The sequence below is a fragment of the Anolis sagrei genome, chromosome 2, assembly GCF_037176765.1.
Source record: "Anolis sagrei isolate rAnoSag1 chromosome 2, rAnoSag1.mat, whole genome shotgun sequence".
NCBI classification, from domain to species: Eukaryota; Metazoa; Chordata; class Lepidosauria; order Squamata; family Dactyloidae; genus Anolis; species Anolis sagrei.
In genome coordinates this window covers 265,628,094-265,749,569 of record NC_090022.1, presented here as the reverse complement: position 1 = coordinate 265,749,569, position 121,476 = coordinate 265,628,094, and the positions used below count along the sequence as shown (strand labels likewise).

Genomic DNA, 121,476 nt, shown 5'->3' with positions numbered 1-121,476 from the left:
TGTAAATGCTTCGTATTTCGATATTGTATTCGTTTCGTTATTGGTTTGAGGTCATTTCGTTATTATTTCCGCATGTCTGGGCCAGTTTTATGGTTTAATTAGTGAAAAAAAATTATAATATCACACCAACAGTCAACAACAGAGGGAGAGGGAAGCTTCAGAAGGTTTTGGAGGTTTTTTAGCGTATTTCGCGGTCGCGTCCACCATTAACGAATCGATTCGTTATTGTTTCGGAAATCAATTCGTTAATTTTTTACCATTTACGAAATTTCGTAAATATCGAACTTTTTAAAAGGAAAATTTTGTAATTATTTTAAATATCGAAACAAAAAAACCTCCCAAATACAAATCGATTTTAGAAACAAATTTTTCCGTTGTTACCCAGGCCTAGTGAAAACATGTAAAGGAAAGGATAGTTCCATTTGTAAATGAAGATACCCCTGAAGGATTTGCAGCCTACACACTTTTAATAATAATAATAATTTTATTTTTATACTGCACCTCCATCTCCCCAAAAGGACTCGGGGCGGCTTACATGGGGCCAAGCCCAAATAACATAGTTAAAACATAGCACATTAGAGTGCATAGCAACAATTTAAAACAATAGAAAACAACATTATATAAAATATAAAACAAGCATCAAAGCCAACAGCAATAACATAATTCAAGCCTCGATATGGGTAGGCAGCCTGGTGCACAACAGTTCGAAGGATAGGGCCAATGAGGAAGTGCAGCAAAGGAATTGAACAAGAAGACATAGTTTTTATAATTTTATTGTTTATTGCTTTTATGGTTTTTAAATGTATCATGATGTGATTTCTTTGTTTTTAACCAATGTATGTATTTATAGATGGTATTTAATTGTGCCGATTTGTACGCCATCCTGAGTCACCTTCGGGCTGATAGGGGTGGGATAAAAGTGATGTAAATAAATAAATAATAAATGCATTGTAGATTCCATGTTGTCCTGCAAAGTGAAGACACTTATGTGAGAAATTTCCCATTCAACCTAATCTGATAGAAAATCTTTGGAAACAGAAAGCATCCTGAGTAGACATAGGTTGATCTCTGCTGAAGGAATCCATGAGAATATTGTCTGTCCCAGCAGGTGAATGGCAGTGAATGGAAAGCAAAACATAATATTAAAGAATGCACTCTTGCTTCACATTGCTTGTTGATACAGTCCATTACAGTTGTATTATCTGAGCTATTTCTGTGAAAGCAAACTGCTGAATGCTTTTAGAGTACTGTGGATAGCGAGCAGTTCAAGACAGTAATGTGAATACAATATTCCTGGGACAACCAAGGGCCACACATTTTGAAAGTATCTCAGCCATCTCCCCAGTTTGAGATGTTATAGTAATACTGGGACATGGCATCCAAAATAAGAATCTGCTGCCCTCCATACAGTATCCCACAACATTGCAGCTAGTTGGTTGGACCTCTTGAGTCATGAATTAATTTTTGGATAAAATAATACTATGGACTAGTGTAGTAGGGTTCAGAAATGAAACCTGGCATAATTAATCACTACGGTGGTAGACAGTATGAAGCCACATTTTGATAGCCACATTTTCACTTACATACAGGGAAAAGTTCAAAAAAATGTTTCCCTATCCCTACAAGTATTTCTGGGCCTTTCTAAGTGTTCCAGTGCAATTCCAAACTATGCTCAAGCATAGTCAAAATAAAGGGTTTCTTATTGTCCATGGTTCCAGGCATCTACAGCAGATACAGGGGTCATACTGTATTTCTTCTGTTCCTTCACCCAAAAAGTTATAACCACTGAAACAGCAAGTCTTGTTTCCTACTGTTCCTTTAGTAACCTTGAGCATCTCATCTGTGCTCTACCAGCTGGCGAATGACACTCCTTGTTTCTAGCAAGTTCTCTGTTTGGCCTTGATTGTAGCCTCCTTCATAATACTGGATAGCAGCACAACAAAGGATAGAGCTGCTGGCTTCTGTTCTAGAGTTTCCACTCCTAGCAGATAATCATCTTCATCGCTATTTTATATGACTTTCTGTGCTGATGGTGATGGCATTGGTGACACTATGAGAATAATGTGTTGTGCTTATGAAATCAGAAAGACTTTGAAATAAGTATAGTGACACCTAGCTTTATATACATCAATCAATGGCTTATTGGCATTCTATTTGGCAGAGTTTTGTACAGGCTCAGCATTCAAAATTAGTAGCATTTGTTGTCAGTTGCGGTATTTTTCAAAATTTCTTAAGTATTATTTAAAATCATGTCAGCATCTTAGTCACACATTCAAATGTTATTGAAGCTTACAATGATGCAAGTAGACATAGTCTGTAAATAAGTTTGTCTTTAAACAAACTTATTTAAAGAAACTATTTTTGCTTATGTGTTTCTGTAATATGACCTTCCTTTCCACACTTCACCTTCTTTATTGCCCAAATTAGGATATGGAATTATGCATTTTGTGTAAATATATGTATTTTGTGTAAATACACTGTATTTACTACAATCTAACGCTCACCTTTTTTTGGCTAAATGACCTTGCCAAAATTGTGGTGCATCATAGAGCAATCTTAGTGCTGAGCCAAAGCAAAAGGGAAGCTGCTTCAGGAGCTGCACCTGGAGCTCCTTTTTGAGGGACATCATCTCTAATTAAATAGCCTAGGCTCAGTGCTATGCAATCCGGGGATTTGTAGTTTGGTTAGGCATCAGCATTCTTTGGCAAAGAAGGCTCAAGACCTTGTCAAACTGCAGCTCCGATGATTCCATAGCATTGAACCAAGGCAATTAAAGTGGATTCATTCTAAAATAGAGATGCAGCCCAAGGTTTTAATTTCCACTTATGGAAATTGTTTATAACAGTCAATGCTTTGATCTAGATCAGTGGTTCTCAACCTGTGGGTCCCCAGATGTTTTGGTCTTCAACTCCAAGAAATCCTAACAACTGGTAAATTGGCTGAGATTTCTGGGACTTGTAGGCCAAAACATCTGAGGACCCATAGGTTAAGAACCACTGCCTTAAAAGTCTCCCTCTCCCTGCCCATTTGAGAATCTCTCCAAGGGCAGAGCCTGACAACAAGCTCTGCTAACTTCTCCAAAATCAGCTTTTTTGTGACTGGAAGGTGAAAAGAGAAGAAGGCCAGAAAATCTATAAAATAACACATCCTGTCAGAGCTGTATTCATGTCCAGTCAGAGCTGTATTAAAGTCCAGTCAGAGTTAAATATTGATACCATCTTCAAGACAGTTGAACACCATACAAGAAAGAGACAATAAAAAGAAATAAAGATTCAAGGCCCTCAGTTCGGCCAGAATTGTGTCTATCTCTCGGAGACTTTACCTCTCCTCATGAAGACTTTGTAGTGAGACTCAGGAGGAGAGAAAGTCTAAAATTCTTGTCAGTTAATAAACTCTTGATTGATTCAACTATATAGTCTCTGATCTCTGTTCCCTGCATAACCTGTTCAAATTCCAAGTAGTTAAGATAGCTTGGGAGCAGAACATCTACGTTGTAAATCTTATTTTTTGATCATCATTCATCTCCTGTAATTTTTTTCCTCAAACTTGTCCTTTAAAATAATATTCTCATTGAGAATTTTAAAAATACATGAAAAAATACAAAAATTAAAGAAAAGAAAAAAGAAGCCAAAAAAATCTTCCTTTTGATTGTTATATATGCACATATATTTATTTATCTCTCCCTTTAAACATCACCATAAATTATTTTCTTTCAAATGTCTAATCATTTTAATCAGGACCCAAAATCACCAATTTGTTTTCTTTTTCTTTTTGCAAATCTTTCAAAGTAATAAGCTCTGGCTTCTTGATATGTGTTGGGCTGCACTTACATAAACATTACTGAATACAGAACTTGTGAGAAAGTCTGCATAGTACTGATTGTTAATTGCCTTATTCAAATTCAATTCATCTACTCCCATTAATCTTTCTCCTGTCTCAGCACTTTTTGTTTTAGTTACTTCTCTTTTATCTCTCATGAAAAAAGTCTGTTTGATTTTCAAAAGTGCTGTCAAACACCTTCTGAAGATCTAATTGTTTGTTTGATGGTTTACATGAGAGGTAGCTCTTTTGTAAGACAAATTTGCCTTTTGCTAAATACTAGCCCTTAAAAAACCTTTGAGGAATCAAATTATAATTGTTCTGATGTGAAGTTGATGCTTAAATGGTTAAATAATGAGACAGATTTAACTGAAAATGGCTCCATGATTGACAGGACTCTTAGGGGTGCTCTCTAATGCTCCCCTCCTGTGTTTTTTTTTGGGGGGGGGGGGGTTATGTAGTGGCAACAAGTGACTAACTTGGAGCCACCATGAAAATGTCCTATAATTCCTTAAATCATAAAGTAGAAAAGAGAAGTCTTCTCAGAAGAGAAGACTGAGAAGAGACATGATGACCATGTGAGAGGAGAAGGGAGCAAGCTTGTTTTCTGCTGCCCTGGAGACTAGGATGTGGAAAAATGGCTTCAAACTACAGGAAAGGAGATTCTACCTGAACATGAGGAAGAACTTCCTAACTGTGAGAGATGTTCAGCAGTGGAACTCTGCTCCAGAGTATGGTGGAGACTCCTTCTTTGGAAGCTTTTAAACAGAGGCTGGATGGCCATCTGTCAGGGGTGATTTGAATGTGATTTTCCTGCTTCTTGGCAGGGGGTTGGACTGGATGGCCATGAGGTCTCTTCAATCTCCATGATTCTAGTATAGAGTGATACTACATCTGGGCTACCCTGCAGTGTTACATACAGTGTTACAGCAGTGCTGTAGAATTGGAAGAGGCACGAATGGAGGGCAAAAGAGAGAAACGTGCCAAGAGGAAGGTTTTCCACCTGGAAACCAATGCCCTCACTGTGGGAGAAGATGTAAATCACGAATAGGGCTCCACAGTTACCTACGGACCCACCGCCAGAACACCGACCTTGGAGGACCATCATCCTCGGTCTACGAAGGATTGCCTAAGTAAGTAAGCATCATTGCTTTCTCTAAGCTTTCCTGTCTTCTCATGATGTGGCCAAAGTATTTCATCTTTGCCTCTAATATCCTTCCATCCAGTGAGCAGCAGGGCTTTATTTCCTGGAGTATGGACTGGTTGGATCTTCTTGCAGTTCAGGCACTCTCAGAACTTTCCTCCAACACCACAGTTCAAATCTTCCTTCACTCAGCCTTCCCTATGGTCCAGCTCTCACATCCATAGGTTACTACAGGGAATACCATTGCTTTAACTATGCGGACTTCCGTTGCCAGTGTGATGTCTCTACTCTTCACTATTTTATCGATAATGGTCATTGCTCTCCTCCCAAGAAGGAAACCTTTTCTGATTTCCTGGCTGCAGTTTGCCTCTGCAGTAATCTTTGCACCTAGAAATACAAAGTCTGTCACTACCTCCACGTTTTCTCCCTCTATTTGCCTGTTATCAATCAGTCTGGTTGCCATCATCTTGGGTTTTTTTATGTTTAATGACAACCCTGCTTTTGCACTTTCTTCTTTCACCTTGGTTAGAAGGCTTTCAGGTCAGCTGAAAGCGAGGAGGAGCTCTTTTTTTCTGGTAGTAGAAACAACTTGAAAAACTGCAAGTTGCTTCTGGTGTGAGAGAACAGGCCATCTGCAAGGATGTTGCCCAGGGGATGCCCAGATGTTTTGATGTTTTTCCATTCTTGTGGGAGGCTTCTCTTATGTCCCCGCACGGGGAGCCGGAACTGACATGGGGAGCTCATCCGTGCTTTCCCTGGATTCGAACCTGTGACCAGCAGGACTGAAGACCCACAGGTCGCAGGTTTGAATCCGGGGAGAGTGCGGGATGAGTTCCCTCTGTCAGCTCCAACTCCCCATGAGGGGACAAGAAAGAGGTGTCCCACAAGGCTGATAAAACATCAAAAACATCCGGGCATCCCCTGGGTAACGTCCTTGAAGATGGCCTGCTCTCTCACACCAGAAGTGAGTTGCAGTTTCTCAAGCTCCTCTTCATTTTCAGGCATAACATAACATGTCACAGAATTACAGTTATGAAGTAGAAACGAAAATAATTGGGTGATAGTATGATAGCTGGGTCCGGAAGCTCCGAGCGAGATGCCGCAAAGGCGGCTGTGAATAAGGGAAGAGAGGGAGTGGAGTGAGAGTGGGGAGAGTGAAGGAAGGATGAGAAGGAGGGGACACTTAGGGTAAGGGTAAGGGCAAGGTTTAGGATTTGGGTTAGGGGTTACAGTTAGGGTACGGGTTCAGGGTTAGGGTTAAGGTTTCACTAGTAAAGAACTCAGTGATAGTATGATAGCTGGGTTTGGAAGCTCTGAGCACTATGCACATTCCACAATGGTGGTTGTGAATAAGGGAGAGTGGCACACTGAGGGTGGGAATATACTTCGTAGTTGCATTTGGTAGAAGGAAAGAAAGAAGGGGAGGTTTAGGATAAGGTTTAGGCTAAGGTTTAGGGAAAGGTTTATGGTTAGGGTTAGGAGTTAGGCTCAGGGTAAGTTTTAGGGTTACGGTTTGCGTTAGGGTTAGGATTAGGGTTAGGTTTAGGGTTCGGGTTAGGTTTTTACCATTAAAGAACTCTTAATGTTTGGGTATCAGCCAGCACACCAATGACTCAAATCAAGAAATAGTTGTCTAAGATCTACAGAGACACTCTCTGGATCACCTCAGCAAGCAAGAGTCCAAAAGTGGCAGGCCAAAACCCAGAACCTCAAGCCATGGCTGATACCAGATGAGAGACTCCCTCCTGGGCACACAGAAGACTGGGTGACTTGCAAGGTGCTGAACAGACTGCGCTCTGGCACCACGAGATGCAGAGCCAACCTTGAGAAATGGGGCTACAAAGTGGAATCCACAACATGCGAGTGTGGAGAAGAGGAAGAGCAAACCACTATTGCAATGCAACCTGAGCCCTGCCACATGTCCTTTACCAGTAGTTGGCCACTTGGAGTGCCTCCGGGAGGCGGGGTCACCACAACATGAGAAACACGGGCCTGCTCGCCGCTGAACTCGGCTTGGCAAGAGGCGGGTCGGCTTTCCTTCCTCTTCCCCTTCCGAGGCGGGCGGGATCTCTGCTTTTTGGGGGCGGAGGCTGAAGTTCTCGGGGGCCGGCTTCTTCTTCTTCGTCCTTCCTTCCTTCCTCTCTTCTTCCCTCCCTCGCTTTCCTATCGCCAGTTCCTGGCAGCGATGCCCACCTGGAGCAAACCCTGGCTACTCCGGGTCCTGATGCGGCTTCTGCTGCTGCTGCTGGGGATGTGCGCCTCCTCCTCCTCCTCCCTGGGCGTCCCACAACAGCCCCCTCCGCACCTGGTTGTGGTGCTGGCCGACGACTTGGGCTGGCAGGACGTGGGTTGGCACGGCTCCCAAATCCGCACCCCGGTCCTGGACGCGCTGAGCGGCGAGGGGATCCGCCTGGAGCGCTACTACACCCAGCCCCTCTGCACCCCCTCCCGCAGCCAGCTGCTCACCGGCAGGTACCAGGTAAGGCTGGCCCATCTTCCCTGCAGAATGCACGCAGCTTGACTCTGCCTTCACTGCCGTGGCTCAAAAGTATATCACAGGCATGGGGAAGCTTGGGCCCTCCCGCCAAGTGTTTTGGACTTCAACTTCCAGTATTCCTAACAGCCTCAGCCCCCTTCCTTTTCCCTCTCAGCCGCTTAAGTACCGAATCCATCTATTATTTGCATTACATCCAAAGGGTTTGGGGTTTATTGTCCAAGGCTTTCATGGCTGGAATCACTGGGTTGTAGTAGGTTTTTCGGACTATATGGCCATGTTCTAGAACAGCGATTCTCAATCTGTTTGTCCCCAGGTGTTTTGGCCTACAACTCCCAGAAATCCCAGCCAGTTTACCAGCTCTTAGGATTTCTGGGAGTTGAAGGCCAAAACATCTGGGGACCCACAGGTTGAGAACCACTGTTCTAGAAGCATTCTCTCCTGACGTTTCACCTGCATCTGTGGCAAGCATCCTTAGAGGTAGTGAGGTCACAATCTCTGAGGATGCTTGCCATGGATGCAGGCGAAACGCCAGGAGGGAATGCTTCTAGAACATGGCCATATGGTCCAAAAAACCTACAGGAGACAAACGTCAGGAGAGAATGCCTCTAGAACATGGCCATATAGCCCGAAAAAACTTACAACAACCTCAGGAGGGAATGCTTCTAGAACATGGCCATATAAGCCCGAAAAACCTACAACAACCCAGGTCTAGGGTTTGTTTTGGTTTCTTAGCAAAATGAGTAATAATAATAATAATAATAATAATAATGTTTGTGTTTTGGAACACAATACACCAGACATCACGATTGTGGAAAAGAAAACGTCTGGATTATTGATGTCACCATACCAGATGACAGTCGCATTGAGGAAAAACAACAGGAAAAACTCAGCCGCTATCAAGACCTCAAAATCGAACTGCAAAGGCTCTGGCATAAACCAGTACAGGTGGTCCCAGTGGTCATTGGCGCACTGGGTGCCATGCCAAAAGATCTCAGCTGGCATTTGGAAACAATAAACATCGACAAAAACACAATCTGTCCACTGCAAAGGGCCACCTTACTTAGATCTGTACACATCATTTGAAAATACATCACGCAGTCCTAGACACTTGGGAAGTGTTCAACTTGTGATTTTGTTATACGAAATCCAGCATATAGATCTTATTTGCTGTGACATACTGTGCTTTTGTGTCTGCAAAATAAATTATTTAATTATTAAAATAATTTATATATATATATATATATATAATTAAAATAATAATTAATAATGCTACTGCAAAGACTCTGTCATAAGCCAGTAAAGGTGGACCCAGTGGTGCTTGGCACACTGGGTGCAGTGCCTAAAGACCTTGGCCTGCACTTAAACACAATCGGCGCTGACAAAACTACCATCTGTCAGCTGCAAAAGGCCATCCTACTCAGATCTGCACACATTATTTGCTGGTACATCACATAGTCCTAAACACTTGAGAAGTGTCCGCCGTGTGATCCAATACAACAGCCAGCAAAGTGACCTTATTTGCTGTGTACTAATCTTTTTGTGTTTCAAATAATAATAATAATAATAATAATAATAATAATAATGTTACTGTATGCAAATCAATGTGAGTGTAATACTTGCACCACATACATAATGCACTATATATAACAGACATGGGCCAACTTGGGTCCTCTAAGTGTTTTGGACTTCAACTCCCACCATTCCTAACAGCCTCAGGCCCTTTCCTTTTCCCCCTCAGCTGCTTAAGCGGCTGAGAGGGAAAAGGAAGGGGCCTGAGGCTGTTAGGAATGGTGGGAGTTGAAGTCCAAAACACCTGGAGGGCTGAAGTTTCCCCATACATGTAGATGCATCCTCAGTAGTTTGAAGGAAGACTGAAGTTTGGGGATGGTATTTCTGGAGCTGTATGAACTCTTCTGCTTCTTCTTGTCCTCAAGTTCAAAGTTATTGGTCCACAGCATTTAGGAAGATGGCATCTACTTCCTGGTTTCAGATGAACCTGAAGGTTTTAAATTTTTATAACAAACCATAGCAAAGGTCGTTGGTTGGAAAGTGCAATCAGGTTAAACAGGATTGGGTTTAGGGAGACCTCTAGTGGTGCTTTAAACTATCTCAGAATGATTGCAGGATAAAACTAGCAAGGAGGTTTGTGGCACTTTGAAAAAAACAGCAAAAGACTTTATCAGATGCAGGAAGTTTTATGCAATATTCATCCCATGCGTAAAGTGTATGTTAGCACATATACGTATATTAGCACTATATGGAAACAATAGACATGGCTGATTATAGAATTTGGAATGTAGTGGGATTATACCACCAGCAGTTCAAAAACATGTAAATATGAGTAGATCAGTAGATACCTCACCGGCGGGAAGGTAACGGCACTTGATTCAGTCATGCTGGCAACATGACCTTGGAGGTATCTATGGACAACGCTGGCTCTTCGGCTTAGAAATGGAGATGAGCACCACTCCCCAGAGTCGGACACGAATAGACTTAATGTCTGGGGAAAATCTTTACCTTTACTATACAGAAGGCAGAGCCGACTGGTTTAAAGCGCTGAGCTTCTGAACTTGCTGATCAAAAGGTCGGCAGTTGGAAGCTGGGAAGTGCTGTAAGCTCTTACTGTTAGGTCAGCTTCTGCCAACCTAGCAGTTCAAAAATATGCAAATGTGAGATAGATCAATAGGAACCATTTTGGCGGGAAGGTAATGGCACTCCATGCAGTCATGCCGGCCACATGGCCTTGGAGCTGTCTACGGACAATGCCGGCTCTTCAGCTTAGAAATGGAAATGAGCACCACCCCTCAGAGTCAGACACAATTTGACTTAATGTCAAGGCGAAACCTTTAGCTTTGCCTTATACAGATGGTGTTACTAACAGGCTACCTTATATCTCCAGTTCTAATACACACTTTCCTCCCATATAAACATCTCTAAAAATGGGATGCATTTTAGAAGTGTGTGCATGTACTGTTGGTATGTGTTTACAATTGATGGTGTCTTTCAATCAAAGAAATGCAGGTAATTATTTTATTAATAATAGAAGCACTTTGTCATGAGATTAGATAATACATGCGGATTAGAAAATATTATTACCATTGAAACTTATGGCACTTCCTAATTCAGCAGCCACTCATTGTAATGCCTCTTTACTATGGATCATTTTCTCCTATGCTTCTGGAGCCTTCTACAGAAAATAACTTATAATTGGAAACACTGTATTTGGCTTGTTTTTCCTGTTAGAAAAACCCTTAGTAATACGTTTCTTCGGTCATGTTCAGGACAAATGAAGGCAAAGAGGAGCCAGTACAAAATTACCAAGACCCAACCATTTTTAACTATTTATTTCTTGTCAATAGAATAATTGGTCTTCTTGGGTCCTGTATCACAAGAAAGCCAGGATATTTGTTAATTAATAAAATAAATAATTGCCAGGAAAACACAAGACCTCCACTAATGGTGGAGGGAGTTGGAAACAGAGGTCTAGAGGTGATCAGTCTACTGTGACCCCCGCAACCTAGAAGAGGGGAAGTAGCAGTGGCAGCTATTATTATATTTATCTATACCCCAATTTATCTCTTCAAAGGGGACTGAATCTAAGCAGCTGTGGCCCCTTCTACACTGCTATATAAAAACCGGATTATCTGTTTTGAACTGGATTATCTGGCAATGTAGAAGGGGCCATGAAGGCGGAGGCCTTCATGGGCCAGGTAAGAAGACCTGTTCCTCAATCTTTGAAATTCCAACCTCTGAAACTAGCTCAAGAGCAGTCATGAGTAAACTTGGACCCTCCAGGTGTTTTGGACTTCTAATTCCCACCATTCCTTTCCTTTCCCCCCTCAGCTTAAGCAGCTGAGGGGGAAAAGGAAGGGGCCTAAGGCCATTAGAAATGGTGGGAGTTGGTCCAAAACACCTGGAGGGTCCAAGTTCACCCATGATTGCTCTTGAGCATCTCCTAGCTAACCAGATTTCCTGCCAAGGAGGTGGTTGGTAGGAAAGTCTCTTATTGCGGATGTCTGTGACTGCGTGTTCCTTCTTTCCTCAAAAAGATTCACAGGTTTTGGAGGGAACATTGTGAACATCTGGGTCCTGGACAAGAAAAATCACCAATACTCAGAACCCATGATCAATAGATTTGGTGATGCTCTTCTATCTCACTTCAGGAAATAAAAATATCACCAATGGGTGGGTGTGGTATTGGAATACCAGTAAAGGTGAAGGGAAAATAACCACTAATTAAAATAAACAAGTGCTTTTAGGCAGTTCCTCTGATGTAACTTTTCTTTTATTTGTGCCTATTGCTATATTAGATTCTGAGATTATTTTTTAAGGTTGACGTGTACCTCTTCACTAGGAAGCTTGAGGTTTGGAATAGTTGGAAGAAGAAAAAGCAAAAGGAAGTTTGCAACTAGTGGTATAGCTTACAAAAGCAGATATTGCATCGACTGATTAGTTTCTTTTAACACTCTGACATGTTTCTTCATCACAGACAATGTGTCCCCCTTTGCAGTGGGAATGGAAGTAGATAGCCACACCTACTCTTCATTCACACCATGATCTAACTATTGACATGTTAACAACTAACAGAGTACACCAAAGAAGCCCCTACATTCCCCATACAAGTGTATAGGGCCCAAAGCTAGCAAAGTTGTTTCGGCACATCATGAAGAAATTATTTTTATTTTTATTATATTTATTTATACTCTGCTTTATCTCTCATGAAGGAGACTCAAAGTGGCTTAACACAATAGCATTAGCATACAATCGGAGCCACTGTGGCATAATGGGTTAAACCCTTGTGCCGGCTGAACTGCTGATGTGAAGATCAGCGGTTCGAATTCACGAGATGGGGTGAACTCCCATCTGTCAGCTCCAGCTTCCCATGCAGGGGCATGAGAGAAGTCTCCCACAGGATGGTAAAACATCTGGGTGTCCCCTGGACAATATCCCTGCAGATAGCCAATTCTCTCACCAGAAGCAACTTGTACTTTCTTAAGCTATCTGACACAATAACAAAAAAGTATACAATTTGAAATATACAAATATACAAACATTAAAATAGAATTAAATATAAACAGTATTTTTTAAATCACAGTTAAAATCCATTAAAACATATTCAAAGTTTAAAATGTCTAATAAACTCTCCCCCCCCCCCCCCCCATTATTATTTGCTACCCTTTTTCTGATACTCCAAATTTGCTTTTTTGGGTCCTTCTACCATTATGTCTAGTGCCCATCCCTGTCAGGATCTGGCAATTGTAGTTCAAAAACGTATTTTTCCAAGCTTTAGTTAAAAAATGTTCCCCTCTTTTCTGCTTACACATATCCTCTTCCAATAGTCATCTTCAGAGTGTTGTTGGCCCATATATGTCCATTACAAGCATTCCTCAGTTAACAAAAGCTCTTTTTTTACATCTTTTAAGCTCACTAGTTCCATTTTTCTTCCACACACTGTATTTACTTGAATCTAATGCTCAGCAGGGGCCCTTTGCTGGCTCAGAGGATTAAACCGCTGAGCTGCTGAACTTGTTGATGGAAAGTTTGGTGGTTCAAATCCAGGGAGTGGGGTGAGCTCCCACTGTTAGGTCCAACATGCAAGTGTGAGTAGATCAATAAGTACCATGCAGTCATGGCAGCCACATGACCTAGGAGGCATCTATAGACAACCTTGTCTCTTCAGCTTAGAAATGGAGATGAGCACCACCCCTCAGGGTCGGACACAACTAGACTTAATGTGAGAGGAAACCTTTACCTTTACTAATGCTCACCCTTTTTTGTCTAAATCACCTTTCCAAAATTAAGGTGCACATTAGATTCACATCAGACATGTAGCCGGGGGGGGGGGTGTTGAGGGGCTTCAGCCCCCCCCCCCCAAGTTCTCATGGTGGTCCACGAGAAGGCCTTATTGGTGCATTATTTAAACTGTTATGTTTATTCATATCATGATCTGATCACCATACTCAATATATCCCATATGCATGGGGGTATTGGGGTAATTATACAAAAGGTTTGCTAAGGTAGACCCTCTTTCACTCAGACTCAGCCCCTCCCGAATCAAACTCAGCCCCCCCCCCCCCCCCAAATCAAAATCCTGGCTACGGTCCTGATTCATATAATATGGTAATCTTAGTGCTGAGCCAAAGCAAATGGGGGAATTGCTTCAGTAGCACCTGGAGCTCCTATTTGAGGGATGTCATTTTTAATTAAATGGCAAGGACTCAATACTATGCAGTCCTGGGGTTTGTAGTTTGGTGAAGCACCAGCATTCTCTGGCGGAGGAGGCCCAAGACCTTGTCAAACTACAGCCCCCATGACTCCATAGCATTGAACCGAGGCAGTTAAAGTGAATTCATTCTACAGCATAGATGCACCCCAAGGTTTTCCTTTCCACTGATGGAAGCATTGGTGTTCCAACACAATTTTTTATAACAAAGGAATTCTAAGGAGGCAGTAAGTGTAATGGCCATATTACAAAGAGTTTAGGGGTTTGAAAATTGAATTGCTCACTAGATTCAATGGCACATTTTACTTGAGTAAATATGGAGCTGGGGGGTTAGCAGGAAGTTTTATTTAGCAGCATCAGCATTAGAAAGTTGGTGAAAGTTGTTGTTTTTGGCAAGTTGTGTATGGAAACCTATCACAAGGTTTTCTTGGCAAGATTTGTTCAGAAGACGTTGCCTTTTCCCTGCTCTAAGGCTGAGACAGTGTGACTTGAGAGTTACTCAATGGGTTTCCATGGTTGATTGGAGGATTTGAACCCTAGTCTCCAGAGTTCTAGTTCAGTGCTCAAATTACATTACACTGAATTCTTGTGGTGAAGGAGGGCTAGAGAAACATAGACTTTCTGTGAGAGGTTGCAGTGCCCTGCATACAGAAAAACAATGCAATAAAACATGATCTATGAAAGAGCAGATTTCTGCTGTACTAGATCCTACTGCAGTAATGTTTGCCTGCCTACAACAGGTATGGTAAATGGCATCTCCCTCCATATCCATTTACTGAGTATGTGTGAACAGAAAAATATAGAAAGAATAGAGAGGGTCTTCTGGAAGTTTCCCCCCAGTTTTCTGTTTGTTTTGGGGTATATCTAAGGATTAAAGCCATGCTGCCTAGGAGTTATAGCATTGGAAAGCATTGGAAAAATCATTTTCTTTTTTTTTAGAAGCCGAGATTTAAGTGTTTCAATACTGCTGCTTTAAGTGTGTGTGTTTTTATTCTAGTACTTAAATGTTGGCTCTATATCCTTTTATGGGACTCCTTTTGTGTACTGATATAAGCTATAAGCCAAAACACATTCACATGTCTCATTGGAACAAGGCTGTTAACTGCTTCTGTATCCTGCAGAATTCTTACCATATATGTCAAGACGTGTTTGCAGGCCTCATCTGGTTGTTTTGCAACTGCTCAGCAGATGGAGGTAGAGTATCCAGTAATAGAAAAGAAACAGTTAGTAGGGAGACAACTAAACTGTTAGGCAGAATGACTTGCTTGTGTCTGCTGTCCTGTGATATCCATTCTAACATGGAGATCACAAGAATTACTGTATATGCATTCAAAACGTATGCAATTGCACGTGAGTGGGGAGAATAAATGTAAACATTTTCAGTCATTCGGTGAATATCATTGAAGGAGACAGAAGCCGAAAGTGTTAATGCTTTTTAAAAACACTTCCTTTCAATCATTTTGTTAGATGAACTTGAAATGTTGTAGTATTCTTTCAGATTCAATCTGAAAAGTTTTGTTATTATGTTTTCCAATTATTATAATAATTACCAATATTTACATAGGCATGTCATTATTGGTCCTCAGATTTTTTTTTAAACATTAGTGGTGGTTTCATATATTTATTAAGCGAATGTGGTAACACTTTGTTGCTCAACAAATGCATCGCTTTTCCTGCAAAGAGTTTTGCAGGTATGTTGAAAATGCCTAACCACAAAGCCATTCCTCTTTCCCCGATCTTTAGTGTGTAGGTTGCCTGATTCAGTGTTCTTAGTTCAGTAACAGTTCTTAGTGCAACCGTAGCCTTGTCTTACTCAACTGCTGAGTATGTGTGCCCTGTTTGGCACAAGTCTGTCCACACGAAGCAGGTGAATATAGCATTGAACAAAACATGCAGAATAATCAAAGGATGTCTCAAATCTACACCTGTTGATAAACTCCACAAGCTAGCTGGCGTCCCCCCCCCCCCCCAAATGTGCAATGGGAAGTTGCTGCTGTGAGAGAAATAAGGTTGAACACTATGAAAGCCATCCACTGCATGGCTATCAGTCTCCTCCCAGTAGACTCAAATAAAGGAAATGCTTCATGAAAACCATCACTCCTCTTAACGTTCTCCTAGCAACAAGAAGAGTATCCCTCTGGGCAGTTAAACCAGGAAACTAAAATTTACTTGTTGTAAATAATAAAATAATAAAAAATAAAATAAATAATAAAATAAATAATAATAACAGTTTACAGGGTTTCACGAAAAACATTAGTACATAGTATATTTACCAGGTTGTCAGGAAAAGCTTTGGATTTTGTTTTTTAAAAAACCAAGCAGCATCAGCAATATTTAGTGAAGAGCACATTCAAGGACCAAAAATACAAATTGCCAGACACTCTGATGTCTGGTAACAGGACCTATGGGACATCATCCCCACAGCAGCTGTGTCCATTGTAGGTACAGTTTCATGATGATCAAATTTGTATACTACATTGATCTACAGGTACATATTTAACACCACATTTCCCACATAAAATAGCAGTTTTTTAAATCTATGTTTAACATCTTTAAAGAATGATAAAATAGGTCTCTTCTTAATTATTCACTATTTGGAACAAAAACGTTCTATTGCAGACCTTATGTTTAGGCTATAGAGAAGGTAAATAGTACTACCTGTTATTACTGTTATTGTATTGATGTGATGTTTTAACTAGTGACAATTGTTGATGTTAAATTGTAAATTGTATATTGTACTTTGTGAATTGTTGGGCATCAAATTGTGCCTTTTTTGTAAGCCGCCCTGAGTCCCCCCCCCCCCCCAGGGGGTTGAGAAGGGCAGGATAGAAGCACTCCAAATAAAATAAATAAATAAATAAAATACCTGTTTTTAAAAAAGAGTTGGATTTTAAAGTTTAAAGTCTTTGTTCCCTTGGCCGCCTCCCACTCCTGCAAATTTATTTATTATTTATTTATTATTTGCATTTGTTAACCGCCACTCTCAGCCCGAAGGCTTTGAAGGTTTTCTGACAATCCCTTTCCCTTCACCCCAGTTGTATCCATGTGTCCTTGAACATTATCTGTGTATTTTTGACCATCTGGTTGCACATCATAAAAAACCCGCAGCTTTAGTTCACATGTTTTCAACTGTCCCATAAAATGGTTTGAGAGTTCTTGTCCAGAGTATTTTTTGAAGTTAGACCTGAATGGGTCTTAAAGGCATATATAGTAGAGTCTCACTTATCCAACATAAAAGGCCAACAGACTGTCAGATAAGCAAAAATGTTGGGTAATGAGGGATTAAGGAAAAACCTATTAAACGTCAAATTACATTATGATTTTACAAATTGAGCACCAAAACATCATGTTTTAGAACAATTCAACAGGAGAACCAATTCAGTATACAGTAACATTATGTAGTAATTACTGTATTTACGAATTTAGCACCAAAACATTGCAATATATTGACACATCTGTGCATCTGGGTGGGAGGCAGACTGCATTGGATAATACAGAACGTTGGATGAGTGAAGGTTGGATAAGCGAGACTCTACTGTACATGGATATGGAAGAAAGTTAACAGATGCTATTTTGGAAAGAGTTATACTTTGCTGTCTGCCTTTCATAAGCTCAGTGATACCATCCACTGAAAATGAAGTCTTTTCTATGGCTTGTACTTTTAACTACTTAATGCAGTCTCTTTACAAGCAAAAGCTATGAATAGTGGGTGGCTCTTAACCTTTTGTTCTCACTCATTATTCCTCTTGTTTATGCTTGTATATGTTACACTGACATTTCGTTGTTCATCCCAGCTGGAGCCAAGTAATTGAACCAGTGGAATGACTCAATTTCCCATTTATCTATTGGATCTAGCGAGGCAGAGCAGTTGACTATAAGCCATAAAAAAAGAAAACTCAGTTTTAGAACTTGATCTGTAGTACTGGATTGTTGGCCATCTCCACTTCCCCCTTCTGTCTTAGTCAAATTTATGCAGCAACACACATGGACTTGTAGGCCATTTAATTTCCTGACACAAGAGCCCCCATGTCAGTTCAGCCTGGCCATCTGGTTTCCAATCAAAACTGAAAATTGATATTTTACTGCATTGGTTGTTAATACTGACTTTTCCCATTGTTTGTTCATGAAAACCTTACACCAGATGCTTGCTCCCTCCCTCACAAATGACACACCATCTATTTCTGCTAAAATGCTCTGTCTGGAGAGCCTGAAGAAAACAAGTTGATGGTTTTGTAGCATTTTAACATGTACTGTATAGCCCAAATGCAAATGGTGCTTGTTTTTCCATCCTGATTTGATTAAAACATAATAACTTAGAAAATGATTAATCTAGTGATAATTACTGGTCTTCCAGCCTCATAACTGACCATAAATCAGTTATGAAGTATCAGATCAGTAGTACTGTGTCATTTTTAACGGTTTCCTTTTTACACTTCCCACAAGAAAAACATAACCAAATGACAGCAGCACCTCCATTCCACCCTTTAAATAAATTCAATATGCATAATACGTATTTGACAGTGCTTTTTATTTGAATGAGAGGCACTAAGCAATGAAAGTTGATGCTCTGTTTTCTTAAAATTTTTGAATAACTTGGCTGTTCATGAAATGCTCCGCTTGGCTGTCGCTGAATGGTTGATGGGTCATTTGTAAATGAAGGCAAATAATATGCTCTGGTAGTCTGGCAATAACAATACTTTTTTTTAAAAAAACTTTACATTTCCATTTTATGTTTATGTTCAGTTTCAGTAGCTCCTTGTTTCTGTGCTTTCTAGAGCCAGCAAGAATCTTTCATTTGGATAATCTTCAAGCTCTTCAGCTCTTCCAATTATTATGTTTGGCTGGCATAAAATCTGTTTTACTACATGATCTATTTTTGGTTAATTGTGCGACATTTGATATTCCTCTTTAAGTGCTGTCTTCCAAAATAGGTTAATGGAGCCATGACTGGAAAAACGAAACACAAGTATTTGTCATTCCTCTGGTTTGCTGTCCTGAAGTTGGAAACAGAATTACATGTAATTAAAACTTGCAGTTTTAGGAAATGACTTTGTGAAAAGTTTGCAATATCATTCACAAGGTTGTGTGAACATGGATTTGGGTGGGAAGAGACGATTTCGTTTAGAGATGTAAAATGTTTGGATGAATGTATAGCCTTCACTCCTTCTCCAAATGATTTATGAATGTATAGCCTTCACTCCTTCTCCAAATTATTAGAGGATGTATTGTTTCTGGCTGCTTCTGGTTACTTCTGGTGTGAGAGAATCAGCCGTCTACAAAGATGTTGCCCAAGGGATGCCCAGATCGGTCGCAATCCTGTGGGGGAGGCACCGCGAGATGCAGAGCCAACCTTAAGAAATGAGGCCACAAAGTGGAGTCCATGACATGCGAGTGTGGAGAAGAGCAAACCACAGACTACTTATTACAGTGCAGTCTGAGCCCTGCCACATGCACAACGGAGGACCTTCTTATAGCAACACCAGTAGCACTCCAAGTGGTCAGCTACTGGTCAAAGAACATTGAGTATAATGCCAAGTTTTTTAAAACACAATTTTTGAATACATTACAACTGTACCCTCGGTTCGCTTCTGATAAATAAATAAATAAATAGGGGATTTATTCTTGAGGTTTCTAACTTTTAGAAGCTCAGAAGACTTCAAAGACTTCATGTGTTTTATTGATCTATGAATGCTGGCCCACATTATATGACTGAATGAATAGAAGTATTTGCACGGGTTCCAATGCAAATTACTTTGGTGGTTACTTTGGCATCAGTAAAAAAAGAGGAAATGCTTCACTAAAAACAGGGAGGAAAGGGACACAGTTTTGTTACGGTTCCCATATGGTATTGTTTTTATATATGATTACACAATCAGGTTTTTATTACTGGAATGATGGCTCCATTTTCAGTTCATGTCAAGTACCCAGTAATTCCAGTGGGTCAGATCCAGATATTTCATCATGAAAGGGAGCAAACAGATGCTGCTTATAGAATCCCTTAAAATATTGGTGAATCTGTTGAATAGAAGTAAAACAGGAAGAAGCATATTCTCTGATTAGAGGGGAAAGTGCCTGCATCTCTCATTTCCCATCTTCCTCATCTGCCTCCAGCCTTCCAACTTTTTGCCCCAGGGTTCCTTAGTATTTAGGGGAGCATTGTATGAAATCTAAGGGGAAGAAGGGGGATGGAAGAGGTTGGCTTCCATTTGCTTCTTTTGGCAAATCGATATATGTGATAGATCTCTTCTTTAGCCTGATGTCAAAGTTTAAATCCTTGGGTTCCTGTCGTTCACCTTTCCCCTACAGATTCCTCCTTGGATGATATTGTTGTTGTTGTTGTTGTTGTTGTTGTTGTTATTATTATTATTCCGCCCTATCTCCCCGAAAGGGACTCAGGACAGATTCCAAACATAAAAGGCAAACATTCAATGTTCAAACACAACAACAATACACACACAGTAATGAAATTTGGCAACCCAACATATAAAAACAAATTATGACTTTACACTAAATTTAAATAAAACACAAACCTGTTATATTAGTCATGAAACAAAACATCCTTATGTGGACTTGTTGTTCCTAGGGGTTCCCTGTGGCAAGCATGATGAAACCCTCTATCAAACTTAATACAAATAGCTAAACAAAGCTGTAAAAGGAAGACAACAAAAAAGTTATTAATATACAATTTCATGATATTCATTTTTTGTTGTAACCCACCTCGAGTCCCTCTGAGAAGAGGGGGCAGGATATGAATAAAGATTATTATTATTATTATTATTATTATTATTATCATTATATTTGAAACATAAAAAGATTAGTACATAGCAAACAAGGTCACTATGCTGGCTGTTGTATTGGATCACACATCGGACACTTCCCAAGTGTCTAGGACTGTGTGATGTATCAGCGAATAATGCATGCAGATCCTAGTAGGGTGGCCTTTTGCACCTGGCAGATGGTCATTTTGTCAGCACTGATTGCTGCTGCTGCTGTTGTTGTTATTATTATTATTATTATTATTATTATTATTATTATTATTACATTAAACCCTGAAATATTTAAATATTAACAGCAACTCAAAACACCATTTACTTCTTCCCCTGGCTGACTCCTCCTATCTCTATTACAGCTTTCCACAATCTTTCCCTATCTCTCTAGCTAGGCCATTGTTCCCTATACATATGCCATCTTTCCACTCTCTGCCTTCTGTCAGAGACAAACCTCAGTTTTGTATCCTTTCTTTCCACTTCACAGCATTTCCTGAGTGATGATGGCCCCAACTCCTCCCTTAACAATATCTAGCCTCAGCCCAAAATGAAAAAAGTGGGACATCTGTATTTTGCTTCCTTTTAATTGGGTGCGCAGCATGGGTGCCTTCCAAATGTACACTAATTATCTTCAAATGATCTGCGCCCCACCTCTGCCACCCTCCTTGGCATGTGTTGCTGTTTGTCTTCATAACATCTCTCAGGTGCAATACATGTGAACTTGCGTTGATTGATTTAGGAGTGTTCAAATTGGTTCTCCTCTAGAAATAAATATGTCACTGCAGATAGTGCAGTGTTTATGCATTGCCATATTTTCTTGTAACCAATATGTAAAGTACACTTGTTTTCATTAGATCCATACAGGTTTACAGCATGAAATAATTTGGCCATGTCAGCCCAGCTGTGTCCCACTGGATGAAAAACTCCTGCCCGAGCTTCTTAAAGAGGCAGGATATGTTACTCATATGGTGGGGAAGTGGCATCTAGGAATGTACAGAAAGGAATGCCTTCCAACTCGAAGAGGGTTTGATACCTATTTTGGTAAGTAACACACATACTCTTCCCTTTAGGATACCACCACCTTCTAGAAATTGATGTGCCTTTATAGTTTACTTAGTGCAAAGTTGGGGGATCTGTGAACTTCCAGATATGCCCAAATCCCACTAGCTATCAGCTTCTCCCAGCATAGCCACTGGTCAAGGATGATGGAGACTAGGCATCCAGTAACTTCCGGAGAGCTACAAGTTTCACTCCTCTGTCTTAAAGGAAATGAGAAATTGTGCGTAATCACGTAGGAAAGGCAATGATGATTTGTATGAGTGTAACAATCTGATTATCTGTGGACATTTAACTTTGCCTTCCCTCCCCTTTAAGACATAGCTTCTGGGATGCTGCCATAGTGACTACATGTGCATTTGATGCAATGATGGAAGTACTAGTTTGCTTTACTGGTTTGAGTCTGTGAGCAGTTAAAGACTAATATGAGGGTCACAATCCTTTCATTCTGTATTCAAAAATCCTTATCTAGTGCTCTAAATCTAGTCTTAAGCTACTACTGTGTTATGGTCTTCCAATGCTCTTTCCTTCACTGTGATGAAATGAAGACCATAGAAACTAGTCTTAAACCAAGTATGTTGAATACCATCAACATAAATCAGTGACCAGAGAAATGTTCTCTGATGTTGGGTTGTTTGGGTTATACTGGAGATCTACTGGAATCGTTGCATTTTATGCCCTTTTTTTGGCTGAAAAAAGAGAGGTGCAACTATTACGCGATGAAAAAGTTCATGCCAGTATTATGTATTTTCCCTTATTCATGACCACAAATAACTTTTTTGCATGATAATTTACTACTGGCAGATAATTTATATATAGTACAGTATAGCCAGTGGGGGAAGACAGCTTTCCTGCTGTAAACTATTTATTTATTTATTTGAGACATTTCTATCTCACCTTTCTCCAACAACTCAAGGCGGTTTACAACCATAGTTATAACAATATAAAATAACCCATTAACCCATTAGCTAGATTCCAGGCTTCCCTATTCATGCGAATTGATGCACTGTACAAACAACACCTTTCCTGCATGCCCGCTTCCCTTTCAGCTATGTTGCTTCACTCGGTTAAGTCTAAAATCACTGAGTATTGTCGCTCTCTTCAACTCAAGAGTTTTCAGACCCAGTCGAGTGAAGAGCCATAGCTGTAAGTGGAGTGGGTACAAAGGTGAAGCTGTTGTTTGTATAGTGTAGCAAGACACATGAAAACAAGAGAGAAGCCAGTAGTCTTCCTTGCACTATCTAGACTGCTTACAGCAGGGAAGCTGTCTTCCTCCGCTGCAGACACTGTATAGAGATCATCTGCCAGCAGTACATTGAGGCAAAGAAACAAGGCTGCAAAGATTTTGTTACTCTTATGGTAAACTTCCACCAGATGTTGGAGGCGTCATGCTGGAGGACCCAGATATTTCTATAGAGATGTTCTTGCACTAAAATTAGTGTTTCCCCAATTTTGTGGAAAACCATTATCCCATTTTTGTGGGAGTACTACCATCTAACCCCAGTGACTGTGGAGGGCTGACTGTATTATGAAACCAATACATGCAATCTATAGTGACTGACTCAATTTTATTTCTACCTTCCATTCAGAAATCTTGTTTACTCAATGTTAGTAAGCATAAATAAATGTTTCACCTGTATAGAACACACTTCCAAAATTAGAATAGCTTTAACAACGTTATAACATCCTTGACAGCTTATCTTTAGGCTAGAATGAAAACTGGAGAGGGCGTCTAGATCTATAAGACTAATCATTGTGTAGAAGAGATCATTTCAGCAGGTGTTGTTTGTTACCTGGTTATAGGACAAACAACACCTGCTGGAATTCCCTCTTCTACAAGCCGTTAAGGATACAGGAGATGTCTTCAGTTTTCAATTTGGCAACTTGTCAAGGCGTTAGTAAAAGCATGTGATTCTACATAGAAGGGTTGACAGATGAGAAGTTTGCTTTGCTAGGAAAACACTCAGAGAAGCAGAGCTGCACAGTAGTAAGGAAGTAGAGCTCAGGTGTTTTATGGGAGTCAGAAGTTAGAAAGAACTTTCTAGCCCAGGTTAGTTGTTCGGCAAAATTGCTGCCTGTGTGTACCCAGGTTGGTAATTAACTCTCCACCCTTGACATTTTTGCTAGCACATGGGCCTATCCTTCTAGAGCAAAGTTAATGCTTTAGATCAGGCCTTCAGAACCTGTGGCAGGTGTTTGGGCCATCAAGTCCCAGACACTCTAGCCAGTTTGTCCAATGATCTGGAATTCGTGGAGCTGAAGTCCAAAACACCCAGAGGGTCACAGGTTGTGTTTTAGATTAATCTTTTTAATGTTGTGATCTGGAGAGTGCTGGCTCTCCAGATATTTTTTATTCACTTCCCAAGAATCCTAGGCAACATGGCCAGGTTATGATTTGGGGGAATGAAATCCAAAATATCTGGTGGGTAAATAATTGATATTCAGCTACTAAGTAACTTTTTTCCTGTGCTCTCATTTTTGTAAAAAGAAATAATAGTCATTTAAGTATTATAGATGTTCATGCCAGTCATTAATTCATTGCAGATTTGTATTAAGAATTGAAATAGCTATTAGGAGTGCATTCAGTGATTCAGTGGTTAGAGATCTTGATTTAAGGAGCAAGCATGCTAGTGCCTTGGGGAACGAAACTAAGCTTTAGTGCAAGAACTCAATTCCAAGATCGGAAAGTTACTCATGGAGCTAATCTAAACTAGCTCCATCTTGGAAGGTTGAGAGAAGCATTATGGGAAGAAGAAGAGGCAGGAAAACATCCCTAAGAGTATTAGTTTATATCATAGGAGTCAGGATAGGAAGATATAGAGGGAGGGTGATACAGGTCACTCAAACTGCTGCTCACCCCATTACTGCTGCTCACTGGAATGCACTCTTCAATTCTAAGCGGCATTGTATTTCCAACAATAACAGGAATGAAATCTATGCCTACAAAAGTAATAGGAAAGTGAGGGGAAAGCTGACCAGTATAATTGTCATAATGATCAAGTTGGAGACATGTATATTATCCATATATTTTTTACTATCTAGGTTGAATCAGGGGAAATGCCTCATGTTTCTACTATATGCAATTCCAGGCTTATATGGTATAATCTTTCATCTGTGTTGGCTCATGCATATCTTTCATAAATGTTACAAAAGGGCCTAATTAAAAGCTAACAGATGCACATAGGTCAGTGGAAAATATTTCAGGAGTGTATTTACTATCCCTTAAAGGAACAGCAAGTCATCCCTGTGTTAATTCATCATTACTAAGTCATGCTCAAATAGTAGTTGAAGGATTACATTTGGAAATTCAATTTCCAAATTTGGAAAAGGAATTTGCTTATCTGTCTCTAGATCTGGCAACATGTGATCCTTCTGGGAAGATCACTGAGCTTTACCAAAGTAGATCTTTTCTGGGTCATAACGTACCTCAAGGGAAGATACTTTATGGACACAATAAAGAAATGAGATTCTAAGGTATATTTTCACAGCCTTTTTCCTCTCCATTTATTTTGAGCAGGGGGGAAGAGAACTTTCTGCTTGCATGAGTACACACTCACTGTCACACCCAAAAACCACAAGATGCCGACCTGCAGGCTCTTGTGACTAAAACAATGTCAGTTCTGTTTCCTCTGCATGATTTCTCCCTACCATCTTTGCTTGATGAAGAAGCCAGCGAGCTTTGACAGCTAGTGTAATTTCTTTCAAACTTTCTAGTTGGCCTAATAAAGTATCTATTGCCAATATGTATTGTAGATTTTGAATTTAGAAATAGTGATAGTTGCTTCTGAACAGTGACTGTTTTATTCACCAGTTGGTGTCAGCACCAGATCAGAAATGTTCACATAGTTAGCCTGAGAAAAAAATATTCTGATCACGCTATTCTGTGAATAAAAAGAGCACAACAATGTTATCTTAAGTTATTCTTACATTGTCAAGCCTGTATATGTTGATATTATTTCTGGGCCTTAACTTTTTGGGTAACAGTACAAAATATCTTCACAAATGAATTTTGATTAGTTTGATTTTTTAAAATATGTTGTTGAGGCACTCCTCACCCTTTTTATAGAAAATACAACAATCTATATTTTCCAACTGACTTTAAAAGGAAGTTGTGATTCTTGCTGTCATTTTTGTTTTTATGCCTGTTCATCTGATGTTGTGATATGATTGATCTGTTTTCCTTTTGCTTTAGGGTATCTTCTTGGAAGTGAAAATTACTATACACATGAGCGTTGTGTGCCTATTGTATCAAAGAACGTAACTCGATGTGCTCTTGATCTTCGAGATGGAGAAGAAATTGCAGCTGGATTTAAAAATATGTATTCTACTAATGTATTTACTCAAAGAGCTCAAGACCTAATAGCAAATCATCAGCCTGAGAAGGTACCCTGTCTCTCTGTTCCTTAAAGCATGATGCTAGATTATACATTTTGATGCATTTCTGATCAAACACAAAATTAAACACTGAGTACCTGTGAAAGTGGGAAAACTACCTATATCTTGAGGCCCCCAAACATGCTTGCTACATACTCATTGTCTTCATTCTTCTCAAGGAGATGGAAGATAAAGAGGAATACACAGAAGGATATTTTTGCAGAAGCTGTGTCTCTTGCTGTCTTCCCACTGTCTGGCAAGTGGGTGACGTGGTGAGGGTGGGAGGAGGGCAAAGGGGGTGGGAAAGGGCTGTGGAAGCTCCTTTTATGGGGGCTGAATTGGCAGGTCTGATCTTAATAGGAAGTCCCAAAAGTGATAAGCATCTGCCCGACCTGAGTGAGTAAAAGAGTAAGGGAACACATATAAGTCCGAGTCCAATCGCCCTTGAGTTTGAGTGAATCCCAGTAATACCAGTGTTATAAAAGTCCCCCGTGAAATGGCACAGAACAGTGGCAATACCGACATTATATATTCCAGACATGGGCAAACTAAGGCCTGGGGGGCGGATGCAGCTTCCTGGGTGCTTACCTCAGACCCTCCTCATTTTCCCTGTCCTCTTGGCAGAAGGACACAGCGGCCCACCATATCTTTATGCCAAAAAAAAATGGGGGAGGAAGGCATGTAGTAGCTGAGAGCACTCTCAGCCACATTGTGTCATATCCTCCTCCTGGCATAAGGATGGTGCGAGCTGCCCCATCTTTATGCTAGGAGGACAGCTCAAGGAAGGCATGTGGCAGCTGAGAGCCTTCCAGAGCATTCTCAGTCACCACCTGTCTCATCCTCCTCCCGGCATAATGACAAGAGGACAGCCTGAGGATCAGGAGAGGAGGATTGGAAGAAAAATTGGGAGAAGGATTGGAGCAGTCGCTGCATGTCCTGCATTCCTCTCGGCATAAGGATGGAGGTGAGCAGCCCCACCCTCTCCCAGGCCCTCCCCACGCAGTGTGTGCCCGCCCCCCCCTCCTGTTCCGGCCCTCTCGGCTGGATCCGCAATGCAGCCCAAGGCAAAAAAGTCTGCCCATACCTGACAAATTCTAACCCACAAATGTTGAGAAACTATGGTTCTGTAATTAGCCACTTAATTGGTTAGGATAATGGGCTTATAACTGTAGAACATATGAAAACAACTTCTTTGAGCTACAATTCCCAGAACCTCCTGCTAACATAGAGAGGGAAAACAATAAGAAATGTTCTAACTTTTTAAAAATGCGTATGAGTATATAAAATTTCATGCATTTACTTCATAGACAAATTATTATAAAAACATCGCCTGATTTTGTATTACAACTTTTCCCAAAAGTTTAAATGTTGAGGTCAAGTATAGGATGCAAGAATAATATCTAGTTAGAAACAAGGATTTAAAATGAGAGAGGTACTTACTAATGTCTTATGAAACACTCTGCACATGGAGATCAGCTAACAAGGGCTTTGCTGTGGATTCCATCTTTTCATGAAGTCATGATTTGCTTGTAGAAGCATATTGGTTTTTTAAAAATATTTATCAACCAATAACTCATATCTTCTGGCAAAGTAATAAAGAATAAAAAACAGAGGAGCCTTCTTTGATCCAGTACACAAATCCCAATGTGATCTACAACAGCTCCTATAGATTCACCTGCCAGCTACTCTATCCATTGGTGTGATGAATTTGCAATCAATACATCTGATGGGTATTCGATTGAGGAAGGCTGGGTTAGATCATGAAATACAAAAAAATAGAAACTCTCCGAAAAGAACCTCTTCAATCTTCAAAAAGGAAGTATTTGCTGGTAGAAGTTTGTCTACCATTGTTTTGGTTCTTGTATTTAATGTTGTGATTTCCTGTGTTCATTGCGTTTGTGTTTCAGCCTCTCTTTCTCTACCTTGCTCTGCAATCAGTCCATGAGCCTCTTCAAGTACCTGAGAAGTACATAAGGCCATACACTTCCATTAAAGATGAAAAGAGACGCAAATATGCAGGAATGGTATCCATTCTGGATGAAGCTGTAGGAAATATCACTGAAGCCCTGAAGACACGTGGACTTTGGAACAACACAGTTCTCATCTTTTCTACAGGTAAGATTGAATAATAACATATACACTTATATTTCAGTTTTTAATTATCTTGATTTAATAATTAACTAACTGATATGATGGTATTACAGCTGGGGAAGGGGAAATTGTGAGGGTGGTAAAATGACAGATATCTTGCATTACCATTCTGTCTTTGATGATGATACTCCAGCATTGTTGTTATAACTGATGGCACACACGCCAATCCCTCCGCGCCAGACAGTGCCCCAACCAAATCGTTCCCGAGGCACTCAATCTCAGGACACCTGGAAATGAGATTTTCAGTGTTCTCTCAGTTGCAGGTGCCATGAAAACAAACAGCTGGTTTGAGTTTACTGTGTTTGATGGTATGTCAATTGGCGAGCATTTTTTTTCACATACTTTTAGTGAGGGAAAGAAACTCCAAGTGCTTTTTAGAATAACATCAGAACGTCCAAGCAAGGCATTGCTGAGTTTGACCATGAATATCCTTTCATTATTTCAGCAAAATTACATATCCATTACTACATTTATTACCTTCTAATGTTGCAAGTCCAAGTGGCCAGCTTCTGCTCAAAGGACATTTAGCATAATGCCAAGAGTTTTTTTTACTTTATGTATTTTAACTGTACCTTCAACTTGCTTCTGACACAATAAATAAATAAACAACCTTCCAATGTGCAATATTTTAATTTTTTTAAAAGCATTTCTCAGATAATTTAAGTATGCCCATTTTGTTGTGTGACCTAATGACCATTCAGACTAGATATATTTAAGTATGCCCATTTTATTGTGTGACCTAATGATCATTCAGACTAGATCTTAGCTCAATTCGTAGGACCTGCAGAGCTATCTTAGCTCTAAACAGGGGAATATAGAATAAAATCTTGCACAACTTTTATTTTGTAGGATTGTTTTTTCTATGTCTGTCTTTGTGCTTAATGCAAACTAATCAGTCCCCAGCAGCCACTTAATAGATAGTAACTTGTTCCAGAACAAATCTAAGTGGTCTTTCACATGACTTAATTTAGAGCACTTTGACTTCAGTTTAACTGTCATGGTTACATCATATGGATTCCTAGGAATTACCATTTAGGCAGAGATATTCCAATTTTTAGCCCATAATTCCATAGGATTTCACCATGGCAGTTGAAGCTATGATATGGAAGTTTTTATAGTGTGGTGGGAACACTCTGACAATTGAAAGGTTGCCCTTGTTGTATCAGACGCTTGCCAGAAGAGGGTGCCACAAGGATTGAATAAGACTTCTATTTTGAGAATTGTGATTCTATGGTTTGAAAGAACCCACAAATTAATTTATTTCCACTCTGGATAAGGTTGCTTTGATAATTTTTTCTTGATTTAAAATGTAACCCTTTTCTTTTCTGCTACTTCTATTACTAATTCTCAAGAATTTGTCACACTATTTTCACCAAGGACAACAAAACAAATGCATGTATGTTTTCTTCCACTGACAGCTGCCCCAAGTTAATCAACATCCTGTTCCTAGCTGCCTTCCTGGAGACAGTGCATCAGCTTTTCCTCTAGTTACTGTAGTGATGAAGAACCGTTGATCCTTTTGACATCTTGAGTTAGGGCTGTATAGTGGTCAGTGTATCTAATCATGACTGGGACAAACAAAGGGGGGAGTAAAGTTATTGTGAGCTTCTTGGAGGAAAGGAAGCAGGGTACACCTGGAACAGGCATAGATGTGTGTGTGTGTGTGTATCTGCATTTATTTCCCCCATATGTGATTTACTCCTTTGATTCTCACAGCCACATTTATATAGGATATTTCAAGGGTTCACAGAGAATCTCAGAAAGAACAGTCACTGAAGACAGAATAATGCTATAACTCCTGTACTGTGGATGGTGTTGTGGTTGTGGTCGACAGACTTGTGGGTACCTTATTAAAATCATATGATTTGGGCTTGCTGGGGCCTTACAAAGAGCTTCACTAATGTGCTCTGTTATGCACATTAGGGAAGCTGTCCCAAATGGAATCTTCTTATCCTACTTTTTTAGCTGCTTTTAAAATGTCCAAGTTTCTCTCTCCTTCTCCCGCTTTCTCTCTTTGTTCAAAGCATCTATGTTCTAGAATGAATGCAGTTTAACACCACTTGAACTGCCCTGGTTCAGTGCTATGGAATCCCAGGGGCTGTAGTTTTACAGTGTCTTTAGCCTTCTCTGCCAAGGAATGCGGCTGCTTATCAAACTACAAATCCCTGGATTGCATAGTCTTGAGCCAGGACAATTAAAGTGGTGTCAGACATGAAGGAAAAAAAGAGAAGTGTGGTGAGAAAATACTGGGATGATTTGACTCATCACATGGGGCCCTTCCACACAGCCCTATATCCCAGAATATGAAGGCAGAAAATCCCACTGAACTGGGTTATCTGAGTCCACACTGCCATATATTCCAGTTCAAAGCTGACAATGTGGGATTTTCTGCCTTGATATTTTCGCATATAAGGTTGTGTGGAAGGGCCCTAAGATTTCATGGCAGGGAGGGAGTGGAAAGTTGTCCGTAAGTTGGATGTTCGTAACTTGGGGATTTTCTACTTTTTCTACTGAATTAGGCCAGTAGAAGTGCCTTATGCAATGAAAACATTAAGGCCGTGTTTCAAAATAACTACTATGTAGCATAAAGTTTCATTTGCAAATTTCACTGAAGAGTGTAAGTACATTTACTTGGCTGTTTACATGTAATTGCACTAAAATGTTGCCCTGAATAATCACATATGGAGGATACAGTTGTTTGGAGAATGGAGAAACGCAGGTGGATTTTCTTCATTGTTCCTTGCTAGTGGCTCGGGGCCAGGGTATCTGGAACACTACGTCCCACATATATATCTGTCAGATATCTAAGATCATCAACAGATGCCTTACATATTGTGTATCTCACTATTTCATGAGGTTACCTGAGATAGTGGGATACACAATAAGTAATTATTCAGAGAAATTTCTCTTGAGGAAGGTCAGTCTCTGTCCACACCTTTGGACTTTCTGGCAGGCAGAAAAACGGTGTTGTTTTGCATATCCTTTTGCTTTTAAAAGTAGGGGTGTCTGCTCTTTTTTTCAACTGGTATTAAAGCAAGTTTTAAAGAGGCATTTGCACTTTTTCATGGTTATTTTAGTTATTCATTTTACTTTTTGAAAGTGTTTTTGTGCATTGACCTAGGGAAACTGACAATCTGAGAGATAATAAATAAATGCCTTCAATATATTATACAGAGGTTATTTGTTATTTCTATGTCTCTTTACAAATGTTTTCTTGCTTTTAGAGGGGATTGTGCTTTTTATGCAGATACTATACAGTCCCTTTTAAAACTTTCAATTAAATTTAAATAGCTAACAAAAAATTTTGGAGCCCTATAGGATAATAAAAATAAATAAACATACTTATATGCGATCTGTATGGAGCTATATGACCCCCTGGTGGCACAGCGAGTTAAACTGCTGAGCTGCTGAACTTGCTGATAGAAAGGTTGGCGGTTCAAATCCGGGGAGTGGGGTTTGCTCCCGCTGTTAGCCCCAGCTTTTGCCAACCTAGCAGTTTGAAAACATGCAAATGTGAGTACATCAATAGGTACCACTAGCAGGAAGGTAACAGCACTTCATGTAGTCATGCTGGCCACATGACCTTGGAGGTGTCTACAGACAATGCTGGCTCGTTGGCTTAGAAATGGAGATGAGCACCACCTCCAGACTCAGACACTAGACTTAATGTCAGGGGGAACCTTTACCTATGGGGCTATATGTATTTGATTCGTTTTTAAATGTCTTACTGCAGTCTATTTTGTGTTGCTCAATGCAACTTTGAGATAACTGCATGTCTTTCTAAGTTTGATTCTGTATAGACATAAATGGAAGCACTTGTGTATCATACAGAGACAGAGAGCCTTAAATCCTTCTGTGCAGAAGTTCAAAAGTTCGGTTCAGCAGGAATGCTGGAGGTCAGAAATGAACTCACTTGATGGAGCTATGAATTGAAGCTTTCATGGAGGCGGCATAGCTGTAGTAAATACTATTAATCCTTCCCTTTCATAAGCTCTGAAAGGATTCACCCACACAATTTTAGAAATAATAATGAAAAATAAATGACATGCTTTTATTGCTATCTTTGGCACTTGGATCTGAATGCTTTGACCGAATTGAAACGTACAGAAGAGAAGCCCGGAGTCCTTGTAATCTTGCCCTTTACTTAAATTCAGTCCGCAACCTCATGCCTTTTTAATAAGTAAAAGTTTCAGACATTCCTTGTTGGCACCACCCTGTATAATTCTTGGCATATATCGTCTCTTTTTATTGTGCCTAATATAGATAGCTAGACTTCAGGCTTGTCAGATGGATTTAGTTCTTCTTACCAAAAGGGATTCCAGATACCAGATGCCTCATGTTGCCAGTTTACTAACTTATTGCTATAGCTTTAACATTTAATCTTAAATATGAAACTGTTTTAAATTTTCCAAAGAAAAAGATGACTAAAGAAAAACATGTTAAAGGTTTTATAAAAATTCTGTATGGTGTGGATAATATGGATGGGGAGAGAATTTCCTCCCTCTTTTCCTAGTAGAACATGGGTCATCCAATGAAATTGATTACAAGTCCCATGAGATTAAAAAAAGTTGCTCTTCAAACAGTATATGCTCAACTTTAAGTCATCACTCAGGAAAAAAGAACTTGGAAAACTGCATTTCGGGGTTATATCTCTCAGAAAAATGTAGCCAGCATGGCAAATATAATTTTTAAAAGTAATTTTTACAAACTGTGGGCGATGTTTGGTTTTTATAATGGTTTGGGCTCATATAGACTGAGAGGACTAGACCTCTCTGTGGCTGCTAATTGTGATAGTCAATGAACAGTCCATCCCTAGAAGCAGCTTATCTCTATTTACCACTTGGTTGAGAACAAAAACAGTGAACTGTTACTTTTGTTCTGTGTTTGTGGACTTTTGGGGTTATCTGACCGTCAGGTTACCTTTGGAAACATGATGCTTGAGCTCTTATCTCTGTAAAAGAACAATAAACATTATTTGATTACTGTAGCAAAGCTGTGCTGTTATCAGCCTTCCTAGCAGCTTCAGCTCAATTTAATTGGGAAGAAAAGTATGTAATATAACACACTACATTTGCAAGTACAGTAAATTGTTTAGTTGTAAATATTTTAAATTGTAAATGCAGTAAACAGGTTCTGCGCTGTGAAGTTCAGACAGTGAGATCTTTGCATTTACTGTTATTCTCATTTCTTGCTTGGCTTAAGTACCCTAAAACAGTGGTTCTTAACCTGTGGGTCCCCAAATGTTTTGGCCTTCAACTCCCAGAAATCCTAACAGCTGGCAAACTGGGTGGGATTTCTGGAACTTGTAAACCAAAACACCACAGGTTGAGAACCACTGCTAAAGGCATCAGATCTGTCAGGATCTTGGAGACTAAGTAGGAGCAGCCTTGGCTAGTTCTTGGATGAGAGATTCCTAATGGTTATATTTCAGAGGAAGGAACTGACCTCCTAGTAGTCCCTTCCTAAGAAAAGCCTGTGAAATTAATGGAGTTGTCATAAGTCAACACGTGCATCACAGATTTGAATTTATGTCCTTTTAAAAAGAGCAGACACATAGAACTCCAAACATTGTTTTCCTATTTTATCTTCTGGAAAAAGCCACAGAGTCAAACTGCTTAATCACATAGATCCAGCATTATGTGCAGGATCTGTTTCCTAACTGCTAGCCATTAAAAGAGGCTGGATCCATATTGGACACCACGGTTTACATCACAAAAGTTGAAATAAGTGTTCAGAACTCCAGGTGTGGATTGGGCAAAAAAGCAGAGGTGAAAATAGCTCAACTCCTGCCCTAATACTGTATGCTTGGATCTTGGACTGGTTTACATTCAGTTTTGTGTGTAGAGACAGTTTTCCTAAATTTAGTTCTCTAAATTGATTTGGATTAAAGAAGTCAAAATTAAGGGAATACTTAAGCACTCTAAGGGCCCTTCCATACAAACCTATATCCCAGAATATCAAGGCAGAAAATCCCACAATGTGTTCTTTGAGCTGGACTATATGGCAGTGTAGACTCAGATAACCCAGTTCAAAGCAGATATTGTGGGATTTTCTGCCTTGATATTCTGGGATATAGGGCTGTGTGGAAGGGCCTTTAAGTCTTCTCAAGTCAAAGTTGTCTCATTCCCAAAAATTAAGGGTAAGGTTACATTTGTGTATTGTTGTATGCATTTCTTTATAACGAGGCTCTGAGAAAGATTCATTTAAAAGCAAATTCCACCCAGATTAAATTTTGGGTGCTTTTGAGTCCAGAATTTCCCTTTCAAGAGCAGAAGAGCTCCTTCCATTTACAGCTGGGTTTTTCCCTAGTAGACAACATATCTCACTCTCAGAATGACGAAAGAGGTGATTTTTCCTCCTACTCTCTCCATCCCAAAGAACCATACCTGCTTCCAGCCTTAATGTTTCCCAAAAATGAGTCACAGAGGGTTGGGATCCTTTCCAGAACATTGGAGGATGTAGCATTAGAGAGGAAAGGATATATATGAAAATGAACTTTCTCTACTGGTGAACCCACTGGGAACTTTCTGAATGAAATGCTGCTTTACTGGGAGAAAAGACACTCTTGTATAAATCCAGCTCAGTTCTTGAGTTTAGCATATACGCATTCAGTAAATGTGCAGTACTTTGTATTAATAGAGTGCTAACCATAATCTCTGTAGTAAGACAGGTTTATTAATAAATATTACATTTGCCATGTCCGGCTACATGGGCAATGGATTTTTGCCATGTTTTTTTTAAAATGTGATTATGTAATTCCCTGGGAAGACATTTTGTTTTTCTTGTACATTAAGTGGTTTTGTCTTTAGGTGTTCTGTGTAATTTCTCAGATTCCGTAAATGGTGTGGAATGAGACAGCGAATGTTCCCACTTGCTTGTAAGCCTGCTGAGATCTTAAAACCATCAAATGATTTTCTAGTTAATTAATAGCCTGTCTTTTCCTTGACAAGGAACAAGCTGATTTGTCACCAGAGCTCAATAGCTGATTGTGCTCTTGTTTGATGAATCAGATCTCCTGGCTTAAGCCAAACTCCATCCTTGCATACTTCAGTGTCACAAACCACTTGTGATAAGCAAGCAAAAAGTTTGCCCCCTTTATTCCTTCCTTCCCTTTTGGGGAAATTTAATCAAAAGAATGCCACTTATCCTGGAGTTTATTCTTTTCCTAAACCGAATTAGTGGAAAACACTAGGATGCGATAAAGTTTGCCATAAATATATGTATGTGGAAGCAGAGGTATGGATGAAAGCTGTGTGGGTATGAGTTAACCACTACAGCAGTGGTTCTCAACCTGTGGATCCCCAGGTGTTTTGGCCTACAACTCCCAGAAGTCCCACTCAGTTTACCAGCTGTTAGGATTTCTGGGAGTTGAAGCTAAAACATCTGGGGACCCACAGGTTGAGAACCATTGCACTACAGTGTAATGCAGTGTTTCTCAACCTGGGAGTCGGGGGGGGGGGGGGCGGTCACCAAAGACCATCAGAAAACACAGTATTTTCTGTCAGTCATGGGGATTCTGTGTGGGAAGTTTGGCCCAATTCTATCATCAGTGGGGTTCAAGGGGCTCTTTGATTGTAGGTGAGCTATAAATCCCAGCAACTACAACTCCCAAATGTCAAGGTCTATTTTCCTCAAACTCCACCAGTGTTCACATTTGGGCATATTGAGTATTAGTGCCAAGTTTGGTCCAGATCCATCATTGCTTGAGTCCACAATGTTCTCTGGATGTAGGTGAACTACAACTCCAAAACTCAAGGTCAATGCAGTGCGTATAAGTACCACCAAGGTCATGAACTGATCCCAGAACTTCAAATGTGATCATCTGCACAGTGAAATCACTTCTTTGCCTGTTTCACACTGATTAAAGTGGTCAGTGTAGATGTGTCCCTAAAAAAACTACATTAATCAAATTTTAAATAATGAGACCTAAAAATGTTAAACGTGCAAATATGGAGGCCCTACTGTATAGTACAACTCCATGGGATACATTCTTGGACTTCAAAATAATATGTGAAACTGTGGATAATAGTGAACACTAGTATTTTCAATGGAATGAATGATGGAGATCCAAAGTTAAACTGTATATCAGTTCTGTAGTTAAAGAGAGCATACTACACATGTCTTTGAAGCCTGTCAGAGGTGAATGTTAGACATGATCCAAGATGATATGCTTTTGGAATTAAACTTTTAATTCAATTGAAGGTGTGATAACTTATACATTATCACTGGATCCATTGTTATGTAGTATTTATATTTCTTCTTGAGGATGTGGAAGCGATTATCCATTTGTTAACAACAGCTCAGGTGGTCATAAACTACAAAAGGGAGAAATTAACTTAATATTCATTACCCCTTGGTGGCACAGTGGGTTAAACTGCTGAGTGGCTGAACTTGCTGATAGAAAGATTGGCGGTTCAAATCCAGGGAGCGGGGGAGCTCTCATGGTTAGGCCCAGCTTCTGCCAACCTAGCAGTTCGAAAACATTCAAATGTGAGTAGATCAGTAGATACTGCCTTGGGGGGAAGGTAACAGCTCCCCATTCAGTCATGCTGGCCACATGACCTTGGAGGTGTCTATGGTCAATGCTGGCTCTTTAGCTTAGAAATAAAAATGAGAACCATCCCACAGAGTCAGACACAACTAGACTTAATGTCAGGAGAAACTTTTACCTTTAACGTAGTCATTACAGACAGACTGTTAAGAGATGGGAGTATGGTGTATATGACCAGATTACCCTAGTAAAAAGAAGGCAAGCAGATAATTGATAGAGAAATATGTGGTATTTTTGTAACATTTTGGAATAAGTGTATAAGATGCTGTCCATACCCATGCTTTACTTTATGTAACAGAAATGAATAATTGATTTAAGTGAAGCAATTGTGCTGTTTTCCTTTTTCAATCTGCAGAAAAATTCAGCGTGTGGATTTAATTTCTCATTTTGCATCATATTATTCTTTTAAAATACATAGAAAATGTGTCCCACTAAAGCAGAGTTTTCCAAACTGTGTGTTAGCTGCAAACGTAAAAAGAAATCACAAAAAATCTTTGAAATGTATGTTATTATCTGAGAAATCATATATTTACAAAAATGTAAATGAAATTTTTTCATGACATATGTTGTATTCCCATACATTTCATTATTACAGCTTATGTATGTGTCCATATTATTATTATTATTATTATTATTTACTATATTTATATACCGCCTTTCAAACCCAGGGGGAACTCAAAGAGGTTTACAGCATACTAATGGCAAAAACTTAATGACAACATACAGTACAACAAAGAATTCATAATAATTAATTACTACATATAATAATGAACTTAAAATAATTAAAACCATTAAACATAAGACATACATAAAATTGAAACATTCAGACAAAGTATAAAAATCATCCTTGTTGTTGTTGTTGTTGTTGCTGCTGTTGCTGTTGTTGTTGTCATCTTCTTCTTCTTTCATTTTCCAAGCACAGCTCCCAGAATGCTATGACTGGCTGTTGTAAACTATATATATAATCACACACGCGCGATTGGGATTTAAGGTTGGGTGTAGAGTTTTATCTCTTATAAGGAGTTTGTTTAACCTCCAGTTTGCTAGCAAAACAGAATTGAGTGAAAAGGTATCTGTCTAAAAAGTGTGTTACCAACATGAAATGTTTGGAAAGCACTGCTATTTACAAAGAGAAAATTGTTTGGGAAATAGATGCCAAGAGTCACAATTTCCAGACTTGCTTCGTAGTTCATACTAAGATTATTTATTGTGGGAATAAGTCTATATTTTGCAGATATGTTCCTTTAATTACAACTGCTCCTTCTTTGTGAATCATAGTTGAAGAAAGGGAAATGCAGAGCAAACCACGTGGAGCTAAAATATCCCGGACACTGAGTTACGGCTATGCCATTCATGCCACTAATGCTGAAACGTTTAATCCTTTGTTTTTATTGTTGGTGTGCCTGGGTTGGCTTGGGCGCTCAGATGCTGGCCAGTGTTCATTGGCTGCAGGGATTGTTATTGGAATGGCTGACAGCTGTCTGCCAGGCTGTCTGCAGAGCCTTCCTGCGCTTGCTGCTGTTCAGCTTCACAGAGCCATTGTTCGCACTGAGCCTCCCTCCCCATCCTCCCCCCACGTCTTAAAGTCTTTCCCAGCCATATCCTGATACGGTAAACCGTTTAAATTAGCTCCAGATTGCTCTGTTTATTTTGTGTGAGATAAGCGACAAAGTGCAGCCGCAGCCTTCCACCTCAAGTAAACCGAGGAGAAAAAGAGAGGAGAAAGAAGGTAATCTCTGGAACCAAAGGCAAGCATTCCCCAAACAAATATATATATATGAGGAAGCATTCATATACATAGATTAGCATTCTCTCTCTCTCCTCTTCCCAACATAGCAAAGCTTTGCCAGGCCATATTCCTGGAAGTTAGTACAAACTAAAGCTATGTTAAGCTATTTATTATAAAGGAAGCTGTTCTTGTACAATTGGCAGGGATAGTAAGGAATCCCTGCTTGTTTCTGTAAGAGCTTGTGTTTTGTTTTGTTTTTAATTAAGGGAAAACCCGCAAGGTTAATGCTTAATGGTACTGTGCAGGTACAACTGTACCAGGAGCTCCAATTTTGTTTGCTTTGCATTGAATGTTTGTTGTAGTCCTGAGTTTCAGGGGTTCTGCAGATAGGGGGCTTCTTTTGGCTGCAATCATAGGGCAAGCCACCTGTCAATTATAGTTAGGTTCCCTGGTTCAGCCCCCGTTTTGGGTTTTGGAGGGAATAGGAGACATTTTGAGTTCAGTCCACACAGAGAAGCCTTTCATGCAGGACATAATACCAAGATCTCCTATAGAAAGCTTCGTCTTCTACAGCTTGGCCGGTGAGAAAGGTCCCATAGCTTGGCCGAGGATTATACAGCCCTACAGTTCCTTTGCTGAAGGATTTCAGTTAGCCATCATGGAAACCTGAGTTCTTTTTCCCCTGGAAGTCTACAAAGCTCTGCTTGGTAAGGGTCACTAGTGGAAGCCAGAAGCAGTTGGTACCGGGTGCAGGGGCTCCACGCCAACAGAGGCAAAGGCAGACTGCCCAGATTAGAAGTTAAGGATTTCCCCATTAGTTACAGTTATGAAGATAGTGCCTGTTCCCTGTGGACAAGATTGAGAGAGAGCCAATAGACTGTTAAGAAAGCCTTAAAGTACCTGTTTGTTTTCATTAATAAAGAACTTTGTTGAACCTTTAAGCAATCTAAAGACTCTGTTTTAAGGAAATCCAAAGGCCTTTAATCTGAGGCAGCCCCGGCATCCCATTGGGCACACAGAATTTATGTCCTCTCTACAGTCTTATGCACAGGCCCAGCGTGCGACAGCACAGGTACAGTCAGCCCTTCACATTAACTAGACCCTCATGGAAGTGAAAATAATAAAGAAATTGCCAGTTTTCCCTAAGGAATTTCTAAATCCTCCAGCATAGCTCTCTGGTCAATGTCAGCTGGAGACTGACCATAAGATTGCACTTCAGGGCCTAGAAACTCCTAATTTCTTCCGTTATGTCCCAGGAGCCAAAGTATCTTTACCAAGTCATCTTTTCTTACTGTATATCTGTGAGTGTTGGTAATAACACTATGTAGAACCATTTTTGTTCCTGGATTATAAATGTCATTTCCTAATTGGTTCTGTCATTTAACAGATGGAGAAAGTTTATTAAACTGCAAAAACTTTATTTTTGCTCAGCATCCTGCTTTACATATTGCTGTAGTTTTTCAATGAATCTCTTCTGTAGGGCCTCATCACACTAGAGAAAAAATCTCTTGAAATCTGGTTTCTGCTTCCTGCAGAATGCTGGGGTTTGTAGTTTAGGGAGGAGCTTTTAACAACCTCACTGTTGTGATTATGAGTAGTGGTCTCAACCAATTCAACACAATTTGTGGCAGTCACAAAAGCAGTGTTTCTGGAGTATAACAACTACGTTAAAAGTAAGTGCCTCACAAACAGGAAAGTAACACTTTCAATCGAGCAGCAGAAAAATTTTCAAATTTTGTTACATAGTGTAATCATTCTTTACTGTCCAGTAGAATTTGTTTTTGTGACTGTAAAAGTTTATTTTCCATGCAGCTAGAAGTGTAAGATGTGAAATTTGGCTCTTTAGAGTTCCTGTGTAACATCTGTGAAAGTGCCTTAGCCGTGTTCTCATTTCCTCTATGGTCCTTTTGAAGGCATTATAAATATACATCTCAATTAGGCCCTTTAAGTTCGAAAAGAAGGGAAGGAAGATCAGATGAGTACATTCTTTTTGAAAAGAACAAATTGCTTTGGAAAGCAGAGGGGAATGCCCAAACAGGGCATTCAAAATAAACTTCCTTCAGTGATTAAACACACACACACACACACACACACAAATGTTCCAACCACATTTTAACATGTTTTGACCCTTGGAATTCAGTATTCTGTTCAGTAGACACAAGGCTTTGGCTGTGATCCTAAATAAACGTACATGGAAGTAAGTAGGCCTTCCTTCCAAGAAACTAGTTGGCATCTGCAGATCTTCCAAATTCAAAAACAGGCATGTATGCAGAACAACTATTTGTCTCTCTTTGGCACCTTACAGAAGAATGTGGCATGGAGAAAATCAGATTGCATATGAGAGCTGTTCAGCAATGGAACTCTCTGCCCTAGAGTGTGGTGGAGGCTCTTTCTTTGAGCATCGAATTGTCCCATTCTGTAAACTGCCATGAGTCACCCCTGAGCTGAGAATGGTGGTATAGAAATATAGTAAATAAATAATAAATAAATAATAAGGCTTTTAAGCAGAGGCTGAATGGCCATCTGTCAGGGGTGATTTTCTTGCTTCTTAGCAGGGGGTTGGACTGGATGACCCACGAGATCCCTTCCAACTCTATGATTCTATGAAACGTCTTTCCCATGAACACTGAAACATGTTTTCAGTGAAGATGTTTTGTGCATTTGATGTTTTGTGTATTCTCATGTGACATTGCCTCACTGACTTCAGACTGCTGGTTCAGGATGTGCTTCAGATTTGGACAAAATTTTGAATCCAAAACCAAATGGGACTGATTTGGACAGATTGTCGAAGGCTTTCATGGCCGGAATCACTGGGTTGTCATGAGTTTTCCGGGCTGTATGGCCATGCATCCCAGAAAACTCAAAACAACCCATCTAGGTAAGATCTTCAAGTGGAAAGAGATATCATTACATACCAAAGTCAGAATCACCTGGGTCATATTTTTTCTGATACATATGTTTTGTTCTGAATGTTGGGCATTGAAAAAGCTGACAGCAAGAAAATCAACTTATTTAAAATGTGTTGCTAAAGAATAATTCTGCAAATATTGTGAACTACTAAATAGACTAAATGGATGTTGTTATGTTTGGATATATCATGTGATGATATGACTAATTGGAAAAGATGCTAATGCTTGGTAAGGTGGAACACAGTAGAGAAAAAGAGAGAGAGCAGGTAGATAAAAGGTAAAGGTAAAGGTAGTCCCCTGACATTAAGTCCAGTCATGTCTTACTCTGGGGTGTGGTGCTCATCTCCATTTCTAAGCCGAAGAGCCAGCATTGTCCATAGACACCTCCAAGGTCATGTGGCCAGCATGACTGCATGGAGCGCTGTGCCCCCGGTGGCGCAGTGGGTTAAAGCGCTGAGCTTGTTGATCGAAAGGTCGCAGGTTCGATTCCGGGGAGTGGTGTGAGCTTCTGCTGTCAGCCCTAGCTTCTGCCAACCTAGCAGTTCGAAAACATGCAAATGTGAGTAGATCAATAGGTACCGCTCCGGCGGGAAGGTAACAGGTAGATAGTTTCCATGAAAGAAGCCTTGGCTCTGAGTTTTCTAGGCCAGAGCAAGGATGTTGGTGGGTGAGGCTCATTCATAGAGTTGCCAAAGGTCAAAGTCAAACAACAGCAATCACCTACCCCTGTTTGGTTGTACTTTCTGTGACTTTGATGCCAATTGAGAAGACAGCAAAAATGTATTGAAGTGCTTATAAATCTGTATGATGTTTTGATACAAATTAACCCCAAACCCATGAGGAAGATAAAGTAAAGCAGATCACTGTCTGAAATCTCTAACATCTCTTACTCCCCCCTCCAAACGTTGTAATCATCCTTTGGAAATATTTTAAAAATTCATAACTAGGGCTGCAACTGTTCTGTATGTCATGTATGTAAAAATGTCGCTTTTATAGTTTTTGATTTTTTCACAGCCTCCTAACAGTAAATGCTGCATTTCCACCTATGCTAAAACTTCATCATATTCTGCCATTAAATTGAATAGTAACCCCTCCCCTTTAAAAGTTAGGCTTATTTTTTTAATTTCATATCAAAAGCATTGCATAAATTAGTATAAAACTGATAAAAATAGAAGGAGCACAAGCAGCTAAATATCTTTTGACCAAAAACGGGCAACAGCAACCTTAAACAATTCTTCGTCAGTACATGAGGCAGGACATTGCGGATAAGCACACAGATATGGAGTTGTCTGCTCCACAGTTGCACAAGGTGGAGGATTCTTTTAGGTAGTGCCATTTTTCCAGGTTGTCTCTTGATCTGCCCACTCCACTTCTGAGCCAGTTCAGGGACATCCATGTTGCCCATTCTTGGTTTGCCCCTGGAGAAAGACCCTTGTGTGTGTGTGGGGGGGGGGGGATCCAATTGGGATTTCCTGGGTTAGCGACCCAGAGGGAAACTTTTGCTGTTGCTGGGGGGACGTTAAGAGGAGTGGTGATTCTCATGAAGCTTTTCCTTGATTTGAGTACTGGGAGGAGGCTAATAGCCATGCAGTGGATGGCTTTCATAGTGTTCAACCTTATTTCTCTCACAGTTAGCAGTAACTTCCCGTCACACATGCGGGGGGGGGGGGGGGGATGTGGCAATGCCAGCTAGCTTGTAGAGAAGGTAGGTAACTCTTAATATCCCTCAAATATTTGTTTGAAATTTGGGATCTGTGGGCCTTTGTTCCTCTATCAGTGGTTCTCAACCTGTGAGTCCCCAGGTGTTTTGGCCCTAAAACTCTCAGAAATCCCAGGCACTTTACCAGTTGTTAGGATTTCTGGGAGTTGAAGGAAAACATCTGGGGACCCACAGGTTGAGAACCACTGCTCTAATTACTTGTTGCTCTGCCTGCAAAGGGGTGAGAAACGCGGTATAGAAATACTGTAAATAAATAAAAAATAAACAGGATTTAGGTTGATTTTAATTGATGATCAATGAAAAAGAAAGATTTTGATTCAATTGGCTTTGGATCAGAACTGAACTTTCTGGATGGTTCACTACACACATCCATACTATCTGTTGTTTATGCTTGAGAGAGATGTATTTGTCAAGCAATGGGTCAAGCCAAACTTCTTCCCACCACACAAAAACAATAAGTTAATTTGTTTTAAGATGAGCTCCTGCTCAAAAAGTGTAGAAATGGAGAGGTGGGGTGTTTTGCTGCAGTTTTGCAAGCTAATAAAACTACTGTAGCTTTTACAGTTGAGTGAGTCAGCCATCCACATTAGTGTGCTTATTAATTTCTATATTTTCTTCGGAACATTATATGCACGTAGTTTATACCAAATTACTCTCAAAGCATAAAGAAAGCATGTCAGCAACTCTTATTCTTGGAAGAGTCGAGGCAGACAAAATAATTTTTATTACTTCTGCTATTGAATTTATTAAATAAAAGAGACTGCAAAGTTCCTTATTAATATGGACTCACTGTAGAATTGTAGGTCACTTGACTACAGAGAGTAGTCCAATTCAACATAATTCAACAACAACATTAACTTTAATCTTATATCCCACCATCATCTCACTGAAGGGATTTGAGGCGGCTTACATATGACACAAAATGCCTAAAAACAAACATAAAAATGAAGCTCACTCTTCGTGACCTCATGGATCAGCCCATGCCAGAGCTTCCTGTTGGCCATGGCCACCCTCAGCTCCTTCAAAGTCAAGCCATTTACTTCAAAGATACCATCCATCCATCTTGCCCTTGATCAGCCCCTCTTCCTTTTTCCTTCCTTTTTCCCCAGCATCATTATCTTCTCCAAGCTTTCCTGTCTTCTCATTATGTGCCCAAAGAACTACCTCTTTGCCTCTAATATCCTTCCCTCCAGTGAGCAGTTGGGCATTATTTCCTGGAGTATGGACAGGTTTGATCTTCTCGTGGTCCAAGGCACTCTCAGAATTTTCTCCTAACACCACAATTCAAAAGCATCCATCTTCCTTCGCTCAGACTTCCTTATGGTCCAGCTCTCACATCATTGGTTACTATGGGGAAATACCATTGCTTTAACTATGCGGATCTTGGTTGCCAGTGTGATGTCTCTACTCTTCACTATTTTATCAAGATTGGTCATTGCTCTCCTCCCAAGAAATAAACGCCTTCTGATTTCCTGACTGCAGTCTGTGTCTTCAGTAATCTTTGCACCTAGAAATACAAAGTATGTCACTGCCTCAATGTTTTCTCCCTCTATTTGCCAGTTATCAATCAGTCTGGTTGCCATTATCTTAGTTTTTTGATGTTTAACTTCAACCCAGCACAATATAAAATACAATAAAATAAAACACATACATATACAAAAACATCAACTCAGACTCAGCAAAACTCAGTAAAACTTATGTAGTGGTAAGCTGCTGTAAATATGGCCAAGCTGTAAACAATAGGAATGGAAAAAGTGCAAGCTGCAGCAATGGAGAGACGGCATGGGATAAAGTGCAATGGTGTGCAACTACTGCACAGAACACCTAGGAACTTAGTCTTTAGTACCATAGAATGTTGTGATGAGCAATTAGTTAGACAAATTTAAATACCGAAAGATGATAAAGATCACAGAGAGAGTAAGATTTACATTACAGTAGATATCAAGCAGGCATCCAAACCAATTGCTCCAATCTCACCCTCTCCATTCATGTGTGATGTGCGGAATCAGGGCTGCAGGGGAATCAAAACTGGGGGAAGCTACCCATTCTAATGAAGCCTAACAACTTTTTTTTTTACAATCAATTCACTCATTAAAACATGGGATTAATTTAAACTCTGAAACAGGATCAGGAAACAGTGAATTAGGTCACATCACGAGGAACATCTTGTGAACCAATCACACAAAAAGTTTATTAACTCATTATTCTTAAGCTTGCATTTGGGATATCCAGACTAAGTTCTATTCAGAGATGAAAACCATGACATGATCTTTGGCCACATGTGATTGATCTCACAGGATTGTTGCAAGGATAAATTGAAAAGGGGATATCTCTCACGCTGAGCTCATTGGTGCAAAGGTGAGACATAAGTGTAATATATAAAGATTTTCCAAGTGAATTAAAAAATAGGATGGATAGCTATTTTATTTATAGGCACCCAAACAGACCACAGAATTCGTATTTCCTTGATAGGTTAATATGTCTTTCCTTAGGCAAAGACATTTTATGAGTTTTTCCTTTCCTTTATCTTTTAAAGCACAGTCTATGTTCCATATCCACCCTTAAAGGAAGTTTAGGCTCATAAGCTGTTTGTATTTCATATAACGAGGCATAGGATCAAATTACTTTAGAGGCCCACAATGAAGAATTCATGGGGATTATGTCAATACACACAACACTGACATAGTTAGCCATGCTTCACTTCCCTGATGAAAGCAGACATACTTCAGGTGCTTTAGGGGGCTTTTGAAGCTTGCTTACCTACTATCATTGACATTTTGTTATGGCCTGTCATCTTGAATCTGCTGAAGTATATCAAGGTGATTGAGCAGCAAATAGTGTCTTGACCACCAACTCTTAAATTATGAGAGAGCTATTTTCTCTCTCATAATTTAAGTTTCCTTAGGCAAAGACATTTTATGAGTCAGCAATAAATTACACTTAATTCTAAACAATAAAAGTCAACAAATAAGACTTGTAAACTCTTGGTCTAATCAAGCAACCCCAAAGCAGTTTGTGAACATGAACTGTCTGCCAAAAATAAATAATTAATACAGTAAATTTCAGCTAAAGTTCCAAACAAATTTCCTATTCCTCCCCATTGGAAACAGAAAGGGAAAGATTGTTGCCCTTAGATCAGTTTCTAAACCTTCCTCATACCGCGACCTCTTAATACAGTTCCTCATATTGTGGTGACCTCCAACCATAAAATTATTTTCGTTGCTACTTCGTAACTGTAATTTCCCTACTGTTATGAATAATAATGTAAATATCTGATGTGATGGATATATCTTCATTCACTGGACCAAATTTGGCACAAATATGCGAAATGCCCAAATTTGAATACTGGTGGGGTGGGGGGATTGGTTTTGTCATTTGGGAGTTGTAGCTGCTGGGATTTAAGGTTCACCTAGTATCAAAGAGCATTCTGAAATCCACCAATGATGGAATTCAACCAAATTTGGCACACAGAACTCTCGTGACCAGCAGAAAACACTGGAAGGGTTTGGTGGGCATTGACCTTTAGTTTGGAGTTGTAGTTCACCTACAACCAATAGAACATTGTGGACTCAAGCAATAATAGATCTGGATCAAATTTGGCACAAATCCTTTATATGCAAAAATGTGAACACTGATTGAGTTTGGATAAAATAGACCTTGACATTTGGAATTTGTAGTTGCTGGGATTTGTAATTCACTTACAATCAAAGAGCTTTCTGAACCCCACCAATGATAGAATTGGGCCAAACTTCCCACACAGGACCCCCATGAACAGCAGAAAATACTGGTGGTCTTTGGCGACCTCTCTGACACCCCCTTGTGACTCCCCAGGGGCCCCGACCCCCAGGTTGAGAAATGCTGCCTTAGATGAAGATTGTTGGAGAGTTAAAATTTGCTCTAAAGCAATTTAACTAATATAGAATTTTCTGTATGGGGTGTTTCTCCAAATCAAAGAAGCAAAAATAAATTACAAGGAAGAAACAAATAGAGAAGATTAATTGTATTGCTGTGTTTTCATAAGTGAATCTCTAATTGCATTCTTAACTTGCATCCTTTTATAGATCATGACTTTTTAAGTTTTCTAAACTTCAAGAAAGATTGCAGACCAGATGCAAATTGCAGTTTAGAACAGTAGAACTTCATTTCAGATTCATTCACTCTGTCGCCATTTTACACATACATAGATTTCTTCAGTCATTTGATCCTCTGAAGTCTTTCCACAAAATCATGTGATGAAGTAATATGATGTTATCTACATGTATTTTAAAATCTTTAGGAAAAACTATACTCCTTACAAGTTTCAGGCTTATGAGTTGTAAAAATATTCAGCAGGAGGGGATTCAAGCAAGTGGATGAAACTTATATTGGTTAATCTCCCATAGATTTAAGGAACAAGATCAAAAGGAATAATATCAATCTGGCTGACAAAGCAAAATTAAATTGTTAATTGTTATCTGTCTTATTAATGTACTTACAGTTTGACATATACTTGCACTTCCAGCAAGGCTTTGAATGGAATTAAACACGATAAATGCTAGGACTGTCTACAATACTCAAAAAGTGTTGTCGAAGGCTTTCATGTCCAGAATAACTGGGTTGCAGTGATTTTTCTGGGCTGTATGGTCATGTTCCTGAAGCATTCTCTCCTGATGTTTCACCTACAAAACTGCAAGGCCATTCAATGCTAATCAAGGTGGCCAATTAAAACATTCACACCTAACTCAAACAGACAAAAGTTCTTTCTCCCACCCTGGACATTCCACAGATATATAAACCCCATTTCCTAGTTTCCAACAAACCTCACAACCTCGGAGGATGCCTGCCATAGATGCAGGCGAACGTCAGGAGAGAATGCTTCTGGAACATGGCCATACAGCCCAGAAAACTCACAACAATCCTGTGACACTTGATTTTTTGTACTTCACTACCTGTCAGAGGGCTGCTGACAAGATCACAGAGAACTGCTCATTACTCCTTGGCTTGACATATTAAGTGATGGGTTGCAGATGTGTTTCTGGCCTTTGAAGTTTAATCACCTTGCCAGAATTTCCATATCATGAGATACAAAGCAGGGTGCATCTTAATGGAGGCAGCTCATTTGAGAAAAGAAGTGTATCTCTGAATCAACCAAATCAAAGCAACATTGTTGACTCAAATCACCACTATATCAGATGGAATGTCTCCTTGATTGACACTTCTGTAGGAAGATTTAGGACTGTGACAAATCTTCATATGGGACAGATGGCAATTTGTTGAAAAATTTAAAGGGAAAAAGGATGGTGTTACTATAGGCATCTGTGGAGGAAAGGTCAACAAGAGGGAGGGGAGCTTTTTTCATGTCAGAAGCTATTTGAGAAACTGGTGTGAGAGAATTGGCTGTCTGCAAGGACGTTCCCCAGGGGAAGCCCAGATGTTTTGATGTTTTACCATTCTTGTGGAAGGCTTCTCTCATGTCCCCGCATGGGGAGCCGGAGCTGACAGAGGGAGCTCATCCACACTCTCCCTGGATTTGAAACTCCAACCTTTCAGTCTTCAATCCTGCTGGCACAAGGGTTTAACCCATTGTGCCAACAAGGGCTCTTTGGGGAAAGGACTGAAGAGATTTTGATAACAAGAACAGTAAAGATTGAGGAATTCTGTATTGTTTGCTTAAACTACAAGAGGATTCTATGAAGAATTGTGCAAGTGGGAATGTGCAAAGAGTATTGTTTTTCTGCAAATAATCATACTAATGCAGATGAGTCGAAGTGGATTCTGTAAGTCAGGAAATGACTTCCATAAGCATGATCAGGCTATTGTACAGAGCATTACACAAATATGAATGGGCTTCTCTGCAAAGTTTTGAAAGTCTCCTTTTAAATAGACCGCGGGATCTATTACAGTGTTTTAACATATAAATGCATTTCTGGCAGTCTATGATCCCAGCTATAGGCCTGGGATCCCAGTGACTGAAAATTGATCCTTGGAACTGCTCAAGTTGCTCACCCCTTTGTTAAACAATGCAGATGTGATGGCATGCCCAAGCTTTTGGGAAAACTATAAAACTGTAGTGTCTGGCTTTACTTGAGGGCTTTCTGTATACCTTCTGTTAAGATTAAGACCCTTAGCAGACAGAGGAACTTTAGATAACCAAAATGAGTTTACTGCAAACAAGATGAATAAAGGTTTAATTCCACCCAGGACTATCATAAGGTAACTCAAAACAATACATTACAAAAGAAGCCTTTATTGGCTGCAGTCATCTGGAGTATTCTGCTTCTGGCGCAAAGTGATGGTTATAAATTGTCTCAATCTTCTTTCTTGTGAAGCATAAGCTGGTCATAAGCTTCAGTTGTCCTTTGGACTGGTCGTATAAAAATACTGCTGAATGCAGGTGGTAAGGATGCCTGTTTTTGGATTGCTTGGGCCTAGGATACCAGATAATACCCCAAGCCTCTAGTGCAGTGGTTCTCAACCTGGGGTCCCCAGATGTTTTTGGCCTACAACTCCCAGAAATCCCAGCCAGTTTACCAGCTGTAAGGGTTTCTGGGAGTTGAAGGTCAAAAACATCTGGGGACCCCAGGTTGAGAACCACTGCTCTAGTGACTGTAGAAAAGGGAAGGAGTCCAGCAAGAGAGCTCTATACAGACAAATGGAGTAGACCAACTAACGCTGACCTCAGGGGGGATTTTAAGTTCCATTCAAAACTAATACAAAGGAAGGTATCTACACTATTGGGGAAATCTATGAACAGCAGGAACTGAAGCAGGGGAGAGGAAAAGGCAGAGCCAAGACATCACAGCAGATTTGTATAAGATAATTTTAGATAGTTGTATATTTTCCACAAACCTGAAAGCACTGCTACTATGCATACCATTGAGTTTTAATACATTTATACTAAACCAGCACTCAAAGATTTCAGAACAGCACTAGGAGGAGATATCTTACATTTGCTGTCAGTTAAAGCTATTACATTGATGTTGCTGTGTGCCTTCAAGTCGTTTTCTACTTATGGTGACCCTAAGGTCATGGATTTTTCTTAAAATAATTTGTTCAGAAAGGGCCTATGTCTTTCCCTGAGGCTAAGACAGTCATTAGCCCAAGTTCACTAGTAGGTTCCCATGGTTGAGTGAGAATTCAAACCCTGGTTTTCTAGCATCCTAGTCCAATCACACTGGCTCTCAATCTATTATTACTGCTGTCAAAATCAAAGAAAGGTATTATGGTTCAGGTACACATTGGCACCCATTACTCTGAGTAAATATAGCTGCAAGGTGTTAGAAACCAACTTTAGGCTCCTGGACCAAGATATGCTGTAAAATATATTAGTTGATGTCTTAGCTAGTCAAAACATAGGTATTAATGGAGACCCAAAGTCCATCTCCTTTCACTTAATATTTACAGCTCAGAGAGAATGCTGGGTTTTATAATGCAAGCACTGAAAATATGTCAAAATTATGTCAGAATTACTGCTGTTAAGGAGTTTGATTAATATGTCTGCCTGAGTTCCTTGTGCTCTTGAGAACAATACATCCATAGTATCGTAAACATGATTGCATTAGATCATTGATGGTTTTGCTGAGGGATTTTAAAGCTGTGTTGGTGGTGACCTCATTGGGCATGTTAATCTGACAGGGACTGCTGAGCTTGCAACTGATGTACAATTTGGCACACAGTTTAGAAGTCAGAGATGAGTGCTGGAGAGCCACATACTCTATTCTGCTGACACAAGTTCTGTAGTGATTCTGTGCAATAGATATCAATAGTAATTTTCAAATGTTTGGACAGAAAAATGCATCAGAAACTGTATGAATGATAATTTTTCTTAGCTGTTGATCAAAAAAACTATGACGTCTGCTCAAAAAACATTGGATCCGATACTGTAGATCAGTGGTTCTCAATCTGTGGCTCCCCAGATGTTTTGACCTTCAACTCCCAGAAATCCTAACAGCTGGTAAACTGGCTGGGATTTCTGGGAGTTGTAAGCCATAACACTTGAGGATCCACAGATTGAGAACCATTCCTATAGATACTTATAGATGTTTTCCAACTCTATGATTCTGATTCCATGCCATAAATATTTGCCAAAAAAATACTTGTTCTTACCAAATATGTTTCAGATAATGGAGGCCAAACTTTAGCAGGTGGAAACAACTGGCCATTAAGAGGGAGAAAATGGACACTCTGGGAAGGAGGAGTCAGAGGCGCTGGTTTCGTTGCAAGTCCTTTACTGAAACGAAGAGGAGTGGAAAGTCATGACCTTATCCATATATCTGACTGGCTGCCAACGCTGGTGAAACTTGCTGGAGGATCCACAAATGACACCAAACCTTTAGATGGTTTTGATGTGTGGAAAACACTAAGGTAAGGCCTCAATACCCTAAAGTCACCAGATCTGTCTAAGGTGGGTCAGCCCTGGTTAGTACCTGGATGGGAGACAACCAATAAATACGAGATCTTGTGAGCTATATTTCAGAGGAAAGAACTGTCAGAACCCAATGTAATTTGTAGGAGCAACATATATCAGTATGCAATTTGAAGGCACACATGTAGAAACAGACACAATACTCTCAATCAATCATCCGAAGCAGATCCTTTAAAGCAGTGGTTCTCAACCTGTGGGCCGCGGACCACCAGTGGCCCGTGAGGACAAAAATCTGATCCGCGAGCCTCATTCCTCTTTATTTATTTTATTTTATTTCTGCTCCTTTAGTGCCACCTGCCACTCCTTCCCTGTCACTGACCATGGCACATGTGCTGTATCAGAAACTAGAGCTGATGTGGTCTATCCAATGCAATTTTCTGAATCAGCACTCCAGACAAAATGTAAAGTTGACCAAAAACTCATTCTTAACCCTTTTGGTACTAATCTTGGAGAGTGGTCTCTGGTCAAAGCGGTCCCTGGTCAAAAAAAGGTTTGGAACCACTGCTTTAAAGACATTCTCCCTGGTGGATTTTGCAGGACCCAACCCATTATTAATCAAATGAAAAAGAGAGAGATATCTTTAAAAATATTTCAAACTGCAGTCAGATACACATGCATGTTTTTGTACACTTACTAAGATGATCATAAAGAATATGTGCTTTACAGTGGGATATCAACACAAGTGTTTAAAAAAGAGAGGTTGGCATTAGGATGGAATAAAGCAGTATAAAATGTATTCAAGAGCACATTTAAATAGATGGAACTTTGAATGTTGGATGAGGACTCAAGGAGTCCAGGGGTTCTAGGTTTTATATCTGGAAAAATAAATATGAAAGAAAAAATAAATACAATTTAACTACTGTATTTGATATCAGAAAACATTTATGATAGAAACCTCATGAGCCAGCATGGTGTAGTGATCTGACTTATGGCCACTAGACCACACATGACCATTGTGTTAACAATCAAAACTATTCATGTCAACTGTCTAGTCATTAGAAAGTTCTGCCTTCTATGCCCCACTACCTGCCTGTTGTTGTTGTTGTTGTTGTTTACCTTCAAGTATTCCTGCCAAACAGTGACACAGACTTTTTTTCTCAGCCAGATTTTTCAGGGAGAATTTGTCCTTGCCTTCCTCTAAGGTTGAGAGTGTGCAATTTGTCCAGGGTGACTGAGTAGGCCTCTATGGCTGAGCAGAGATTCAAACCCTGGACTCCTTGAGTCCTCGTCCAACACTCAAACCACGACACGATGCTCCCTCTTTAATCCTCCCCTTCTCCTGTAACTCTCCATATTATTTGCAATGGAACCAACATTCCCTAGAGTGCTAGTTGTTTAAAGAACGTAACCAGATACATTCTGGCATGATTGAAAAGTAACTGGTTTTCAATATCCTAAAGTAAACAAGGTAGAGGAGGTGATAATTGCTTAATTAAGCTATCCGTAGTACAGAAAGTGGTTTTCAGTCTTCTATTGTTTCAGGGAGGGCATTTAATTGAAACTGTAATGCCTGGGTTTTTTAAAAATAGATTGGATTAAGGTGTCTAAGTTTTAGCAGTGTGATATATGCATTGTGTGATTTATAGAATTCTTGGTAGACCCCCATGCAAGAAAAACATCTGCAGCAATTATAGTTTTGTAATAGGGTACATGAAATTGACCACAGTCTCCTCCTTGCTTGAATCTGTCATGCATCAGTTACTTACAACAGCTTTCTATTAGAGCTCTTTAAACTATTTTCGCCTGCCTGCGGTGATGTTTTTATTATTTTATCTGGTTGGACAGGCATCTCCTGAGATGCTTTGGGTATTGAATATCCTCCTGCTCTGGGAAACAAAGAGTTGTGTTGTGTTTCACGAACCACCGGGCATTCTCTAGCCATTTGGTTCTGTGAACTTCCGAAGAGGTCAATGTAATCATATTGTTGCCTTTGCTAAATTCTTGTTGTGTTGTTATTATCCGACCTTTTCCCCAGTCTGAGAACTCAAGGCAGCTTACAGAGTTTAAAACAGATACAGCTGAAAAAAAATCACACTATACAAAAGTTAAAAATATAATTAAATGAACAATAGACGTAAACTCAGTTCAAAGCATGACTGCTGAAAAGAAAATAAATAATGCAGCTCGTTCTGTTATGTCGCTTTCCCCTTAAGCAATCTGTCCTCAACTTTGAAAGGCCTTTCAACACAAAAATGTATTCCTCTGCCTTTGGAAGTATAGGAAGGAGAGTAGCAGTCTAACCCAGGTGCTTCAGAGCCTCGGAGCAGCCACTGAGAAGGCCCTCTCCCATGTTCTCACTTATGAAGTTGATGAGATGGAGAAATGGACTTCCCCCTGAAAATCTGAAAACATAGGCAGGCTCATATGAAAAAATATTGTCCTTCGGATAACCTGGACCTGAGTCATATAAGGCTTTATGGGTCATAAACAACATTTTGAAGTGTGATGAAAATAGACAGGCAGCCAGCTGAGTTACTGCATTGGGGGATTTTGTGCTCTCTGTAGCCAGCCATGGTGAAGAATCAAGCTACAGTTCTTTATACCAATCTGAGTTTCTGAACAGTTTTCAAGGGCAGCCCCACATAGTGTGTTACCGTAATCAATTCAATAATACACTAGTTTGCCCTCAGCCAGTTCATTACAACTTTATAACGTATACAGCTTCTTTAGCTTGAAGTGGAAAAGAGTAATAGAACTGGGTGTTATCTACCTACTGATAACAAATTCCAAAACTCCATAACAGATTTTATTATTTTAGTGGTTTCATGTATATGTTAAAAAGCATAGAGGAGAAAATGAAATCCTAAAAGACAAAAAAAGCCCAGTGACCAAGGAGTTGAAGAGAAACTTCTGAGAGCGTGAACAGCTGAAGCCTCTGCCTCCCACCACACATTCCAACAAGGGGACCACAATTCCGTGGTCAATGGTATCATATGGCCAGAGAAGTCAAGCAGAACCAAGGAGGATGCAAACCCCATGTCTCCACAAGGATGGTTGGTAGAGACAGGATTTCTCAGTGTTTGCCTATACCAGTCATGGGCAAACTTTGGCCCTCCAGTGGTACAATGGGTTAAAACTTTCTGCCAGCAGGACTACTGACCTGAAGGTTGGGTTGCTGACCTGAAGGTTGCCAGTTCAAATCTGGGGAGAGTGTGTTTGAGCTCCCCCTGTCAGCTCCAGCTCCACATGTGGGGACATGACAGAAGCCTCCCACAAGGATGGTAAAACATCAAAACATCCAGGCATCCCCTGGGCAACGTCATTGCAGACAGCCAATTCTCTCACACCGACTTGCAGTTTCTCACTCCAAGCGACTTGCAGTTTCTCACTCCTGACAAAAAAACAAAACAAAACACCAGGAATATAAGCCTTCTCAGTGGTGCCCCTTTGGTTTTGGAAACACTGACTACCTTCAATCATTTAAAACAAATTGAAATCTTTTTGGTTCGGGCATGTTTTTATTTTTATTTTTTTGTTATAGTATTACTGTGCTGTAAAATCTCCTATATTGACTTGTTATTTTTTAGAGGTATTGAGTGTAAATCCCATTGAGTATTCTTTTTTGTGGGGAATAACAATGTACTCATCCTAAAATTAAATAAATAGAGTTGCATTTCTCAGTGCAGATCAAAGACACTCGCTATGTTGTCCCCAATTTTGTGCAGCCTTGTACAATTAATTGGTTAACAGACTGCCATTGTTCATTAGAAAGATCATAACAGGAAGCATTGAAATGGTAGGCATCTGTTTCTCTAAAACCACGAAGGAAGAAATGTAACATTTTCTCTAATACATTTGTTCTAGTGAAGGAGAACCATCACCCAGAAAGGAGCTGCTTCACAACATAGACCCTCTTTTCGTGGACCCATCTCCATGTGAGTTTGTGATTTACTGTTGGAACTCTAATATATCTCTCTGAAGCGAAGGCAATATAAGGGAGGGGAGGGATTCTCTCTTAATGCAGGTTTTATTTTTCTCTGGGTGGAGAAATTAACACCAGCCATTTTGCCACTTTGCCATAAAAAGTTGTAGTGATCTCATCTGCAGAGCGTAGTTTACTACCTCCTAAATCATTCCCAGAGTTTGTTGCATTCTCTTGCGGCTCACAGTTACTTGTATGTAAAATGTAATGTAAGCCTGAATGTGGAGCTGTTGACAGATAGCCACATGCCTTCAGTACCTAGTGAGGCACCATGCCAAAGACCAAATGGCTTCCAGTGCTGAGAAATGATGGTTACCTCCTGATAGTGATGTATATGCATACATACGTCATTTCATATATAATAAAAGCATCATTGTTGACCTTACAGATGAGGGATGAACAGAGGGAGGCTTTCCTTCTAATGTGGCTAAGACGTTCCAAATCCCATAGTTGCATTTGTTGTGTAATCACATGAGTCTGAGATTTTGCCAGTGCTACCTCTCTGATGTCTTTTTTACAACTTCCCCTAACTATGTTTTGTTTGGTTGTTTGAATTTTTTTCTCCCTGTTTAACTAGAGACAAAGCTTTTCAATAGGGGGTTTGTTCTAAGAACATTTTAATTGGAATACACTCTTTTCACGCTCTCTCTTAATTCCTTAATGAAAATACGATGTAATAACTAGGAGGGTGTCCAAAACCACAGATGGCAGTCTTCCCCTGCCGGGTTCCCAGATCTTCGGTCTGCTTTGCACTCCTCCCTTCCCCTTTCTCCTCTTCCAGAGTGGAAGTTAAAGATGCAAAATGGGGAAAGAGGGAAAAGAGCAAGCGTTTGGACTGAGGAACCATACTGGATGAGAGTATGCCTTGTTCCCTTCTGCCCTCTTGTCTAAAGGACATAGGGCAGGCATGAAGCCGGGGGGGGGGGGGCTTGAGGGACTTCAGCCCCCCCCCCCCCCGAAATTCTCATGGTGGTTCGCGAAAAAGCCTTACTGGTGCATTATTTAAACTGTTATGTTTATTCATATCATGATCTGATCACCATACTCAATATATCCCATATGCATGGGGGTATTGGGGTAATGATACAAAAGGTTTGCTAGGCTAGACCCTCTTTCACTCAGACTCAGCCCCCCCCGAAACTCAGCCCCCCCCCGAACCTCCCCCCCCCTGAAATTTTTTTAGCCCCCCCCCCCCCCAAACGAAATCCTGGCTACAGGTCTGACATAGGGATACACAATTGTGTGTGTGAGAGAGAAAGAGATAATGAAGGGCAAAGCTCTTGGTTAGACCTCATGGAAGGAAAAAGGAAAGGGTGGAAATAAAATGTACTCTGACTCTTGGCCAGGCCAAAAAGTATACTGCCTCCAAAGTCATACATGGTGTTCTTAAGAATATATTTTTGGTCTTTCTGGTGCCACAAAAAAAGCAATATGAAGTACCAGCTGGAGCAGCTGGCTTACTATGAACACTCTTGGAGCCACATGCCAATGCAAACCTCCTCTTAGCTGCATGTGGGAATCCCTCCGTATTCTTGTTTGTGCCATATGGTTTGCTAGGTGTGAAAGCCATCAATCCTGAGAAAGGAGAGACAGCTGTGTGAGAGAAGACTTCCGTGTGTGCTGTGCCCCAGACATTTTCTCCCTATTTTCTTTACACTCCAGTCTTCCTCAAAAGAAACTAAGGTGGCAAACATTGGTCTTTTGGGAAATCTTCCATGCAGATTTACTATATAACTGTAACTGCACCAAGGTCACATTTCAGAAAGGTTGCTGTATCCTGTGTCTTTAAGCTAAATTTTGGGGATCCCTATTCTCCTGCAATCAAGTCCAACCTGGGAGGCTTCCTAATGAGTCTCTCCTGGCAAACGATGCCTCTTTCCTTTCTGCACAACTGTTGAGATTCTGGTTTCCATTTTGATTAGCTAGTTTACTTTCTCTTTTAGTTGGTTACCAACATGTGGTTTGAATTTTACCCATTAGTTCCCCCTTCCGCTGGCCTTTAAATGACCTGCTCATCATTTATCAAAGCGTAGCTTAGAAGCAATGAAAAGTAATGCAAAGTAATTGTAGTTAATTCTTTCCCCCTTTTTTGGGTAACAAGTAGACATTAAAAAGGTATATTATGATTGTAATGTAACAAAGGATAAATTCACTTCTTTTGTGGTTCAACTGTAATATTGGTTTGATTATTTTTGTGGCTATGAAAAGTTTATAGCTTAATTGAGAGTATTTTGTACTATGAGAGTACAGTCTCGATTGTTCTGGTGTATGCATTTTAGAAAACTAAAAACCAACCATCTAAGGCTCCTTTACGCAGCTGAATAAAATCCCACATTATCTGCTTTGAACTGGAATATGTGGTAGTGTGGACTCAGGTAACCTAGTTCAAAGCAGATGTTATCAACCTGTGGGTCGCCAGGTATTTTGGCCTACACCTCCCAGAAATCCCTGCCAGTTTACTAGCTGTTAGGATTTCTGGGAGTTGAAGACCAAAACATCTGGAGACCCCCAGGTTGAGAACCACTGTTTTAGGTTATATGACTCTGTGGAAGGGCCTTAAGTTACATTTCAATAACAAGAAAAGAAGAATAACTTTTGTAATTATAATTGCAAGTAACTAAATACAAAATAATTTTTTTAAGAAACTAGTCTTTGGACTTCATTACTTTTCAAATGAAGCTTTCCAAGCTCCATGTGGAATTAGTCAAAAAGGGCAAAGGAAGAAGGGAAGCAAACATCTTCTCCAGGCACTTTTCAACCATCTAGCAGTGTCTAGTCAATTTCTCCAATTTTCCCACTCCCTAATCTACCTGAAATGGAGGAAGTAAACTAGACTTACATTGCTCTGGTTGGTGGACTACATTGAGAGAAGGCAGAGAGTGTTCAGTTCCCCACTTATCTTGTTGTTGTTTTCAGAGACTAAGGATTTTTTTTTTGAAAGGATAAGCTGGAGTCAAAACAAGCTTGAAGATCTAAGTTTATTTTTGCAGCCCCTTTTCTTGTCTACAAGGCTATTCTTGCTTTTCCAGTCTCATCTGAATCCTGTCCTAGAGTATTTATGATTCATATAAGATATTGCTCTGGTAGATCTGCCACAGACATTGTGGAAGATCTACCAGGCTTTTAAAAACAGGGCACCTTGGAAGTCTCCCATCCTTATATGTGTAGGCTATATTCAGAAGAAGGAACTGGCAGAACCACCTCTGCACATTCCTTAAGAAAGCACTATGAAATCCATTTAGGTCAGCAGATGACTTAAAGGAACATCCACATATATACACATATGGATGGGAGACCTCCAAAGCAACCTGTGTATAACAGCCTAATAGCACAACTGTGTTTTCAGTTGCCCATGGAAAGAGAGCAAGGCAGGATCCATCCTGGCCTCCTTGGGGAAGGAGTTCCAAAGAAATGGAGCAGTCACTGGGAAGTCCCTCTCCCAAATAAGCCTGTGAAGGTGGTGGGACAGAGAGATGTCCATAGATCTTATTAGGCTCATAAACGGAGATACAAATATTCTGGAACCAAGCCATGGAGGGGTTTATAGGTCATCACCAACACTTTGAATTCTACTGGGAAATGGACAAGCAGTTATTGGAGTTTTTGCAACAAGAGAATTGCATACTTTCTGTAGCAGTCTGGCTTCAGCTCTTTGGACCAATTGAAGTTTCAGAATATGGTACTTTTCAAGTCAGTCTCATGTAGTATCCTATTGGGAAGTAACCAAGACATATGTTATGATGCTTCTGCATAAGCTACATGTTTTATTTACTTATTTCATTAAATATTTATGTTTGCTATTCTAGCAGTTGCAAATACAACTCTCAAATAAATGAAAATCAATATTAGAATAATAAATGTAGCAATAAATAACAATGAAAAATTCTGTGGCAAAGTCATAGAAATACAAAAAAAAGCCAAGACTAAACAACATAAAGCAACTAAAGTAAGACGAAACAAATCAATGTTTCTAAGAGCTGCTGAGCAAAGCACCCACCAGGGAGGAGACTCTCTGATATGTGGCTATTATAGCAGAGAAGACTTTATATCTGGTGATTGTCCTTCTTAGTTCAGGAGGACAGGGGCTCTAAATAATATTCATGTTTGTATGGGAAGAATAAAGGCTTTAGGTAAACTGTTTCCATGCACAGTTCAAAGTGCTGGTTATGACCTTTAACGCCCTAGATGGTTCAGGTCCAAGCTATTTGGCTGATGCATCTCCTTGTACGAACCTGCCCGGGCTTTGAGATCTTCAGAAGAGGCTCTTCTCTCTGTCCCACCTCCATTTCAAGTTCAATTGGTGGAAACGAGAGAGGGGGCCTTCTCTGTGGCTGCCCCTCAACTTTGGAACTCCTTGTCCAGGGAAGCGAGAATGGCCCCCTCCCTGCTGTCCTTCCAGCGACAGGCTAAAACCTTTTTTTATTCAGGCAGGGTTTTAAAGATGAAGATGTTTAAAATCTAGTCAGGGGCCACTGTGGTTTTTAACTGTTTTGATGGTTTTTAATGGTGAATTTTTTTTAGTCCTGTATTTCAATTTATTTTAATGTTTGCATTTTTTTAGATTTTAAATTTTATGCTAAGGCTTTTATGTCAAGCTGCTTTGAATCCCCTTTGGGAAGAGAAAATGGGGTATAAATAAATATAATAATAATAATAATAATAATAATAATAATAATGGGTTGTAAGTTTTTCGGGCTATATGGCCATGTTCTAGAAGCATTCTCTCCTGACGTTTCACCTGCATCTGTGGCAAGCATCCTCAGAGGTTGCTTGCCATATATGCAGGCGAAACATCAGGAGAGAATGCTTCTAGAACATGGCCATATAGCCCGAAAAACCTACCACAACCCAGTGATTCCAGCCATGAAAGCCTTTGGCAATAGAATAATAATTAGAGCAGTATGATTCCACTTCAGCTTTCCTGTCAACATCATATGATATCTTGGGATTTGCAGTTTAGGAAGAGACCTTTAGAATTGTCAGCCAGAGAGCACTTCACGGCCCACTAAACTACATGCCTTGGGTTTCTGTAGGAGTCATACGTGACAATTAAAGTGGAATTGAATGCTATATATGTGTAGTGTGAAAGGGAAAGAACAAAAAACCATCATTTGGTTCGCATGTGGCCACAAAACCACACTTTGCCCACCCTTGAAATACAGAAACACTATGATTATATGATAGGTATATGTTTTGAATTAAATGGATTTTCGAGCACTGGGAAGAATATTGCAGAATGTACACTTCATGCACATTTGTTATAACTTTGCATCGTTCCTTTAAAAAACAAGTTACTGACGGCTTGGCAGCTGTGAGGATGATGTCAGCTCTTCCATTGTGACGGATCTGCTTTCTTTTAGATTGTCTTATGGCATTTTATCAAGTTTCAGTGATTCAGCTGAATTAAAAACCAACTGGATCTAAGTCAAAAACTCCCTTAACTGCTAAACCAAACATATTTCTGGCCACGCAATCATTTCTACATGGCCTATTGTACAGCAGCACTCCGTTATCAGCAATTTTATTTTTCAGAATATAAACTGAATGATGTCATGAAAGGAACTAAATCCAAACTGGAGCTGAGGGCTATTAATCATAATCTGTCAATATACTTCTCCATGTGGCCTTTTAAATCATATATAAATCAAGAAATGGTCAAAACCTTGGCAAGAAAACATTATTCTTATCAATCTGAAATTTTTGAAAAATAACAGGAGTTTCCAAAGGAGAGGGTGAACAATTTTGGCAGGTTCAGGGCCAATTTTCTATGTGTTGGAAGTGCCAAAACCAAACAAGGAAAAACAAAATGAGAGTCAACTACAAGCCTTTTTGGCATTGAAATACAACCTATTTTAAAGGTGAATAGCCATACCTGGATGCTTCCAGAACAGTAAATTTTGTTTCTGGAGAAGGCAGGAGCAGCATCACCAGAGGTGAGCTCAGTGACTTCTCTTGTGTTCCTTTGGACTTCCTGAAAGGTGAAGACATGCCTACTAGTTTGACACTTGTGTTCTTGCAGGTTCAGTATTTGATATTTATTGGTATTGCACTGCCTCTTATCACAAATTAGAAAGAAACCTACCAGGCAACAAAGAAGGAAGGAACTGTTTGAGGTAGTTCTCTTGGAGAGCCCAGTAAACTCTGGACAATTTCCTCCATGGCCAACCACTGGAGGTGCACTGGGATACTCCAACAAGACATACAAAAGAAACAGCAACAAATCCTATCAGCACGAACACACCCCACCTGGCCACCAAATATTGCCATAAATTGGAACCAGTAATTTGCATTCAACATTGTACCCAAATATTTGTGCGTTAGGGGTCATTAATGGATTGCTTCCAGTTAAGAAGCATTGATTTCCCAATGATCCAACACCCATACAACAGTGGGAGAGCTAGTGTGATAATGCTCAATCAAAAGTGGGCACAATACAGTGCAACTGAGATGTTATTTATTTATTTACTGTATTTATATACCACCTTTCTCACCCCCTAGAGGAACTCAAAGCGGTTTACAACATACTAATGGCAAAAATTCAATACCAACATACAGTACACAAAGAAATCATAATAACTAATTACTACAAATAACTATGAACTTAAAATCATTTAAAACCATTAGACATAAGACATAAAATTTAAACATTCAGACAAGTTTAAAATCATCCTAGTAGAAACATTAAAATCCCATGATCCAGAAGTTGTATACCATAACCATTCCAAATTGTCATTGCACATGTTCCTTAATTATTCTTTGTATTGCATTATTTATTAGCCAAAGGCTTGATCCCACAACCACATCTTTGGTCTCTTTCTAAAGGCCAGGAGGGAGGGCGCTGATCTAATCTTGCTGGGAAGGGAGTTCCAGAGCCAAGGAGCCACCACTGAGAAGGCCTTGACTCTCATCCCCGCCAAACGCACTTGTGACAGAGATGGGACCAAGAGCAGGGCCTCCCCAGATGACCTTAACCTCTGTGATGGTTCATAGAGGGAGATAGAACAACATCATCTCTTAATATCATTTGTCCACTCTGTTTAAAAGGTTGACTTCCGAGCTTAAAATGGATGGGCTGACATATGAAGACTTCTGAGTAGGAAACTTGCAACATCAATCAAAACATTGCATATTTCACCTATGACAAATCAGATGTGTATTTCTCATTGTGAGTGCCAATTTGCAAATGGTAGGTACTAGTAAAGTGAGGTTGGGCACCATGCTCTAGGAGCCAAAGTTCTTACCTTCCCCAGAAGCCCACATGCTATGGGCAGAGCTCAGAACCCAGTGAAGGCTTTTCTCAGATTTATTCTCGGATTATATAAATTGTTTTCCACACAGTGCCAAGAGTCAGACAGTTTTCTTTGCCCTGACCCAAACTTCTGCCTGGGTAGTTTTGGCATGCAGGCCAGATTTAGTAAGGGGCAAGATGGGGCCAATGTGACTTCCATATTCAACATGGAGGTTTCCTTAAGGGACATCAAGCTTGTATGGAATTAGGGCAATTCGACTCACAGAGTCATAGAGTTGGAAAAGACCTCATGGGCCATCCAGTCCAACTCCCTGCCAAGAAGCAGAAAAATTGCATTCAAAGCACCCCTGAGAGATGGCCATCCAGCCCCTGTTTAAAAGCCTCAAAAGAAGGAGCTTCCACCACACTCCAGGGCAGAGAGTTCCACTGCTGAACAACTCTCATAGTCAGGAAGTTCTTTCTAATGTTCAGATGGAATCTCCTTTCTTGTAGTTTGAAGCCAGTGGACAAATAGCCCTGCTTCACTTCTAGGGGGAAGGGGAATCATACAGTAGCCTCAGCACTACTTAGCAGTCAGGCTGGGTGAACGGATTTCATTGACCAGTATGCAGGTCAACTGATCAATATGTTGCTGTTGGATGACAGACAGGTCAGTCAATGCCTTGATCTAGATCAGTGGTTCTCAACCTGTGGGTCCCCAGATGTTTTGGACTTCAACTCCCAGAAATCCTAACAGTTGGTAAACTGGCTGGGATTTCTTGGAGTTATAGGCCAAAACACCTGGGGGCCCATAGGTTGAGAACTAGTGATCTAGATCCTTGCTGTGGGCCAGGCCTATTCATCTATAAGCAATAAAACTGTAGCTTTTCCTGTTATAATAAAATATAGTCTGTATTCATTCTTGGTAAATAAAAACATCACACCCACTTTAATATAGCAGCCTTTAAGTCTACCCATCATAATGAATTTAGTTTGGACATATTTGCACTTAAAGGCATAGATCCAAGTGGCTGTATAAAATACTATTTCTTAGTATGAGCCAATTTAATCAAAATTTGTGGTACTACTCTTGATATTGTCAGGTGCGTTACTTCATGCATTGTACTAATAATGGCCAGAATGAGTATCCACAGGCTGAAATCCTGCTCTGTTATGTATTATTACATATAGAGTGGACCAAAATGTCAAATAAGCACATTGCTTGTAGTTTTGTGCCTAGTGTTTTGTATGCTGGTCGACTAATTTCATTAGTATTTGCACATCAATGACCAATAGTCAAGTAGCTGTCATGGGTGAACATCATCCAGCACTGTCATTAACTAAAATTAATTCATTATGTAAATGAAAGCAGATGGACACATGTGCACTTTTAAAACCCTCATAGAAGATAGAAATAGAAATGAGCCAAGTAGTCATTACTCGACTGCTCGAATGCAAAGTTTGGCTTCTAGCTTGACTGAGCAAGTCATGAGAGCTTTGTGAACTGGCTCATTTGATACAAGAAAGAGTTAGGACATTTGTGCTGCATACTGTGTTACCCAATGAATTGTGTTATCTCTTGATAACCAATGGATTATATTGCTTGGGAACTTTATTGTCTTGCATTCTGCCATATGCCAATTCTGGAAGGGTGCCATTGCTCTCAACACTATCCACTATCACCAGTTACTGTGTTTGATATGGCACACCTTTCTAGCGTTGTATGATTTTGCACTATAGTGAAGTTCCCACATTGTTCCCGAAAACAGCATATGCTACCTGTGATGTCAGTACCTTCAGAACTGTGCTCTTTTGTATGAGTGCCATAATTTATTGTGGAATTGCCAATTTCATTTTTAAGTAATATTTTACAGTGTGTGGATATTTAGTTTATAATAAATCACTCCTGAATTCCATTGACATTATATATTGCATATGTTGGAAACACCAGAAGAATTTGTCTTTATTATGGGACAGTTAGCTCCTTTGGGCTCCATTTTTCACAGGCTGCACAAGGGCTAAAAGAGATTCTGTGAGTTATTAAATAGCTCAGTTGATTTGTGCCACCCCTTTTTTACACTGTTGGGTAAAATATAGAGCCAATATAAAGTGAACAAACACTTTGTTTGTTTGTGTTATGGTGATGGTGGTGTACATGAATGTGTGTAGTAGTCTATATTATCCCTTTTTAGAATTAATAAATATAATAAATATAATAATAATAATAATAATAATAATAATAATAGTAACAGCAACAACAACAATAATGTGACAAAGAACTGGTGGAATTACAAGCCTGAAAAAGTTACAGAAAATGAACACGTCAAACTACTCTGGGACTTCTGAATTCAGACTGACAGAGTTGTGGAACACAATACTCCTAACCTCATGATAGTGATAAAAAACCAAGTATGGATTGCCGATGTCACAATCCAAGGCGACAGCAAAATGGAAGAGAAACCACTGAAAAAGCTGACACAATACGAGGATTTAAAGATCGAACTCCAAAGACTGTGGCACAAGCCAGTCAAGGTGGTCCCAGTGGTGATCAGCACACTGGGTGCAATGCCTAAAGACCTCGGCCTGCACTTAAACACAATTGGTGCTGATAAAATTACCATCTGTCCGTTGCAAAAGGCCACCCTACTGGGATCTGCACGCATTATTCACTGATACATCACATAGTCCTAGATACTTGGGAAGTGTCCAATGTGTGATCCAATACAACAACCAGCATAGTAATCTTGTTTGCTGTGTACTAATCTTGTTCTGTTTTAAATAATAATAATAATAATAATAATAATAATAATAATAATAATAGCAACTTAAATCTTGTGTCCCACCCCATCTCTCCGAAGGGACTCGGCACAGCTTTCATGGGGTCCAAGCCCAGTCAGAGTTAAATATAGCACAATAATGATTTCTGTAATCCTACAGAGACATTCACTAAACACGTAGACAAGAAGGAGCAAGTTCTGGATGTACAGGAGCCATTCTTTCATTCCCAGAATCATCTGAAGACCACATCATCTCCATTCAAAGGTGGATTCCTTAATCTAGAGCAGTGGTTCTCAACCTAGGGTCCCCAGATGTTTTTGGACTTCAACTCCCAGAAATCCTAACAGCTGGTAAACTGACTGGGATTCCTGGGAGTTGTAGGCTAAAACACCTGGGGACCCACAGGTTGAGAACCACTGATCTAGAGGCAAACCACTCCTCCTAAAACTGTGTTTCTCTAATTTTAAGAAACACACAGAATTTCTCTGGAGAAACCTCTCCTCTGCAAGATTTCAGGTGCTACAACAATGGCTTTCGAGGTCTACATGAATTGAATGATTCCCTCACCAAGCGTAGTAGGAGCCTCCAGTGGCATAATGATTGAAACCTTGTGTCATCAGGACTGCTGACCAAAGGGTGGCGGTTTGAATCCAGGGAGTGGGGTAAGCTCCCATCTGTTAGTTCCAGCTTTCCATGTGGGGACATGAGAGAAACCTCCCACAGGCGTCCCCTGGGCAATGTCCTTGCAGATGGCCAATTCTCTCACACCAGAATTGACTTGCAGTTTCTCCAAAAAAAAAAACCCTCAAAAAACAAACCAATCTTAGTCCAATATTATGTGAATACAGTGCTGCGTATGCTATGGGACTTTGTTATCTTCTCCTTATCCTCACTATCCCCTGCCCCTTTTGCACCCCAATTTTCTCAAATCCTCCATATCATATTAGGAAAGAATGAGATACAGTAGAGTGGAAAACTCCCACTAGTGGATGTGATCTTATCAGTAGGACATAATTAGATGGTCCCAGAGAACCTTGGCAGTCAGACTGCAGAAGATGAACATGACTTCTGGTTCTACATAAGGCAACCTTGATTGTTCCAGTGCATGCAATATATCCTTTCCAACCCTGCATCCATATTTCCTTTTGTTTCATATTTGTTTCAGATTGTTATGTAACACTGGATGGAGGAAAACTTCCCATATTTGTTCTTTTCTTGTTTTCTTATTCTCTTTTTATAGCATTGGTTAAGAAATAGAAGCTGTAGCTATCTTGATTTTCCCAGATTGTTGTTCATAAAGTCAATTCTTTAAAAAGTGGGGGTTTTTTTTAAAAAAAGTGATAAACAAAATTTAAAATTGTGGCAAATATTATTACAATCACATATGTCATTACTAGATCAGGAACATATCTTGATAATCATCTACTGTTATTTAAGCCTTTCATCTTGAATCAGAGCCTCTTTGTATAAAACTGATATTATTGGCACGATAAAGAATAAGTATATCTAAATACTAGGAGGTAGCAATTCAGCTGATAAACTGAAGAACATTGTTTTGGGTGGGGGTTTTTAAGACCTGGGGGCATTATTGCCATGACAGTAATAAATAAGAGTCCAGATAATAACCAGATTTTCATCAGTTCCTTCAAAATCAGTATTCCATTAATTTTTCAAAGGTCAAGGTCACAGCTATTCCTCAAGCATTCTTATTTTAATAGAGTAAGTGAAAGTGTCTGAGTTCTGCAGAAAATTCATTATCGCCATAAAGCAGCAAAAGGTCACAAAATGTCTTTCTTCACTGAAGTAGCAAAAATTTTATTTCTCCAATAATTCATTATCACAGTGGAGCCTGAAGGAGCCCTTGACATTTCAGCATCCTCCTCCTTCAGGGGAAATAATTGTTTTCATATATCATGATTTAGCAAATGACAGAAAAATTAGTGAAAAACAAACACAAACCTTTCTGGTCTGGGAACCATCTGTATTACTCTTTGTTCCTAAAGCTTTACCTCCCCATCCCCATCTTCTGTCACTGATGCTCTCTGCATCTTTGCACTTCTGCAAAATTGCCGTCCGGATCTTTGAAGTCTCTTCTAATGCTTAGCCAGAGCTTGTAGGTGTGCTGTCCAGATATAAAGCTCCTTGAGTTAAGGGTAAAATTGTCTTTCTGGAAAGGCACAGAGGTTCAGTTATCTTGTTGTTTAATTCCAACAGCAAACAGACCAGCCAAAGCTGAGTGTACCTAATCTTCGGTTGCACCTAGTGACTATCATACTAGGTGCAGGGATTGTGGCAAAATATTGACTATGTATGTAGAAGAGGGCTGCAAAAGTGGTGTCCCTTCACATGTTATTGAACTCCACCTTAGCTCTAGAGCAATGATTCTCAACCTGTGGGTCCCCAGAAGTTTTGGCCTTCAGCTCCAAGAAATCCTAACAGCTGGTAAAGTGGCTGGGATTTCTGGGAGTTGTAGGCCAAAACACCTGGGGACCCACAGGTTGAGAACCACGGATCTAGAGGCTGTAAAGTAGCGGTTCCCAACCTTTTTTTGACCAGGGACCACTTTGACCAGGGACCACGCTCCAACATTAATACCAAAAAGGTTACGAATCAATTTTTGATCAACTTCAGATTTGGTTTGGTTATTTGGGGTGCTGATTCAGAAATCTGCATTGGATAAACCACATCAGCTCTAGTTTCTGATGCAGAACATATGCCATCCAGTAATCATCATCCGCTCACCCACAGAAAACCATATTTAATAAGCCTCAGCACTGTAAGAGAGTTTTGCGAGACAGTTGTTCTTGTTGCAACGTTATAGTAATGGTGAGGCCATGGAACATATTTTCGTTCTTGCAGGCCACTGGTGGTCCACTGACCACAGGTTGGAAACCACTGATGTAGAGAGTCCATGTTTAGATTATTTGAGATGGTTTTAAACAGTTGATTTTAACGTAGTATAATTGATTTTAGTGTTTATGTTTGTTTACAGTTTATGTTCCCGCATTGAATGTTTGCCGTATATATGTTGTGCTCTGCCTTGAATCCCCTTCGGGGTGAGAAAGGCAGAATATAAATGTTTTAAATGAATAAATGTCCCTGCCATTTCCAACTGAAAGGTTCTTATATTAAGCCATATAAAATAATATTACTGTAAAGCTAAAGAGCCACTCCCAATGAGATTACACAACACTGAGCTAGATGGATGGATGATCTGAATTATTATAGGGTAACTTCTTTTGTGTTGCTTCTGGGCATATAAAATACCACAATTATTAATAGCTTTATATTCCATGAATCTGTCTAAACATAATCAGAGCTTGGAAATGTTGTGCAATAAGAGGGTTGTGATTTGATGCAGCAACTAAAAAAGCCAATGCATCAATGGGAGTATGAGTGCTGAGATTGAGGGAAGTCATAGTCCCACTTTGTTCTGCCTTGGTCAGACCTCACTGGGAGTAGTAGTAGTAGTAGTAGTAATAATAATAATAATAACTTTGTACTGTGTTCAGTTTTGGCCTCTGCCATTCAAACTGAAATGAGTCCAGAGAAATATGAACAAAATGATAAAAGGTCTGGAAGCCAAGTCTTATGAGGAGCAGCTGAGGGAGTTGGGTATGTTTAGTTTGGAGAAGAGAAAGTTGAGCGGGGACATGATAGCCATGTTTAAATATTGAAAAAATGCCTCACTGGGGAGAGGGCAGGTTAGACTGGATGGCCATTGTGGTATTTTCTAACTCTGTAATTCTATGAATCTATAACTTTGTATAAGGGGCATGCCTCCATATGTTTTTGGACTATGTCCTTTATCACATTGGTGATGCTGATCAGTGCTGATAGGAGTTGAAGATCAACAACCTCTGGAGCGTCATTGGTTGCCCAGTCTTGATTTGTTTATGTGTGACATTTAAAAGATTCACGATCCTTTTGATCAGTTGTTATCCCTTTTTGTTTTGTGCTTGTTTGGGGTTATTTTAGATAGAAAGGGACAGGGATTAAGCTATCAGGTTTGTAATTTCTTTTATTTGGATGTCTCTGTGTGTTTTTATCTATTTGTAAAATATAATTCACTGCTGCAAACAAGGAGAAAAAACACAGAAGGATTTCATAATGTTTCAGTCTAGGCACATAGACAATACACAGATTAGGCAAATTGTTTCTATAGACCTAACGTCGTATGAGAAGCTTTATTAATAGCTATAGGTCGCATTGTTCTTGGAGTTGTCTCAGTGAAGCATCATAACAGTTTATATTTCGTCTCATCTGGCCATTGTAGTTTATTCACATGCATTTCAGTATTTGATAGCATTTCCAGTACAATGTATTCCATATAAGAATAATACTTTATTTATATCCCGCCTATCTCCCCGAGAGAGCTACAGTAATTGTTTCAGATCATAAAACTTAATGTACTAGACTGACATTTAGTCAGATTATTGAATTCCTTAATGTACACTTTTGGGGTAAACATTTTATGTTGAAAGAAGCACACAATTTGGAAGCGTGGATGATGTCCTAGTTTGCATTTTAGGTCAGGAATTTACATCTATTCTCTCAGTGCTCTCTCATAATTTGTAGACCTTCATTTATTATCTCTGTCCCCTTCCATCTCTTCTTTGCCAGACTACATAATTTTTGTTGTTGCTTTTCGTTCCAGAGGTTAAACTCCCAATTTTTCTTAAAAGTATAGATTTCAGTAACAATGTACAAATTAATTTTCAGAGCTGTTTCAAAATTGCAACTAAGTATATGATATATTCTGCTATTGACCTTTAGACTATGACTCTGAATGGCATTATTCATTGAAATGTATTTTATTATGCTTGTTATGTTTTAATGTTTAACTTATGTTTTAACTGATGTGGCATGTTTTAAGGCACCTTGGAGGTGCGATTGTAAGCCACTTTGAGTCCCCCTCAGGGTAGAGAAAGGTGGGATATAAATAAGGTAAAAAAATAAATATTGTTCTGTGATTGCATTTCTACATGCATGCAGTCATGTGTGCCAAACTTTTCCAGCTCCAATAAAAATAGTATATTAAGATGTAAGCTTTTTTCTTGATTCATTCACTAGGTAAAGATAAGGTTTTCCCCTGACATTAAGCCCAGTCGTGTCCGACTCTGGGAGTTGGTGCTCATCTCCATTTCTAAGACAAAGAGCCGACATTGTCCGTAGACACCTCCAAGGTCATGTGGCCAGCATGACTGCATGGAGCACTCTTACCTTCCTGCCGGAGCAGTTGCTCACAGTTACATGTTTTTGAACTTCTAGGTTGGTAGAAGCTGGGGCTGACAGCGGAAGCTCACGCCACTCCCTGGATTCAAACCTGCAACCTTTCGGTCAACAAGTTTAGCAGCTTAGTGGTTTAACCCACTGCGCCACCAGTTTAACCCACTGAGCCACTGCATGCCTTCAATTTAGCTACATTTCTTTTAACAGTGGCAAGCTTCCTTGAGACCTAGATTGGGGAAAAATCATGACGATAACAATGATGATGTTTACATGTACATTTTAGAAAGTATACATCTAAATAACTAATTCCCCAATATCTCTCCTGTGATTCTGTATCACTTCAAGTGAGTGGCACTGTACAATCCTATACAAAAACAGTATTACATCAGAAATTCTATTTGAATAGACTCTTAATCTACTCAGCATTTTAAACACTTTTTTAAAAGAAGTGTATTAGATATATGAGAAGGGGGAATAAAGAATGAATAACCCATCCTTTTGTACAGATGTAACTGGAACAGGAAAACCATTGTTGGCAGAGCCCTACTGAAATCTTGAACTAATGAATGGAAACATTCTGGAAGCAATTATTTTACAAGCACGACTTTTTTGTTTTTTAAACCTTTCCTTTTCGTTTTTAAATGTTTCAGCAGAACTGCCTTTCTGTTGAGGATATCTGTGACAGCAAACACATTTCTGAGCCCAGATGGTCATGGGACCATACGTTTGAAAACATTCTTTTGGGACTCTACTTATGAAGTCTCAGATATTTGGGAATGTTGTATGCTATGGTAGAGAGATCGGTGGTTATGTGATGTTTTAAACACTGGTTTAATACAAGTACTTTAAAAAAAATTAATTGGGTGGAAGCCAGTGTCACACAAGCAGAAGTCCAGTGATCCTCCTACTTCTTCCGGATCTCCTTTTCCTTTCCAGTCCCCATCTCCAAATGTACTCTAGAGACTCCAATAAATATCTAGAGCAGATTTTGAATATATGCAGCATGCAACAGGAGAGAGGAATCCCACCTGCACCAGTTTCTTGAGTGGAGGACTTCTAACAGCAGTGTAACTTTTGTGGACTTCTTCCTTCATAGCTTTCAGGCTCCTGCAAGTCCACATCAAAATGGTGAGGGATGAAAGCCAAGCCAGATGATTGATGCAGGAGATTGCATAGGGAGGAGCAGAATTTTCCAGAGACTCTCCTAATATCTGTTTTAGGGTGTTTCAAGTATAATCAAGGCAGTGATATCATTTTAGACTTTTGTGTGAGGCAGTGGTTCTCAACCCAGGTATTTTGGCCTACAACTCCCAGAAATCCCAGCCAGTTTACCAGCTGTTAGGATTTCTGGGAGTTGAAGACCAATGCATCAAAACAAGTCCCCAGATGTTTTGGTCTTCAACTCCCAAAAATCCTAACAGCTGGTAAACTATCTGGGCCTTAAGCAATATTCACACAAAAGTCTAAAATGATATCACTGCCTTAAGACATAGAGTCATGGCCTGAATCCCACATATTAATTCTCCTTTTATCAGCCCTGTGTCAGAAAAATGAGATGGGAGAGTTGGGGAGAAATCATCATCTTTATTTCTATATCGCTCTATCTTCCCGAGGGGACTCAGGGCGGTTTACAACAGAAAACTGGCAAACATTCAGTGCCGGCATAACATAACAAATAGATCAAATAATAAACAATAAAATAAAAAAACATCAGGTGTACTTATCGAACAACTCAGAAATAACATTAGAAATTTAAATATATAAATCAAATATGTAGGACAGGCTTACTAATAGATCTAATAATAGCAAGCAGTTAATACATTAAATGTAAAAAGGCATTTACAAGTCAACAGGGCTGAGTCAGAGTGTTTAATTATTATATTGCACAGTTCGACAAGTTAAAAAGGACCTATATGGGTCTAGTTACCATCTCCCTCCCCAACCCACCTCTCTATTCCCTCCTCTTGACGTTCATTCCTTATGCCCTCTCAGAGATTCCTAGATCCCCACAATTAAGGAGTCCTCTCAATACTATTTATTTATTTATTTATTGTATTTGTATCCCATCCTTCTCAACCCCCAAAGGGGGACGCAGGGCGGCTTACAATTGATGTATTTCTAGGTGCAAAGATTACTGCAGATGCAGACTGTAGCCAGGAAATCAGAAGACGCTTACTTCTTGGGAGGAGAGCAATGTCCAGTCTCGATAAAATAGTGAAGAGTAGAGACATCAGACTGGCAACAAAGATCCGCCTAGTCAAAGCCATGGTCTTCCCTGTAGTCACCTACGGATGTGAGAGCTGGACCTTAGGGAAGGCTGAGCGAAGGAAGATCGATGCTTTTGAGCTGTGGTGCTGGAGGAAAGTGCTGAGAGTGCCTTGGACTGCGAGAAGATCCAACCAGTCCATCCTCCAGGAAATAAAGCCCGACTGCTCACTGGAGGGAAAGATACTAGAGACAAAGTTGAAGTACTTTGGCCACATCATGAGGAGACAGGAAAGCCTAGAGAAGACAATTATGCTGGGGAAAGTGGAAGGCAAAAGGAAGAGGGGCCGACCAAGGGCAAGATGGATGGATGGCATCCTTGAAGTGACTGGACTGACCTTGAGGGAGCTGGGGGTGGTAACGGCCGACAGGGAGCTCTGGCGTAGGCTGGTCCATGAGGTCACGAAGAGTCGGAGACGACTGAACGAATGAACAACAACAAGATGCCAACAAAGAAAGAGAACACAACATTTAACATGAACGAATCAACAGCTATAAAAAGCTATTTAAAAGGCAATAAAATACATTAAAATATTGGTCCTTAAAATATTAGTCTGAATCCGCAAATCTAAATCATAGTTCAGAGTTCCAGTCCAAGGTTTCTTAATTAACAATTCTCATAAGTCATTACAGTTGTTGGTCAGCCAGCTGCCCAAATGCTTGGTCCCAAAGCCAAGACTTGAGTTTCTTCCTGAAGGAGAGGAGAGAAGGAGTCACCCTGATTTTACTGGGGAGTGCATTCCACAGGCGGGGGCCACCACTGAGATGGCCCTGTCTCTCGTCCCTGCCAATCGCACTTGCGAGGGTGGCGGGACCGAGAGCAGGGCCTCCCTCGACAATCATAAACTTTGAGGTTCGGACAAGTAAACTAGGTCAGAACCGTATAGGGCTTTATAGGTCAAGACCAGCACTTTGAATTGTGCTTGGAACTGGCTGCCAACCATTGGGCTAGTTGGAGTTTCCAAACAGTCTTCAAAGGCAACCCCACATAGAGTGTGTTCCAATCATTTATACGGGATGTAACAAGAGCATGGACCACCGTGGCCAGATCACACTTCCCAAGATACAGGAATGCCACCCAGGTCTTCGTGGGGAGTATAAACTGTGGTATGAGGTCTTTGGGGAGCCAGATGGGGGTGTTTTTTTTTTTTCTCATTATGGCTAAGAGTCTCTATCCATGTTGGTAAAAGTCCTATGGTGTCAAGATCTTATTGAGTGGCTTAGCATAGTTGGATTGCACATAAACCCGGAGCCTCAAGCTTATCTAGTTCACTGGCCTTGCCAACCCACCCCGACCCAGAACTGAGACCCAAATTAATATAGCCAAACCCATCCTGAACCCAAAAAGAACTGACAAGACCAAAAAAAAAACCCCTTGTAAATGCGATGGTAAAACTTCCTGAACCCAGAAAACTCTAGCAAAGGCAATGGTAAGGCTCTAATACAAATACTACCCACTGCATGCCTGCAAGACAGGGAAATTTTCCTTGAGCAGATTTTTTAAATTTATTTATTTTGATTACTTCTACCCCGCCCTTCTCACCTCCGAGGGGGGATTCAGGGCGGCTTACAAAGAAGGCACAATTCGATGCCTATGTCAAATATACATACATACAAAACAGCAATTCAACAATTAACAGGTTAAAATCATCAGTACATAACACAATTTTCTCCCTTGGAAAAAAAATTAAGCAAAGCATACCTTCTGAGGGTTTTCATTTCATTTTCCAGGCTTTTGCATCACAGAACATGCTCTCTAAATGCTTTATTCCCACCCTTTGGTGGCAAATTTCAGGAGCAGTTGGAAGATACAGCTCTTTCCATTGTCTTCGGGTTTTGATTGCAATTGTAGGGAGATCATAAGGTACACTAAACAGGAAATTTCCTTCCTTGTCTGTTTTGGTTTTCCTGGTTAATTCTGCAGTTATGTTATGGAACATTGTCCATCTTGTTTCTCAAAAATGTTTTGCTCCATTTTTATTGCATTTTATACATGTTGCCTAGAGTTGTGGAAATAAATAATCTTTAAAAACAAATTAATGTTTAACCAACTATCCAGAGGCACCTCTCCAGCAGTCTAAGACAACAGAGAGCTGACACTGTGTCAAGATGCATGATTGGAGCCATTTTAGCTACATTTAACAAACAGACATTTTATCCACTCTCTAAATTTTGGTGCTTAAATGTATTGCTTTGATGCATTGTTTGTTTTTTCATTGGTCAGGCAGCCAAGGTCTGAGACCAACTAAAGGTCTTGGCCCCAAGGAATCTTCTATAACTCTAGACATGAATCCCAACAGGGCAATAGTGCTTTCTTGTGTGATAGGACTTCATTTACCTCCAGTCCCCTGCATAGCCACCTGTGCCACCCAAAAACCTGCACTGAAGGAATGCTGCTGCATGGGGAGCTGTTCTTGAGAAAGATCTCCCTAATCTTCATTTTTCCTCTTTCTCTCCTCGTGTTTCCTCTCTCTCTCCCTATGTTTCCACCTTCTCTCCCTACTCTTCATGTTTCCCTTGTATCCTCACACCAATGGGAGACAGAGAAGGACTGTAATGAAAGCCTGACATAGGCATTATTTAAGAAAAGGGTGCTTCTTGGTACTGAAAAGTTCCATTGCAAGATAAAATTGAGAAAGGAATATTGTCCATAGGTAGTTTCCCTAAACTAAAATTTTAGAAATAAATAAAAATGTTGCACTTATCAAAGTGCAAATATGCCACCAAATGGGATAAGAAACCAAAAGGACTCAACAGGACAGTGATTCTCTAAGATATGTTATAGGTTAATGCAAAGGCCACTGCTCAATAAGACTGAATTATCTCAAAAATGTATCCTTCTAGTTCTCATTCTTATTTCGCCTTTAAAACAAATATTATCAGCGTGTCAAATATAAACAGTGCCAACTGGGGAAGACTCAATGTCCCCCATCCAACCAAAACATGGAACTTTTTTTCACATTGCAAATCTCAGTATTACTGCATTACCTGTAATAAATGTGCAGCTCACACTACCAAGGTTTTAACAATCTGACCAAAAAGCTGAACTGTATAATACATATTATATGGAGGTCAGGCTAGTTTTTATAAAGTTTCCTATCAAGGCTCTGTTAAAGGACATTGTGCTAGCCTTGGTTTATAAGTTAAACTTCTGAGAAACTGGAGGAAGAGGAGGGCCATAGTTCAGTGGCAGACTGAGTACTTGATATGGGAAACGTCCCAGGGCTCTCTCCCAAGTAACAATGGGCCAGTCTCCTCATTCAGTTATAAGGCAACTTCATGTATTCCTATCAGCTCACAGCTTATGAAAGTTATTGTTTTACACTGCTGCTCCCCAAATCCCTCAGACAGTATGGTCACTGTCCATGCTTTCCTCTTTAAAAACACTTTATTTATATTCCGCCCTTCTCCCCAAGGGGACTTAGAGTGGATTACAGCATTTTACACACATAGGCAAACATTTACAATTATATACAATGAGTCACAGAAACACAAACGAAGGCAAAGCTTCTCCTTTTCATTTCCGGCTTCTTGAGGCGTTGCTCATCTCTGCCTCTGGAGAGGTGTTTTTCTCTATTTTCAAGCCAAGTGTTGTCATCTCCTGATTGTGTGCCTGGCAAGACTGCTTGGAGCATCTCTTTGCCTTTTCCCATTTGAAATGGTACCTATTTATCTACTCACACAGTACATGCTTTCAAACTGCTAGGTTGGCAGGAACTGAAACTGACAAACCAGAGTTCACCCCATCTCACAGATAAAACTACCGACCTTCAGGTCAGCAATTCAGCAGCACAAGGATTTAACCCATCTCGCCACTGTGGCTCCTGAGAATCTAGGTGATGTAGTTTAAATCAAATAGTTCCCCAATGCTGTAATTTATATACATTGCTTAGATACTGGCTGATAGTGCTCTCCCCAAGACTTAATGGTCAGACATCAGCTTTGCAGGAAAAAAGTCTTACATTCAACCCTTGCTGTTATCAGATCAGACTGGCACAGATTACTTTTTGAAACCCTGCAGACCTGGAGCCTTTCACATCACATAATAATAGCCCTGTTATTCCACTTTAACTTACATGGTTCCATCCTGTGGGATCCTGATATCGGAAATTTGGTAATGCACTTGAACTTTGGCTCAGAACTGTAAATACTCCTTCCTAAATTATCAGTCTCAGGATTCTGTAGAACAGAACAATAGCAATTAAAGTGGAATACTGATGTCATAATTCTATAGTATGAATGGTGCCATTCAATGTAGACTAGCACTGATCAACCTAGAATCTTTAAACTGTATGGGCCTGAGTGCATGCACTCACTTCCAAACAGAATAGATGGCCATGACTTTTGTGGAAGATGGTGGCTACAGAGGATGATATTTGCAGTTCTAAGAGAACTGGAGTGTCCCAGTTTCTGGAAGAAAGCCAGAACAGAAGGTGCCAAACTAAATGGTAAGATCTAAGAATAAAGCCTGAGTCTCATAACTACACTGACCATTTAATGGAGTTTGACAGCAGCTTGACAGCACAATGTTTGTGACACATGCCCTGAATGTGCACTGCAGTATGCTTTGAGGGTGTTAAACCATAATAATCAGTCAAGGAATGCTCTGAAATAAAGTCCTTAATGTGTGTTTAGAATAAACCACAGTGCGCAGTGAAAACGATTAAGAGACAGTGCATTGCGGGGATGGGGGCGAGAATCCACATCCACAAATACTGTGGATCCTGGAACTGATTCAAGGTACATCAAGGCTTTGAACCCATTCCAGGATTTCTCAACTAATCATCTGCACACCAAAACTGTTTCCTACTCTGCTCGTTGGACAGTGGCCTAAGTGATTAGTGTAGATGTGTCATAGGACATTGATGAATGGATTCAAATTATAGGAAAAGAGGTTTCATTCTAGACATTGGGAAGAACTTCACGATGGTAAGAGCTGTTCAACAGTGAAATATGCTTCCTCAGAGGCTTTTAAGCAGGCTGTTGGGAGTGCTTTCATTGTGTTTTCCTGTATGGCAGGGGGTTGGATTAGCTGGCCCTTGTGGTGTCTTCCACTTCTATGATTCCATGAATTGGTTGGCCCTTATAGTATCTTCAACTTCTATGATTCCATAATCACACTGCTTCCATTGCAAGAAATATATGCTTTTGAGAGCAGGCTAGAATACAAGCTCCTCTATAAAATGTTTGTCATTTTATATGCTAATGAGGTTCCTTTTGGGGGGAAAAATAAACCAGTTTGAACTAGTGCTGCTTCCCTTCTCTCTGTAGGTCCAAGACTTTTTGTTTATATTATCTGAGGCTTAAATTTGTACCATACTTGAATGTTTTTAATTAGCCAACGGAACAATATATGTAATGTACAATGCATTTAATTCATACCTTCTTGCATTAGTTGTACTCCCATGTATGAAGGAACAAAACGTATATTTCAAACTTTGAAAAACGTCAGGGAAAGAGTGAGCAGTAGAGACTAGAAGCATTGGGTTTGGGAGGAATTATGACTTCCAAGTTAACATGCCCTCTTGTGAGTTCTGTGAACTGCAGTCCGAATAGTAGTTTTTCCTAACTCTGAGAAAAAAAAAATGTCTTTGACAATTCACAAAGAACTTCATCACTTTGACAGTGCCATAACTTCCCTTTATTGGGGTCCCTGGTACCACTTGTATCACATTCCTTTTTTTCAAATGTAAACAATTGTCTTCTGTACATTATCCTCAAAATCTTCCCATATTTGAGGCTCTCAAATACTCAAGTCATTAAAAAGGTAGCAAAGTTACTTGTTGGCTTTGGGGGATTCTGGGAGTTGTAGTCAGAAGAAAATCCTTTTTCAAGCTCTAAAATGCCTTTGTATATATTTTGCATATATTAGTTTCTTTAAGGAACTTTTGCATTGTCTTAGGAACTTCTTAAGATTGAGACGTGCCGATGTCAGTCTGCTCTGTTTCTTCATTACAGTAGAGTCAGGTGTAGTCATGTGAAACTTGCACCAGTACTTTGATGCACCTGTGGGCTGGATGAAGGCTAAACAATGAACCCAAACCCCAGAAAATGAGAGGTTCTGTGAGTAAGTGTCTTCTTGGTCTAGGATAGTCACAGAGCTTGGGAAAGATTCATATCTGTTACTAGAGTCCCAAGTGGCAATGCCTAGCCTAACTGCAGCTGTCATGGCTTTAAGGAACGGCTTTAAGAGCTGGCCATGTTGCCCTGCAGAAGAGAAGGCTTAAAGGAGACATGAAGCTTGTTTTCTCCTGTCCTGGAGACTAGGATGTGGAGCAATAGCTTCAAACTACAGGAGAGAAGATGCCACCTGAACATTAGGAAGAACTTCCTAACTGTGAGAGCTGTTCAGCAGTGAAACTCTCTGGCCCAGAGCGTGGTGGAGGCTCTTTGTTTAGAGGCTTTTAAATAGTGGCTGGATGACCATCTGTCAGGGGTGCTTTGAAGGCTATTTTCCTGCTTCTTGACAGGGTGTTGGACTGGATAGCTCATGAGTCCTCTTGCATCTCAATGACTCTATGGTTGTTAGCTGCCTTGAGTCCCTATGGGGAGAAGGGCAGAATAGAAATGAAGTTAATCACAGCAGCAGTAATACATATGACTGTCCTAAAGCTGATATCACATTAGCATTATAATGCAGAGGTGCTCATTTCCCTATCACCTGGTTTGCTCCTGCAGAATTCTGGGAAATGAAGTTTAGAGCGAAGCCTTTGGAATTCTCAGCCAAAGAACCCCTTGGCTTCCCTAAATTACATTTCCCAGGATTTTGCAGGAGCAAACCGGGCAATAGCAAAGTGGGGAAATCCATTTTATAATGCTAATCTGATACGGTCCCATATGTTTCATATCTTTCACCATTAGCTGTGATGGATATGCTTGATGGGAATTGCAATCCAACAACACAACCTCTGAACTCACAACCTCTGAGGATGCTTGCCACAGATGCAGGCGAAATGTCAGGAAATAATGCTTCTAGAACATGGCCATACAGCCTGAAAAACTTACAACAACCCAGTGATTCCAGCCATGAAAGCCTTTGACAATAAATCCAACAACATCTGGAAAGCCATCCATTTCCCATCCCCATTTTAGAAACACCACCAGCATAACACTAGTTACCATTTTGCAGCTGTTCCTTTGTCCTCTCATCAATCCTAGAAACACCTCTCTTTGCTAGCAAGAGTGGAAAGAATATTTCTATGTTGAATGGCTCACATGTTAAGCAGGTGCCTAAGATGTGATTTGCCAGCAACTCATAAGGTTATGCCTAGGCCAATTCCATAGACATAATTACGGAGCAGACCAAAAGAAGAACAGATGTTGTTGATGAATAATCCGCATTTCATCCATCATAGTACATGAGCCATCACAATTATGTTTTGTTCATCATAGTACATTAGCAATCAGTAATCTTCCACATACTGCTAGTAAATCCTTTCCCTTTTTTGCTTATGTTCAGTGAAGGGTGGCTAGCAAGAAAAAAATGCCTGTGGAAAGTAAGCTCACATGTTAGGCATTGAGGAATAAATGACTGGCCATGGCTCTGCTTCAAAACGAAGTATTATATTTACATGGTTTCACTCTTCTCTGCAGTTTCTCTCCACGTCACAAAATGGACCATCTGCATGTTGGCATGGACCACAAATACTGGAATACAGAGTGTCTTAAGTTTTGTGGTTAGGTTTTCACTAAATACTACGTTACACCAAAGCTATGTATTCTTTGATCACTTGCCACGCAAGGAGGGGGAAAGGTTCTCTCTCATCATGTTAATCATAGACTAAAGAACGAACGTATTTGGTTCATTTTTAAAGGCATTTTTGTAAAAAAAAAAGAAAAAAAGAAAATAATATATTCAGCCTATTTATAGGTCTTCTTCTGGTTTTGATAGCAAAGCTCTTATTTAAGAAGTGAATAAATGAAAAATATAAATAATGGCTTTTCTATAAAAATTCTGTAATTGTTACCACATCCATTTGTATAGAGTTGCATTCAGTCTGAATATTTTTGGGAGCAGAAGCCATTCTTTTATCCACATTTTACTGTGCAGCTTTTAATGTATGATCGTAGGGGAATAAATGTGTGGGGCTGCTTTTGAAGACTGTTCAGAAGTTTCAAGTAGTCCATCATGCAGCAGCCAGATTGGCATTGAATGTTTGCCATATATGTATATATTGTAATCCACCCTGAGTCCCCTGTGGGGTGAGAAGGGTGGAATATAAAAACTGTAAATAAATAAATAAATAAATAAAACAATCAATATATATCACAATCAATAAACCAATCTCATGCTCAGCGTTCGCCAACTCAAAGTCCATACTTCATTCCACATTCTCTATTCCTATCCGTTGTTGTAGTCCTTTATTTATCTGCCAGATTGCCCAAATGCCTGGTCCCAAATCCATGTTTTTAATTTCCTTCTAAAGGAAAGGAGAGATGTCGCTGATCTAATTTCCCTGGGAAGTGAATTCCATAGGTGAGGGGCCACCACTGAGAAGGCCCTGCTCCTTGTCCCCGCCAATCTCACTTGTGATAGAGGCGGGACCGAGAGCAGGGTCTCCCCAGAAGATCTTAAACTCCGAGGTGGGACGTAGAGGGAGATCCGTTTGGACAGATACGCTGGGCCGGAACCATTTAGGGTTTTGTAGGTCAAAACCAGCACTTTGAATTGTGCTCGGAATTGGATTGGCAGCCAGTGGAGCTGACATAGCAGAGGGGTGGTATGCTCCCTGTATGATGCTCCGGTGAGTACTCTGGCTGCCTCCCGCTGGACTAATTGAAGTTTCCAAACAGTCTTCAAAGGCAACCGCACTTAGAGTGCATTGCAGTAATCTAATCGGGATGTAACAAGAGCGTGGACCACTGTGGCCAGATCTGACTTCCCAACTCACATTTGGATTCACATTTAACTCACATTTGGATTGATTAATATGATTATCTGATTATCTGGCTTTGGATATATGCACAATAGTCATCTAATGTTTACATAAGTAAAGGTTTTCCCCTGACAATAAGTCCAGTCGTGCCCTCCTCTGGGGGTTGGTGCTGAGCACCATTTCTAAGCTGAAGAGCTGGTGTTGTCCGTAGTCACCTCCAAGGTCATGTGGCTGGCTTGACTACATGGAGTGCCATTACCTTCTCACTGGAGCGGGACCTATTGCTCTACTCCCATTTGCATGTTTTCGAACTGCTAGGTTGGCAGAAGCTGGGGCTAACAGCGGGAGCTCTCACCACTCCCCGGATTCGAACCTGTGACCTTTTGGTCAGCAAGTTCAGCAACTCAGCTCTTTAACTCACATTGCGTGTCAATGTTTACATATGTTGTTTAAATTATGTTTAAAATTGTTGTTTAATTGCTTTTAATTGTTGTTGTTGTTCAGGCATGAATAATGCCACTTATGTAAGCCACCCAGAGTCCCCTTCGGGGTGAGTAGGGCGGGATATAAATGTCGTAAGTAAGTAAATAAATAAATGCATGTGGCAATTGACCAAAATTGGGAGAAATTGTTTATATTTCTTCAAATGCAGTTCTTCAAGTTTATAGTTCTTCAAACCTCGTAGGTCTAGTTTTATGTGAATTCTGCAACAAAATGCAAATTTGGATGACTAAGATGTCCTGGCCTACTGCAGTGAAGCTTAGCCTCTGATGGGAATGGTAAGCAAATGTTATGTGTAGAGAGACTTCTTTACAGTTAAGGGCAAGAGGTTAGGCCACAAACTTTATTACTTTCTCCCTCCTAGATAACTAGGCTAAAACTCTGTTTTCTATTTTTTTTAATTGCCCTTTATTCAGTAACAACCACACAAAATAGATACTAGATGCCTTGGCATTTTTAAAATATACATTATGGCTGCACTATACTGTCTGATATTTGCTTTTGTAAACTAAATTTCAGAAAGTTTGAATCAATTTAGAACAAGTCGTATGGAATGTACACAAAATGATGAAGGATTTCAATTTTCCAGGCCAGATAATAAATGCCATGTGTGGCACTATACCTCATGATTTTCAAAGTCATCTTGTGTCTGGCAATCTTTTCCTTTCATTTGTTTTCCATGTTGAAAGCAGAGCAAGAAAGCTGCTAGAAAGCATAATGAAATTTGCAGAGATCAAGAAATAAAATAAACCAACATAATTTGCTCTGGAAGTCTAGAGTGGGCTGGGCAGGCGTATTTTGCACATATAAACAGTGTGGGAAAGTGCCTGTTCTGAGAGAGCATATCAAATCTCATGGAAACGTTTAATCATCAGCGCTTCTCCAAAAGGAGCGTTTCTTCATAAATGACTTCATCCACCACCCAATAAAATGCTGTGCATGTCATTAAAGCTATGGATGAATTACCTATTGTCAGAAAGTAGGAGAAAGTTGCGACCCATCCTGTGGTAGCCTAAGGCCAATTCAAACTCAGCCATACAGCTGCAGTGAAATAATGACAATAATATGAATGATCTTGCTTACACAGATGTTATAGAGATTGTTGAGATAATATACATGAAGAGCTTTGAATGTTGTTTAACTGCTAAGTTTGGGGCAGGTACCTATCAGATGTTTGGCTTCAGGACTGACTGTGCCATCTATAAGTAGTCACCTCATGAAAAGTCAAGTGAGGTAATTAATTTACTTATTCTTGTTTCAGTTTTATAGCCCAGGGCCAACTTGTAGGATTTTCAGATTTTGTTGTTGTTTATTTGTTCAGTTGCTTCTGACTCTTCGTCACTAGCCCACAGCAGAGCTCCCTGTCAGCCATTGCTACCCCCCCCCCCCAGCTCCTTCAAGGTCAAGCCAGTCACTCCAAGGATACTATCCATCCATCTTTCCCTTGATCAGCCCCTCTTCCTTTTTCCTTCCATTTTCCTATTATCCCCCACCACCACTGAAGTCCTTGTTGTTGAAACAACTGTCCTTTATGATATGGGGAGGGGGAGTAACCAGCACAAACCGGGGAAATGGTTTTCCTCCTTCAATTCCCCCCTGTAAAATGAACAACCCTTCTCTCTCTAGTGCCCCCTCATGGCCTCCATCTGGATACTGACTAGTCAAACAACAATTTCAGACTATTAAAATTGTGCTAATTTACAAGGCTGCTAAAATGCCCCACATTATTTAGAAACAAGTTAATTGTAGGACTCTCTCCTTCTGAATGATTCTGTCAGCTTATCAGGAGAAACTTACTTCTATTTCCTCTATTTCCTCCTTACCACTGGTACCCTCACTCCTGGTACAACTGATTGTTACTTTCAGGCCAGGTCACCAGCCATGGAAAGAGCAGAAAGGACCAGAGTCACAGCAGGGTTTATTACATTTTGAAACAAGTGCTTGAGATCATTAAGTTCAGGATCTAAAAGTAGCTCGCTGCATTGCTGACGCTGCCACCCTCTTCCCAGCCCTTTGATGGTTTATACCATTACTTGCATGTGTAATCTGCTGGTTTTAAAAAGGCTTTAATTCTGTGGATAGTTTAATAGTTTTTAACAATATCTTGAATTTTTCTATATGTGTTTGTAAGTGGTTTTATCTGTATTGATTTTTATTTTTGAAAGTCCCCATTGAGAGAATTGACAGGATATAAATGAATAAACAAGTCATTTTTATTTTGGTTTACTTTTGGCTGATAAGCGGGATATTTGTTTTCCCTCTAAAAATTACTTACATGGTATTGAAAATATATCTTCACAATAATATTTTACATCGTATGGGTTGGAAGGAATTATTCCTTCCAACCCAATGTGAAACTGCCCAGTTTCGTTATTATAGATCAGGTATGGGCAAACTTCAGCCCTCCAGGTGTTTTGGACTTCAACTCCCACAATTCCTAACAGCCTCAGGCCCTTTCCTTTTGCCTGTCAGTTGCTTAAGCTGAGAAATAAGAGAAATTAAATATAAATGGAAGGTTTGATAGAATGGATAAAAGGTGGCAAAGCCAATTTAAACATTGTACAGAAACTAAGAAAATCATGCTCATGGTTAAATATCTAGGGGAAATATGGGATTTGGGTGATGAGTGGTGTGGTTGAGAGGGTTTTCACATTTAAAAATTAATAAAAATATTATTGGGGGGAAATGCATACATGCATTTGCACAATAAAGGAAGCTACTGCCTAGAATTTGCAATACCTTTAATCTTGATCATAGGGTCATCATAAGTTGAAGCCAACTGGACACCACATAGCAATAAATGTACAACCTTATTTCTTCAACTCCAATGGGCTTTCTCACTCAAAATCCATTCCTGAATATTCATTAGGTTGTTTGAAACGTATTACTTAGTAAATGGAGCAGTTCGGTATTTATTTTGGACTAGGGGAGGTATGAATCAAGAAAATGTGGAAATCTCTGCTCTACACAACTGCTCTGCTGCATTCCTCCTTAACTCTCATTTCAACATTCAGTGGAAATCTTGGAATTCCAGTGTAGGGAGGAGTATTCAGAAGGTTTAGTCAGAACCCTCTAATGCCACCTCCAAAACCCCAGGATTGGAACCATGTCAGTTTAGAGTAAAATAATAGCAAGTGAGCGAAGTTGTGTGAACGTGCCCTTAGTTACTTCCTACTGTAAAAAAGGCATATTTTGCGCTTGGAAAAGCCTGTTGTTTATTTGTTCAGTCGCTTCCAACTCTTCGTGAACTCATGGACCAGTCCATGCCAGAGCTACCTGTCAGCTGTGACCAACCCCAGTTCCTTCAAAGTCAAGCTAGTCACTTCAAGGATACCATCCATCCATCTTGCCCTTGGTGGGCCCCTCTTCCTTTTCCCTTCCATTTTCCCTAGCATCATAGTCTTCTCTAAGCTTTCCTGTCTTCTCATGATGTGACCAAAGTACTTCATCTTTACCTCTAATATCCTTCCCTCTAGTGCACAATTGGGCTTTATTTCCTGAAATATGGACTGGTTGGATCTTCTTGTGGTCCAAGGCACTCTCAGGATATTCCTCCAACACCACAGTTCAAAAGCATCTATCTTCCTTCACTCAGCCTTCCTTATGGTCCAGCTCTCACAACCATAGGTTACTACAGGAAATATCATTGCTTTAAATATGTGGATCTTCATTGCTAGTGTGATGTCTCTACTCTTCACTATTTTCTCGAGATTAGCCATTGCTCTCCTCCCAAGAAGGAAATGCCTTCTGATTTCCTGGCTGTAGTCTGTGTCTGCAGTGAGCTTCATGCCTAGAAATACAAAGTCTGTCACTGCCTTCATGTTTTCTCCCTCCATTTGCCAGTTATTAATCAGTCCGGTTGCCATAATCTTGGGTTTTTTTTAGTGTTTAACGGCAACCCAGCTTTTGCACTTTCTTCTTTCACCTTGGTTACGAGGCTCCTCAGTTCCTCTGCACTTTCAGCCATCAAAGTGGTATCATTTGCATATCTAAGGTTGTTAAAGTTTCTTCCAGCTATTTTAACCACAACCTTGGATTCATCAAGCACCACACATCACATGATGTGTTCTGCATAGAAGTTGAATAGGTTGGGTGAGAGTATACAAGCTTGCCATATACCTTTTCCAGTCATGAACCAATCTGTTGTTCCATGGGTAGTTCTTACTGTTGCTACTTAGTTGTTATACATATTCCTCAGGAGACAGACAGGGTTACTTGGGATCCCCATACCACCAAGAACTTGCCACAATTTGTTATGATCCACACAGTCAAAGGCCTTAGAATAGTCAATAAAACAGAAATAGATGTTTTTCTGGAACTCCCTGCCTTTCTCCATTATCCAGCAGATATTGGCAATTTGGTCTCTCGTTCCTCTGCCATTTCTGAACTCAGCTTGTACATCCAGCAATTCTCGCTCCATGTATTGCTGGAGTCTACCTTGCAGGATATTCGGAAAAGCCTGATGAGGCAAAAAAAAAAAAGTAATGTGGCTCTCACCCATGCCACCTGGGGTCATTTGGAGGACACACAATTGGATTTTCATAGGAGGAATGTTATGAGGTTTCGTGTTAGAGGAAGGAACTGGAAAATCCACCTCTGAGTATCCCTTGCCTCGGAACAACCTATAAAATTCATGAGATCACCATAAGAGACTTACAGATACATGTCATAGGGTGTGTTGCCCTATAAAATAAAAATAAAAAACATTATTACTATAGCCAGCTGGTTTGAGCTGTGAGACAGAGTAGGGATAGAGTTAAAGAAAACGGTATAAATTGTGGCTTATGTGTGTATTTGTCTAAGAGATTTGTAGCATTGTGGTTATTCCAGGCTGCATCCATCTCACTAGGCTGGCAGCTTTGGAGTACATGTTGATTATAATATTTACTGCAGATTAAAGGTCCAACCATGTTCTCAGGCCTCCCACAGCACTGATGGTTACATACGCTTTCCCTTGTGCTAGTGCAGAAGCAAAAATGCATTCCTGAGTGCATACAAGGATGTGGATGCACACACACATATTACTTCTAGGTGAAATGATACAAATTCACTGGGTTCTGAAATCATCTATCCTTTTCTAGAAAGAGGCTTTTTTTTGGTGCCATCATTTCCACACAAACTTTGAGATGTGCCATAGCTTACACCGGGGCCTTTAACACTGTAAATGGCAAATCCTAGGATTTAATAGGATGGAATTATAGCGGTTAAAGTAAAATCACACTATGTAGTGTGAAAAGCCCCCAGAAATTAGCGATTTCAATGTTTCTAGAGAACAGTTTGCTCCCATAAGGGGAACTAATGGACTGCCAGAAATGACAACACTTTTCTAATGGGTTAGGGACTGCAGCACTGTCAGAAAGCAGAATTGGTTGGAAAGCGGACACGACATTGGGAACATGAGAGAATTACAGAGGTTTGCTTGAGGCCAACCATGTGCATGCATGTGCTGCTTGAAAAATCTGCACACGAGAGTTTAGTCTCAAGTGAGTCTCCATAAGCAAGAAAAACCGGCCAAGAAGAAGGTCATTAAAATTGAATGTGCAGGTTGTGAAGGAGCCAGCCACTGGAAAGGAAAGTGTCAAAAAGTAAAGGAAGCCTATGTAATGCAGGGGAGTAGTAAAGGTGGGGGTGGTGCTCATCCCCATTTCTAAGCTGAAGAGCCAGCGTTGTCTATAGACACCTCCTAGGTCATGTGGCCGCTTGACTGCATGGAGTGCCGTTAACTTCATGCCAAATCAGTATCTATTGATCTACTCACATTTGCATGTTTTTGAACTGCTAGGTTGGTAGAAGCTGGGGCTAACAATGGGAGCTCACCCCATTCCTCAGATTCAAACCACCAACTGCAAGTTCTGCAGCTTAGTGGTTTAACCCGCTGCACCATCACAGCCTCACAGGGGGATATTGGGACCTATTTAAGAGGTGAATTACCACTTCTAGCAGCTTCTAGAAAGGATTATTCACATTTTTTTGTGCAAGAAAAAAGACAATCCAGGTGAGTGTAGAATGGCTTGCTAGGGGAAACAAATCACATTGCTCAAAGTACTGGTTCCTGGGCCAGTGCCAGTCCCTCACATTTTTCCAAGAAAGAAAGAAAGAATTACAGCCAATGGGCAAAAATATAGTGTCATTTCCCAGCATGCTGGGGTAGAAAAACTACTTGGCCCTCACAAGGGCTGCATAGAAGATAGAATTTTAGCAGGTCACAGTTGTGTGACAAACATGGGAGTTTCTTCTCCTATTCAACTGTGAAAGGTGTACAAGGCTTGCCTTGTATTTGAAGGCTATAAAAACAGCCTTGGAGGCCACGTACAACTCCAGAGCTAGACTTTATCTATACCACCTCATATAGACTTTGCCAATGTTTTTGGTTCATGGTTTGTTTCACCACTCTTGCTGAAAATAATGCCTTTCAACACCAGCATTCTGTTCATTATCAATATCTTGACATTTAGTATCTGAAAAAAATTACAGAACTTTTCACTGGTTGCTCATGGTGAGAACATAATGTCTGTATGGAATGTGTGTTTTTTGGAATATAGTAATAATTTCTTGCTTGAAGAGAGCAACAAGTAATTTTACAAAGTATTTCCACTGCAAAAAAGTACAGTTGGCCCTTGGTATCCACTAGGATTTGTTTCCAGGACTCCCTGCGGATAGCAGAATCCATGCATGCTCAAGTCCTCTTATAGACAGTGATCTAGTAAAAGGATGCCTCTTATATAAAATGTCAAAATCCAGTTTTGCTTTTCGGATTTAAAAAAAATTAAGCCATGGATGGTTGAATTTCTGCTCACAGAATCCATGGGCATGGAGGAGCAACTGTATTATAAAATTGCATGATTCTGAAAACTGTTTAGTTTGGGGCTCAATCTGAACAAAATTTGCACATTTGTTAATGGGAAAACACTATTTTCTGTGCATGAAACTCCCTTTTCTGCACATAAAATGATATATCTGCATTCTAATACACTTTCTACACAAAAAACCCTCTTTCCTCCATAGAAATTGCCCCAAAAAAGGGAAGTTGTGCACCATATGTCTCAAATGGGATCTGTTCTTGTCTGTCTAGGATTGTCCTTGTCAGGGTTTCCTGACATTTGAGATATAATAGTCTTTCAATCCTTAGTAGTTGGTATGCTTCCAGATTTGTCCCACAGGTGTTTGTTCGGTTTTTACCTGGATTGGCCCAAGACATTTTGTGCCTGAATAGGAAATATAATCTCATCCTCCAAATCAAGGTGCACAGTTCCTAGCCACATTATCAGCTCATGCAGAAACCCCATAAAAACCTTGCTCTCTATAGTAGGAAAATGATAACAAAAACAAATTATGTAACATAATGGTTGAAAGTTTGTGATATGCAGAATCATCTATGTGAAGTAACTACTTCACACACCCAAGTGACCGGACCAACTTTTTCTTTATGTTTAGATTATTTTGTAATTGGTCAAAAAATTTCTTACAAAATACAATATATAAATTTCCATATATTTGCTGCCACAACTGCATTTTAAAAGCAAACAGTACAATTGCACAGCAGATCTAAGTCTCATATTCTGTTCTTAGGTGCAGGTAGCAGCCATGTAGCTTCACCACGAAGTAATTATTCATGGGAAGATTCAATTTTCAATACTTCTATACATGCTGCAATTCGACATGGAAAGTGGAAACTACTAACAGGCAATCCAGGTAATTTTTTGAATTCTTACAAGTTTCACTAGACCTTGGAAAAGTTACTTTTTTCTTACTAAAACTTCCAGAATCCCCTACAATATGGCCAAGGGCCATGCAAAATTGAATGTTGTGTAATATACATACCAATATTTGTTATATTACATTTGTGATTTCTCAATCTTGTAGTCTGATTTGCAAAGTAATTGATGTCTCATAGGTTGATTGATAAAGCTGATCAATATCTCCCCACGTTTAATTGTATATTACTTGCATTTTTCACAATGTTGAAACTGGACATAGTATAATTCTTATAGAGTCATAGACTCATAGCGTTGTAAGAGACTTCATGGGCCATCCAGTCCAACCACCTGCCAAGAAGCAGGAAAACTGCATTCAAAGAACCCCTGACAGATGACCATCCAGCCCCTGTTTAAAAGTCTCCAAAGAGAGAACCTCCAACACTACACTTTCTTCCCTCCTTCAAGTTATTTATTTCAATGGGACTGTTCTTCAGAAATGTACTATATCTCTAGACCAATAGTTTCTAAACTTGAGTTCCTAGATACTTGATTCTGGCTTCTTGAATTCTTGACCTTTGACCATGCTGGTTGGGCCTTCTAGTCATTGATCTCAAACAATATCTGATGACCCAAGTTTGGGTCAAGAAGTAGTATGGATAATTTGTCAGAACAATGTATTGGCAGGATAATTTCTTTGCCAGTAAGAACTCCAACCCATATACAAATTTTACTTGCAGGTTAGTGTCTTGTGGTGGCACTTATGTGTCATCTTTTCATATGAGCACAATATGAAATTATAGTGAAATATGCTAATGTACTGTAATTTAAATAAATTAACATATTTAAATACTATTTATTTATTTTATATATAATATACATTTTTGTATATTATATACAATGTATATAATATATTTTATTATATACATTATATAATAAAAATAATATAATTTTATATATAATATAAAAACAATATAAAAATATCGTAAATAAATAATATTTATTTACTACCAACATTCAAATTCAATTCAGAGAGCAGGAATGTTTGAGCTTCCAAATATTTTGGATTTAAATTGCCTACAGTCATTGAACTTTGGCCATGCTGGTCGGGACACATAGGATGCAGGTCCAAATAACAGTAGGATAATTTATTTCCCTGATTTAAAATATAAATTTCTTTCCTATCACATCTAAACGAACTAGCAAGCAACATTTTATTTTAAAACAACTGATAAAATGTCTTAACTTACCATATAAAAAACAACAATGAAAGCACAAGATTGGCACACTTTTATGCCAGGAACTTTTCTTATTCCCCATTGGCAGATCAAAACAGAAAAAACCCAGTTCCAGATTGCTAATTCTATTCCATCCTTCTGAAATTAAGTTAGATCTGTGAGCATGCTGGGGAGAAATATTATGAAACTGCTCCAACTAACCTCTAATCCTCTCTGATCCTGTGCTTAGGTTGCAGTCACTGGTTTCCACCACCATCTTTATTCAATGAGTCAAAGACATTGTCATCTGACGCACCAACAAAGAAACTTTGGCTCTTTGATATCGTTCATGATGCTGAGGAAAGAAATGATTTATCTGATCAATACCCTGACATCGTGAAAAAGCTCCTCTTGCGCCTCCAGCACTACTATAAGAACTCTGTTCCTGTGTTCTACCCAGATGATGATCCTCGATGTGATCCAGAGGCAACTGGAGCCTGGGGGCCTTGGATGTAAGGGGAAAGCGTACACTGCACAGGGGAATGCACATCCTAACTGCATTAATTATTCTGTACAAGAACAAATGATTGCAAAGGTTTTTCTCCCCACTGGGCAAGATTACAAGAATTTCTGTGCATGGTTTTTGGCACTTCAAGATGCATTTGAAGGAAATTCATCTGTACTGAAAACATGCAGACCTTTTACTCAAAAATGTGAGTCTAGCTCAACATTTCCAGTCGATTTTGCACAAAAAAATACCATTTTCTGTGCAAAAATGTTTTCCTACCTCCAGTTTGAAATGAGATTTTTTTTTTCTACTAAAAAGTCCCGAAATCAAAAAATCTTCTCAATAGGGTGTCTTAATATGTTGTGATGCACTTTTTTGCACAATGTACAGCTTTCTCCTCCAATGTTTTTCGGCCACTTCCCAATTGCTGCTGCCTGACATGCTTGCCTCACTCTGCCTAATTATAGGGTCAACCCTTCAGTGTCCTTGTGTACCAGTGCACACAAATGTACACACATGAATCAGCCTGGAAACTCAGGGAAACAGCAGATGCTTTGGCTCTGATTTATTTTTACTTTTTTGGCATCAGCTTCAGTCCTCTGAATTCAGTTCTTTCTCAAAAGCCCAGTTGGGAGATCCAATTTCATCTCTGATTGTGTCTGAAGTTCTCTTACAGTCATAAAATATGCCACTTGGATGTTAGTTTTTGTCTATGACATGTCTCCAAAGCAGTGTGTAAAATGATGCCGCTTTCCTAAAATCAGTGGCCAGCTGGGAAACATTATTTTTGTTGGAAAGCTCTGAGTCATGGGGCAGGGAGCAGGATTTTCTAAATTATTTTACATCTGAAGTCAGATGCTTGATTGCAGACTTGCCAGCAGACAGCTTTCAGTAGAGGCTGATGTTGTAAAGAAGGTGGAATGAGCCAGTTGTTGGAAATCTCATGCCATTCCATTTGCTCACCTTTGCCTTGTCATTATATCTATAATGGATCTATTCCATAATGATTGTGAGTGCAACCTTCTAACCCCTACTCACCAAAGTCTTAGCAATACTAGGGTTCATATCAACCCAGTACCCAAAATGTGTAGTTTTTGCAGTGCAATCTTATTCCAATTATCAAAGACTTCTGAGTAAACATTTCAGTCCTGAGATAAGAAAGCAGGCTGTCCTAAAGATCAGTTTTGGTTATAAAATAATAGAAGGAAAATATACAGTTATCATGACAGAGGTTGCTCAAAAAGCTGCTTTTTAATTTGTTGATTATTATTAACAACAAAAACAACAACAACAACAACAACAACAACTTTATTTTGTACCTTGCCTCCATCTCCTCGATGGGACTTGGGGTGGCTTACATGGGGAGAAGCCTGAAATTCCACATTCCACATAGTTAAAATAAAATATAACAATGAAATTCATAAAAACATTTCAATAATATAAAACAACAGCAGAATACAATATATAGCAAATATCTAACAACCCTCAGTGGTCTGAATAGAACACAGTTCTCAGTTCAGGCAGTGACTGGTGCAAATAAATGACCTTGAGTTGGAGCTGAATGTTTACTGATGACACCAAATTAAAAAAATGGAGATTGTTAAAAAAAATCCTCCAGGAGGATCTTTCCAAAAAGACAGTTGGTCAGATGCAATTCAGTATAATTACTGTATACTGTAAAGCCAAGCTTTAGCACAGCTGGTTAATCACCAGCAGCAATAGATCACACCAATCGAATGGTTGGTCAGGTTGAGCACCCAACCTTCAGCCCAGCTCACTGTCCACCTAAGCAGTTCGAAAACAGCTGTGAATAGTGAAATTAGGCACCGCTTAAGTGGTGAGGTATTTTAAAGCACCATAAAAAGGAAATACCAAAAAATTATGATGAACAAAGAAAGGAGGAAGTCTGTGATCAAGGGCTCTTTGCCATAGAGGATGGGGTGACAGCAACCCTCTGTGGCCAGAATCAAGCACAACCTCCAGGACACTCAAGTTGGGAAAATGATGACATATACCTCTACCTGTTGACTGTCCTGTCTGTTTAACGGCATTGAATGTTTGCTGTGTGTGTGTTCAGTGATCTGCCCTGAGTCCCCTTTGGGATGAAAAGGGCATAATATAAATGCTGTAAATAAATAAATAAATACACTCATGTTTATGTTGCTCTCATGTATAAATTGGGGGCATGTGGATTTTGACATGACTCATGGATAGGTTAAAGATAATTCCACAGAGAGCAGAATGTACCAATGCCAACTCAGAGAATCAGCTGCCCTTGGCTGCCACCACCATTTCTGCACCCAAGCATTCAAAGAGGCTAGAACCAGTACTATGGCAGAGAAAAGGATGGTTCCTTTTTTGATAAGAGTTAAAGTAGAACACTCACACTGAACTGTGTATAAGTCAACCCAGGTTTTTTGAGTTGATTTTTAAATTAAAATTTCTAGACTTATTCATGAGTATATGAGGTAAGTATAAATAAATGCAAGAAAGGTAAGAACCTAAAATATTGAGTTTGCATGCTTACTGACAAAATATACTCATATGGTCTCAACTGGTAGTAATTGGCCTGGCAAGTGATCTTAAGATCATGCTGACTCAATGTGTGACAGCCTTGAAATGGGTGAACTCCATGCCAAGGATCATTAGGAAATAAAGCTGCCTTACATCATTATTGTAAGGAGTCCCTGCAGTGGTACACTGAGCTGCTGAACTTGCTTACTGAAAGGTTGCAGGTTTGAATCCAGGGAGTGGTGTGAACTTCTGCTGTTAGCCCCAGCTTCTGCCAACCTAGTAGTTCGAAAACATGCAAATGTGAGTAGCTCAATAGGTACCACTCTGGTGGGAAGGAAATGGCGCTCCATGCAGTCATGCTGGCCACATGACCTTGGAGCTGTGTACGGACAACACCAGCTCTTCGGCTTAGAAATGGAGATGAGCACTAACCCCTACAGCCGGACACAACTGGACTTAATGTCAGGGGAAAACCTTTACCTTACCTTTACCTGCATCATTATAATGGCTTTATGGAAATCTGTGGTCAAACCATACTTGAAATATTATAATTCAGGTTATTGCATTTCAAAAACAAAGCTATAGAACTGAAAGGGGTGCAAAAAAGAGCACCAACATCCCTATGAGGAATGTTTATAGCATTTTAGAGGTTTGTTTTTACTTTTTTTAAAAACGGAAATGAGACATAAGTAATAAATATGAATACGTGACAAAAATGAATATAAATGAAGATAGTCTACTGTAGCTCAATAGTTGGAGATTCAGGACAAATTGAACTATTTATTCTCTCAAGTTGTAGTTGAACTGTTAAATTCAGAACTACATGTTATAGTAACGATAGCCAATTTACATGACCTTCAAGAAGGAATTACTATAGTCCTCACAATTATTCCCAACTGATCATGCTGGCTGGGGTTGCCTATCACTCTCCTATACATTAACAGGAAGATTGTTTTCTTTTGTATTTTTGCACAAGCTTACAAATGAAATAAACCTGTATAGAAGACATCCAAAGTAACCTGGTGTAACAGTATTTATGTACAATAATTTGCACTAAAACAAGGATGTGCGCTGAATGTGCATCCTCTGTTGACATCAATGGAGGGAATATACAAAATTAATATATGTCGTTCAGATGTGTAGGTGCCATTTTAAATCCAATTTCTAATCCAGCTAATATACAGAAGAGAGATTGACTGATTGTATCCATATAAGGGATATCATATGAGTGAGTGTGTAAAGAGAAGGCTTCTTGCTGCTTCTAAAAGACTGAAGTACCATGGTAGTAAAATTATTACGAAGAGATTGACTCCTTCAACTGTACAATGTCTACATTTCTCTATACTTGTGAATTTTAGCTTGCATATTGTTGGGTTTCATCCCTGGACTACACAAGTTTTTTGTGTCATCAAGTTTCCAGACCTCAATGAGTTGCTAGGCTAGAGACAGGGCTTGGCTGAGGGATTCCTTCCCCCACATTCCTATGCATGTTCCCCAAAAAGGGCTTTGTCTTTACTCTTCCTGCTAGCTACTGTCTCCTCCCCCTTTGATGATGTAGCAATGGAATTCTGTGAGGGAATTTCCTCTTTAAGTTTTATTGCCCTGGGTTGACCATATGGCCTCTCCACCATTTTTCAGTCTTTTCTTCCTTTCAGTAAGGACACATTTTGCCTCTCTCTAGGCAAAATGTAGCTACATTGACTTTTTACTTTTGACCTCATTTAGAAGATAATATTTAGTAAGTTAGTGAGCTCCAAGACCTTTTCTATCAAGAGTATGTTTATTTCACTTCAATACATATTTTGAACCTAAAGTTCTGACTCTGCAATCCTAAGTCATCCTATGGAATAGAAGCCTACGTTGCTGATGGTTATGAAGTTTACTTCTGGTACTCTGCTATATTTATGGTGGAATCACCCCAACTGAGGGTTATTTTGAGCCTAACTGCTCAGATTCCCCAACACATTTGACAATGAGTCATAGTGTAATCCTTCAGGTATTTGAGCCTCTGCCCAATACATTACAGTTCTATCCCACATCACATTGTGCTTTTGAAATTGTCAAGTGAGAGAGAATCTTAGCATAGGTAGGGAATAGGACCCTTGATCAGCCATTGCATTTATCTGCAGTTTTCTGATATCTTTTACTCAGAAGATTTCAGAGCAATTCTTACTGCTTTCAGTGGTCATTTGAGAATTGGTGGGATTGATGGGAGTTGGTATGATGTTGAGGCCCCAATTACTCTTGTGGAAAACCCCACAAATGTAAATTTATTGCTAAATATGTTCTATGTGGTAAAAGCAATCTTAAGTTCCCAAACAGTGTTCTGGAGTCAATAACCGCTAAATCAGAAGCTCCTCATTTTTCTCAATGTTCATATGACTTCTAGTAATTTCTTTCAATCCCAGAATCCAAAACCTCTCCCAATGCATCCCCTTTTTATTTTTCTAATATTTGTGACATATAATTCATGAGGATATTGATGACATAGAGACCAAAAATCTGATTGACTACTGCCAGCAGATTCCTAGAGAAGTAGGACAAAAAGATACCATGGTTGACGCTATGAAAAGCTGCTGAGATATCTAGCAGAACCGACATGGAGACACTCCTCTTCTCCAGTTCCCTTTGTAATTGATCCATCGAAGTAACAGAAGCTATTGTCATCTGAACCAAGTCTGAAGCCAGACTGAAATGGATCTTGATCTTCCATCTCATCCAGAAGTCCTGCAGATGAGAGGACATCAAACACTCCAGAACTTTGTCCCCAAAACTGATTATTTGAGACCAGTCATTCTTTATTCAGAATGATTGACTCCAGGGAGACATTTTTAGGTAACAATGTCACCATGGCCTCTCTTAGAAATAATAGTCTCTTCCCTTGGTGCAGTGAGGTATTCACTGCTCCCATTACACACTTGGCCAATCCTTTCCTAGCTGCTTTCAAAAGCCAAGTGAGGCAAGAATCCAGTATACATATGGTAGCTAGCTTTCACCTCTCCAAGGATCCTGTCCTCAGACTGTACAAACTAGAAGGTATCCAATAACACGACAAGCAGATGCCAAAATTACATGTACTGGAATTATGTCAAGCACAGCATCCAAGTCACCAGATCCAAGTGATTTGTCTGTAAAGTGCCTTGCTAATTTTTCACACTGGGCTTTTGAGTGGTCTTTATATTTTTTAAAACTGACCAATTAAAACAGCCCCACAATGTTGGCAGAGGAGTATAATTTCTTCATTGCCACCTAACTGCAGCATAAGCCTTCCAATGAGCTTGCACAGACTCGCTATCAAAAAGAAAAATAAGCACCAGCTAAGCACCTTCCTACAATTACACTGATAAGATTCGTGTTATTGTATCTTCCTTTTTCAGGGACAAATCTCTGATAAGTCTGGAAAACTTTACATCTCTGGCCTGCTGTATTGGAGGTTCCCTAGCACATTCTCTTAGGAATTTCAGAGTAAGGTTGAAATACAGTTTAACACTGGCAAATTGTATAGGAGTGCTAGGTTACCTAATGCTGGAGCTGTAAGGGGTGAAGGCTACTCCTCTTCCCCAGTAATCTGGCCAATAAGGTTGACAGTGCAGAACTATGCCATTTGGATGTTATTTGACAATCAGCAAAGAAATGTGCAAGGTTTCTAGATGGTCCTTGTACTTCATTTGAGAAAGTACTTAACACCGCAGCAATCCCAGGGTATAAGTGACTAAGACCCTACCTACACTGGCCAGACAATGAACTCCCACAAAAGTGTGTGAAGGAAAGCCCTTACTGTATATCAGTATGCTGTGGTTTGTGTAATCGCCATCTGGGACTCAAACTGGTTCTGGAATTTCCTATGTAATCCTCTGTATGGCAAAACCACTTTCTCCAATACTGGTTTGAAACTGCATTAAATGGTTAGTGTAGATGGGACCAAAGAGGATTCTGTGCCCTGCTGCTTAGAAACAAATTGTGTCTGGTTCTGCAGAACTGGCCACAAACATGCACAGGACTAGGGCACAAAAATGTAAATTGTGGCTCAAGTTTTCATCATACTGCTAACCAGTGTGTCCCACATATTATGTGGAGCTGCAAACATTATGTGAGGGATATGGAAAAGGCTGACACTAAGCCTCCTCCTGTCAGTATTGTAAAAATTGAACATCTGGTACAGTCATTTTAAAAAGGAACTCTCAGTTGCTGGTTACCCTTTCTTCTATCTGGACTTTGTGGTAAAGAAAGCTGCTCTGTTTTGTCTGCAGAGCTATACTTAGAATAAACACAGGCAGACATCAAATTTTAGTTTTAGATGCCCAGAACATATGCTTAAAAAAACAAATCTGCACTAATAGAACCATAGTTCAGCCTGGATAAATGCTGGCACCCAAAAAATGAAATTTTCCTATGAGAGTGGCAATAGGGCAGTATTTGTCAACTCACTTAAAGGCAGAGATTAGTTTAGAGATTGCTGAGCCATCTCCTCCAACACTAAGATAGTGTTTACATAGGCCAAATAACGGACTCTGCAGTCTATATGATGCATGACTAGTTTTGCAGCAGAAGCTCTGCTTCAAGCTGTTAATACAGACAACAGAAACCACAATTACCATGGTGTTTTTGATGTGTGGTCAGCTGCATTGGGCTGGATCTAGGGTGATCCAATGTCCACACTTCAGAAACACCCATCACAGTTTTGCCAGCCAGAAGCAGCTCCCTGGCAGAAGCCATTGCTGGTGACATCGGTTCTGGAGATCACATGTCTGGGCACGCTCAGCAGAAGTGACATTACCAGCAAGCCTTCGCCAGGGCACTGGCTCTGGTTGGCCAAACAGCAATGACAGCCCCCAGAAAGTTAGGGCTGTCTGGACTATAAAAGAGCTTCAGGGCACTTCCATGGTGGTTGGTTTGGACACCATGTGCTACAGACAAGGCAGCTCTGGAGCAGTTTACTTCCAAGGATTTTGGCAGGTGTAGAGGCAGTCTTAGTTGTCTCTTTCCAGCATCTGCTGCCTGAGTTGATCACCTAATGTGAGAGCCAGCACTAATAAACAGAAATAGATGGAAGATAAATTTATTATTTTTACGTACTTCTGGGATAAATAATTTAATCAACTACTTATTTTTTTAACCTTTGTGTAACCAAAAATCTAATAAAAACTATTTGAAAAAAATAGACACTACGCAAGGCTTAAGATATAAAATGATGTTTATCTTTAAAAAGGGAGAAATGTTTGACAAAATAGAATAGGGAACTAGATTATCATTGTAAATGATCATGGATCATATATCTGACCAGAGGATAAGAATTATATTTATGCTTGGGGCTAAATTTTCAGAATTACTGTTAATAGAAGTCCCCCTGGGCAGATACTATGGAAAATAGTTATTTCTCTTACCCTGGACATTCCACAGATAAACCAATTTTTCTAGTTTCCAACAGATCCCACAACCTCTGAGGATTCTTGCCATAGATGCAGGCAAAACACCAGGAGAGAATGCTTCTGGAACATGGCCATACAGCCTGAAAAACTTACAACAACCCAGTGATTCCTGCCATGAAAACCTTCGACAACACATTGAAAATAGTTTTGTTGCCCATAAACCTTTATGGCATGAAGCAACTCAGTGGTAAACCTGGATAAGGTGACTGTATATAGAATCATAGAATCATAGAATCAAAGAGTTGGAAGAGACCTCATGGGCCATCCAGTCCAACCCCCTGCCAAGAAGCAGGAATATTGCATTCAAATCCTCCCTGACAAATGGCCATCCAGCCTCTGCTTAAAAGCTTCCAAAGAAGGAGACTCCACCACACTCCGGGGCAGAGAGTTCCACTGCTGAACGGCTCTCACAGTCAGGAAGTTCTTCCTAATGTTCAGATGGAATCTCCTCTCTTGTAGTTTGAAGCCATTGTTCCGCGTCCTAGTCTCCAAGGAAGCAGAAAACAAGCTTGCTCCCTCCTCCCTGTGGCTTCCTCTCACATATTTATACATGGCTATCATATCTCCTCTCAGCCTTCTCTTCTTCAGGCTAAACATGCCCAGCTCCCCAAGCCGCTCCTCATAGGGCTTGTTCTCCAGAACCTTGATCATTTTAGTCGCCCTCCTCTGGACACATTCCGGCTTGTCAATATCTCTCTTGAATTGTGGTGCCCAGAATTGGACACAATATTCCAGATGTGGTCTAACCAAAGCAGAATAGAGGGGTAGCATTACTTCCTTAGATCTAGACACTATGCTCCTATTGATGCAGGCCAAAATCCCATTGGCTTTTTTTGCCGCCACATCACATTGTTGGCTCATGTTTAACTTGTTGTCCACGAGGACTCTAAGATCTTTTTCACACGTACTGCTCTCGAGCCAGGCGTCACCCATTCTGTATCTTTGCATTTCATTTTTTCTGCCAAAGTGGAGTATCTTGCATTTGTCACTGTTGAACTTCATTTTGTTAGTTTGGGCCCATCTCTCTAATCTGTCAAGATCGTTTTGAATCCTGCTCCTGTCCTCTGGACTATTGGCTATCCCTCCCAATTTGGTGTCGTCTGCAAACTTGATGATCATGCCTTCTAGCCCTTCATCTAAGTCATTAATAAAGATGTTGAACAGGACCGGGCCCAGGACGGAACCCTGCGGCACTCCACTTGTCACTTCCTTCCAAGATGAAGAGGAAGCATTAGTGAGCACTCTCTGTGTTCGTCCACTTAACCAATTACAGATCCACCTCACCGTAGTTTTGCCTAGCCCACATTGGACTAGTTTCCTTGCCAGAAGGTCATCGAAGGCCTTACTGAAATCCAGGTACGCTACATCCACGGCATTCCCTGCATCTACCCAGCTTGTAGCTCTATCGAAGAAAGAGATCAGATTAGTCTGGCATGACTTGTTTTTGATAAATCCATGTTGACTATTAGCGATAACTGCATTTGTTTCTAAGTGTTTGCAGACCGCTTCCTTAACAATCTTTTCCGGTATCGACATGAGGCTGACCGGACGGTAGTTGTTTGGGTCATCCTTTTTTCCCTTCTTGAAGATTGGGACCACATTGGCCCTCCTCCAATCTGCTGGAACTTCTCCCGTTCTCCAAGAACTCTCAAAGATGGTTGCCAATGGTTCCGAAATGACTTCCGCTAGTTCCTTCAATACTCTTGGGTGTAGTTGATCTGGCCCTGGGGACTTGAACTCATTAAGAGCGGCCAGGTATTCCTGGACGACTTCTTTCCCAATCTGGGGTTGGATGTCCTCCAATCCCTCATCCACTCCATCTTGCTGAGGTTGAAGACTCTCTTTTTGTGAGAAGACCGAGGCAAAGAAGGCATTAAGTAGTTCTGCCTTTTCCCTGTCCCCTGTCAGCATTGCCTCATCTTCTCCTCGAAGAGGTCCTATCGCCTCCTTGTTTTTCCTTTTTCTACTGACATAAGAATAGAAGCCCTTTTTATTGTTTTTAATGTCCCTGGCAAGTCTGAGCTCGTTTTTATATCTGGACATCTTTTTAAAGTAGAGATTCTTAACCTGTGGGCTGCAGACCACCAGTGGGCCTCAAGGACAAAAATCTGGTCCATGAACCTCTTTTCTCTTTATTTATTTTATTTTATTTTATTTCCATTCCTTTTGCACAGCCTGCCACTCCTTCCCTGTCGCTGAGCATGGCATATGTTCTGTATCAGAAACTAGAGCTGATATGGTCTATCCAATGCAATTTTCTGAATCAGCACCTCAAACTGAATCTAAAGTTGACCAAAAACTGTTTTGTATCTCTTTTGGTACTAACGTTGAGAGTGGTCCCTGGTCAAAGGAGTCCCTGGTCAAGTAGTCCCTGGTCAAAGCGGTTCCTTGTCAAAGTGGTCCCTGGTCAAAAAAAGATTGAGAAGCACTGTTTTAAACAGTACCAACTGATACATATCAAATGAAGCTCAGTGTAAGCCATTCCACTGATAGTATTTCGGTGATCCCTTGTTTTCCGAGCATGATGGCCTTCCAAGTTTTTGGAAGATGCCTGTGTGTGAGTTTTTTTTAAGGTGTGGAGATCGGTGCATAGTCGATCAACACACAGTCTGAGGTCCCAACACAACAATGCGGGCTTCTCAGTCTCTTGCAACCTTCTTCTTTCATCACAGCCATTGTAACATGTACCATGTTATCTTCCACATGATCCGCCGCTGTTGAAGTTTTGGATTGTGCTCGATCTGGAACCTTCCCTGCAGCCCCCCCCCCCCCCAGGAGTACATGGCTCCAGTGGTTGCACCCACAGGTTCATTACAACATGCAAGCCCCTTCATCACAACAAGGTGGCAATCCATCAATTTGTGCAACAGAACTAATTCAAAAAGCAAGGCTAGGAGGACCAGATGACCCAACTTAAATCAACTCTACTGTTGCTGAATTTTATTTAATGGTTTGTTCTGATTTCTTGCTCTTGCTGGTTTTTTCCTGTTTCGCTTTTTGCAAGTGTGTTGGGATGATTATTTCTTTTTCTATTTTGTAGCCTGCAATGAGCAACTCAGTTTTGGACAAGAAATGTAGGACATTTATTAAAAGTCCAAGTATGCAACAGCATGGTTTAGTGGTTTGAGTATTTGACGACTTTGAATTGCCACATAGCCTTGAAACACACTAGGTGATATTAGGAAAGTCACACTTTTTCAGCCTCAGAGGAAGACCATGTCAACTTCTTCAGAACAAATCTTTCCCAGAAAACCCTGTGGTAGGCTTGCCTTAGCACTGAAAACACTTAAAGCAACATGATAATAATAACCATGCAACACTTTGGGGTTTAGATACTGACCTTGTCAAAAAGACTTCATTACTGATCTCTCCACCTCATAGCTACAGTTATCTGAGTAAAGTAATTGCAGCTTCGTACTCAAAGTGGCTATACACTGCAGCTAAATTTTGTCTGGACACTCCCATCAGTCTTCTAAGCAATGATACCTTGATATGACATGACAGATAATGATTATGTACCCACTTACTTCACCAGGTCCAGTTGGCTGAGGATTCCAGTAAAACATTCAAAAATGCTATGCCTCTGTGGTTTTCTTTCACTTCACATGCTGAATACTTGCCAGCTAGCAAGTGCATTTTTTCCAGATATAGAAGCATATATTTAATCTGGTAAATGATGCAGTGTTCTTTCCCTTCCCACTCCCAGCTTGGTTTTTCAACTACACGTTATAGTAGTATGCACCCTCACTTAAAGATAACCCTACAGAACAGCCTGGACCTGACTGCTGAATAAGCATACATACAATTGTATTGGTAATGTTTAAAATCTTTACAGTCTTTTAGCTTGTGTTCTCCTCACTTCACTGTTGCTGTTCTTGGGTATACTGGATACATTTTCATGAGTTAAATGATTATTGAAATATCTGCTTATTTACTTACATATTTAGACATATACTTCAGAAGAATTGATATAAGTCATCATCTGGGTTGAGCCCAACACGTTGTCAGGAGTCAGGAATCTGGAGAATGTTTCTAATGTTAAATCCCAGCAATTCTACAAATTATGGCCAATGGAGAAGGGCAATGGGACTTAGAGTATAGTACATGAAGGACCACACATTGCTCGCCCTTCTTAATTCATGCCTCTTTGCATGTGACTTCTGGATTCTTTTCCTGCAACTTCCTCTAACTTAGTACCTTCTATAGCTGTGGTTCCCCGCCAGAGAATGGGACTTCAGCTCCTAGAATCATGAAGTTGGTCAAGCTGGCTGGGGCTTCTGGGAGTTGAAGTCTCCAATCCCTGGAGAACCAAAAGTTGGGAATCACTGTTCTGAAATAATGTTTCTCACCCAGAGTTCCCTGAAAACTTCAGGTTCTGGAAGAGGTTACTAGATGTTCCATGAGATATTGTGATTGAGGAAAAAGCTTTCTGGAGGTATTATACATATGGGCAAAAGTATGATAGCTGGGAGCCAATGCTACGCTACTTGCACAGCGTGGGTCAGAATTAATGAAGGGAAGATGAGCGCAACACAAATCGGGGGGGGGGGCAGAAAGGGGAGGGGCCAAGCATAGTGCTTAAGGTGAGTGAAGTAATGTTAGAGTTATTTACTGTTAAATGATAAACAACGGCTTATGAAGACAGGATAGAATTGTTTCCTCTCCCCCTTTCTAGCAAACAATGTTCCCACGACTCTGACGCAGCTCTGTTTCTCACTTGCTGTACTGTCTGGCACACGTGTTTCCCTCATTAATTCAGACCCGCATTGCGCAACCTGTGTAGGGTCCCAGCTATCATACTTTTGCCTACATATGAATGTTTTTATGTAGAGATTCCCTGAAATCTGATTTTTTTTAAAAAGATTCCTCACTCTACACTTAAAAGATTGAGAAAATCTTCTTAGACTTCAACTCCCCTCAATCCAACCCAGCATAACCAATGATAATGGATTATGGGAACTGTATCTTTAGCGTATCAGGTTGAGAGAGGCTGCTCTATTGATGACTTCAATCATGCTTAGAGAAAAATATCTTCTGCAAACAGTATGTTAGGAAAAAAAGGGAACATCATATTGATCTATTTAACTGTTGAACAATTTTCCTTCACAAAAATATCCAGCATATGCTGGGAAATATTAATTAGATTATAAAATGCACATAATAGGATTGGACAGTTGCATTTAGTGCTGCTCCCTTTCTTCTGTTTTGCTCATAAAAGCTCATATGATCACAAAAGTAATTCAGACATCCCCTTGGAGGAATTTTTTCCGAGTAAGCTCTTTGGCACTTTCCTTGAAATTTAATTTGCTTTCCTCTTCCCCAAATATTCAGTTTCTCGGGCTTTATGTATAGTAACAGATACTGCATAAATTAAACCACAAGCCAACTTTATCTCTGAATCCAAACATCTTCCCCAGATATACAATTAACATAATGCTGCTGCAGAGAGATGCATTTTCCCCAACCGCCATTTATTTCCTGTAACAATCAATGTGTTATGAATTTCTTCTGATCAGTGCTTGAATGCCTAACTTCAACAGCACATGTGCACCCCTAAGAAGTGTTAACCCTCAGATAAATCCATCAAAACTGTGGCCAAGTTCAATATCTCAGCCCTATTAATAATATCACGACATCTGTTCTGACATATAAGAAGATCCAGATATCTTAATTGCTTACCAGTGGTTCTCAACTTGGGGTCCCCAGATGTTTTTGGCCTTCAACTCCCAGAAATCCCAGCCAGTTTACCAGCTGATAGGATTTCTGGGAGTTGAAGGCCAAAAACATCTGGGCACCCCAGGTTGAGAACCACTGGCTTAGACACTTTGGTTGTTGTAAAGACAAACCAGGCAATATTTGACTGAAATAAAGGTCTTATTAATTTTGGTTCAAGATTAAATGCAGCTGCAGGTTGAGCATCCCTTAATCCAGAGAACTCTAAAATCTGAAATTGCCCACATGGCTAGCTGAGATAGTTTGCTTTGTGGTGGTTTGGTGTACCCAAACTTTGTTCTATGCACAAAATTATTAAAAGTATTTTATAAAAGTACCTTCAGGTGAAGGGTAGAAGGTATATCTGGAACATAAATACATGCCATGTTTAGACTTGGGTCCCAACTCCAAATTATCTCATGACCAACACAGTTAGTCCAAAATTTGGAAAAATCTGCAACCAAAAACCTTTCTGATTCTAAGCATTTTGGATGAGGAATACTCAACCTGTAATACTACTTAATATTTTTATATGACTGTATGGCAGACTTCTGCAATCAGGTGCTCTTCTACTACTTAGATTCAGAACTGGAGAAGTTAGTTTTCTTAGACTATGATTCTTGGCCAGCATGATGAGTTGGAGCCTCTGGAAGTTGGAGTCCAACATGCTAGTCTTCACAAGGTCTCGTTGTACAAAAGTGTCACTAACCCACAACTGGCAGTTTGAGGGAGATAATATGGGTAGGCAGTTACTTAACTGTGAGAGACTTATGACAGGGTGTTGACAGCTCCCAAAACCAACTCATAATTCTGTGAGCCTGAGTGCCCTTGGTGGCAGGCCTTCTGTGTTGAAAGCACTGCTCATTGGTGATTGCAGGGCCAGGGGCCAGCTAGCCAGGACTTGATACTGAATAAGTATGCTGTCCTGGCTTATATAATTGTCAGTTGGTTAGATGCCATTTGAGGGAAGGGAAATCTCTCAGTTTTGTTCACTTCCATTCTATGTATAGTAGCAGATTAATGTAAGCAACTTTGAGTTTCTTTTGTGGAGAGAAAGGGCAACAATAACCATCACCACCACCTGTGGTGAAGTAACATTTATAGTGATAAATTATAAGATTGTCCCCATCTCGTCCGGCAAATCTTCTGTTTTGAGTATGAATATATGAAGATATAGAACTCTCTGTTTTTCAATATTTTTTTTATTTTTTTAGTATAATATAGGGTTACATGGAAAGTGGGGGAATATTTCAGAGAGGATAGAAAAGTAGGGAAAAAGAGGCAGAGAAGAGAATTAGAACAATGTGAAAAATGGAAAAAATATTTTTTTTCAAGATATGGAACTCTTGTGAGTCTATCCCACTGTCCTACAGTTTTTGTTTTTGAGCATGTTCTCAGTAATAGTGCCAGAGTTTCCCAGTTTCTTAAACCAGAGAACTTCAGCACCCATGATGAGGCCATTCTGAGTTGCTCAAGGCTTCATGGACTCAACAGCTGTGTGTCTCTATAAAATGGTTTCTGGCTTGACTCATCTGACCAGGCACACTTTCGATCTGGATTCCTGTGTTAGATGGGATTATGGCAATCTTACAAACAAAAGAAGAAGCATGCTGGATCAGGTCAAAGTCCTATCTAGTTCAACATGGTTGCACAGTGGACTGCTTATTACCATCATATGGACTTTCCAGCATGGAAGAGCATTCTATGTTCCTGTTATCACAGACAGGTCGCAACCAGGGGGCCTTTTACACTACGCAGTTATAGCACTATGATTCTACTTTAACTGTCATTGTTCCATCTGCAATTTAAGGAAGGAATTTGTTTAAAAAAATCTAAAAACACAAAACTACTGCCCGCAGGATCCTATAGGACTGAACTATGGCACATAAAGTTGACCCATAATGTCATAATCTTGTTTTTATTCACTGGGCTTCTGCAAAAACAAGGAGCCAATTAACTGAAGCATCTTTCTATATGCCGAACTCTGGCTGGTATATATTTCAGTATATGGGAATTGAACTGCAGACTGTTATAATAATTAGTGGGGAGGGATGAAGAGAATGTGCTCCATTTATATGAACAGACATATTTCCAAGTAAACGTATTTATGCTTGCCATGAAGTAAGAGCTGGATTAACTAGCCTTTGGACACAGCCTGGTAGAAATAAAGACTGACATAGTACAGAGCTGCAAATTGACCAGAATGGCTCGTGCACGCAATGGAGGAAGAAACATGAAAGCTCCCATTGTCCCAAAGAGTAGCTGGGGGGTTTGTGAACTGTCCCAAATGACATCATTGGCCATCTATGTGCATAGAAGTCTCTTGTTTGAAGGCCAGAGGTTGCACATTAGCAGTTGTTGCAGCTCCCATTTTCACAGTGTGTTCGAACAACTCAAAACAGCTGTGTGGAAGTGTCAACCTTTTGCATCCTAAATGGCTGGCAATGCGTGCTGCTTGAAACCTTAGCATATTTAGCATAAGCCAGCTATTTCATCATTTCCTACTCCTTCCCCTCTACACACATAGATTTTCTGGGGAATTCTGGCCTAGGTGATGATAAACTGCAAAAGACTTGCCATGAGATCAACTGCACATGTAGTCAAGGTTGCAAAGAAAGATTATTTTATTGCCTCCATGACATCCCCAAATACCCAGCAAAGCTTCACTGGATTACTCTAACCTTTTTTGGTCTAAATCTAGTTGCTACTCCCAACTACAGTAGACATATTTAAATAATCACTGAATGCAACATCAACTTCATTTGCTAGTCCCAAAAAGAGAAAATTCATTGCATCAACAGAATGTGTATGCATTCCACTAATTCAATTAATTTACTCTAGCAAATGTAGTTCAACATTTTTCATCTATGTCGTCACCTAGGAAGCCTGCTGTGACAACATTGCAAAATTGTCCACCTTCATCTCTTGTTTTGAACTTTAACTCCTCGTAGCCCAAATTAGTTTGCTCAATGGTCAAGAATTCTGGGAGCTGAAGTCCAAAACACCAAGGGTATTTATTTATTTTACATTGAAAGCATTACATAAATTAGTATAAAACTGATAAAAACAGAAGGAGCGCAGGTACTTAAATATCTTTTGACCAAAAACGGGCAACAGCAACACATTGTCTGTAGCCTCCAACAGTTCTTCCTCTGTACATGAGTAAAGGCATAGTGCACAAGCATACAGATGCAGGGTTGTCTGTTCTGCTCCACAGTCACACAAGGTCTGGGATTCTTTTAGGTAGTGCCATTTTGCCAGGTTGCCTTTTGATCTGCCCACCTCACTTCTGAGTCTGTTCAGGGACTTCCAAGTGGCCCATTCTTGGTTTGCGCCTGGAAGAAGACCCTCATGGGGGGCCATCCAGTTGGGATTTCCTGGTTTAGCTGCCCAGAGGGATACCCTTGCTGTTGCTGGCGGGACACCAAAAGGAGTGATACTTCTCATAAAGCTTTTCCTTGAGTTGAGTCTACTGGGAGGAGGCAGGTAGCCATGTAGTGGATGGCTTTCACAGTGTTCAACTTTATTTCTCTCACATTTAGCAGCAACTTCCTGTCACACATTGGGGGGGAGGGGGGCAATGCCAGCTAGCATGTAGAGTTTATCAACAGGTGTAGGTTAAAGACATCCTGTGATTATTCTGCATGTTTGGTTCAATGCTATGTTCGCCTGCTTAGCATGGGCAGACTTATGCCAAACAGGGCAGGCATAACAAGGGTATGACAGATTCGGAACCTCTGGCCAAGGTCCTCACATCTGTCTTGAGTTCTACTTTACTTTAATAGTTCACCCCTAGCTCAGATCAACAGCATATAAAAGATCCAACTTATACTACACAACCACTACATTTGCAGTTAATTTGCATATGTTGTTGCCATATTAAAAATAACTGGACTGCTACTAAAGTTTTTTTTAGCTCAAAATATTCAGCTGTGTTTACTGTCTGACAATTCCTTTAAAAAAGGAATTACAGTGCCTTTCAAAGCTGTCCTGTATATTAGTGCAAGCTGTAACTTTCTATTTATACAACAGACAGGTGCAACCTTGACAGTAGCAGGACATTACATCTGAGTTTTCTCTTCAGCTTGAATTAATTTCCTTTCTTCCTCCTCCAAATTAATTCCTAAAGGGCCAGTCATTTCCAGCTATAAGTACATTCATGCTATGTTTTTAAACTTGGAATCTTTCAATAATAGTGTGTTTTTTTAAGCCAACAAGACTGTTCAGTTTGCAATTTTTGTCCTTTTTTAAAGAAAGAAATGATTTATTGTCCATATTTCTTTCATGTATTATTCTTATGTTATCAAGTTAACATCACTTTATGCACTGAGCAGCAGCCTTAAAATCATGAGTCAATTTTGTTTTTGTCCTTGGGTTTCTTTGGAATTTAAATAAATATATTTCATATGGCTTGATACAAATTTGTATTTCAAATTGTTGTGGGAAATTGGAAAGTTCTGCTCTTTAAACAAGGTGAGGAAAATAAGTACTTAATTAATAACTTTCTAATGTAGTGGGCTAGTTTTGGATTACAACTGTGGAAACTAGGGTTTGTTTTTGCACTTGGTCATGAAAACCCACTGGTTAACCTTATTTAATTTACATGATGGATCTTAAGAGAAAGTTACTAGGCAGTCTGAATTTCTAGCTAACAGCATTTTATTATATTTCTGATAGCTAGGAGTTAACGCAGTGTCTTCAAAGAGAAGATTCTAAAGTAGGAGTAAACTAAGGACAGCTTTCTTTTTTCTTTTTTTTTAATAATTTTTATTGCAGTATATTAAAAAAGATAGGGGCGATGCCCCGACAGACACATATACATACAAAACACATCCTGTACATTGACATAACACATAATAAATATCCTCTTATTCTATACAGTTTTACCTATGTCTCCCTTTTCCAGCCCCCTTGTTTTCTAGTCTGCTTTTATTTCTCCTATTAATTCTCAGTGTTTCCATTGTTGCTGGGGGCTGGTGTTACCTTATCTTTAAATTATTAGGTTTTCCTTTCCTCCCCCTCGCCTACCCCTCCTCCTATCCTCCCCTCCCCCTCCCACCCTGTTAACATCCCCCCCCCCCCATTTGCACAGAAACATATAAAAGCTACATACATACATCTATCACCTACATGCATAACTTACATAAATCACATCTCAACATACTTGTTGACTTCCAGGGTGTTTAAGCGTAAAATTCTGAGTGCCTTTATTGTTTGATTTGGATCTTCTTGGTCGGTGGCCTTCTTCTCTAGGACTTATTCTTTGGTGTCGCTCTCACCTTCGTGATCTATCCATTGTTCTCATTGTTTTCTTTTATGAAAGTTATGAATTTGCTCCAATCAGTGTTTTCTTTCGGTTGTGCGTTTTTCCTGAGTCTCTCTGTTAGTAAGTCCATGTTCATAATATCCATGGATTTAGTCATCCACTGATTGAAGTCTGCTGTTTCTTTGTTTTTCCATCTTCGGGCTACACACATTCGCGCTGCCGTGGTGAGGTAAAACATGATTTTCTCATCGTTTTTGTCTATGGTGGGGTTGTTCAATCCCAGTAGGAAATGTTCTGGTCTAAATTCTAGGTTGATTTGTAGTATGTTCTTTATCTTGTGGTGTATCTCTTTCCAAAATTTTTTAACAATCTTACAATCCCACCACATATGTTTGAAGGTTCCCAATTTCTTTTCACATCGCCAGCACTTCCTATCCGACCTTCCTTTACTATATTTCGCTATTTTTTCCGGTGTCTGATACCATAGATAAAACATTTTGAGCCAGTTTTCCTTTATTTCTGCGGCATATGCATATTTTAGTTTTCTTTTCCAAATCCCCTCCCACTCTGACATTGTTATCGTGCGATCTATCATTCTAGCCCATTTGATCATAACTTCCTTCACTTGCTCCTCTTCTGATGCCCATAATAACAACTGTTGGTATAAAACTTTGATCACTTTTCTCTCTATGTTTAGGATCTTATCCCATGCTTTCTCTTTGGTTTCGAATCCTATTTTTTTGTCCTCTTTAAAATTCTCATATACCTGCCAATATTGGAACCAGGAGAAATCTGGATCCAGTGTTTTTATTTCCTCTAGTGTTTTTAATTTTGTCTCCTGGTTTGTTATCTCCAGGAGTTGTTTGTATCTCAACCATTTACCCCTAGCTGTTTCCCTCCTTTGGTCGGCCTCGTTTGGGGAGAACCATGTTGGTGTTTTTTGGTACCATCTCCCCTTATATTTGTTCCATACTTTTATTAGTGACGCCCTAATAAGATGGTTATGGAAGTTCTTTTCTTTGGTGGCCAAGGACAGTTTTCCAGATGTTGTTAGTATCAGCTCCGTCAGCTCAGTCAGCATAGCCAATGGTCAATAATGCTGGGAGATTCATCCAATAGCACAGCCTTTGCTTTTAGGCCTATTCTTGGGGTTATTTGGTATGCTGAGTCGGAAAACTGCATTGGATAGACCACTTCAGCTCTAGTTTCCTAAACATGGTTATCATGATTTTCTATGGGTGAGTAGACTGGTAAGTAGCATAACATTCTGTATCTCAACAACCAGAGAGGGTACTGTCCCATTATCCGAGTGGAGGCCAAAAGGAGATGCTAGACAGAAAATGATAGTCCATTTTTGATGGGGGGGGGGGGGAGTTGAAGGAGGAAAATCATTTTCCCTGTTTTCACTGGTTATTCTACCTCTCCACTTTCTATTTCATGAACAAGGGTTGTATCCACAATAGCAACATGAGTTGGGGGAATAACAGGAAAGCAGAGAGGAATGGTTTTACTCCTTCAAACCCTGCTTCCTCCATAAAATGGATTATCCTTCTCTGTCTAGCACCCCCTTTTGTCATGGAGCCCCTGGTGGCGCAATAGTTTAAACCCTTGTGCCGGCAGGACTGAAGACCGACAGATCGGAGGGTCGAATCCTGGGAGAGTGCGGATGAGTTTCCTCTGTCAACCCCAGCTCCCCATGCAGGGACATGAGAGAAGCCTCCCACAAGGATGGCAAAACATCAAAACATCTGGGCATCCACTGGGCAACATCCTTGTAGATGGCCAATTCTCTCACACCAGAAGTTACTTGCAGTTTCTCAAGTCACTCCTGACACACACAACCCCCCCCCCCCACACACACACACACCTTTTGGCTTCCACCTGGATAATAGAACAGTACCCTAAAGGGAATGGGGGGAAACTGGTGCCTTTTTTGGAATCATCAGGTCAAATATTCCCAGAAACGTAATGATTTATTTTATTTTATTACAGTATTTATATACTGCTTTTCCCACCCCTGGGGGGACTCAAAGCGGTTTGCACAGGGATAATGGCAAAATTTAATGCCTTAGATATGCAAACCAAATCACAAATCAACACCATATAACTAAGCATAAAATCAATAGGACAATTCACTATAAGATGAGAAAAAATACATTTAAAACATGAAATATAAGAATTAAAACATTTGAAGTACCAAAATGTTTGTTTTGCCAGTTAATCATTAAAGGATACTACATGGAAATTCAGAACCCCAAAATTATTGTTATTATTTACAGGTACTTTGCAATTGCTGTCAATAGCCTAGAAATAACAACATGCCGGGCTTAAAAAAGGTTTTTTTCCAGTGCGGGGAGCATGGAGGATGCCACCACAGAAACACCCAGATGCACTACACTAGATATATCCTGGAACCATGGCACAATTTATTGAAAGGCAAAGCCCATCAGTAGCCCCTGATGGTTTCATTGGAAGGAAGTGGTGGACCGGCAAACCTATTACATGATATTGTGCAATAGGAACTGCCACTACAATATGATACAGTCCAAAGAAACACTTCAAAGGCCTTGTTCTGTTTTGCCTCTTGTGACTGTGGTGGCTGCTCTGACCTCATCTAAATCCTACAGTAGATCTTTCCCACGTCAACTGTGTGCTTCCCTTGTGCAGAATGATACTAGCATGAGAAGGAGCTGTCAGTTATCCAAATCATTATGTCTAAGGTCTGACGTGAAATCTAGTCACATGGCATTGGTTCCCATGCTACTCAAGTAGGCTATGCATCATGTAAACAGCATAATGTGAACATTCAGATAAATCAGGGTGATCACTGAAACACTTCACTTTGAGATGTTGACATCAACAACCACAAAAGCCAGAGGTTTACAGACTTAGTTGTAAACTTTGTCATTCTTTATTGAAAAGGTCTGTGCATTTGAAAGAAGGCATAATTATCTAAATAATGTCATGACCTACTTGTGCAGAGTAGGACACACTCAAAGTATGCCATGATTTCATGTGAGCAGCACAAAATCTAGTCCTATTATGTTCTCCAGCTTTTAGCTTATTTTTCATGAGTGAGTCATTTCCTAGGAATAGGTCCAAATTGTCTATCTTATTGGCTATGTTACCAAATGTGTAAAAGGAAACAGTCCAGTACTATTTCTAGGAATTGTTTGGCTTAGAAATTATTCTGCTTTATTCATCCATCAATACTAACATAATTGAAGTTGTGAGCACTTCTAAAGCTTTCATGTTTGAAAGTACTATACAGACTTGTCATTTTCGTTTAGCATCTGTAAAAACAGCTTAAATCAGATATACTCAACTGAGTTATGTGAATGTCACAAGCATACAACATTCAAGAATGTCCAAGAATGCTGTTGTCTTGCTTGAATGGGTGACTTACAAAAGAAAGGTATAAAATCCCGAGACAACTGTCTTTAAAACATTGCACTGTAGGATGAATAAAAATGCTATGCCCATTCTTTCTATCTATTCTACCATATGTCATTTCCAGACCATAATATTTTCACAGAACAACGACATTTGTAGAAACATTAGTATAAAATGTGGGATTTTCAACAGTTTATTCTCAACATTTATATTAAACATTACAAGCGTCCAAAGTACCTTGAAAAGTAAAGACTAAGAGACAGTAATCCTTATATTACCTTTATCAGATGGTGCAGGTTTCTTTCATGATTGCAGCATGTCATTTTACTAAAATATGGAGATCCACCAACTGGTACTGGGTGCAGAAAAGTGGCTGAAGGTGGAAGCAGATTACCATTAGTTGCCAAGGCAGCAAATGGCCTGCTTCACCTGATATGCCAAAACAAATCAACATCTGAGTTCATTCAGGTAATTAAAGACTTGATCAATAGCACACACTGAATCTTTCAGTTTTGCATTCAGAGAATGCAATGGCTGAGACATATGTAATAATGGATAAAGGATTATCTATGGCACATACTCGGATATTAGTAACAGAAGCTGCATCCACAGTGTCAGATAAATGCAATTAGATATCACTTTAACAGCCATGGATTAATGCTACATATAATATGTAATGCTACAACAAAAAATGCTCCTGCCTCACCAAACTACTTTCCCATGATTCTATGGCATTTAGCCATGGCAGTTAAAGTGGTGTCAAACTGCATTAATTTGATAGTGTAGCTATACCCAGACACAATATTGATGTTGTTTTGATGATGGGTGGCGGAATTCAGTATCTTCATTTTTCATAACCCCCTGAGCCACCTGCTGTCCTTGTGCTGGGCACACCTCCCTTCTCAGCAGCCTTTCCGTGCTCAGAGAAGCATGGTGAACTGGTAAGAGGAAACTTGGAGTTGTCCTCATGGACAACAAGTTAAACATGAGCCAACAATGTGATGTGGCAGCTTAAAAAGCCAATGGGATTTTGGCCTGCATAAATAGGAGTACAGTGTCTAGATCCAGGGAAGTCATGCTACCTCTCTATTCCACCTTGGTCAGGCCACACCTGGAATACTGTGTCCAGTTCTGGGCACCACAATTGAAGGGAGATGTTGACAAGCTGGAATGTATCCAGAGGAGGGCAACTAAAATGATCACGGGTCTGGAGAACTAGCCCTATGAGGAGCGACTTAAAGACCTGGGCATGTTTAGTCTGCAGAAGAGAAGGCTAGGAGGAGACATGATGAGGGCCATGTATAAATATGTGAGGGGAAGTCATGGGGAGGAGGAACAAGCTTGTTTTCTGCTGCTCTGGAGATGAGGACACAGAACAATGGCTTCAGACAACAGGAAAGGAGATTCCACCTGAACATTAAGAAGAACTTCCTAACAGTGAGAGCTGTTCAGCTGTGGAACTCTCTGCCCTGGAGTGTGGTGGAGGCTCCTTCTTTGGAGGCTTTTAAGCAGAGGCTGGATGGCCATCCATTGGGGGATGTTTTGAATACAATTTTCCTGCTTCTTGGCAGGAGGTTAGACTGGATGACCCACGAGGTCTCTTCCAACTTTATGATTCTATAATCGTTCACTCATAAGTACTGCTGACGTAAGGAGTATTAGTATAAGGATGATACAACCATTCAGAAATTGTGAACACATGCAGTAAAAATAACAGCAGCAGCAATAGTTATGATAATAGTATCAGCAGAAGCAGCTGAGATAGCTTTACTTCTTAAGAACTAGAACTGTGAAATTTCTGGAAGGCATCCTTAAGCAGTTGGTTGCATTAATTTCTAACATCCCAGACAGAAAATGAAATAGCACTTCCTTATATCACCATAATAAACTGAAAGATGTGGAATTATCTCATGGAGACCACTACCAAGTTATATTTTTAGAACAGATGTGCAAACCTTTTGAAAGGATTCACAGTCTCTGAACAGACACGGTACCTTCTCCAAGAAGACTAAAATGCTTTCCAGAAACTGTTCTTTATCCATCTCAGTCTTTCATTTGCAACCAAATAATTTTGGATAAACCAGGCAATACATTATCTACACTGTCTCATTATATAGAAGAGAGATAGGGTTTTGCTTGCACTTCCTGATATCCCATATTCTATCTCTATATATGACAGCATTCGTCATATATTTATAGGTCTTCCTTGGAATTTTATTTGTTCTTTATGATTAATTTCTGGAAAGCATTAGTGGAGAAAACAGATCATCTGCAATCAGTGTGATAAAATAAAGGGACTGGCTACAATTATTAGAGCTGGAAAATTATGCCACATCAATCAGTGACCTAAGCTGAAACAATAACAGAGTTATTATGCTACAGTGAAACAAATTTCCCTAGACTTTCCATTTCAATGTTGCTCAAAAGCTATTTTTGCTTGGCACCCTGACCTTTGCATGAGATAATTCTGCCTGAATTTCCTTTTTGTAGATAGAGTTAAGTGGCATAAAGTGTGTGAAGGACACCAGTAAATTATTTATTTAACACTTAATTTTGTTCATATATTTTATAACAAAATGTCTACATGCTGACATAAGATTACAGTAAATCAAGAAGCTTAATTCCTTTGTGCGTGTAGCTGGCGTTGAAGGGAACACAGCAGGACTTCATCTGAGTAAACAGGTACTTGACTGGGGTCTATTATACAGAGATGAATGGGATGTGTTTATTGGAGGAGTTCATAAAGAAAAATATGCACATGTAGCCCCAGGTTCTGTCAGTTTATGGTCTCCATCCAAAATCTCCTGGCTCCAAGCACCCTATTTCTCCAGTGCTTTATTTCATGGCTGCAGCACCATAGTCTTTTTCTCTTCTACCACTTCTAAATACATTAGCCTAGTTTGCACCATGAAGTCCACTCAGCCATATCATTAACTCATGAACAAAAAGGACACATCTCAAGATGCTGACGGACTTACTTGTTTTTATTTATTTATTTAGTATTACTATATTTGTATACCGCCCTTCTCAGACCTTAGGTGACTCAGATAGCAAAGAAAGCTATATCTAAGCCAGGATTTCTTACTTGCAGGAAAATCTGCATGTGGGGAGATGCAAACCATTTGAATGCATTTCACTCCACTATTTTAATGAGTGACTTTACTAATTAGGAATATGTTATAACCCACAGCCTTGAACTATGATTTATTGAATTCCCCCCCCCCCCAATTAGTTACCAGGTCTAACCTACGGTATGGATATTTTTAATCCTATAAATCATGGCTTGCTTGGCCATTATAAACCACCATCTTGGGACCCTTCCACACAGCCATATAACCCAGAATATCAAGGCAGAAAATCCCATCAATATCTGCTTTGAACTGGATTATCTGAGTCCATACTGCCATATAATCCAGTTAAAAGCAGATATTGTGGGATTTCCTGCCTTGATATTCTGGGTTATATGGCTGTGTGGAAGGGCCCTTGGACACAGACATAATCCAGTATTTTTGCTTCCTGGTTTGTTTCCCCTTCCATGAATAGTGAATGGAGCTGATCAATAAAATCAAGTTTTCTGTTTGCAAATGTGGATAAAGTGATTTTTTTATGGAACCCATAGAAGAAAAGTCCCTGATAGTAGGTCTTTCTTCTGAATAAACTTGGATTATAGGTTACACATTCTAGAAAGAGTGCTTAAAATTAGAATTTAATCTATCAGCATTTTGTATGTGGTCTGTTTCAAATCCTAGCATTCTGTCAAGTGAGATTTGTTTCAGGTAGATCTGGGAATATGAATCCCTGCCTGGAATTACTACCAACATCACATTGTTTCATGTTGTTTACTACACATAACTATTAATTTCCTTTTAGAACTACAGGCAGTCCCAAAGTTATGAACAAGATAGGTTCTGTTGGTTTGTTCTTAAGTTGAATTTGTATGTAAGTTGAAACAGGTACATTTTAAAGTGTAACTCTAGCCAAAAATACATTTTTTAATCTTTGGATAGCATGGAAAGGTGTTAGCACCCCTGTGATATATGTTTTGCTGTTTGTATCCCTGTTCAGAAGATTTCACCTCACTTTCTGCCCCTGTGAGAATTGAATTTTGTAAAAATGGCTTGTTGTGGAAACAAGGATTGGTGAGAAAGCTTCAGTGGAGATACCTTTTCCCCATGATAATACCTTTTTCATGAGCGAATTTCCCTTCTGAGGGGTGAATTTCTCAAACTTCCTCTTGTCTCACGCATGTTCTTAACTATGAGTCATATGTAAGTCGGATGTCTGTAACCCAGGGACTGCCTATACAACAAATTAGATACCCTGCTCAATATAAATCAGCCTGCTGTACAGGTTTAAGAGGATACAGAAAATAGTTGTATTAGTATACAGCTTTCATTAGCCATACCTGGCATGACCAATGATAAGAGATTGCGGAAACTACCAAATTCGTATCATCCAAAATATTTCTTAAAGCAGTTTTTTTTCTAATTCCCACTCCTATGTTAAAATGATTATGCCTGCAATCCTATATCCACTTTCCTGTGACCAAGCCCCAATGAATTCAAAAGGACTTACTTCTGAGCTGACATATAAAGAATTGACTATGGAACTGAGTTAAATTACTACTTTAGCCAACTATTCATCTAGGAATAAAGTAAATAAAAGTAAAAATAAAAAAGAGACCAATTTGCATTGTTGATATCCATAGGGCAGTACACAATGTGAAGGTTGCCCACACATTTGTCATTAGTTACCTTCAGTTACTTTAACCATAATTGCTTTTATAACAGGGCGGTACTCATGTGTCCCTCAGATAGCGTTGAATAGCCAGAGATGAAATGTTGGGAGCTGCTGTACAGTAACAACTAGAGAACTACAGAATTCCCATACCTGCTTTATGGAAATAAGGTAGTAGTATCATTATTTTTAAAATTACTTTGCTAGCTGCCAACAGGGTAACATCAAGATCACAGACATAAGTAACATATTTCAATATTACAAAACAAAAGGTTTGATGGGATCTTATAGATGGACATGCTTGTTAGGGCACCAACTTCCATGGACTCCATAAAACGTTTGTCACATTAAAATTGTTAGGATTTAACATACACAAGATTTTTATATCATCCCCCTTCGACACAGCCATATAACCCAGAATATCAAGGCAGATAATCCACAATAGCTGCTTTGAACTGGGCTATCTGAGTCCACATGCCATATAACCCAGTTCAGAGCAGATGATGTGGGATTTTATGCAGCTGAGTGGAGGGGGCCTCAGTCTTCTTCAGAAGACACCAACTGAGTCCTCTTCCAGCACTTCAGCCTGATGAACATCCAGGTCCTCCTCTAGTTTAGCAAAAAGGGAAGCTGGAGGAGAGATCGCCAAACCCTTGTGAGAGAAGATGAACTGTTTGGTACAGACAGCAAAGGTGACATGCTCACAGCTGTAACATGCATTCTTTAAAAACTATCTGGCATGTGGAGTGAGGTGAGTGTCACTAAAAGCAGCCAAGCACCTCCATGGCTGGCTAATAAAAGCAAACTTCATTTCACCTCTTATCATTGCACCCTGATGTTGTGCACTTTGGATTTATAACCCTCGGACTGCTCATTCAACTTCTCTACTTGGACTTTATTCTGATTTATGTTTTCTTGACTTCTAATTATCTACTCTTGGATATCTTTGACTTTTGAACTTCCATTAAAGGTGGGACACTTTGTTGTTTTTGTTGTAACTACTGCACCTTTATTAGTATAGAAACTTATTAGTGGAATTACATCTATGCAGTTGAAAAACGTATATATGTGTGATTATAGCATGCTAACTTAGCAGATCAAAAACATGCAAATGTGAGTAGATCAATAGCGGCAGAAGGTAACGGCGCCATGCAGTCATGCCGGCCACATGACCTTGGAGGTGTCTACAGACAACGCTGGCTCTTCAGCTTAGAAATGGGGATGAGCACCTCACCCCAGAGTTGGACACGACTGGACTTAATGTCAAGGGGAAACCTTTACTTATAGCATGCCATATTAGCACATAGCAGCAGTAGTAATGTACTTATTTTGATCATGGCATGAAGTATTTTAATTAGTTATGAAGAATTTTTATATTAATATGAAGTTCTTAAGAGCTCCTGTGGCTGTTTCAGTATTATTAACATTGCTAAAGTGGATAGGAATTTAATTTCCTGCTCACAGATCCTATCTGCATAATATAAGTGTATTTTTCAGTCTCATGTAGCATTCCATGCTTCTCCCAAGACTCAAAAACATATATTCCTCCTTCAGTATTCCTTTGTTAGGGAAAGCATTATGTCAGAATTGGCCCAAAAAAGAGCCTATTTAGTTATTTAGTTTCTGTGCTATACCTTCATAATTCTCAAAAGCTGAATTCAGGGAAGTCACCTGGCAAATGTTACCATACATATCTGTAGCAGGAAAAACTGTAGTTAGTTAACTTAATATTCAATATCATGTATTTTTGCATAGTTCATGTGAATTTTAGTGGATATGGATGCATTTAGTGTATTTCTCCTGCTCCCCTGTAATAATAATAATAATAATAATAATAATAGTCATCATCATCATCACCATCTTTATTTATACCCCGCCACCATCTCCCCAACAAGGACTCGGGGTGGCTAACATGAGGCCAGGCCCAAAATTATAACAAAACAAATACAAATACAACAAATAAAATACGAAGAAGCAAAATGCAATCAAAATAAATACATAACATAACTAAATAACATACACAGGTCCAAAATGTCATGAAAAGAAATAGGACACAGTGGGCAGGCCAGATGTATTAAAAGTAAAATTGATAAAATTAGATAAAACACTGGATGAGATAGGTAGAATATGTTTCTGAGGGAGAATGTGTTTCTAAGGGTGGCGGCGGCGGGCTCGAAAGGACCAAAAAAAACAACAACAACAAACCAGTTAGGTTAAACCTTCAAATTAAGAGCAGGGGGAGAATGCATCATGAGGACAGCACTAAAGTGGGAACAGATTAAAGCTGGAATATATATTCATTTGCCAAAAGCACATCGGAAAAGCCAAGTTTTCAGGGCTTTCTTAAAAGACTGCCAGGGTGGGAGCTATACAAGTTTGTTTTAATAACTTTAAAACAATATTACAGTAAAACCTGCAGGCTGTGCTTTTAAAAAAGCAGAGGAAAATATAGATACTTGGTTTGATATCCTCTTTTGCAACTTCAACATTTTCTATAGCTCAGTAGAACATTCAGGGAGCAAGAATTCACTTCTGGCCTTATTGGTGATAGTGATGGGATAATCATGATTCCCTGCCCTACCCCCCTCCCTCTCCGCCCAAGACTGAAGAATTGGAGATCCTTGCTACTTGTCAGTTAAACTGGATTCTGTATGATGCCACCTGACATCACCTTTTGGGCACCTGAGTACCCTAGTCATGGTTAAATCAAATAGGCAGAGTTGCCATCGACACTCCATTTCAACATTCTTAAATATTGGAATCCCGGGATATTTCCATGGGAAACGAGCAGGTTCTTTAGTATTAGTCTGACTTAAGCTTATCTCTAACCATTTAATTCACTCCTAAACTCATGCAACTA

General features: G+C 39.9%; 1 protein-coding gene across 1 annotated transcript; it reads left to right on the top strand.

Moving 5' to 3' along the window:
- Positions 1–6,958: 6,958 nt before the first annotated feature.
- Positions 6,959–93,723, top strand: ARSB (arylsulfatase B). The gene is made up of 8 exons (XM_060761616.2): positions 6,959–7,442; positions 21,305–21,491; positions 25,699–25,889; positions 27,788–27,995; positions 51,040–51,283; positions 55,149–55,219; positions 89,716–89,838; positions 91,308–93,723. The coding sequence occupies exons 1-8, from the start codon at positions 7,149–7,151 to the stop codon at positions 91,571–91,573; spliced, it is 1,584 nt and encodes a 527-aa protein (XP_060617599.2). The 5' UTR covers positions 6,959–7,148; the 3' UTR covers positions 91,574–93,723.
- Positions 93,724–121,476: the final 27,753 nt, after the last annotated feature.

Coding starts and splice junctions, on each gene's coding strand:
- ARSB (XM_060761616.2), top strand. CDS start 7,149: ATGCCCACCTGGAGCAAACCCTGGCTACTCCGGGTCCTGATGCGGCTT. Junction 25,890..27,787: donor CAAATCATCAGCCTGAGAAG/GTACCCTGTCTC, acceptor TTTGTGTTTCAG/CCTCTCTTTCTCTACCTTGC. Junction 27,996..51,039: donor AGTTCTCATCTTTTCTACAG/GTAAGATTGAAT, acceptor AATATGTTTCAG/ATAATGGAGGCCAAACTTTA.